General features: G+C 37.8%; 1 pseudogene across 1 annotated transcript; it reads right to left on the bottom strand.

The window, feature by feature from the left end:
* Positions 1-55,611: 55,611 nt before the first annotated feature.
* Positions 55,612-117,616, bottom strand: LOC126931645 (frataxin, mitochondrial-like; annotated as a pseudogene). The gene is made up of 2 exons (XR_007717891.1): positions 117,056-117,616; positions 55,612-55,758 (listed from the first exon to the last, which is right to left on the bottom strand). The product of XR_007717891.1 is annotated as a frataxin, mitochondrial-like (transcript).
* Positions 117,617-144,179: the final 26,563 nt, after the last annotated feature.

Here is a 144,179-nt window from a genome sequence, read left to right as displayed (position 1 = left end):
GTGGCACAGAGACCATCTGTAAGCAAAGCATCATAAAAAATTATTACTTATAATTTTATTAATAATTATGAAGGAGGTACTCTTCATAATTTCATGGTACTCTTAAGAGTGTATAATAAGAAGAAAATACCTCATTTGAAAGTATTTTAGAGTTCCCAGACTTAACAGATAAAAAACACAGGACACCAATTAATTAGAATCTCAGATAAACAATGAACCGTTTAGTGTAATTATGATTCATGCAGTATTTGGGACACAGTTATAAAAAAGTTTATTCATTGTTTATCCAAAATTCAAATTCAACTGGGCTCCTATATCTTATCTGGCAACCCTATGTGTCGGGTAGAGGAGGGGGTAGCTAAAAATCTTACTCCTAGGAAGTGACATCTGAACTGAGATCTAAAGAATGAGTTGGTGTTATCCCAATTCAAAGGTTTGCGGATGGAAACAGAGGGTAAAGATAGGTAGACCAGGCAATCATGGTCAGACTGTAAAAAATAAAGGGGAAAATGGCATTCAGAAAAGCCAGAAAGATTAGGCCCTGATAGGCCAGGTTAAAGATGTCAGATGTTAAAGAGACTGGGGATGGATGTTAGAACATAGGGGCTGGGCCAGGGGCTACAATGAGGTGCCCACTGAATTTAGGCAAGTCAATTCACTTCTCTGGGTCTCAATTTTGTCATGGGTCAAATGGATGTTCAATTGTTGGAAAATGAGATTGAACACAAATTCTGAATGGCTCACTGGGAAGAACACTCAAAGTTATCTAATATGAAATCCTCAAGATACAGATGAAACTGAGACTTAGGCAAGGCATTGGCCCCAAATGATGAAAAGTGGAGAAGACTTTGGAGTCAGACAGTCTTGGGTTCAAAGCCCGGCTCTGTCATTTGCCTGCTGGGTGACCTTAGGTAACGAGTCAACCTCTCTTTGAGCCTTTACACTTCTCCAGTGTACAATGAGATAATATCTTCCTTCCTGAGTCGTCGTTAGGGTTTGTGACAAAATGAAGAGAATCATGACACTGAGCCTTGGTGCTTATCCAATGATTTGCTCATGCAGATTGGTTCTCTATTCATTATTTTAAAGAATTCTGGAAACCTTTAGTGAGAGACTAGAAGGTAAAGGGGAAGAGAAGCAAACTGTAGCTCTAGGCACACATTATGTATGTCAAACTGACCGCCAATGACTGTCCCTCCTCCCTGCTTTTATAAATAGTTGATCTGTCAGTTCTGGGGGCTCAGGGAAGAAACGAATTCAAACAACAGATGCCATGAGACTCTCAGGCTTTGAGGAGTCAAGAGCTCAAAAGCTGCTGTCGGAGAAAGAAAGACTGAGTCTTCAGGCATCCCTCACTCCCCAGATAACACTTTAACAAGGTCTTCTAGAAATAATTCGATACAAATGCGTTCTATTAATTAATTAGGCAAACACTCATGAATACCTTTCATGTAGCTATTGAGCAACTTCTAATCCAGTTAGGGAAATACAGAGAAGCAAACAAATTCAACAAATACTTCTTTATTGATGGTCTCAGGAGAGTCAACTTTATTGGTGAGACTTTCACACCAGGTAAGTGAGAAGATGGCTCTAGTGGGACCTTGGAGCGTTCTTCAAAATACTCAGTGAGGTTGTTTCTGATCTCAAACAGCGGCACTGACTAGCCCCATTTCCTTAATCCTGCCCAGCATATACAGCTAGTTGGGCTGTAGAACTGTTGGTGATATAATTTGTCAGTTCCCTCAAATTCACTGAGAATCAATGGTAGATATTTGCTGTGGCAGGTTAGTTTTATCAATGTCGGTTGATTTGAATTGTTTACCTAATGGCTTCATGCCAGGTAGATGGCAAAATATTTAATACAATCTTTCATATGTTAAAAGAGCACAAGAAGTATGTGCTCATTGAGCTGTTAGTTTTTTCAGTAAAGATGGATATGTATGAATCCATCCATAGCTGAGTCTACTCTTGCTTTTGCAAAGCAACTGGCCATATTAGGAAAGAAGTTGGTGACTGAGAACAGACAGCCTAATCCTTTAACAAAGGTCATGCCTGTGACTCCAATTTCTGAATAGGGTCTAAAAATAGGAGCCCAGAATGAGCATATTATAAACATTTACAATTTGGGGTCCTATGAAATGTTTAGTTAAAATTGTTTATGGCTTAATGTCCCTAGACAGTTTGGTTTTTTTTTACTCCTCTTTTGGAAGAAAGAAGCAAATTTAAGAAACACCTATTACTAAAGGATTAAGTGTAAGAAGGCCAACCTCCCACACTTTCCACAGTTACGGTTTGGGAAAAAGGAAACTTATTTCTGAGGGTGTCCCTGAGGCACTAAACTTCAGAATCATTAAAGAAGGATTCAATTGTTTACAGAAAGGTGGCTTTTCCTCACAGGAAAGGGAGCAGTATGTTTTAGAATTATTACCAACTACAGCGGTTGAAATGGAAATATCAGCAACTCCTAGTTAGAATATTCAATTGACTCTTACCCCTATAGTGGTCACGAATTTCACAGCTAGATGCTCTAGGGAAGCGGAGGAAACCCTGATTTCCAGGAGTTTCCACTTTTAGGAAAAAGAAAAGACAAGCAGTGATGATAAGTCTAAAACTCAAATAGTGTGAAGCGCAAATAATGTGAAGATGTGCATTCTTTCCACATGCTGATTTATTTGTTCTGATTTAACCACTCCACTGGTTCTTGTGGGGTATTTTATTTTTCCAATCTGTGTTGGCAACTTCTATGTGAATGTGTTAGACCTACAGAGATGATCATCACAAAGCCTGTTTTCTGGCCAGTTTCAAAAGTGAGTTGAACTCTGACCCGCTTCCTCTGGTTTATACCAAGCCTTTGTAACTATAAAAGCCACTTACTTGATTAAAAAGCCCATGACCCACTATTAGAAACATTATCAGCAACACCATAGAGATGATTTTTGATACAATAGATGTTGAAGTTTTGAATCATTTCTTTTTAAAATTTAAGTTCATTGTAAAATAGATTCATAATGGACATAATTGCCAGTAGTCCAAAAACCACATCTTCTAGGAAATTAACAAATTTGAGAGTTGGAATTGGAAGAGAAACACCCTAATACTCTATTGCACTATTGAGGAAAAAATATATATTATTCTTTTTCTCTCCAGAGTACTAAGACTATATAATGGTTTTGGAAAGGTTAAAGTTAAGGCTATAGATATTTTAAGTATTGTTTATATGTTTGTCTCATCGAAATAAGTAAATTTTAAAGGCAGTGATTTTTTAAAATTTATTTCAGATCTGCAGTGTCTAACACTGTGCTTGGTACAGAAAAACTGGTAAGTAAATGTCTTTACATTGTTGGAGATGATGCATATACATTGTACTTTTTATGGAAAGGTATTGTGTTTTTTGTTTTTTTTTTAATTTATTTTTTATTATTAATATACTTTAAGTTCTAGGGTACATGTGCATAACGTGCAGGTTTGTTACATATGTATACTTGTGCCATGTTGCTGTGCTGCACCCATCAACTCGTCAGCACCCATCAACTCGTCATTTACATCAGGTATAACTCCCAATGCAATCCCTCCCCCGTCCCCCCTCCCCATGATAGGCCCCAGTGTGTGATGTTCCCCTAACCCCTAGAAATGTTTGTGAGATGGTCACAGTGAGAGGCATGTGTGAGTAGGGAGTGACGGGAGAGGGTTCCACCTATGGGGCAGAGATGCTGAAGGTCCTACAAATATGGAAGACAGTCCTGGTTCAGTGTCCTCATCTGTTAACATGAAGTCTGCAATATACTCTGGCTCTCTGATGTTGCTGACAGTTCTATTCTGGCTCATTAAAAATGTCTGGAAACTATTATCAATGCCTATGGGATTAAAAATAGATTCAGTTATATTAGAAAGCTGCTTTTTTCAATACCTGCTAAAATCCTTAAGCAATAAATACACTTTGATCTAGTCATTCCATATCTAAAAATTTATCCTAAACAAACAGGTAGAGTATGGTGAAATACGTATATTATTGGTAAAAGAATAGGGTAACCAACTTGTCCTGACAAATGTGGACTTTCTCCTTTGAGCAGTGTAATTTCTGCAGTGCGGGGCAAGTCCAGACCAAGGTGCTGTTGACCACCATACAGCAAAACCTCCCTTTTGGTGAGTGAATATTTTGCGATGCTGCTTGGAAACGTGAAAAGAGTCCTCAGATTGCCTTCTCAGGGTTTAGGTAACTTCAAGACTTTGCTTTTCAGAAGAGATAATATTAGTTAGGTACAGAGACAAATTATTTGGGGGAATTAAGAGGTTGGGGGAGGCTAAATGAGGGAAGAATTTAAAGAAAGAAGTAGATCCAGAGGTTATGGCCAAGGAAGAAACTTGATTGATATGAAGTTTCTTTCTTTTTTCCTTTTTTTTTTTTGTGATGGAGTCACTCTGTCTCCCAGGCTGGAGGGCGGTGGCACAATCTCTCCTCACTGCAACCTCTGCCTCCTGAGATCAAGCAATTCTCCTGCCTCAGCCTCCTCAGTAGCTGGGATTACAGGCATGCACCACCACACCCAGCTAATTTTTGTATTTTTAGTAGGCATGAGGTTTCACCATCTTGGTCAGGCTGGTCTCAAACTCCTGATCTTGGCCTCCCAAAGTGCTGGGATTACAGGCGTGAGCCACCATGCCTGGCCTTGAAGTTTCTTTTTCTTCTTCCCATAATATCTTCCTGCTGATATTTAAAATTTGATGGATTAAACAGACGTTTAGATACAGGAAAAAAGTGAAGGAGTCAACAGGAAAATAAATCTCAGCTCCATCCTACCACCCTCCTCCGCCAAATTCTAAAATAGAATATACGGAGAAAAACAGAAAATACAAAAAAGAGAGAGATTTGTAACATATATTATTGATCTTAGATTTGCATTCAGAATTTAAAAAGGAAGAAAAAGGCCCACTATAAATTGGTAAGAAGTCAAACAAAATGATGGAAATACAAGCAAAAAAAGTGAAAGGGGAAATCATATGATAAGCAATATTGATGATAAGTAAACACAGAAGAAATTCAACTTCACCAGGAAAATGGAAATACAAATTAAAGCCATTTTTATGTTGACATAACATTTTATACCCAGCAGATTGTTTTTTTAAATTCGTACAACATTAAGCCTTGACAAGTATAGAGATCAATGGGAACTTATATTCTAATGGTGGAAGTATTGGTTCGTTCAACCACTGTGGAGAGCAATTTAATAGTATTTCCCATATGATATACTATGACCCAGCAAATCCTCTTCTAGGTACATTTCCAAGGATACTCTTGCACATTGCATAAGGAGGTAGGGATAAGGATTTGTATTGCAATATTGTTTTTAATAGGGGAAAAATTGGGAAGCAATATCTTGTTTATGGTTAAGTTAAAACCCTTATGATGATGTTTTGCTCCATTAGAGGGACATTGACTAGTGTAGCTTCTCATGTTTTCTTCTCCAGAGGAGGAAGAGTAAATTATTTGTGAGTTTGACATAAGGAAATGAACCTGTATGGCTTAGCTTCTTTCTCTCTCTTTCTTAGGAGAGTTCCTCCATGCCGGAAGTGCATGCAATGCTCTGCTTCTTTCCAGAAGAATTATAGGGGCTAGTCCTGCCTTGTTGGTGTGGGGAGGACTGCCTTAGGTGACCTCAGCCTATGTCTTAGGTTCTAGGGTTCAGAATTAGGAAGCCCATTTGCCCACCCATGTAAGTCATATTTTTCAGTTCAGTTTCACCAGTAAAAAGATGATATTCTGATGTCTATCCACCGTCCTGCTTTGTCTCATTTCTTAAATGGGTTAGTATAGATGTATGCTATTGGACCTCTTGAATCCCAAGATTGAGAAGTAAGAAATATAATTTGTGAAAGTAGAGAACATATGGAATAAAGAGGCTTTCAGTGTGAGCAGGGTGGGTAGGTCTATGCTTTGATGATATCCTGCTAGGCTATGGCTGGGGAGGGGGTGGATTTTTACCTTAGTGGGTTTCTTAATGTATCTTTGTCCACATGAGTGTGACTGATTTTAGAAAGGCAGGACTGCACAAAAGGTCTTATACATCATCTGGTCCTGATCTCCCTTCTTTTAGCAAAAGCAACCGCTCAGCAGGTTTCAGCAAAGGCACTGGCCAAGGTGACATCTTAATCAAATCGTGGGGCCTCGAAAATGCACACTGTTCCATCTTGACCTGATCCTACATCTGGACCAAGTATTGGAGGTCAGGCTGAGGCAGGATTAAATCTTTAAGCCATTATTGATAGAACATGACTGGCTGATTTTAAGCTATAAGGCATTACCGAGTTCCACATAAATTATCAAACACTAGCAGAGGTCCTAGTTTTAAACTTTTAGAGGTAGGCCTACATATGTAGCTCTAGGTTGCTGTCCCAAATTCTATTTTGCTTTCAAGCAAAATGAATAAAATGCAGAGAACTTGAGGGAAACTAGTCTCGGGTATCTTGGCTATATGGCTTGTCACGGGTGAAAGGGTCACCCAGTTGTGTGCTAAGGCCAGCTTGCATCAGCTCGTGCAAGCAGATTGTTAAATCCTCAGTAATTTCGTGAGGTGGTTAATGACATAATGGTAGCTTGAAATTGACAACTCTGAGAATTTTTACACGACTGAAATCAGTTAACCCTGCAAATCAGGGTTCTTCTCCCTGCCGGACAGTTAAACATTTTTCATCATGTTTTCATATTGGCTTTGGGCTTGAAAATAACATAAGTTCAGACCAGAATTGAAACCCAACCTCTGGTAGATGTTATTACTTTTAAACAAAAGACGGATCAGGGCACCAAAAAAGAGAGGCCATTTTGAGGGAATTTAAGTAAAGAACTCAAGGAAATTATTGCCGACTAAATAGGAAGACAACCAAAGAATTTCATGCTGAGAGTAGATTATTGGTTTGGTTTGATTAGGAATTCAAGGGTAAATTGGAGAGGCTTGAGACACATGGCATAGTAAAACACACACACACACACAGAGACATATATAAACTGAAAGATAGACTGACTTAGCTAGAAGAGGAGAAATTCCTTTAGGAAAACACTGGAGACCCTAGGAAATAGTCTTGCTTTTGTAAAATGGACAATGAAAAATTTAAGGACAGGGCATATAAAAATATTAAGGAAAATGGATATGAATTCCAAACCAAGTGCTCATGGAAGGCATTAGAAGAGAAGGACGGCACTGCCCTGGCAGAAGCTTTGACTGGGGACCAAAAAAGGAGGGCAAAATTTTAGAAAGCAAACTGGAATGATTGCCTCAGGGAAGGCCAGGTTTGGGACACTGTTGAGACGTAACTTTTTAATTTTATATAGGAAAAGCAACTGGCTATGGTCTTATCTTTTATACTGAGGCAAGTGAGATGTTGCCTTGGGGAATTTAAAAACTGGATTCCCTTAAAGGTTGAAACAGCCCTGCATCTACAGTGGTGGCAGGAAACTCGGAACAAATTTCAAATGAGAAAATAAAGATTAGCATCATACTAAAAGAATGCCTGGGAGAGTCTGAAGGTGCCAGGTTCTACAGGTGGAGAATATAGGAATTGCTTATTCTGAGAGTAAACATTCCTGAGAAAATCAGGGATCTAAAATACTAAAGGAAGGCAGAACAAAGAGGAAATATTAAAGGTTCAATAGGCAGTGCAGTGAGTTGAGGCCAGCCCTGGTTAAAGGTTAAAGTTTAGCTAAAGGAGCTCAGAGTTGTCAACCAAGGAGGTGAGGAAGGTTTGTTTGAGCAATAGGTACTTAAACTCAAAGTTTGATTTCTGGCCCAGACATTCTGTTTTCATATATATTCCTCCAGGTTTTGGTTTGCATTTCTTTAAAAATAGGAGATATGAAACCAGTTTGTTCTTAATTGTCAAAAAGACATTTATGGTGAGCAAAATCATAGTACTTCAGGAGGTAGAGAAGGAAAGGGAGAAAATTAAGCAGGAGAGATGGTTAGAACCTTCCTAAAAGACATACGAGTACAATGGAATGAAATCAAACATTAGAGGATTAATTCACTTGTGCAGGGCACACAGGCGGGCACGCGCGCGCACACACACACACACTCCCCTGAGAAGCATTTGAGTTATTGGACTTTATTATGGCCCTAGGGCCACAACTTCAGAAAATAACTATAGCTTCCGTTCAGGAATCTGCTGAGGGCAAATTCTCTGGAGGAGTGATTGTAGAGAGTTGGGGAAAAGCCTCCCTAGGAGGCCAATGTTACAGGCTTACGCAATTCTACAGCAAGCAACATTAGAAAACCTCTGAGGGCACTGGGATGGATGTGTCTGCTCACAAGAATGAGCAGTTGGATAGTCTTAGCAGGAATGAAGGCACCTCAAATTGGATTCATAGGCTGCCACCATTAAAATTTCCAAACATTGCAAGGAGGCAATATCTTAAATGCCACAGTCTGAGTGACAAAACGATAAGCATAAATGAATTTTCCCGACCAAGCCTCCCACCCCTAGATACTCTAAAATGGCAAATACATAGACCTACATGAACCATTTGCTAGGAGATCTTTCCCACTTGATTTTAAATTCACAATCTGTAGACACTAAACATCTGGCATAGATATATTAGCATTCTGAGGAAGTTGAAACCAAGTTTTTCTCTCTATTTTTTTTAACTCAGGTACCATTGGGGTTTGCTATGATGTATGACACTAAAAATAGTCAGTTTGGAGGAACATAATTTTGCCTGAGATAAATAATTTAGTAGATACTATTTTTTCTTATATCTTTTAGGTGTGAAACAGGTGCTGGGTTAATATTACGTGTCCTATTAATCTTGTAGGTCATTTAATAAGTGAGACATGTTATTGAAATTATGCATATTTTGAGACCTTGAAAGCACTAAATTAGTTCTAAGAGTGCAGCCCGAGATGTAACTTCTGAAAGACTAAATTCTTCTGTGCCGCTAAGAACCCCTTTAGCTGGTAGAATGAATAGAATAAGAAATTAGAGAGGCTGCCCTTTAAACTCCCCTTTTTCATTTATTTCTGAAGGGGTGGCCTACCCCTCCACACCTGTGGGCGTTTCTCATTAGGTGGAACGAGAGACTTGAGAAAAGAAATGAGACACAGAGACAAAGTATAGAGAAAGAAAAAGTGGGCCCAGGAGACCGGAGCTCAGCATACAGAGGACCCACGTCGGTACCGTCTCTGAGTTCCCTCAGTATTGATTGATCATTATCTTTACCATCTTAGAAAAAGGGAAGTGGCAGGATAATAGGATCATCGTAGGGAGAAGGTCAGCAGTAAGACATATGAATAAAGATCTCTGTGACATGAATAAGTTTAAGGAAAAGTGCTGTGCCTTGATATGCATATACAAACATCTCCATAAACCTTTTTAGTGCAGAAAGAGCAGCATTGCCGCTAGCATGTCCCACCTTCAGCCCTAAGGCGGTTTTCTCCTTTCTCGGTAAACAGAACATACAATCGGGTTTTACACCGAGACGTTCCATTGCCCAGGGACAGGCAGGAGACAGATGCTTTTCTCTATCTCAACTGCCAAGAGGCCTTCTTTCCTCTTGTACTAGTCCTTCTCAGCACAGACCCTTCATGGGTGTCAGGCTGGGGGACGATCAGGTCTTTCCCTTCCCACGAGGCCATATTTCAGACTATCACATGGGGAGAAACCTTGGACAATACCTAGCTTTCCTAGGCAGAGGTCCCTGCGACCTTTGGCAGTGTATGTGTCCCTGGGTACTTGAGATTAAGAGAATGGTGATGACTTTTCACAAGCATACTGCCTTCAGGCACTTGTTTAACAAAGCACACCCTGCATAGCCCAAAATCCGTTAAACCTTGAGTCACCACAGCACATGTGTCTTGCAAGGACAAGGCTGGAGGTAGGGTCACAGATTAACAGCATCTCAAATACAGAACAAAATGCAATCTCTTATGTCTACTTCTTTCTATATAGACACAGTAACAGTCTGATCTCTCTTTTCCCCACAACTTCAACTTCAAGTCACAATGGCAAAATAATTAGATTTTTGACAGTGATATCTTTAATCTTTGAATATTAATTTCTCATGAGTCATATTGGACAATGATGCTAGACAAAATTTGAAATGGGAAACAGATAAAGAGTGAATTTCAGCATTGATATGGAGTGGGCTTGGAGCTAACATAACTAGTTTACCACTCTGACATGTTCAGAACCTTTTGAGAGTTTATTCTACACTTGACTTTGGAGGGTGCTCTCTACATTAGCGGTGGTTCCAGGAAGAACCCAAAGGAGTAATGGCTGGTGTTAGGAAAGAGGCCTTGTAAATATGGGAATGGGGCTACCCTAATAGAATGATCTTCTCCTTGTCTGATTTTACATTTAATGGTTAAACCCAGTAGATTAAGATAAAAACTGGAAACTGTCAGAACATTTTTTTTTCTGCTCCAGATGCTTCATTTCCATCCACCCTCACTCGCTCCTCCCTATAAGGAGAGAATAACCTACTATTGATTTGACATCTGGAACTGGTCAAGCAAATCTGGTAATTGACACTACTCCCAATTGCTCTCAAGATTATGGGCTGTATTAATTTTATATGGGGATTAATATGTATTAATCTTATACAGGGATTAATATATGGGGAAAATGAATATTTTTTCCCCATGAATGAAGCTTGTATAGGTCCAGTACTGACTGTGAGTAAGTCAGCCTAATTCCGGAGTTCAATATTATGAAACCCACTCCTCTGCCAGATGTAAGCTACATTCCCTGATACCAGCCTTGTAGGTTATAACAGTAATGTTTGGGCTCTTCATCTGTGAATTTCTAGTTTCATTTGAGAGGGAAATATTCCATACTGCTGATGGTGTAAGTGGAACTATCTGCATTTGTATAACCTTCCTGACCTCTCTATATCCCCTCACTTACCACTTGGAGAGGTGAAGTGACTTACCTTATGGGTGATTTTGAAAAAAGAAACCAGGCATGTCTACATCTCTTCTTCCACTTTGAAGAGGTCTGACAACTACTCTTAGCCATGTCATGAAGTTAGTGGTAAAGGCTTTCCCCTCTTATAGGAAAGATCTGCCCCAACTTACACTATGTATTTTTATGTTATTTTAGAATATTCAATTCTGTTGTAGAAGATAAGAAATACAAATGGGATTGATGAAACTCATTTAATATGTTTAATTATATATAAGATAGTGACCTATAAGATGACAGACATGGATAAAGTCATTAGAGCATAGAAGTGCTAAACACGGATAAAAAGGAAAGAAAAATGAAGAGGATCTAAATATTTATAATTCATTAAATAGATATGAGGCACTGAAGCACCTAATATTGATACTATGCATGAAGCAGCAGTCAGTAGTCATGAGGTCTTAAATTGGCGGTCCATTCTGGCCCTACAAGTTCTCTGCCCAGGAAAAGCAATTAAAAATTTATAGTTGCTTATCAGGTTAATTGCCCCTGGGTCTCTTCAACAGAGCAAGAATATATGTTGACTCAGCCACCTTTTATCTGAAGACCCCCTTGCCAAAATTCAACTCTGGTTCTCACAACCCCATCATCAGGAGGGAAGACTGGTGCCACGGAGACACAGGATTCAGCTAGCATGGTCCCTTTATCGTGCTTGTACCCTATCCTAACTGTATTAACTTATGCCATATCTTTCCCTTTTCTTCTTATTATGTTTTATATTGATTTAGTAAGCCATGTGATTTGAGCATCTTAACTTGGCCAGTACACCTCTCTATTTTATGACCTCTGGAATAGCTTGCCTTGTGGTGTACTTGGAAGCCACCATTTTTAAATGTAATTTCCCACATGCTTAGACTGATTTTGTATTGGTTCAATACTACAAGAGAAGACGGGTTTACTAGAATTTTATATCTCATCCACCAGTAGATGAACAGATAAAGTATGATTTATCCCTAGACTGAGTGCAATACAGTTATTTTTTTTATTTTTTTATTTTTTTGAGAGGGAGTCTCGCTCTGTCGCCCAGGCTGGAGTGCAGTGGCGCGATCTCGGCTCACTGCAAGCTCCGCCTCCCGGGTTCACGCCATTCTCCTGCCTCAGCCTCCCGAGTAGCTGGGACTACAGGCGCCCACAACCGCGCCCGGCTAATTTTTTGTATTTTTAGTAGAGACGGGGTTTCACCGTGGTCTCGATCTCCTGACCTTGTGATCCGCCCGCCTCGGCCTCCCAAAGTGCTGGGATTACAGGCGTGAGCCACCGCGCCCGGCCTAATACAGTTATTAAAATGGCTAAAATTTATTTAATGTAACAATAGGAACAAATGTAAAAAATGCAATATCAAATTTGAAAAAATTAATTACTGAAAGATATACACAATGCAGTCATTTATATAAATGTTAAAAACCTACAAGTTACTAACTGTGGCTTAGAATCCAGTCTACGCTTCTCTCTTCCAAAGAGAGAAGAGCCCATTGCTCAAGATTCAGCAGTGTGTACAGTCATACTGGCAGACATTATCCAGCTTCCCTTGAAGCTAGGTACAGCCATGAGTCAAATTCTGCCCCATATGATGTGAATAGAATTATGTGTACAACTTCAATGTTATATCCATAAATGTGAAAGGGGACTGCACATCCACCCTCCCTCTCTTTTCCCTTTCTGATGGCTAGAATGCACGAATGCCAGCTTCAGCTATGAAGACACCCAAGGTCATGAGGCAGCAACAAGAGAGGAAACCTAGATCTTGGTTAACCTTGTGGGTAAAGACATCTGCCCTGAATTGCTAGCCTATCACTGAACTCCATGAGGCATGGAATTTTTGAACCATTATATTTTGGGATTTCTTTGTTACAAAAACTTAATATGCATCCTAATTAATATAATACAAAATGATACATTTATTTTAGATTCATATGCAATAAAATAAACATTTATGGGATGAAGTACACCAATTAGAGGATCATGGTTCACTCTGTGGAAGGAGAGAGTAAAAGGGATGGGATAATGCAGAGGTAGGTGATCTATAACTAGTAAGATGAATACATAAAGTAATAAAAATCCAGACTCATTCTTTTTTCCTTGCTCATTCACTACATGTCACTTCCTTCCTCAAGGTCACAAGATGTTTCCTGGAATCCAGCCATCACATTCATATTCCAAGGAGAAAGCAATAAAATGGAGGAGAGAAAAACTCATGCCAAATTAAGGTCACTTAAAAAGATTTTATGTAAATCCCACCCAAAAACATCTGCTTATATCTCTCTGTAGTCATGCCCTCTCTATTTTATGCTCCATGTTATAGTTAAAGCGACCCAGTGTTTTATGCATCAATAACTCCTCCAGCCTCAGAATTCAGTTTAGACCTTAAATTGGCAAATGAAGTCCTTCATGATCCAGCTATTATCCCTCCAGCTCCATCTTCTATACCTCCCTGCTTGCAGGCAATGCTCCAGACAGATCAAATGCTTTCAGTTCTTGAAAATTGCTACAATCTCTCTTGTTCCTTTGCCTTGGCAACTACATCTCCTTCTATTTGGAATGTTCTTTCTTCACTTAACTAACTCATTTTTTTCATTTAAGACTACCTGCCATATGCCTTTTTGACACTGAAAAGTATTCCTGATGCCTGGTCTGGAACAGATATGCTACAAATAAACTTTGAAGCCCTTCTACATATATCTATTATATATAACATTTATCACATGCATTAAAATTGTTTATTTGTCTCTTTCCTCTATTAGATATTTAACTCCTTAAATGCAGAAATTTTCTTTTATTTCTGGTGCTTGACAGGCATGACTTGTTTAATAAATAGGGTAAGTATATAATTTGCTATCTAAACCAGGATGCTATTAATCATTCTCTTGGCACAACAGGTGTAAGATGGGCAAACTGGGGCATATGATCTTCTTATCAATAAATGTTTGGATAATACCTTATCGAAGTACATACACCATTGTATTAGAATTTAAGGAATCTGGCTCTGTGATTAGACTTCCATTTTCCTAGTGACTTCAGCACGAAGAATGGCTCATGGCACACCATAAGTGCTTCACCAGTGTTGAATAAGACAGTAAGTACCTACTACTACCACTTACCACCTGTACAACTTCATGTGGGACACAGAATTCACCCTTTATGTACTCGAGATAATTTGTAGAGATTGAGATTGATGATTCAAATAAGAAAAAGAGCACTTTCCATTGAGAGTCCAAGAAAATACTTTCATAGAAGAGGTAGTCTGAACCACTGAGTTTTACTCATATATGACTGCTTTTCTTGAGGAGGTTCTTTGCCTCTTGTCTGCTTAAAACTTGTGAAATTCTGCAAATCTGTGAAGTTCATCATAAATAATTCATCCCCCAAAACTTCTTCATGTGTTGGTCTTATCAGAGGATATGGTTACTGTGAGCAGTATTGAGACATTGTGTACACCAGAAAATGTGATTTGGAACATCTTTGAGTAGGAGGACAGAAATACCAGAATTACTTCATTCCTGCACATTGCTTGGCTACAAATTCAGCTCAGTCAGTTCACTTTCAAGAGAATATTTCTTAGTTCTCCTTCCTTTAATGTCCCGGTGTTGTTGTTATACTAGCCACGTTTAGGAAGAGTTTTTTTTTTCCCTCTTGTGTAGGAGTCTTCTGCCCACAGGCCCATGTTGTGTTAAAATTAAGAAACACTGATGGAGTGATGAAAAGCAAATGCTTAGATGATTCTCAGAGATCTTTGCTTAAGCGCTGAATTTAAAACAATCACTTCCAGACACACTCATTATCTACTAGCTATTTCAAGTTTCTAAAGCACAATTAAATTTAGTTAAAATTATGAACTTGTTGGTACATATTTATTTCTAAACACATATAATCAGGCAAGAGTGTTAACATTTAGTCATGGTCTAAGGAACGCAGGGCTTTGGCAGCTGGGTTTTTGAGATGTTTAGGTATGTGGATAGAAGGATGGTGAGCTTACTCTTGGTACAGCATTCCAAGTTTCCATCTACTTGCTCAACAATAACTCAGTTGGAGAAGTTTCAATGTACACTTATCAACAAAATAAATTTCTAACACCTACTTCTTTTCAGAAAGCTTCAAAACCAGTCAGAAACTGACCGGGTGTGGTGGCTCATGCCTGTAATCCCAGAATTTTGGGAGGCCGAGGTGGGCAGATCACCTGAGGTCAGGAGTTTGAGACCAGCCTGGCCAAGATGGTGAAATCCTGTCTCTACTAAAAATACAAAAAATTAGCTGGGCGTGGTGGCAGATGCCTGTAATCCCAGCTACTAGGGAGGCTGAAGCCGAGGCAGGAGAATCCCTTGAACCTGGGAGGCGGAGGTTGCAGTGAGCCGAGATTGCACCACTGTACCCCAGCCTGGGCAACAAAAGCAAAACTTCATCTCAAGAAAACGAAAACAAAAATCAAAAAAACCAAAGCAGTCAGAAACTAAAACAAACCCCTATGAAAATTCTCTAGGAGGACTGAATCATAAGATTCCCAGTTCTCGAGCATAGAGGTTGCAGTTTGTCTTTGCACAAAGAACCAAATTCTTCCGGACAACACCAAAGGAATCTGAGCTAATTATTTCCCACTGCATATTCACGACCAAAGACAATTAGACCTAAGAAGGGTTATATGTTAGAAAGAGACTTACATCTACCACTAAATAGGGAAACTTGAGTAATTAATTTACTTCTTCTTTTCATGGCTTCGTTCTCCTCAGTAATAAACCTAAAGTAAGTTATCTACAATTTTAATTGCAAAAATATGATTCTATGAATTCAAGGCACGAAAAATCAAGAGACAAGTACATCTCTTGACCACTAGTCGTCCTTCTTGTGTAGAAAATGAGGGTACTTCTTGTTACTCTTCTTAAGCAGAAAATGAGGATGTTTGAGGTGCTCTTAGTTTAGTTGGTTATATGTGAAAAATAGAAGACATTATGCCTTCAGAATGCTTGGTCTTTGTTTTCCTGTTATCATCATATTTATTCTGGGCGTTCTTTGTATAGAGACCCAGAGCTCTGTATTATAAAGGTGATATTTTTGGATAAGCTATTGATGGAGTTGCAATATATGAAGCCATTAACTCTTTTCCTCAGAGGAGGGAGCTTTCATTTGGATCTACCTGAATGGCCATGGATCCTAGGTAGGCAGTTGACATATGGGAGTCTATAGTTTTCAAAGAGAGGAGTTTGAAAAATGCTGCATTTACTTGAGGATGCATGTGTCCACCTTTCTGGGCATAAGGGCAGGAGGAAACTATGAAAAGAAAGGGCTAGACATCTACTTATATGTTTAACTGCCTGTAAGGGTAAGGGCTGACTCTTGCATTTACAGAGATGCAAATGTTAACACCCCAAATTGACTTCTGGAAAAATGAATGACAGACACATCAAATAAGGGGCTTTATCCCAATGTGTATTTTCAGATACAAAGGATTCCTCAACTCCTAGCAGCAAAAATGACTTGTGTTTTTCTGAATCAGGTTGAAGCCAAAAGCAACTCAAATTCACATAAAAACACAACTTAAATGTACCACATGTATGCTTGGATTAAAAGAATGTCATTGGATGGGAATGTGTGTTTTCTAAAATTTATAGTTGAAACATTGAAAGTATGTGGAGATTCGTTATTATCACTTTAAATCTCGGACCATCCAGGTTAAAATAAAGTCAAATTGGCAGGTAACCTTTTTTATGTCACATTAGCTTATAGTGATGGTTATGTTATTGTAGTTACAGTAATATGTGTAGTATATATAGCACTAGATAGATAGATAGATAGATAGATAGATAGATAGATAGACAGACAGATGGAGTCTCACTCTGTCACCCATGCTGGAGTTCAGTGGCGTGATTTTGGCTCACTGCAACCTCCGCCTCTGGGGTTCAAGTGATTCTCCTGCCTCAGCCTCCTGAGTAGCTGGGACTAGAGGTGTGTGCCACCACGTCTGGCTAATTATTGTATTTTTAATAGAGATGGGGTTTTACCATATTGGTCAGGCTGGTCTCAAACTCCTGACCTTGTGATCCACCAGCCTCGACCTTCCAAAGTGTTTGGATTATAGGCATGAGCCACCATGCCCGGACAATATATATTTTTATATATAGTACATATATGGTGTTAGTTATGTATATAGCATATAAAACTACATTTACACTACATGTAATTCTATAAATAATATAATATATAGTATATGTGATATACTATATTTGTTATATTAATAGTATAATATGTATTATACACAACTATTAATACACAGTACTATATATCTCTATAACATAAATCTATACTATATATCTATATAAATATTACTAGTATATATACATTTGTTAGTATATATTATATAATACATATTATATGTCATATATTACATATTATATTACTATAATATTATAATAGTTATAGTAACCCAATAGTGTCAGGCATTTATTGGGTTTACTTTGCACTGGGCACCATGATTAGTGTTTTACTAAGTTGATCTATGTAATACTCATGTGAGCCTATAAGGTATAATTATTATTTCCATTTTGCCCATTATGAACCCAAGGATGAGAGAGGAGCCCAAGAACACATAACTACTATGGAGTAGAGCTAGTATTGAATTAATACCCAAACTCCAACCATTGCACTCCACTGCTAAAGGCTTATCAATGACTATAAAGATGGAAGAAAAATTTAAAATGAATCAATATTATTTCTTGTTAGATTTTAATTGACTAGATATTTGTCTTTTATTGACCATAGATTTTAGTTTAAAAGTCATATTTGCTGAGACTAGCTTCTTGTTAGAGAATATCATTTGTGAAAATTGGGCTAAATTGTGAAATTCAAACACAGTATTTTTCAGAGAATGCACTTAAGGCAACTTTTACTCATGCAAGCTAACAATTACTCTTAGTAGTTCAGAAGCACTGGTGTCAGGAATGATGAGAAATCTGGTTTTATGGTGTAATCTTTTAGAGATCTCAGTTGGGTGGTGGAAGGAGAGGACAGAGAATCTTGTTTGTTAGCCTTTTCTGTTTGGTTGATTGTCTATTTGTGAACTCAAATTATTTGAGGAAATGTTTTAGTTCCTCTGGGAAGGAGAAGAACTTACGATACCTGGACAGTGTTTTTCTGTGTTCTGTTTTTTCTTTTGATCCATGGCTGAGGTTGTAGAATGAAAGCTGTAAGCTTTCTGTGTGTCTATGTGACTGTATTTGAGAAAAGTCTTTACCTCTTTGGACAGATTCTATTTTTCAAAAAATGACTACCACATATCTTCCATCCAACATGTTATTACAACATGACTTTGACACTCTTCACATTAAGAGGCAAGATCTATGTTCTATACTCTTAATTTGGAGCAGATTTTGCACTTAGATATAAGTGGCACTGTGGAATTTCTGAAGGTAGGTCATAAAAGACAATACAGTTATTCTCATGCTTGGGACCAACCACTATGCTGGGGGAAGCCCAAGCCACTCATATAAACAGACCCGCATGGAGAAGAGCCAAGGCCCCAGCTCTCAGCCCTCATTGAGGTCACAGCCAACAGCCAGCAACCAACACTGACTTCTCAGTCATGTGAGTGAGATCTCTTAGAAGTGGATCCTCTATACTCCAGTGAAGCCACCCTAAATGACAATGCACGGATTCTTCCCTGCCAAATTTGTATTTGTAATACAAATAAATGATAGTTGATGTCTCTAGCTACTAAAACTGGAACCCATTTCATCATGTGAATGTGAAATATTTTTTATTGCTAGACGATAGTAATACATTAAACCATAGAGTTTCTCAATACAGGAACTCTGTTCTGATTGGTTGATATTCATGAATACATATATATATATATATATAATATGACATAGCTAAAGTCTCCATGTTTTATATACTTATATTTTACATTTTAATTAATAGTCTAAGTTCAAATAATTAAGGTATTTGTACCAAAGCTGGTTTAATAATTTAAAATAAAAGCTATATGTCTTTTTTCCTGACTTTATTAACACAGAGCATAATACCAGTCTACATTGTATTCTGTGTAACATTTGGGTTTTTTTTGTTTGTTTGTTTGAATCAACCTTATCAATGATTTTATGTATGGCTTTTGAGGTTTTTTTTTTTTTAAGTTCTGGGGTACATTTGCAGGTTTGTTACATAGGTAAACATGTGCCATGGTGATTTGCTGCACCCATCAAACCATCACCTAGGCATTACAACCAGCATGCATTAGCTATTTTTCCTGATGCTCTCCCTCCCCGCATACCTGCCCTCACAGGACCCAGTGTGTATTGTTCTCTTCCTTGTGTCTGACATTGGGGTTTTAAAAATTTAGTTAATCTGAACTTTTTACTATTCTTAAACTATTTTACCAATCAGCTAAGCCTACATTACTTCTACACAATGTTTAAAATTAAGTAAAATGTAAAATTATGTGTTCAACTAAATTGAATTTTATTTTGACAAATGTTTTTACATAAATGATAATTGGGTTCTGCAGTGCATCAACTTAAACATAATTTCCAAAATATATAATTAATTTTAAATTATTAAACTGAAGTTAGATCAAATTAATTAATCTTGGAAAACTTGTAAGATAGAATACTAAAACATTGGTAACCAAACATTGTTTACATGTATTATACATATGTACACACACACACACACATATATATATCATTTTGCCCCTTATCTATATATTTTATAGAGTTGCCATATGTTTGAATCACATTAACAAATGTATTTTTTTTTCCACTTTAAGAGATTGTGAAAGGAATTGTCGCTGCTGAGAGTGGTACTGTACCATCTCAACAGAGATTCTTACTCTTCTCTATTCGTGAACTCTATTAGTACACTAACATGCTTGTATGTGACACACGGTTATCAATTCTTTCCTGTCTCCTAGTTCTCTCTGTGAAAAAGTAGTCTGTCAATCTAGTTAAAAAGTATAATTAATGTGGGCAATCGAGAATATGTTAGGAAAAATAGTGACGAAGAAGTTTGACTGAATACCAAGGCAATGGATGTGCTTTTGTTTATCAAGGGTAAAAGAGTGTAGTTTTGACCAAAGGAAAAGTGTCATGTTGTTTGAAATATGAAAGAGAACAGCAAGAGACAAAATTTGTATGGATGTAGAAAGTTATAGAAGGCTTGTTATTATATCTGAAAATAATGAATCTGAAAGAGAAGTCATAAAATATGTTAAATTTATTTAGTTTTGAGGGACTTACTCAAAAGATAATTGAAAAAGAAGACACTTAAGGATCCTTTACTGCTAAGTATTATATTTGTGCAACACTGGATTTGGTTTTCTGTTTTTCAAAATGATGAATGTGTCTTGTCATATTCTGCTCTTTACAAACATAAACTTATCCTTTATCTTTTGAACATTCCACTCAGAGAACAGATATCCTGTGTAAAACTGTTATTTAAATAAAACAAAAATCTCCTTACTTAAAAGAATTGTTTCCTTACAATTGTATATTTAACAAAATATATTGTTTTTCTGATTAATAAATAGCAAAAGTTCCATGATTTATTCTCTTTAGGTATCCATGATCTTATTTTAATAAAATGACCACATCTATTTTGAGAACTTTTTTGTTTTTGCCTTCCAAGATCAAACCCTAAACTCAGCAGAAAGAAAAAGCAATGTATCTTTTATACTTAAAACGATTGTTGAGATTTCCCAAAGAATCCGAGAAGAATCACAAAATTTATTACAGATACTAGAAATGATTAGGTACATTTAATATGTTTGGTATTTCTTAAATAGCTCGACACCACAGTAAGAGCTGTCTTACTGGGATAATTACCATAATTGTCCTACAGGGAAAAAAATCATCAAAACATAAAAGAAGCTCTGCCTTCCCTAGGTCACTTTCTGGCAGTCCAGGAATGACAACAGATTATGGGGATCTTAAAAAGAAAGAAATTTGACCACAATGATAGGGACTGCAGGTAAAAATCATGGAGGTAATTTTTGGGGGGTTGGTTTTGTAGGCTCAGGATGAAAGAGCAAATAACATAGAGGTTTTGGAATGTGGAACCCTAGATTCCTTATGCAAATTTTCACATGAAAGATAATTATCTGGCATTAGTAGTTTTTAACACTGTATGGCTCTATGCATTCAAGCAAGTGAACACTCAGTGTCACATATATGTAAATGAAAGGACCGGAAAACAATACATAATCATTTTGATTCATGGTGAATCAAAAAACAATCTTTGGAGATTATTTATGTGCATAAGCGTGTCTATTAAGAAAACATTATCACAAACTTGGGAGGCCAGCATGTATTTTCAATGTTTTATGTTATATGGAAACACTGGTTAATAGGCCTAGCCAGGGGAATGTAGCTTTGCTGGATTTGGTTTTTTCTCTTGATTATAGGTCTAAATTTTGTTAACTTACATGCTCACTTAATAAATTAGAACAAAACATATAATTTGTCTTCTAAACCAGGATAGTATTAAACATTACACTTGGAAAATAGTGTCAATGTAGGTACAAATGATTTATCAGCCACAGAATAGAAAAATATCACAAAGATTATTGCCCTGGTAGATATTAATAAGTTTTGTGTCTACTAGCAAATGTATTCAAATACACATAGATACCCAGTTCTTCAAATGCTCTTTGAACCAGTTTTATCATCTGCTGGTTCCCAAATTAATGAGTTGAATACACGAACACTATGCTTTCAACTTTTTGAAAATTGTACTTTGACGAATGTTTTTGCAAAGTGTATTCTGGGGTATACAAGTCCCAAGAGATGTTTTATGGAGAAGATGATTTCATGTTCATGTTCAAGTAAGTTTGGAAAAATGTGACCTTTTTTATTTTTATTTTTCACCAAAATAACCACTCCCCTTACCACTGGTTTTGGTAGATATTTCTCTCTCTCTCTCTCTCTCTCTCTCTCTCTGTCTCTGTCTCTCTCTCTGTCTCTGTCTCTCTCTCTCTGTCTCTCTCACACACACACACACACACAAACACACACACCACAAGTACATTTACTTTAACACTGCATTTCTTAAGGAACTTGAACATAGCAACAGCTGCTGATACCACCCTAGTTTGAGCCATTATGATCTGTTGCCTCTTGCCTGCACTTAGCAATAGTCTGAAACATGGGTCTCTTACCTCTATCCTGCTGCTCTCCAGTCCATTCTTCACACAGTGGCCTAAGTGATCACCCAGAAGTGTAAATTATACCAAGTTTCTCCCTTTGTAGCTTTCCACTGGCTTTGAACTGCACTCTAACTAAATCCAAGCCCCTTTCCTGTCGGGCCCACATAAAGTGCCTGCTCTCCGCCTCTCTCTCTCTTCAGCTCGGTTGCACCTGCTCTCTCCTCATTCACCGTATTCTATCCTCACCTGCTTTCTCCTTTCCCCAGAACAGTTCGTACTTCTTCCACCTTAGGGTTCTACTTCCTGGAATGGTCTTCATGCAGGTCATCCCGTGCTAGGTTCTCCGTATCCTTTAGTCTCAGTTTAAATGTCACTTCCTCCAGAGGCCTTTGTGACCACTCAGTTTAAAACAGATTGTCCACCCTTCAAAACATGTTAATTTTCCCACACCACTCTATTTTATTTTATTCATAGGACTTATAACTTTCTGAAATTGTTTATTTACTGATTGACTTACTTCTTTATTAATGTCCCTACTCCACTCTTGTGTATGGTACTTTCTACTCTATCTTCAGCACCTAAAAGAGTGCTTAGTATTCAGTAAACACTCAGAACAAACAAACAAACAAACAAGCAGATCAATTAATTAATTCTATGGAATAAACCATGCAAGAGAGTTGTGAATGATGAATGCTGAACAAAGGTTGAAAATGGTCTTTCCTTTAAATGAAAAAAAAAAAAAATAGGATCTGGGAGAATCTGGGGGTTGTTTATAAAATCAGGGCATCTGAGGTCTCCCTAACCCTTAGTCAAGAGTGCCTAACAATGCAGAGCCACGTTATCTTGCTAGGCATAAAATACAAATAGGCAGAGTTTAAAAATATGTCTACATGACCCGATTTAAGGGTGCTGAAAATGTGCTGTGCTCTAAAAGTCTCATATTCTTTACTTTAGAATTGCTTGAAAATCTACTATTCAGAGGCTTTTTAAGGATATCTTTGTCCTCTTTTAAAATGCATGAATTCCTCGAAGGATGAAGGCAAAGATGGAAAGGGAAAAAATTGTTGGCCTAGGGCAGGAATTGAGTCTGCAGATAAGGTTTTATGTGGCCCAAACAAGGGTTTTAGTATTTCCATTATTTGCCAACATTTAACAATTAAGAGGTTTTCCAGTAAATTTCTCCTTTTTGTGTTGAAACCATACCCCCTTTCTTTCTTGGTGACAACCTTGTGAAAGGACAGGCATGCTTTAGGGATCTCCAGTTCCTGCCTAATGCTGGACACTTGAAGTTACCTGCCTAGACTTTGCAACCTCTCATTTTAGGATACTATTATCTCCTACTTAATCATGAATTAGCTAAAACAGTTTTTTATTTTTTCCCCAGCAGAAACTTAGGCAAGACTTCTGAGTTTTGTTATACGTAGGAAATGATGGTGATTTTTTAAAAGTGAGGCTATGGTAATCTTCATGATAATCATAGATATGTAATTTGAATCTTAGAAAGGAATTTAGAGATTATCTAAGTAACCTCCCACTCAGTGAGAAAGAATTGTCTTATTTAATCTTTACAGAAATCTCTTCTTTTCTCTTTTTGACAGATCTTTCTCTCTCTGTTGCCCAGGTTAGAGTGCAGTGGTGCAGTTATGGCTCACTGTAGCCTTGACCTCCTGTGCTCCAGTGGTCCTCCCACCTCAGCCTCCTGGATAGCTGGGACTACAGGTGCCCTTCACCATGCCTGGCTAATTTTTGTATTTATTCAAGGGACAAAGCTTTGCCATATTGCCCAGGCTGGTCTGGAACTCCTGGGCTCAAGCAATCAGCTCACTTTGGTCTCCCAAAGTTCTGGGATTACAAGTGAGAGCCATCATGTCTGGCCCTTTGTAGCAGTCTTTTGAAGAAGGCATTATTCTCCCCCTCTTTGGGGATGAGAAAATGGGTCTTCAAAGAATTCACACAGCTAGTGTCAGGGTCTAGGCTTTATCTGACTTGTATTTGTTTTCAAGTACAGAGTTCTTTCCACCATACTGCACTGCTTCACCATAAGAAGGTGAGATTTGTGTGTAGCTGCTATGAGAAATTTGCCAAGGTCAATGTGTATGTCTACTCAGTTCTCTGGAATCTGCTTCTCTGTCCTGGACTGTGACTCCAGACACAGTTCCAAATGCCTCGTGCCACTGGCATAATGACCATGTAATTTCCTTAATGTGTCTAATCTTGATTTTGACTGTGGTCTCTTGGTTTATGTTCCTTTCTCGCTGCTGTTATGCTGTTATTGCTCAGTTCGCTCACTCTTTGTCTTGCTGATCCATACGTTTTGGTGGTGATTTTCCTGCGTTTTCTGGATTGCAACCTCACTCTCTTTAAAGCCCTGCTACTGAAGGAGGATTGGAGGACAGCAGCATGGCATCATTTGGGAAGTTGTTAGAAATAAAGCATTTTAGATCTCTTCTCAGAGCCATTGAATCAGAATCTGACTCTGAACAAGACCTCTAGTATGATTCATATGCCCATTAATGCTTGCAAAGCTCCACCCTTCTTGTGACTTCTTTCTCAGGCATCCTGGAGTAGGTCTCCTTATTGCTGTAACTATCCTGCTTTCCCATTGGATCAATTGAAGTCAATCAGAAATCTTGACAGTTCCTTGCACCTTTTGCATCACCTGTTTCTAGAGACTGTGGCTGCCTTGCTTCTCCCTAGACTCTACTTGGCTGCTGTATTTATTTGGATGACATTGGCAATAGTGTGTATATGTGTGCATGTATGTGCAGAAGAAAGTATCTAGTTAAAGAGTGTATTTCCATCAAGGTGGTAGGTATATGAACTGAACATTGGAAGTTACAAAGGATTTTAAAAAGATGGAGTTTGAGAACAGAAAATCAAGAAAAAAGGTATCTTATAATAATCACCAATGAAATTAGACATTTCTTGGTGACAACAAATGGGGTAATGTTTCACAAAAATTTCTCTCATCTAATCCTCACAAAGCTTTATAATTTAGGTCTATCATTATCCCTCTTTTACAAATAAGGAAACAGAGGTACAAAGATGTTAATTAACTTTGCCCAAGAGCACAACACAAGTAAATGGCAGAGCAGGCCTTTGATGTTAGGCAGTGTGGATAGCACACCTACGCTCTTAACCGCATCATTGCCTGTGGAATCAATGTGAGAAAATGACTCTAGGTGTGAGAAAAAGGAGTCTAATTCACTGCACCATGAATAGTCCAGATTAATTAGAACCTAATAATAAGAAGAGAAGTAATGGAAAGAAGGGACAGATACATACAAAATTTCCATACAAAGAAGGGTCTAGGGTAGAAATCTGGTGAAGGGTTGTGAGGGGTTGCTAAAGGTTGTTAACTTGATGTTTCATTTACAAAATAAACACTGTGTTTATACTTAGTGTATTACATTTGAAGTGGATTGGTAGTGGTGGTAGGGGCAGGTAATGGCCAATGAATAACATATGTAGGAAAACGTGCAAAGCTAGATAGATCTTGTCATTGCCAAATCTGCAGAATTCAGCTGAAGAAGAGCATGCATGGCTTCAAATGTTGACTTCAAATGTTGAATAAAGGTAATAGAGCTAATAAAAGATCTGTATGCAAAGGAGATTGGGGAAAGAATAGTGAAAGGTGATGAGATGCAGGGAGGGGAGTGGGGGAGTGGATTAATAGGTAATAGGACCTCAGCTAGAGCAGAGGCCCTCAGTTTGCAAAGGAAGAGATGGCAAAAATCTTTAACTCATTATTGGCAGGGGCATACAGGAGTGGGAATACTTAACCAGTATTTTGAATCTCAGTGACTAGAAGTTTGATAGAAGGACTAAATTAGACTAATAGAAATGAGAGATCTAGCCTCTATTTAATCACTTGAGGTGAAGGAGATCTCTCTAGTTTGCCTGGCATCCTGTTCTAACATGGAATAATTCAAGTTATTATTGATGAGGGAACTTGGTTAGCATTAGTGAAACAACTCATCTTGAGACACTGGAGTCGTGTTGCTTCGGAATTATTTTTCCATTATGACATATCCGTTATTATTACAATGAAAATGTTGCCATTATTACAATCAGAAGACATTTTTATCTTTTAAAATACTAAGAGAAATCTATATTTAAACAAACAAAAACAATTTAGCGAAACGAGTGCTTATAATAATATGTAAAAATTTATATCAGAAACTTGAAGGAAAAATAACAATTAGATGAAAGAAAAAAGTTCTCGAGGCAGGGTGGAAGAGAGTAGCATGTATGAATACCTTGGGATAATAGTTAACACGCATTGTATCTGGGGAATTGTGAGTAGTTTAGTTGGATAGAGTGGGATGGATGGCGTGGGCAAGATTCTATAAGACCTACTGAGACAGACTAACTGTTTCAACTTTAAGAGCAGTGGAAGTCTGGAGTAGCTATTACTAATGCTCACCAGTGTCTGGTACCCTTCTCCTTCCTGGCCACATGGAAGATTTACATTCTCCAGAACCCTTGTAGTTAGAGGGAAGAGTGTTGAATTCTGGCCAACAGATTGTAAGTAGCAATATGGACTGTGGTAAATAATGGTTCACCCCCTCTCCATGAAATATTTATGTCCTAACTCCAGAACCTGTGAATGTGTTACCTGACATGGGTATAGTAACTTTGCAGTATTTGCAGATGCGATTAAGTTAAGTATTTTGAGATGAAGAGCCTATTTTGGATTATCTGATGGACCCAATGTAATTATAAGCATCCTGACATGAAAGAAAAGTGGTGACAGAATCATAGGAAACAAACAGAAAGACAGAGACAGAGAATTAGAGAGAGGGAGAGAGAGAGAGAGAAAGAGAGAGAGAGAGAGAGAGAGACTTGAGGGTGCCGTATTACTGACTTTGAAGACAGAGGGATGGGTCTTGAACCAATGAATGTAAGCAGCCTCTAGAAGCCAGAAAAAGCAAGGAAATGGATTGTTTCCTAGAGCCTCCAGAAGAGATTAGCTGACACCTAGAGTTTTAGTCCAGTGAGATCCATTTGAGACTTCTGATATAGAGACATGTAAGATAATAAATTCATGTTGTTCTAAGCCACTATGCTATGGCAGTGTGTTATCGCAGTAATAGGAAAATAATACATGTACCAAGATAATGAATATCTTTGAGAGACTTTGCATTCCTCTGTCCCACAGCATTGAAGATAGAAGCTCTGTAATGGTAGAGCCATGAAACTGACCCAATCTGGATTGATGATAAAGACAGCTGCCTGAAAAAGTCCCTGATCTAACATGAATGAAAGATAAACTTTCTGTCTTAAATTGTTAAGATTTTGTCTTTATAACAGAAGCATTAGCCTATCCTATCCTGACTGATATAAAGCCATTTACAGCTTTTAGGTAGACATGTAACAAGGTCAGATTTGCATTTTTAACTATCACTTTAGCTGTAGCATGGAGAATGGATGAGAGGGATACAAAGTGGTTAGTTGTTAAAAGACTATTGTAAGCATCCAGGAAAAGATGACCTAACTGGATGAGGATGTGAATGAAGAGAAAAAGAGTTTGAAAAATAATTTTGAAAATCAAATAAATATTTCCAACTTCCAAGATTTTCAAATCACAAGATTGGTGATCAATTGGATATAGGAGGTGAAGGAGAAGAAAGGGTCAAGGATGGCCAAGATTTATGTTTGGGTGGTGGATTATGGTGCCAATAACTGAAAAAGGGAACACAAAAAGTGGATGATGAGGACGGGGAGATGATGAGTTTAATTCTGGTTTGGTTAGAGGTTTCTATTGACTATTGAAATGGAAGTATATTGTGGGAAGTAGAATACACTGGTCTGGAACTCGGTGAGGGTTTTAAGCTGGGGGTTAGGTTTGGGAGTAATCAACATGTAGATGGTAACTGAATCCACTCATTCATTCAGTTAGTTTTTGAATGCCTACTGTGTGAGAAACACTGTTCTAGGCACTGGGGATTTGGCAGAGAAGAACAGATTAAAAATTTCTGCCCTCTTGTAGTGTGCATTCTAGGGAGAATGGCTGAGATAACCCCAGAAGGAAGATAAAGGGTGAGAAGAGACACACGAGTGCTTAGGACAGGAACAAGAATGAGCCTATATTTAAAGACTAGCTGAAGAACTAAAGTCCAAACTTACAATCTGATATAAGTGATCCTTCATAACCTGGCTTTTGTCTTTCTCTCCAGACTTGTCAGCTGAAATTTCCATGATATCAGCTCTACTCAAAAGGAGATGGGGAAAGACCAACGGTGAGTTAGAAGAAACACCAGGAATGTATAATACCAAGAAGACCAGGGAAAGAAAATATTTCTTGAAGAAAATTGTCAATTCTGTTAAATACTATAGGGAGACCAAGGAAGAGAGAGACAGCAGAGTATCTGTGTTATGGTCCTTGGCAAGAGCAAGTTCCAGGACCTAAGACACTGCTGGAGGGTACAGATCTGAGTGGGCTACAATAAGGGAAATATTGTATGACTATCTCCTACATAATAAAATATTATTAAATGGTGTGTTAACTATCTACTGCTTTGTAAAAACTTATTTGAAAACTTAGAGGGATACTTAAACAAGCATTTGTTATCTTACAGTTTTGAAAAGTCAAGAATTCAGAAACAACTTAGCTGGGTGGTCTGGCTTAGGGTCTCTCATGAGTTCACCATAAAGATGTAGATCATGGCTGCCAACTCTCAAAGCTTGATTGAGATCAATGTCGTGCACCAAGATCTCTCTTTTGACTATTTGCAAGAGTCTTCACTTCCTCACTGGCTGTTGTTTGAAGGGTCATTGGCAGAAGAGCCAACTTGGATGTTGGCTACCACTGGGGAAGTGCAACTTATTTGGGATGATAGGCTAGGTGGCGGTAACATATCACATTGCTTTCCTTAAAAATTTCTGTTGTTACTAGTCACAATAGCAAAGACATGGAACCAACCTAAATGCCCATCAATGGTAGACTGGATAAAGAAAATAAGGAACTTATATGCCATGGAAAACTATGCAGACACAAAATAGAATAAGATCATGTCTTTTGCAGCAACATGGACGGAGCTGGAGACAATTATCCTAAGCAATCTAATGCAGAAACAGAAAATCAAGTACTGCATGTTCTCACTTATAAGTGGAAGCTAAACAATGAGAACACATGGACACAAAGAGGGAAACAATAGACAAGAGGGCCCACTTGAGGGTGGGGGGTTGGAGCAGTGACAGCATCAGAAAAAATACCTATCAGGCACTATGTCTATTCCCTGGGTGGCAAAATAATCTGTACATCAAACCCCTGTGACTTGCAATTTGCCTGTTTAAAACCTGCACATGTACCCTTGAACTTAAAATGAAAGTTAAAAAAAGAGAAATCTTTGTCGTGCATGCTATCAAAAATGTTAGCTTTTGGTGAGGCATCAGGGCCTTGGTGCCTGAAGCATAAAAGGGGGTCTGGCAAAAAAGATGAGTTTTCCTGAAAAAAATATTACGGTTCTTAATACCCCTACAAAATCTACAACTTCAAGTTATTGCAATCTGGCTTTTAGGCTCTCTTTGTACACCTGCTACAGGTTGTCCCATCAAACATCTTAGTGGAAAAGGTCACACTTAAGTATCTTGTTTATATTTAATAAATAATAGTATATTTAACAAATCTAATATTAATTTATATTTAATAAATAACGTATATAAATTACATATGCTATTCGACTTATTTATCTTAATATTATTTCTTATATTATTTATCATACATTTTATATCTTACCACCTTTTTTTTTACTCCCTAATCCAAGAGTGGTAAAAAAAAAAAAAAAAAATTCACCTGTTTAGCATAATATCCACAATGAAAGAAATCAGCAAAGTTACTATTTCAGGATATCTACATCTACACGTTAGTATATTATATGTTCTGGAAAGCCATGCAGTAAACTAAGTGTCTGCAATTTATTTGGCTATATAATTATTTTTATTTTTTTTTAAATATAACACCCTAACATCCAACTAGACTAGTGCTCCTTGGAAAACTCTTTGGAAAATAAAGATGTCCTAATCTTTCTCCTCTTCTCTTCCACAACTCTTGTTGCTCTCTCTTTTTTCTTTCTTTCTTTCTTTTTTTTTTTTTTTTTTGAGACGGAGTCTCGCTCTGTCGCCCAGGCTGGAATGCAGTGGCCTGATCTCGACTCACTGCAAGCTCTGCCTCCCAGGTTCACGCCATTCTCCTGCCTCAGCCTCCCAAGTAGCTGGGACTACAGGCGCCCGCCACTACACTCGGATAATTTTTTGTATTTTTAGTAGAGACGGGGTTTCACCATGTTAGCCAGTATGGTCTCGATCTCCTGACCTCATGATCCGCCCGCCTCGGCCTCCCAAAGTGCTGGGATTACAGGCGTGAGCCACCGCACCCGGCCTTGTTGCTCTCTTTAAAGTTCTCATTCTGTCGCTGAGAACCACTATAATAGACTCTTTATGGGTCTTCTGCTTTTATTCCTCCTGCCCAATTCAGTTTTACATTTTCAAAGTGGTTGTCCTTCTAGAACGAAATCTAATTATGACTCTGTCTTTTTCAAAACCAACTTATGATGCTCCAGAATCAAGTGCAAACTCATTCACTTGGCATGAAAGATCCTCCTTCTGCTTTCTAGCCCTAGGTCCTGACATCTTCATGCAAAAGCTCTGCAGCAGCAGCAGCATGGAATTTCCAGTGCTCCCTAAACAATACCATGTTCTTTCATTTTTGCCATGGCTTCTTTTTTTCCCACCCCCGAAAACTCTTTTTTCTTTACTTGGAAATAAGATTATTAACCTTTAAGATTCTCCTTAAATATAACTATCTGAAATCTTTCTGTACTTCCTTGCCAGATTTTTCTCCTGAGTACACTTCATATTCAAATCTTCCAACCCTACTTTCCATTTTAACTTCACTAGGTTGAAACTTTCCAGTGAATCTAGTAGACTATCCAAGCTGACTTAGGACACACAGCTGGGAAGGCACCAGCTCTCCTGCAGATGCCAGACACTCTGCAGCCTGTGTTTGCTAAGACTGGCTACATCTCTATCTAAATTCAGAACATTTTGTGTGTCCTTTACATTTTGACAGTTGATCAGCTCCTAAGCAAGTTTAATTACTCCTTTCTCCTGCCCCCACATCACCCAATGACAATTAAAGTGATCATAATGGTGCTTAGTACCTATCCTATATCCATTCACCCATTTTCTGATCAGTGTTCTGGCTTTTTCTTCTGGGGAATCCCTCTCCCCTGACTCTTACCTCTGGAGTTAGGAAGTGTTGACTCCATTCACACCTTCAAGAATGGGTTCATGACCCAGAACTATTCAATCAGATTATTTTATTCTTTTGGCCATAGTGATTGGCTGAGGCGTTAGTACGTGAAGAAAGCTATACTAATGAGATTTAATTTTTTAACTTTTACAAGAACTACTGAGGAAGAGGATCTCTTTCCTCAGGAGTTGCTAAGTTGGTCAAGTGCATGTCTGTAGTTACAGGGCCCCAGTTCATGGAGAGGGCATTTGAGTAGGAAGACAACTGTGTGGACCAAAGGGACCAGAGATGGAGACCTGTTTCTGATGTCATTTGAGTATCTGCAACCAACTTCATTTGGAATTTATTTATTTATTTATTTATTTTGAGACAGAGTTTCACTCTTGTTGCCCAGGTTGTAGTGTAATGGCACGATCTCGGCTCACTGTAACCTCTGTCTCCTGGGTTCAAGTGATTCTCCTGCCTCAACGTCCTGAGTAGCTGGGATTACAGGCATGCACCACCACACCTGGATAATTTTGTATTTTTAGTAGAAATGGGGTTTCTCCATGTTGGTCAGGCTGGTCTTGAACTCCTGACCTCAGGTGATCTGCCCGCCTTGGCCTCCCAAAGTGCTGGGATTACAGGTGTGAGCCACCATGTCCGGCTCATTTGGGAATTTTAATTGTGTGGGCCAATTATTTTTTTTCTTAAGTGTGATTGGTTCACTTAACATTTAAAAAGTTTTGATAATAAAAATGATATTTGCTTGCATATGACTGTCAAGTAATTGTTTTCTCATTTCTATGGCTATGGCCTATTATACTAGGTACTCTTGTCTCCTTATGTGAATCACTTTTAGGGTCACTGAGCCTCTAGCCTAAAGCAGACATGAACTTTTCCCAAAAATATTGGTTCCTAAGAATCCCATCAAGTTCTTCTTCCTTTTTTTTTTTCCTGGAGTCAGGCAAATGGATTGTAAACTTCATCTGGAATAATATACAAATGTGAATAGCCAGGAAAACTCCAGAGAGAAAAGGGGGAGGGTGGCATCGCCAGCAGATGTTAAAATCTATAATAAAATTTCTATAATTAAAACAGTATCTTAAATGGCATGTGGAAAAGCAGGCTGACTGGTGGGATAGGATAGAAAATCAGAAATAAATCCAAATTAATTCCTCAATTTAGTTTAGAATAAAGATGACATATTAGTTTCCTATGGTTGCCATAACAAATTACCACAAATGGAGTGACTCAAAGCAGCACAGATTTATCAGTCTTACAGTGCTGCAGGTCAGAACTCTGCAACAGTCTTCAGTGGATGAAAATCAAGGTGTCTGGAGTGCTACATTTTTTCTAGAATTTCTAAGGGAGAATCTATTTTCTTACTTTTCATAGTTTCTATAGGCCTCCTGCATCTTATGGCTCATGGTCCCTTCCTTCAAAGATGCTTCAAAGACAGCAGCATCTTCAACTCTTCCTTGAACCTGACCTCCTCCTCTGCCTCCCTCTTTAATTTCAAAGGAGCCTATGATTACATTGAGCCCACCTGGATAATCCTTAATGTCAGCTGATTAACAAATTTTATTCCATTTGCACCTTTAATTTTCGCTTGCCATGTAAACATATTCATAGGTTCCATAAATTAGGGCATAAACCTCTGGAAGGCCATTATTTTGTATATCACATATGACATCTCAAATGATAAAAGAAAGGTGAACTTGTAAGATAAGTGATGTCCAAATAATCAGTTTATAGAAAAAGATAAAACTGGATTCATTCCTCAAACCATATACCAAGATAACTTGTACAAGTATAAGAGATTTAAATGTAAAAATATAAAACTATACAAAAACAAGAAGAAATGAGGGTGAATTTCTCTATAAATAGAAGTGGGTAAGACTTTTGTAACTAAGACTGTAAATCCAAAAGCAAGAAAGGTAAATTATATATATATGTGTATATGTGTATATATAGGTATGTATATATATGTGTGTGTATATATGTCTATCTCTGTGTGTATGTAAATATATACACACATATACACACACACATATATACATATACACACATAAACACATAGATAAATTATTTGCAAATCAAGACAAATGATAACTGAAGAAAACATTTGCAGTTAATCTCACAAACATTTCTGATACTTAAATAACTAGAGAAAGAAAAGACCAACAAAAACGAGCTAGATAAATGGATGCTTCAAAAATATGCAATGTATATTGCATTTAAACCTATGGAATAAATATCAAACCGGCTCATAGTAAGAGAAATGCAAATAAAAACTAACCAAGATACAATTTCTCACCTATTTAATGGGCAAAAATCCAAAAGTTTGCCAATAGGCTCTATTAGCATGGCTGTGGGAAAGTAGGTACAGTCATACACTGCCAATGTGAATACAAAATGATACAATGCCTATGGAAGAAAGTTTGAAGATACAGTAATGTACCCCATAATGACATTTTGATCAACAACAAACTGCCTATATGACAGTGGTCCCATAAGATTACAATGGAGCTGAAAAATTCCTATTGCCTGGTGACATCATAGCTGTGATAACATTGTAGCTCAATTACTTAATATTTAAACATAAATTTCGTGTACCCTAAGTGTACAATGTTTTTAAAGTCTACAGTAGTGTATACAGTAATGTCTTAGGCCTTTGCATTCACTCACCACTCACTTAGTGACTCACTCAGAGCAACTTTCAGTCCTGCAGGCTCCATGCTTGGTAAGTGCTGTATACAGGTGTACCATTTTTTAATCTTTTATACTGTATTTTTACTGTACCTGTCCTATGTTTAGATACACAAATACTTGCCATTGTGTTACAATTACCCACAGTATTTAGTATAGTAATATGATGTACAGTTATGAGGCCAAGGAGGAAAAGGCTATACTATATAGCCTAAGTAAGTAGTAGACTATACCATCTGTGTTTGTATACTTGCACTCTGACATTCATACAATGAGAAAATCACCTAATGGCACATTTCTTAGAATATATCCCTGCCATTGTGACGCATGACTGTATCTAACAAATTACATATGCATTTTACCCTTTGATCTAGCAATTTCACTTCCAGGAATCAATTCCAAAGTTACACTAGCATAAATTGAAAAAGTCATTTGCCCAAGATCTTTATTGAAGGATGTTTTATTCTAGCAAAAGACTGGAACCGCCCTAAGTGTAAATCAATATGGAACCGATTGAGCAGACCATGTCACAACCAGCTAGTGGGGGTTTTATATAGCTATAAAAAATGAGGAAAATCTCCCTATACTACCATAAATTTATGCCCACGAAGTGACATAAATTTTTGGATAAGTATATATGTATTATGAAGTGAGAAAAGTAAGGTGAGGAAAATGTGCTACATTTATCTTAGTATGCTATGTAAAATAAAACAATAAAGAGAAACACCCATAACATTAGAAAAATGATTACTTCTAGAAAGTGGAAAGAATAGGGTAGAGGGAATAGGGATGAAAGCTAGATTTCTTTAAATATGCTGGATAGATAAATTTTATTTTAAAACCACATAAATATTTCACAAAATTAAAAACTCAATTCAATTGAAATATCTCTATCAATTAAAAATACCCACAAATGTATGTTCAGTTTGTGGTATAGCCACATGGTGAAGAAGTATTCTAAATGGTTTCAAAACCCAGTAATGTGACTGTAATAATATTGTAGGTCACAGTGTAGGTGTTTTATTCTAACACTATTGTGTGATAATCTGGAAACAGACCAATGAGTAGCTATGTGATGGCTTAATTCAATTATCCCTGTGTCCTTGAGAGCCAGGATTGTCATCCTCAGAATAGGAGAAAGGAGACACAGAAATAATATAGAAGAGGTAAAGTAAAAAACCTATAGTCTTGAATTTAAATGGGAAGATGTAGTAGAGATTTTGATGTGATTTATCTTAAAAAAAATTCCTAGTTTAGTCTAATGCAAAGGTCTAGAAATGATGGTTAACCAAAGAGGAGTAAGCCCTCTAACACTCAGATTTTTATTCTGAAATACTATTTCCCACTAAAGCAAACCAAAATTCCTGGCACAGGAAATGTACAAGATGAGTTTGAAACATTTTACCAAGGAGGCTATTAAACACTATTAAGATAGTGTTAAAAAGATTCAAGAATCAACCAAAAGAAGATCCATTGGCAAAAGATAAAACAATTCCAATTATACAAGCAAAAACATATATTCTATGGTTGTTTGAGCAGTGTTTTATATATAAGACTATATAAACTCTGTTAGTCATCATTTTTACAGTTTCTTTATATCTACTGATTTTTGTCTGATTATTCTTTCAGTAACTGGACCTGTATCCATATATTACAATAAATGCAACTTTATAAAAAGATCGAACAATCTGATTATCAATAAAGATGCAAACTGCAATGACTTTAATACTAAATAAGTTTAAATCAATGGGTTCATAATAATACTTATCACAAAAAAAAAAAAAAGAAAACTTACCATCAACAAATTGTACTAGCTTCAGAACGCTGGAGAACCAATTTATTATTTTTAAAATGTAAAAGATAGGGAGAAGAATTAAGCATTTACCCTATGTTTCCTATATTGTACCATTAAGTAACCAAATGGTAGGCAAGGGAAAGTTTCTCATTACAGAAATGTTCTAAGAAATAAGTGAAGAAATGATAGAATTGCAATATTTTTATCATTCTTCCCCAGCCCCAATGATCCCCATTAGGGCTCAAGATCATGGCATCAATTGATGCTTATAAAATAAAAGAGAGACAACGTGGCTTCTGATGGAACAGTGCATCATCTCTAAGGTAGTCTTGCAAAAAAATATCAAATCTGAATCGGATCATGCCTTAGATTTAACAGCTGACAGAAAAAAATAGAGAACATGGGAACCTCCTAATGACACCACAGGGATGCAATTAGAAAAATCCCGACTGAGGGAAACTTTAAAGATCTCAAAAGATCTAATGATTTGGTCTTTCTGACAAATAGGTATCAAGAGAATAAAATGAAGACGCCTATAAATTAAGATAGATCTATGGAACTTATCAATCACATTCGATGTGCTAAACTGGTAAATAAAAGGAAAGAATCAAGCATTTATCTTGTGTTTCCTATTCAAACTGGGATAATCAAAATAGAATTTCTTCTCCGAGTCCCTGAGAATGGGGCACGTATTTAATCAAATCATAAACTACGTTTATTAACCACCTAACGTATTCATCACACTTTGTTATTCTCTGGGATTTGTAGTTTCATAAACCAGCACCTGCCTTCTGATTCTCTTTTCCAGTCTGTATTTTGGACACTGAACCAACCGCATGGAGATTTATTTTTTAGCTGGTGAATCTTTCATTATGTAAATGCTAATGTATTATTAATGATAATAATAATGGTAATAATAATGTGACTAATTTCTTGAGTCTTCCTTATGTGCAAGGAACTGTGTATTGTGTCATTTACTCACCCAGTGATACTAACGTAGGCACTTTACGATTCCCGTTTTACAGATGAGGGAACCAAGGCTTTAAAAATTGAATAAATTGCTTGTGAGCCCACAGCCAATATCAAGCTAGAAACGTGCACCTGAGAACATGATTCCCTGTCCAGCGCTGTTACTTTCACCGAGTACTTAAATTAACATAAATGTAAAGGAAGAGATTGCCTTTTTGGTTAAATGTTCTCTGACGCTATAAATACAGTTAAAGGCTCTTAAGAGGCTCTATAGCTTCTAAGATGAATAACATGAATTGAAAATACAATGAAAAGTGTACCCCTTTTGTAGCTGGGGGATTCTTGCCTTTGCATCTAGACTGGAGTTCTGCTTTAAATGGGTTGCCATTTCAGGATTGCTTTAGGGATCAATGATAGTAAAGAGGAATGTTTTAGTCTAATAATATTAACCTGAATATATAAAATGTGCTATCTAGGGACAAAATGTACTTTTGCATTAGAGAATAAGAAAGGAAAAAAATTAAAAACTGGAGCAGAGAGGTAGAAAGGTGAAGAGGAAAATAGGTTATGGAAATGAGGAGTCAGATTGGGAAATAAGCTTGATGAATAATTAGTGAGAGGGCAATGGGGTAGGTGTAAGGCTGGACTCACTTTGCAACCTGCATGCTGCGTGGAGCCTGGAAAACTACCACATACTGTATAAAGTTTTCTTTCTTTTTTTTTTTGTCTTTAATGACAACAAGTCAAACACTACTAATGTCTCACAGAAACCTGGGAGGCTACTGCACACATGAGGTAATGACATTTATCTTCTACCTGCTCAGCATACAACCTCTGGGGTTTGGCATTCAGTTAAGATTCCATACGGATGATACTGGCAATTATCTCACATTCTACTCAGGATGCAGTAGAATTTAGCAATGTTGTATCAAGATCCCATTATGGACTATGACTTGCTATTCTCACAAAATGAGAATGGTTTGAAACCTTTGACCTCTAAGAGCCATTCTTGAATCTATGATCCAGCTAGCTCCAGGAAGATGACTGGAAAATAGATTTTTAGGTTGTGTTTCAAAATATCAAAATGTACTTTGGGCATGAGTTTTATTTTTCTTTTAATAAGATTAAATAACAAATATTATATTTAATATATTAAACATATAATAATAATAAGCTAATGATGAAAGTATTTTGAGCATGAAAAGTACTGTCTCAGGTAGATTGTAAGGTATGAATAAGAATGCCCAAGGGTAGGCTGGGATGATTGATTCAAGAGCCAAACAATTTTAATTTAAATCCTCCTTGTCACTGGTTCACATAAATCAATGTCCCTGGGTCCTACCACTCTGTCTTACATTCCAGTACTTTCTGATATCTTTCGCTATTTGTCTGACTTTGCTTAAAAATTCACAGCACAGAGAACAGAGGGTTACACTTCTCTCACCTCTGTATATTACTCCTTTCCCAGTAATTCTGCATTCGTTAGAAGCTGATGTGCTCCTTACCACAAAGGGACTTGATTTATTCTGAGCCTTGAACTCTCCCTAAGGAAAAAAAGAATAATGGACAGTATTCTGAAATACTTTGATTAGTTGTGGATTAGATACTGGTTTAAGTAACTCGTTTATGGAACTACAAGTCCTAGAGGGAAAGAAACGTGAGCTGAATATGTTGGGTACTTAATAGACATAGTTTGTCAATGGGAACATCCGAACATAAAGATGGAAATAATAGACTGAGGACTCCAAAAGGGGGTTGGTGGGAAGGGAGTGAGGATTGCAAAATTACCTATTGGTTACCATGTTCAATATTTGGGTAACTGGTACACTGGAAGTCTAATCCCTACCAGTATGCAATACCATGTAACAAACATTCATATGTACCCCCGAATCTTAAATAAAATAAAATTTTAAAAATGTAGTTTGTGATTTGATGAAATATATTCTCTATTCTCGACTTCCTCCTCTAAGCACACAAAGTTCAACACAGGCAGTCACTGTTTTTATTTTGGCTTTGAATTAAGCCTTGGCTACTTTAACTGGCATGTTCTGCAGAATAACAGGGCCACACCCTGAGGTCCTGCAGCCCCTTAGAGTATAGGATTTCCTCTCTGCAAGGCCAAAAAGTCACTGCATTTGTTATTGTGATGGCTTATTATATTAAGAACTCTCCACCCTGTAAACAAGGCAATCTAAAATATATTGACACAAATTATAAACAAAAGTAATCCTGTATAAATGTTTCAGACAGTTTCTTAAAGGGATCTATGTTTATTTGTGAAGCTGGACTTGATATTTATACACAGCCTTTACTTTTGTTGTTGTTGTTGTTCTCAAGTTTCTTTAGACAGTTAATGCATAAACCTTCCTGACTCTCATAAACTGTTGTTCTGAACACTATATTTTCTTCCTACTTGTGTTATAAACAATATAAATTTTACCAACTCATCCATGTTTTAAACCTGAGCTGTCTAATATGCTAGCCACTAGCTACATCTGGCTACTGAATACTCAAAATGTGGCTAGTATGAATTGTGATGTGCTCTAAGTGTAAAATACACACTTTATTAGTCAGGAGTCTCTAGAGGGGCAGAACTAATAGGATAGATGTACATATCAAAGGACGTTTATTAAGAAGAATTAACTCACACGATCACAAGGTGAAGTTCCATGATAGGCTGTCAGCAAACTGAGGGGTGAGGAAGCCAGTAGTACTTCAGTCCAAGTCCCAAAACTTCAAAAGTAAGGAAGCCAACAGTGCAGCCTTTAGTCTGTGGCAAACCACCAGTGTAAGGCCAAGAGTCAAAAAGCTGAAGAATTTGGAGTCCGATGTTTGAGGGCAAGAAGCATCCAGCATAGGAGAGAGATGAAGGCCGGCAAGACTCAGCAAGTCTGCTCTTCCACCTTCTCCTGCTTGCTTTATTTTAGCCACACTGGCAGCTGATTAGGTGGTGCCCAGCCAGATTGAGGGTGGGTCTGCCTCTACCAGTCCCCTGACTCAAATGTTAATCTCCTTTGGCAACACCCTCACAGACACACCCAGGATCAACACTTTGCTTTCTTCAATCCGTTCAAGTTGACACTCAATATTAACCATCACACACACTAAATTTCAGACTTAGTACAACAAAAGATTATAAAAAATGTCATTAATATTTTTATATTGATTACATGTTTCAATGATATTTGAAATATATCAAATTAAATGAAACATTAAATTAACTTCAGTTGTTTCTTTTTCTTTTAAAAAATATTACTACTTGAATATTTTAAGTTAAATGTGTGGCTCACATTATATTTCCATTAGAAAAAATTTTTATGAAGAATACAGATCATTACCAACGATATGTCGTGTCTGGAGTACAGAGTTAACAAATCAAATAATTTAATGACTATTCTGTCAATAGTTTTTAGGACATAAAACACTTTTTTTTTTGAGCCAGACTCTCACTCTGTCATCCAGGCTGGAGTTCAAGGTGTGATCTTGACTCACTGCAACCTCTGCCTCCTGGGTTTAAGCGATTCTCCTGACTCAGCCTCTCAAGTAACTGGAATTACAGGTGCCTGCCTCCACGTCCAGCTAATTTTTGTATTTTTAGTAGAGATGAGGTTTTGCCATGTTGGCTAGGCTAGTCTTGAATTCTTGACCTCAAGTGATCTGCCTGCCTCAACCTCCCAAAGTGCTGGGATTATAGGTGTGAGCCATCGCACCTGGTCAGGACATAAAACATTACACTAGTGCATTTATAAAAGACATACAGTGATATTTTTCCATTATAGTAGCTTTTACCTAATGGGCATTCAGTAAATGTCTCAAGCAAATAAATAAATGAATGTAGTAATTCTTTAAAAGTGATTTTTAAAACGTCAGAATTAACACAGATGTTATTTTTTCTTATTTCAAGAGCATTTTTAATTGTAATTTATTTTATCCAGTTGAATAATTTAACCCGTGCCATCATAAAGAATTGAGTAAATTGCTCACTTTTGGAAATGATTTTTGACATTTTCTCTACATTAAAGGAAGAGTGCCTAAGGTTGCCACTGGAGTTTTCTAGAGTGACATAAGAAAAGGAGAGCTCTTAATGCCTGTTATGACGTTGGGTGAAAATATCAGAGAATCATGGGCTGTATCTAAAAACACTCAGATAATACCTGGATTTTACTTATGTCTAATATAATCTTTTCTCTTAATGAAAGAGGGAACTTGAAAAACCATCAGGAAGCTGACCCTTGGAATCCTACGGGATTATAAAAGTTAAATTTCTCATTTCCTCTTTCATGATATCAGAACTGGAAGAAGTTAAGAAATTGTTAACAGCTGATTGTCTATGACTGGTTATTGTCTGATTAACAGGACCTGAATAATGTTATCTTGACTGGAATGAAAGAAAAATTGTGTAATCATCTAGAGGAAATCTTACAGAATTGGCAGGTGCAAATATTGTTAAGACTCCAACTGTTCATTCCCTTAGAAACTGACGCATCATTAGTAATCATAATTGCATTCCTGATGTTATACACATTCCAATTAGGGTAACCTGACTGGGAGCATCTCAGTCGGAGGGTGGGAAAGGGGTGAGACACATGATCAATGATGGAGAGGCTGTGGGAACACCGCCAGCTTTCTAATCTGTTCCGATTCGCACGTGTACTCTACATGAGCCAATGGTTACTCTCACCAGTCTTCCCCCACCCAAATCCACTCCTAGTTTAAATGAGCAAATGTTTCAAAGAAATTTATTATTACTAATACCCTCTCTTGGCAGAGGGTTTTTTGCATGTTTGTTCCAGACATAAATTTATAAATTTTTCAGGCTCACATGGGAAAATGTAACTAAGTGATGCACATTAGGCAATCACATTGAGGACGCAAATGGAGCAAATTTTGTTTTTGTATGGCCACTTGATTTTGATCTCTGTACCAGCAGCTTGTTTATGCTTGATGTGAAATTTATATTTCAAATGAAAATCTCCTAATTTTTTAAATTTTCACTTTTTCTCATCAGATTGGGATCTTTTGGTTAGAAAAGAAAATAGACACATTCTTAAAGATGCATCCTGGACAGCTGTCTAGTTTCAGATGACTCAAGCTTGCACTTCAATATCTATTTAGCTCGTGTTTTCTGCTGCCTTCCTCCTTGCCCTCCCAAACTATTTTTCACTCACATCATCCACATTCCTATCTCTCTGCACCCTTTCACCATAGTTCCTTAAAACTACAAAGTAGCCTTTCAGTGAATTTATTTATTTAATAAACATTTATTGGGTCCCTACTATGTATAATCAAGCATTGTGCAATTCTGAGGATGCAGGTATAAATAAGTTATAATTATTGCCTTCAAGACAAGAGACAGGCAATTATAATATAGTATATAAATAAAACATGTAAATATTGAGTAAACTAGGATATTATTTCTGAGATACGAAAGCAAAGTATTTTGGTTCTAGATTATTCCTTTTTTTTCTTCTTTTCAAAAGGAAGACAGAATGCAATTTAGAATCAACAAGTCCTTGTTTGGTTTTGGATTTCATGTTAGACTTTCTTCTTCCTCCTCCTTCCCCTCTTCTTTCTCCTTCCTTCCTTAAGGAATAGAGAGAATGAGAAAGAGAAGGGGAATGAAAGAGAGAGAGGGGATGAAAGAGAGAGAGAGAAGGGGGAGAGAGAGAGAAAGTAGGGGGGAGAGATGTACAGAAATAAAATAAAGATGTAGATGCCTTCTCCACGAACTCCATCACATTTTCCAGACTCTCAGCACTTTGTTCTTCAGCCTATTGCGTCAATTTATAAGTGGCAGGATCTAGGAGAAGGGTTAGCCTGATCATAGCAAATTGAAATAGAATAAGAGGGAAGCCAAACTAAGAGGGAAGCCATGAATAGTTTGTGTCTTGATTCCAATTTGAAGAATTTTTCTTAGGGGATCCTGGACCATTTAAGTCAACAGCAGATGAGTAGATATAGTTAACAGAGAAACTGTGAGAGAGTATTGTTGTTTTCCCACATTTAATGTGTGAGCTACAGAAGTCTTTATATGATCCATGAAGTAAAAAGAGACCTGGTAGACCTCCACAAGTTTAGGGTTGGAATAAGGGAGTTTCAGAGTACACATGTGAACTATAAGATCCTCAGTCACCAGCAGCAGATACCAGCATAATACCCAAAGAGACTGACTAGGACTTCTGTTTATGTTGAATGGTGGACTATGTGTCCCATAGACCATCCACTGAACAGAATCAGAAACACTGAATATAGTTTACAAATAAATAAGTGTATGATAAGTTAACAGTTAATAAAATCAGGAAAACAAAAAGAAAAGTAGACAAAGCTGATATTTCCCCTGAGAACATTTCAAAAACTACGTGCATTTAAAATTTAAGATTAGATGGAGAGTAGGGAACAGAATAACAAGCCTCAGGCCAGTCCAGAGTTGGGAAATGAACAGAAAATTTTTTTCCTTATTCCTATCACATACATCTAGAATTCCAAAATGCCATTCCATCCAGAAGAAATAGAAATAAATTCCTCCTCCCTTCCCTTTTTCCCACAAGAAGAATGTGAGAAAATTGCTTTTCTCAAAGGTTAGAGTGGAGTAGAGGAAAAAAATATTCTCTCACAACTTACAATCACAAGGTAACCCCTCACATTGTTTATGTCTTGAAGTCACAGTAATTAAGTTGTCTCTACCAAAAATCTCAAACTGAGAGTTCATTTTAAAGTGGTCCAAGGTTGGGAGCCCTCCACGTTTTTGGCTGAAGCAAAAACAAGTCTTGCATATTGGAACAACTTCACTCCAGGCCTCAAATGAAATTCCAAGAAGCATGAGTCCAGAAAAGGCACAAGGAAACAAGACACCATGAATAAGAACCAGCTGAAACAACTGAGAGCAGAATCAGACCAGCAAACATTTTCAGACATTGAAATTATCAGAAAAATTATAAAATCATTAATTTTTAGGGAGTCTGGCTCCCAGTTAAAAACCTATGTGTGATTTTTCAGGCCTTACTAGAGACAATTACAAAGTCTACTGTCTGACCAGGCATTGTAGGGAAAAGTTGACTTCCCCACACCAGACTGGGTGCACAGGCAGTGCGTTGAAGCCTCTTAAGGGAGTAGCAATAAAATGTTTCAGGCCCTCTTGGCTGGTTATGTTCTTTTACATGTTTACATACCTAGCGCAGGTGCCTTAACCTAGATTTCTTTATTTGAGACCTTGGGCAGGAGTTTTCTTCAGGCATCTCTGTTGAGACCTCTTTTGTGGAGATGGAGGTATGATGGTTAATATTAAGTGTCAACCTGATTGGATTGAAGGATGCAAAACATTATTCCTGGGTGTGTCTGTGATGGTATTGCCAGAAGAGATTAGTATTTGAGTCAGTGGACTGGGAGAAGCAGATCCACCCTCAATCTTGATGGGCACTATCCAATCGGCTGCCAGACCAGCTAGAAAAAGCAGGTGGGAGGGAAGAAGTTGGAATGAGTTGGCTGTCTGAGTATTCCAGTCTTCATCTTTCTCTCATGCTGGATGCTTCCTACCCTCCAGTATCAGACTCTGAGTTCTTCAGCTTTTGGACTCTTGGACTTACACCAGTGGTTTGCCAGGGACTCTTGAGCTTTCGGCCACAGACTGAAGGCTGCACTGTTGGCTTCCCTACTTTTGACATTTTGGGACTCGGACTGAGACCCTACTGGCTTCCTTGCTCCTCAGCTTGCTGACGGTCTATTATGGAACTTCGCCTTGTGATCATGTGAGTCAATTCTCCTTAATAAACTCCCTTTGATATATGCATCTATCCTATTAGTTCTGTCTTTCTAGAGAACCCTGACTAATACAGAGGGGAAATGTTGATACTGGATTCTAGTTTCCAGTATTTTTTCACTTCTAGCCCTTCTCCCCACTTTCTCCTCTGACCTCAGAGTTCATAAAGCTGCTGGAACCTTTTATTCCAGGATTCGTCAACAGTGCTGATCTGCCTGACCCTCAAACCATGCACCATACCATGGGGAAAATAGAAAAGGGAGAGTCAGAGCTTCCTTCAGTTTAGAGTCTTGCTTATACCATTGCAGTAAATGTTAAAGCCTTGATTCCTTCATTTTGATAATTCCCAGTGTTCAAAGAGGGGCATGGTGGTGATTGGATCATGGGGGCAGAGTTCTCATGAATGGTTTAGCACTGTCTCCTCTTAGTAGTATACAGTGAGTGAGTTCTTACGAGATCTGGTTGCTTGAAAGTGTGTGGCACCTCCCCACTCTCTCTCTTCCTCCTGCTTTGGCCATGTGAAAATGCCTGCTCCAGCTTTGCCTTCTGCCATGAGTAAAACTCCCTGAGACCTCCCCAGAAGCAGATGCTGCCATGCTTTCTGTACAGACTGCAGAACTATGAGTCAATTAAACTTCTGTTTAATAAATTACTTCAGGCATTTCTTTATAGCAATGTGAAGATGGACTAATATAATTGGCTACTCAGACACCTAACAGTTCAACTTTGTCTTCTAGCTCAGCTGAGCTCCTGATATGCTCAAAATGTTTAAAGAAAAGATTAAAAAATATGAGTGAAGCAGAAGAGACTAGTTTAAGAAGCTGATCTGAAAAAGAACCGACAAGAACAATTGGAAATAGAAGTGATAATAACTGAAATTTTTTAAAAATTAAAGAGACTCTGGTACATCACAAACTGCCTAACACCAAATAACAAAATTCTAAAAGCCTCTAGAGAGAAGACAGAATCTCTCCGAAGTAATACTAGATTGATAGCTACCTTCTCAAGAACAATAGTGACGGGCAAAAGGCAGTTAAAAGCGTCTTCAATAAGTTGTAAGAAAAATAGAAAACTATCTCATTTCCAAGATTAGATTATAGAGAACAGATTAAAAATTGAAAAAAGAAAAAATATAAAACTATAAGTCAAGCATTCTGCATTCAGTCAACTGATATTTCCAGAATAAGGGTGAAAAAAACATTTTAACAAATAAAAACTAAGTTTGCCTAATGGACCTGCAATGTTCTACAGGATGTTCTTTAGGCAGACAGAAGGGAATCCCAAAATTCCCTTCCAAAATTTCCTAGATCCTTTTGTTTGAGAGCTCTCACCTTTACAGTATATGCTGGAAGTTTTTTAATGCAGATCGACCATCTTTGTATTTAGCTTGAGCATTTTTAAAAATAGCTAATATATTTTAATGATTTCTACCATCAATTTTGTACTGTGTATTTGTCCTGCATTTGCTATGTTTGTAGCTCTCCAGGGAGATATTAACATTCAAAGCTAATGTGTTATAAATAACAGAGTCTCAAAACAAATTTAAGATATTGTACAACTACAATGTGAAACAGATAAATTACTCACTATAGAGTAAATTATAAAGTTCAGTAATGATTGATCAAGAGGGAAGTACAAAAGTAAGGCTACAAAAGATATGAATGTCACAATTACTGCATTTGATCTAATAGAAATACGTTCAATACTACATGTAAAAACTGAAAACTGAAAGTTCTTTCTGCTGCACTTAGGACGTTTGTTGAAATTGATGCCTATTGAGTCCTGATAAAAGCTTAAATAAATTTCAAAGGGTTAGTCTACATGGGACAACTTTCTTAGTAAACTGCAATCAAATTCAAAATTAATAGAATACATATAGAACTGTGTCAGATATTTGAATATTATGAAACTCACTTTAAATTGGACATGGGACAAAAAGTGAAAATGGGAATTAGTAAATATTTAGAACTGAATGGTTATGAACATATTACCTATTAGCCTTGTGGAATACAATTAATGCAGTACTCAGATAAAATGTTATGATATGGTTTGGCTCTGTGTCCCCACCCAAATCTCATGTCGAATTGTAATTCCCGCATGTGAAGGGAGAGACCTGGTGGGAGGTGATGGGATCATGGGGGTGGTCTCCCCTGTGCTGTTATCGTGATAGTGAGTGAGTTCTCATGAGATCTAACTGTTTAAAAGTGACACTTTTCCCTTTGCTTTCTGTCTCTCCTGCTGCCATGTAAGACATGCCTTGCTTCCCCTTCATCTTCTGCCATGATTGTAAATTCCCTGAAGCCTCCCAGCCATGCTGAACTGTGAGTCAATTAAATCTCTTTTCTTTATAAATCACCCAGTCTCAGGCAGTTCCTTATAGCAGTATGAAAGCAGACTAATTTGTAGTCTTGTTGTAACTCTAATTTCTTTTATTAGGAAAAAAGATGTGAAAATTAATGAACTAAGTATTTCTTTCAGTTATTTTTGCTGCAGTAACATACCACCACGAATCTCAGTGTCTTACACTCACAAAAATGTATTTCCTTTTCACATTACATGTAGATGTGAGTCAGATACTGCTCTGCCCCAGTGTTGGTCTGCCCTGCAGCTTGCTTCATGTGTTTTATCATTCCAAGACCCAGTTTGAAGGAACTGCTGTGGGGACCAATCTATTCTTATTCCTAAGGGTAGGGTGAAAAACAAGATAGCTGTTGGAAACTCATTTGTAAACTCAAAGCTTCTCCCCAGAACTGGCACATTGTCTAGTCTATGCCCAATCGCAAGGTCCATGGATTGAGGTGTGTTCCATGGAAATATACTACTGTCTGCTATCTTAATGAAAAAATAAGTTTCTTTCTTTCTACAATGAAAATATATTCACTCCCTCCCCTAGTGAAGAAATCCTAATATTAGATTCAAGGTCAATACCTAGGGTCTCATGATAGTGTCTCCATTGAGTGAAGATCTAGGGATCTAACACATAAAAAGGCACTGCCCTCAAATACAGGATCATGGGATAGTGAACAATTCCTGCGAAAACCACTCCCATTGGAAAGAGGATAAGAAATGTTACTTGATTAGACCTTTATTTTGCCCAGTCTATGGTGTTCCATGGTGCCAAGCTCTTCTCTCCAGAAGAGTTATTTTCTGTTTTCCTCCTTGGCCACATCTCAAAAGGGTATTGAATAATATGCATCTTTGAGGGCTGAGCAGCTTGCTAAGCCTGCTCCTTTCTTCTTGAAAGCTAGAAATCCAAAAATTGTTTTATATTTTAACAGTTACAGTCTATTTTAATCCAGGCTATTGGAACTTTTGGCATTATAACTCTCTGAAAAACATGACTGTTTTTTCAACGAATTGATTTTAATCAGCAACATATGCAAATAGCTACACCTCTGTTATTTGGAAATGTGCCTTTCTCTCCAGACTTACTTATAAATAATGTGAGCTACCCAGCTTCAAGGAAACTGTTGGCATCTCTTTCTTCTAAGTCATTTTGTACAACTGGCCTAGCTTTCTAGGAGTCATCTTAAACCATTCATAGTTTTTAACAAAGGATATGAATGGCAATGTCCTTTATTTGGTCATGTGTCTTAATCTGAGATTTTGTTGCTCAAAGCATTTATTTTCTACTAATTAAAAAAAAATTATGTTTTCCTATCCTGTAGCCCCTAGAATCTGGTTACTGTAATTTCTGTCTCTTCTCTGCTTGCAAAGCAGCCCATTCTTCTCTGGGCTCATATGACAATTCAGAGGAAAAGGTAACGTTAGTAATATTCTGTTGTGAAACCACTTCTTCCAAAGCCACTCTTTGGTAGATCTATTATCTGCTTTCCAAGTTATTAAAGGTGACAGTTTGCTAAATATTTTGCCATTGCATATCATGGGTCATCAATGTTCCAGCCTCTGATAATAGTATCTTTAAAACTTGTCTCTTGGCCTCAAAGTCAAGACACAGATTTTCAATTGTTATAGGAGTACGTATCTTTGAGATACTAAGATTTGTTTTAATCAACTTTGCTATAGTAACAAATGGGCTCAAAAGCTTAGCACTTATACCAACAAAAAATAATTTCTTGTTCACGTTACACTGAATCTTAGCTCAGATATAGTTCTGCTAGATATTTAAGTAGGGTGGGTTTAGCTCTAATGTCTTCCCAGTCCATGATCCAAGCTGAAAGTCCAGCTTTTGTGCTAGCAATTCACAATATCTCCTAAGAGTTGTGCTCAGAATTGGTAGTTAAAGAACTGACATCTTGTTCCTTCTGCTTACATTCCATTATCCCAAATGAGTTCTAGAGGTCAGACCAAAATTAGTGGGCAGAGAAGTAGAGTACTTTTATAAAGAAGGATAGGATAATCATATCTTTATAAAGAAGGATAAAATGATCACACATGCTCCCATTTTATACAATTTGAAAGAGAATAACAGAATAAACCACACCTTAAAAAGAAAAAGAGTCATTAACAAATAACAGACATAAATTTAATTGAAAACAGACATATCAAAAATTAACCAAATTCAATCTTTTTAAAGAGAACTAGTAAAAGTGAGAAGCCTCTGGCAAGGTTGGCCAAGTAAAATGAGAGAAGGCAAAATAAACAACGTTAAGAGTGAAAAAGGGGCTATAACCAAAGATGTGGCCAAGATTATAAAGAAATAAGAAAATCAGATGACCAATTTGAATGGAAAAGTTAGAAAACATGGAAAAATTTGTAGAAATATGTGACTATTCACAACTTTTTGTAAAACAAAGTGAACACCTAAATAGTACCATAAAGAAATTGAATCAGTAATGAAAAATAACAGATCTAGGAAGCTAAAACAAGAGTTCCAGGCACTCTTACAGGCAAGTTTTATCAGACATTAAAGGAAAAAATGCTTTGCTTTTACACAAAATGTTTGTAGAATACACAATAGAAAAAGAGAACCCCCCTTACTAATTCAATGAGCTAAGTTAACTTTGGGGAGTGTAACCTGACAAGAACAGGAAGAGAAAAACAAATTTATAAAAACATCTTATTTATGAACATGAATCCAAAATTATTAAACATAATACTAGCAAAAAATACCAGGACTGTATTAAAAGGTTAATGTATCTTGAACAATTTGGGTTTATTTCAGCAATGTGAGCCTTGTTTAATGTTAGAAACTCTGTCATAGTAGTTTTTAATATAAAAACTTTAAATGAAACGAATTGGATTATCTCAATGAAGACACAAAAAACTTTTGATAACATTTAACATTGGTTAATGATAAAATATCTGGTAAGTTAGATGTTTAAAAAAATACTTTTTAACTGAAAAACAGGATCTAGACAAAATACTCAGAAAACATTTTAATACTAATATGTTATAAAAATTTCCTTTAAGATTTTAAATAAGACAAGACTATCTTCTATAAACCACTTCTATTTAACTCTGTGTCCACGGGCAATAAGGCAAGCAAAAGAGGCAAAAGATATAAGAGCTGCAAAGAAAAAAATAATTATTAGCAACATAAAGTTTAGCAATGTTGCCGAATACAAAATCAAATAAAAAAATCAATTACTTTTCTCAGCACAGGCAACAGGGAATAATAATAATGTCAATTATAATATCCCCAAGATATATTAAATACCTGGAAATAAATGTCATATAAGATGTATCACACCATAACAGAAAAAATAAATTTGTACAGAAAAACATTAAGGAGACTTGCATGGAGAGATATATTGTCTTAGTGAATTCAAAACCTCAGTATTATAAATATATAAAATTTAAAATTTCAACAGGTATTTTTGTGAAAATGAGCAAATTAATTTTAAATTTTTTATTTAAAGAAAAGTCGGAGAATAGCCAGACCGCTCCAGAAGTAAAAGATTAGTGATTGAACATCCTTCATCAAATATCTAGACTAACAAAACTTTAATCTTCAAGATGGTGTGATATTGGTACAGAGATAGGCAAGTGAAACATTGAAACAGAAAATGGTGTATGGAAACATAGCCCTGACAGGATGAAAAATTGGTGTATAAGAGGACCAGCACTGCAGACCCCTGGAAAGAATATACTTTTCATTAAGTAGAGCTGGGGCAATTGAGTTTTTATATGAAAAAAAAAAAAGAATTTCTTATTCTACAGCTTACAAAAATTCAGCTTATTATAGGTGAATACAAGGATTTAAATGTGCAAGTCAAAACAATAAATACAACATTGAGCAGACAATATAAGATACTCTATGTCTTAAGAAATATATATTAAATAAGACATTAAAAGTCCCCCCACTAAATTAGAATATAGACAAAGTTGACTACACTAAAATGAGAAATTAAAACATACCATAAGAAAATGAAGAGGCATAGATTTGAAAATGTATTTGCAAAACATATCATGCAAAATGGCTGTATAACAAAAGCGTAAAGAACATCTACCTATACCCCACTCCCCCAAAAAAATTCAAAATAAAATAAAAATTGGCAAAAGACTTGAAGAGACTTGACTTTACAGATTAGGTATCATGAATGCTAGTAACTTAGGAAGAAATGTTCATGCTCATTAACAAACAGGGAAATGCAAATTAAACCCATAATGAGATATATTTTTATGTCTATTAACTAGGCAAAAAGTTAAACTATCTCAAGTATTGATAAGGCTGTGAAGATACTAGAACACTTTTGTACTGATAGTGGGACTATTGATCAATATAAAAATTTTGTGAAAAAAATTAGCATTTTCTAGAAGGATGAAAATATGCATACCTTATAATATAGCACTTTCCGTCTTTGGTATATATTCTAGAAACAATATTTTACATGTTCACCAGAAGATACTGTTTAAAAACACAAAAACAAAAACAGAAAATCTAGAATCTAACCATATGCCCATTATTATAAAAGCAACAAATTCTGACATTTTTATCTAACAAAATACTATATATTTGAGAAAAAATAACAAATTTACAGTTACACACAACAATAGCGATGAATTCAGGAACATGTTTAGTGAAAAAAAAAAGTAGTTTAGGCCGGAAACGGTGGCTCACTCCTGTAATCCCAGCACTTTGGGAGGCCAAGGCGGGCAGATCGTGAGGTCAGGAGAGCGAGACCATCCTGGCTAACGTGGCGAAACCCCGTCTCTACTAAAAAAAATACAAAAAATTAGCCAGGCATGGTGGCAGGCGCCTGTGGTCCCCGCTACTTGGGAGGTTGAGGCAGGAGAAGGGCGTGAACCCGGAAGGCGGAGCTTGAAGTGAGCAGAGAAAGCGCCCCTGCACTCCAGCCTGGGCGGTAGGTAGTCACACAAAAAAAAGTAAGTTTAATGATGCCAACATATGTGTTAAAACTATAAAGAAAAGCAAGGAAGTGATAAAAACAAAATTCAGGATTATGCTCCCCTGAACAGAGAGAGAACTGGGTAAAATGAAAGGCATGTGAGAGACAGCAATGGCAAAGGTAATATTCTTGTTTTTTTTTTTTTTTTTTTTTTTTTTTTTTTTTTTGAGACAGAGTCTCACTCTGTCACCCAGGCTGGAGGGCAGTGGCCGGATCTCAGCTCACTACAAGCTCCGCCTCCGGGTTTACGCCATTCTCCTGCCTCAGCCTCCTGAGTAGCTGGGACTACAGGCACCCGCCACCTCGCCCGGCTAGCTTTTTGTATTTTTTTTAGTAGAGACGGGGTTTCACCGTGTTAGCCAGGATGGTCTCGATCTCCTGACCTCGTGATCCGCCCGTCTCGGCCTCCCAAACTGCTGAGATTACAGGCTTGAGCCACCATGCCCGGCCAACATTCTTTTTTTTAAACTGGGTAGTGGGTAAATGGGCATTGTATCATTTTTAATACTTATGTGTGTATATGTATATATATAAATATTCATTCGTATCTACTCAATATTTGATTACAAAACACCAATGAAGAATGCAAGACACAGAGGAATTAGCCACACCTCAGGGGATACCAATATATGACACTTCGTGACATAATGAGATGATAGACATCTCTTTCAGGCCAACGAAGGAACAGAGGGCAAAATGTGGACAAGAACACCATCGTATTACTATAAGCATAATGAGATTCCCCTTCTTCCAGATGCCATCTCAGGGAAGAGGGAGTGAGGCAATTCCCTTCCTTCTGAGAAAGCACAGACAGCCCTAACGAAGATTGAGAAATATTTGGAGCATTAAACTGACAGAAGAATTTTTTAAAGAGACCTGTTTTAAACTAAAAAAGGCTGAATTATCTTTAACTGACAAGTGTCCTCCCCTCTCACCATTATCAGTGAAAATAGAGACTCCAGAGGTAGGCAGTAAAAAATAAAACAGTATTTTGAGGACATCTAAGTCATTGGGTGCATTCAGTTTTAATCTCACTTCAAGTACTACAGGAGTAAATTCAGGGTACTTTTGTGGCACATTAGGAAGCTTGCCCCAATCAAGATTTGAGGATTGGATTGGGAAGAGGTAGTCACAGAAGACTTCCTGAGATCTAAGAGACCAGGAGGATTTAGTTTGGGGAGTTTTTCAAACAGAAGAAAGAGCACATATAAGGATTATTCTCTTCTTGCCTTCCACTGACGCAGGGGTTCAACTTATATCTATATTTATATCTATATCTACGTACATATATATGCCCTACTTTTCTATGAGATAGAGTGGTAATCCTTTACTAAAAGTCACATTCTGGCTCAAGAGAGATCTGGGCACCTATTCTCTAGGTTCACAGAGTCCTTGGAACTTCCAATCCTTGTACCTCTTATTACTATGTATTAAGAACATTTTTCTTATTTGTCTTCCCTTCTAGGGAATTTCTATCCTTGAGAATTTCTATCACTTTCCCAAAGATAGAACTTGGCACAAAGAAAGTGTTCAATAACATTTAGTAAATGTTGAAAGAATAAAAATCTGAGTAGAATAAGTGATCAAAGGGAAAAGATACATTGGTGAGCTGAAAAGATCCAAAAGAAGAGAAATCTAAGAATGTACAAGAAACTGGTTCAGAAGTAACCTGAAGAGAAGACACATTTCAATTTCAGTGAAGTCCGTTTAGTCTCCATTGACCTCTTGCTATTTAATCCATCAAAGAGTGGGCTATCCTTTAGTAAATTGATTCAGTACGTTACTGGCTTTTTGGTTCTGGGAATCAAGACAGGCTTATCCAAAACATAATCAATATTAGATTGAGGGTTTGATTATAAGGTCTGATTCTGCAAAGGTGATCCAAAAAGATGATGAATTTTCTATATAACCTATCGTATTTATTGTACTGCTAAATGAATGATTGCTGTAACTGAATTAAAGTCGTTACTAGCACATTAAGCAGCGCCTATTGTTTCTTCCAGGTGGCACAAACCTGGCAAATTAAAAAGCCAAACAGAATAAAATTTTACATTGCACTCCAGGATTGCAAAGAGTGATACAATATAACTCCGGGGGTTTGGGGCAAGTACTATAATGAGAGCTTATTATTGAACTCTAGCTTTGAATGAACCTTGGGTTTTCCTTTTAAGTAGACGCCTGTATTATAGGACAAAGAGCTTTATCTTTTGTGACGGGAAAGCTAAGAATAACTGTTCTTTATGAGTCATGCAAACACATTCCAAAAAGGGCTTTCTTCTATTAAACATCTGTAACAGCTCTTCCTGTCCTTTCCCACCACCTCAGCCCAGGTAGAGCTGACAGGCAAGCGATAATAGGCAGCGGTTATTTTTACTCTATTGAATTTCAATAAAGGAACAAAAAATAATTCACAAGAGCAAATAATATTTCAATTCTCTGCCTTCAGAGACAAAATGTGGCCAAGAGTGACCTTTGGGGACAGGAACTATAGAATAATTTTTTTTTTTTCAGTTTGTAGTTGGTGCCAATTTCTCACCAATGGAGAGAATTACAGCTCCCTTGTTGAGTCCTCATTTCAGCATCTTTTGTAAAGATGAACATTTGAAGTCTAGAGAAAATGTTTTGCTCTGTGTGGTGTTCAGCCTTACCTGGGCTGCCCCCGATGCCAATTTTTTCTTCACAAATGAATCTGATTCCTTTATTTATAGAAAGCTAGCATTTAGGCCTTAAGATACAATATGAAGATGTTGTTTTCACCTATTTAAAAATCAGAAAGGGAATGTATACCTTTAACCTTTAAAACAAAGTCTTAGATTTCTCTATTAAAAATTGACCAGAGAGACTAGGTTCTTCAACTTTTTAATCACTTGGAGAGACTGAGTAGGGGGAAGGGTAATAATTTTCTGATGGAATTTTTGGCCAAATAATTCTGCCCATCAACAGGAAGAAGGGAGAAGGCTGGTTATGATGGGATCGTGGGTACTCATCTCCAACAAACTCTGCAGTAGTAGTGGAGGGATGTTGTCCGATTTCACTCTTCTCACAGTTATCCTCTTTGGTCATGTTTGACTTTCTGCCCAGCATGCAGAGTAGAGATAATACTGTTCGGCTATGCAATTTGGAAGAATGATTTGCTTTCTCTTCTTGCTAAAATCTGGGAAGTAGTAAGTAGAGAGAGGGAATGTATGTATGTGGATTATAAATCAAAAACAATATTTTATAAAGGGCCAGCTTCTCACCTTCATCACTTATCCTAGAGAAAATAGAGTTTCTCATGGTAAAGTTTACTCCATAAAATGGCAACTGTGCAGTATCATAAGAACTCTTTCAAAGAGTAGTAGCTCAATAATCTTTGAGAGAATAAATGCTCTTCTAAAGAGACAAAAAATATTGGTATATTCTTTAGCTGGATGTCTATGTTTTCTAGTAGCTTGACCTCAGAATGAAACAAACGAAAACCAGTATGGCTAGAATATTATAGTTGCTTATACTAATTCAGCAAACCAGCAAATTTCAGGCATCTACTACATCAACTAAGTAACAAAAGCTGCTTAATGAATCCTCAAATTAGAGGGCTTTTTACTCCCTTTTATGTCCCAGAATGGTAGAGCTAATGGAGGGCAAATTTTACAAAATAATTAAAATGGTGCCAAGCTTTTGCTAGAAAGAGGAGGAGCCCTGATTAGCACAGACTGTAAGGATCAGCAGCTGCAGATGTCAATTTGAAGAGTCAACAACCTTTCTCACTGCTAAGGAGCAGGTTCATTGTTCAGCAACAGCCCTTTCACTGATGAAAACCCTCTTAGACCTGGAAAATGTGCCAAATGTGGGAAGGACCTTTCCATGGCAGTCACACTGGTTGCCATAATTTTCTAACTGGCTTCGGTGCTTCTTTGTTGTGTTCCTGTGCTGCAAAGCAACAGAAGGAATAGGAATATGCCTGCAGGGCTTTTGATGGAGTGCACAGTTTTTTTCTCAGAATTTATTTCTGTTGCCATCTGCATCAAAATAACATTTTTTTTTAACATTCAGTTTGCATGCCCTCAATTCACATAAGCAATTCACATACATTGCTTAATGTCTCTCATTTCTCAGCTCCCTGGGCTGCCCCCAAGTTTCCCCACTAAATACGTATTTTCCTGAATCCTTTGTTCTTTTCGCTCATCCATGCCCTGCCTCTCTCCTGCTTCATCCTTATGTCCAGCAGAGGAAACAGAAATATGGTTTTGTTTTTTGTTTTTTTTTTTTTCCAATTATAAGATCGTTATATTATTTCTAGGCAGTTTAGCTAGATTGGACCATCTTATAGGTGTCTCTCAATTTCCAGAAAACCTACGAAATTGGAAAAGTTTGTTAAAAGTAAATTTGTTTCATTGTTCTTTTCATGCCTTTTCATGCCACTGGTTTTCATTTAAACTTGGGAAATGGTTGCTTTTGAGGAAAACAATCAGTCCTGAAAGATAATGTCACAAGGGAAGTAATTTTAACATCAGAAGCATGCAATTCTCCATTGTAAGGGGAGGAATTATCTTGTTTGAAAATGCTTATTGACACGGTGATCTAGTCTGCTCAGTTAAGTATTTTGTTAAATAAGCTATTTGTTTTCTTTTATAACAGCTGGAAGAGATGACATTTCAAATGAAAACAGCTTTCTTGGTCCCTGGGAAGGTATGAACTTGTGAAGGAACATTTTTTTTTTTTTTTCTGCAGCTTTTTGTGGCCATCACCATTTTGGGCCAGCCTCTGGAATCAATCTGTGCCTAAAGGTTGAGCACGATAATGAGGCATGGGTGTAGAATGTACCCCGCCTCACCATAAACAGAATATTTTCTCCTCTGTACAACACCTATTTTTTGACCATCCATGGAACTCTACTGGAGCTCCAGAATAAGATCTGCAAAACGGGTCCTTACCTTCAAACAGTTGCTATGCTAAACCATGATAAGCATTTATGCCAGTTTTCAGTTCTAAGTGAGAAAAAACGCAAACCAGCTTAATCCAGAAATTCATTTACTGACAAATGAATGAGAAGTGCAGAGCAAGGCAATACCTCAGTCGTGGCTGGATTTAGGGCCTCAAGCAATGTCAGGTCTATTGGATTAGCTCTGCACCAGTCTGTGGGTGGACTTCTCCAGATTGACATGATGGCAAGATGGCTCCAGAAGCTTCCCATATCACACCCATTTAGGTAGGAAGAAGACAATATATCGTACTGATAATTCTTACAAAAATTCTGGAATTCCTTCTGATGAAAACACAGGAAAGTCCCCTTGGTGAACTGAACAAAAAGACCAAAACAGTGGAACTCTGTTGATTGGTGAAGCTAGGTCACATGGCCTCAGAAGGGGATTTGGTGCTCTGACGGGTCAGCCCAGATCACATGCCCAGAAGAAAGATTCAGTTATCTGATTGGCTATGTCCGAATCACATACCTAGAAGAGGGATTCAGTGCTTTGCATGACCAGACTCGAGTCTTATGTTTCAACTCTGAAGTCAAGGATAGAGCCCAACCTCCTGGAATAAGCAGTGGAGAAAGTCATTTCCCAAAGGAAAGTTATTATACTTATCAAAAGGGAGAGGAATGAATAAAAATTGTGCACCTGCAGAGTTACTACATATTTAAAAAGCATATTTGAGTACTTACTAGGTTGTGGACAAAGTAGTGAGCACATGTATGCGTCACCTCTTTTGATTTATTTTTCTCATCAACTTTATGAGGAGTTGCAGTTTATATTTAAGAATTCAAAGTTTCAAAAATTACATGGCCTGCCTAATGTCACACAGTTTGAAGGAGGTGGAGCCAGGATTTGGGCTATAGTGTCTGATTTTGGAGGCTACACTCTGAAATACTGTATAATATCCTACACTCAAAATGACAGTGACAGCCACCACAACAGTTAATACTGGTTGGGTACTTACTGTGCAAGGGGTTTTATGTGGATTATGAATAAAGTGCTAAGTCCAGGCACAGCATAGCAGTTTCTCTTCTAAAAAAAGTTTTTATATAGATAAAGAATTGGATACAAGACTTGAGACTCCCCTTGGCATGAGGATAGCAGCAGGGATAGGGCAGGAGTTTGCAGTGATGCTGGTGGTGACAGTGCCAGGCCTTAGGAAAGCTGTTTTCAGAAGCAGGATACAAGATGTTTATAGGCTGAGAAAGGGTCAAGAGAAGCAGCAGTTGATAACGCAAAAGAAAACAGAAATGTTTATGTAGTGAAGTCTCAGGGGAGGTGGGAGGGAATGAGATTAAGAGCTTTGATGAAGGTTTTAGCCTTGGATAAGAGAAACACCTTTTCTTTTAAGATAGAAGGGAAGAAAGGAAGGCTAGGACAAAGAAATATAATTGCTTCTGTTGGGATTCTTAATATGATACCCCAAAGCAGGGTATCTTGGCATGCTGAGTACTTTGAACTGAAGATTGGAAGGGCCTTGGAAGCGAGTTCTCTCTGAACTTCTTCTGCCCTTCTGTTTCCCACCCCTCTTTCTTCCCTGAAGGGAGTCATAGAAATAAGAACTCCTGTTTCCCAAGGAGGGTCATAGAAATAGAACTCCTCTTCTCCAAAGCAAGCCATAAAACCTATAAAGGCCATTCTCTATCTTCTGCCTTCTTCTTTGAAGACCTTCATTCCAGAGGCGTACTGTCGTATACTTAGGAGGATGGAATGCTACACTGACAGTCCAAGAAGAATCTGAACAGACAGACCTTGCTGCATTTCCCTCCTCAGTCAATTACAGTCAGATTACACCCTTTCATCCAATCACATTTCTATACCACTTTATCAAACCTAAGCATAAAAATAGCTTTCCCTGGGTCTTTGGGTCTTCATTTCTGTAGGCGCCTGTGTCATGTAAAACTTTGATTAAACAAATTTGTTACACTTTTCTCTTGTTAACCAGTCTTTCATTTTAGGAATGTCAACAATGACCCTTATGATGAGTGAAGAAAGGTATCACATCTTTCTGCCTCTACATTCCTTCGTAAAAGAAAATACAGGTCTTCACATTTGTGTAGAGGCTGCCTAACCGTTTACATGGAATAAATAGAGTTGCACCTTTAATTCTGCTTTGATTCCCTTCTCCTCAAGGTCACGAGTCTCTTGAGAGTACCAAATCACCAGGATTTTGGCTGGCTGGCTGGCTGCAGCATTTTAGAGGTGTTTGTCATGTTCCGATATGGAATTCTTGTCAACTTTGCTTGCCCGATTATTTATTAACTTGATTAGGCATGTTAAAGGTACTTTCTCTTTGTCATTCTGGTGTTTTTATGGTGTGTAGATACAAAAGAACTAGTTTCACCATTTATTGCAGAATAATGTATAACTTATATGCAGGGTTTAAATATATAATTTAATGTAGATAGGCAAATAGTGTGTTTCCAAGAAAGTGGTATAATACGCTAACTAATTAGCTACGGTTTGTAATATAGATGAATTGGCAGCTGGAAGTGACAACCATTACTTTATAATTAATTGAGTTAGACCTTTCTAAAATTAATTAGTTAGGAAGTACAGCTGGGCAAAGATTAATGCACAGGAGGCCTTCAGTGCTCCCACCAGAAATCAAGGTCAAGCAAGTGATTATGGCTATTCCACCTTTCTACTGCTTGTTGAGCAGTAATTCAACCAGCCAGTTATTTCTGATATGCTGCCTAATTGTCTTCTTTGGATTCTTTTGAGTCTTCCAGAAAATCCACAGAAACTGTGTTTTCTAAATATCGACCTATCCTAATTATAGCTCTGTTGTTCCACAGACTTTTTTTTTTTTTAAAAAGATAAAATTATTGAGTGTTTAATACATATCAGGCCCTATTAAACCACTTATGTACTTTATTTCATGTTTCCTCACAAGATCCCTATAAATTAGGTTTTCAAAGAGGTGGCATACCATAATGGTAAAAGCCAAGATTTAAATGCCTGACTTTCTAGATTTAGATCCCAGCTCTGCTAGTAATTGCTGTGTGCCTTTGGGTAAATTATTTAACCTATTTCTTAGTTTCCTTATCTGTAAGATAATGATAATAATAGTAACTTTCTCATAAATCTGTATGGATTAAATTGGTTAATCTGCACATACGTGAGTTTAGAATAAAAATAGGGCTGTCACAGTGTTATTATTTTTCTGCACCACCACCTGCCCATAATGATAATAGGTTTCATTTGTGAGCGCTTACATGCTTCTAACCATTTTGTGCATTTTCACTGACTGAATCTTCCCAAGAATCCCATGAGGTGGACGTGATGTGAGTTGAATGAATCCTCCTTTTACAGGTGAGGGAGCTGAGGCACAGAGAAGACTGTTAACCTGCCTAAAGTTATCTTCTTTACTAGTGTAAGAACCAAGATTTACTCTCAGCTTCAAAACCCATGTTTTTTACTAGTCTATGTGGCTGCTCCTCTTCAGCATCACCTGTATATCAGACACACTGAAGGAAGTGGGGCCCCAGGAAGAAGCAGTGTTCTTTTGTGACCCTGTCATTAAAAGCACTCTTCACCTGGAATGCTCTGCTTCCTTTGCCCATGTGTTGAATATTTATTTAGCCTGAAATAGTCAACAACAGCAACAAAATCACCTCTGCTGGAAAGGCTTCCTTAATGTTTTCATAATCTTTCATAATAATCTTATGTTTATCTCTTTCATAACATTTTAAAGTCAATATGTTAGTCACATAATCAATAAATATTTACTAGTTCATCAATGACTTTTTATTGAGTTCCTTTTTTCATGGGGTTTGCATCCTAATGGAGGAAGATAGTCTTTAAACATGGTGGAGAAATAAAAAAACTAAGATAATGCCAGAGGTACAACATGACTTTTGGAGAGGATGCAATGGGTTAATGTAGAAAGGGATTGAGTGTGCTGCTTCAACTAGACTGACTGCAGATGAGACTTGAATAATGGAAAGTAGTCCCATTACTGGGGAGAGAGATGATTGGAGTGATACTAAGCTGTTGTTTTGGATGCTGGCTTTAGTAAAGGAAGGAATAAGGGGAGTCACCTTGGTGTTTCCTGCTCACCCTGAGAGAAGTTTTGTTGTTTGATAGCTCTTAGAGATTGAGGTTCAAAAATAACTTATAAAAAAACCAAAAGGGATGACCAATTTTAATAGTTAATTATAAAGAATTCCTAGATTGGAGAGATGATTGGAGATGAGATTTGAATAATGGGAAGTAGCTGTTACAGTAGGTAGCTAGTCAGACATGAGCAGGGTAAGAGAAGGCTCTCCCTGCCACACGCACACACCAGGAATGTCAGGTGACCATCAGATGATGGTCACACCGTTGTTAACTGTCTCTCTGAAGTATTAATTGGCCGCAGCCAGCGCCACGGAAAGGCACTCCCCGATAAACAGGAACACGTGAAACTGGTGATCAGCAGCTTCCTGATAAGATCTTAGATGTTGAACAAGAGGGCCAAAGCACGCACAGTGGCAGAGTTTAACTGGTATATGATATCTCCAGTTGTATACCACTTCTAGGGACAACTCCTAGGGACATTGGACGGGTAAGAGAAGAGCACCTCAAGTGAGCATGTGTATAAGTCCAGTAAACACACTGCACATGCTTCCCTCCCAACGTCTAGCAGGCCACAGCACACAGGGACAGCCCACCCCAAGGGAAGAATCAGGGAAGAAGTAATGAAGACCCCAGAGCATGCTAATGTATAAAACCCCAAGTCCAGAGGTCAAACTGTGTACTTGATCTCTCGTTTCCTGTTTGGACCTCTTCCAAATGTACTTCAATTCCTTTCATTCCTACTCTAAAGCTTATTAATAAACTTTCACTCCTGCTCTAAAACTTGCCTCAGTCTCTTCTGCCTTATGACCCTTGGAAGAATTCTTTCTTCTGAGGAAGCATGAACTGAGGTTGCTGCAGACTGGTATGGATTTGCTGCCAGTAACATAGCCAGCCCTGCAAAGATAAAGCATTCCATGCAGAAGGACCAGCGAGTGCAAAGGCCCATTCCTGGAATCAAAGTTGCTGCACTGGAGGGACCAAAAGAAACAGAGTGCAACTATGAATAGCATCAAAATATGTAGAGCCTTTACTTTTTTACAGGCTTATTTCTCCACCTAAACTGTCAACATTTTAGGGTTAGGGTTAAGCTCCACTCATCTTTGAATCCTTAACGTTTAGTATATATCCCTGGACAATGGTTGTTTTTGGCCAGTTGCCAGCATGAATCATCGACACAGTGAACTGTTATCACAGATATTTCTCTTTTCTCTTCCTTCTGCCTTCTCCATACTTGTAACTCTTCTGAAACGAGTTCCGTATTTTTCTTTGTTCTCTCTAGTCCCTTCTCCACATTTCTGTTTTCATTTGGTTCTACCTTTCCCCACTTTTATTTATCTTTATCCCTTGATCTCTTTTGTTGCCCTAGGTAATTCCATCCTAAGCTGCAGGGTTCTATCAATATATAATGGTCTCAGGATAGAAGATGAAGCACATTAGACACCTCTTAGCTCTCTTTAATCCCTACCTTCTTCCACAGACCCCAAACAATTTCTTATATTTTGGGGTCAGATGCCAAAGCTGAAAACATAACTCAGTCCTGAGATCTTTGTCGGCAAAAGAATGCAAGCTGGTTTCCTTTTAAGCTGTTGTTTTGGATGCTGGCTTTAAAGATGAGAGAATAACGTGAGCCACCTTGGTGTTTCCTGTTCACCCTGGGAGAAGTTTTATTGCTTGATAGCTCTTAGAGATTGAGGTTAAAAAAGAACGTATAAAAAAGCAAAAAGGAATGACCAATTTTAATAGTTAACTATAAAGGATTCCTGGAGTTCCTTTTCTTCCAGCTGATAGAGAAAAGAAGAAACTCCCGTGCCTTTGTCTCATAAGGCAGCTTTCATCTGCTCCCCAGGAGTTTACACAGCTATTCAGAAGGAAAAGATAACCAAAGCTGAGCTGAAACCTCCCCTGGGGTCTTAAAGGCCATCTCTTTAGTAGCAAATATGCTGAACCCACATATCTTGGATAAATAGAATTAAATCAGCTTTCCTTCCATTTTTTTTTTTTTTTTCTTTTTCTTTCAGGGAGTAGGAGCCACCTATAAAGAGTTTAGAATCAATTTTGAAAATATAAGATCAGTTTCCTCCTGCCTGTGACTGTTTTTGAGATGCCAGCCAAGGTGACCTTATTCCCTCTCCTTCTTCCCAGGCACTATGAGGCTTTCTGTATAGCCACCTTCGTTGTACAGCTTCAAACACAACTCAGCTCAATGACCTCTTGTTACAAAAGAGAAAATCTGGTGCTATTTTTTAGTGTTTGATTTAGACATTAGCTATAAAATGCATATAATACCTTTAATTATTCTAAGATATTGTAAAAAATAATCTTGCTGTATAAATGTCTTAATCAGTAGGATATTTTCCAGAAATTCAAAGGTGAAGAGGCAATCATGTCCAAATTATACCCTTGGGCTCTGGAGTCATATTGTCTGAACCAAATGCCTGCACCAACACTGTGTCATCTTTGGAAAGTTGTTTAATGCCTCTTTGGCTCAGTTCTCTCGTGCTTGAAATGAGAATAAAAGTCTCATGTTATAGAGTTTGGGGAAGGAGTAAATGAGATAATGGACATAAAGCTCTAAGCACAGTGCCAAACTCAATTTAAACACTTAAATAAAGGTGACAATTATTTTGGCCATCTGAATAGAGGAGTAGAAAGGAAAGAGGAGGGATAAGGGAATCCTACTGGTCTCAGCCATATTGTTCCAGTTTAATATCCTCGACTGTGTTACTGGCCTCTGTGCTCACAGGAGCGGTTCAGGAAGATGCAAGCATGGTTCCAGGAAGCACAGACATTCTAACTTATGCATGGAGTCATCTTATTTGCCAATGTTACTACAATAAAGCATTGTAAAAAAACAATAATAATAAGACACTCAGAATTTCAAGATCATCTAAGAAGGGCAGTAGGAGCAAATAAAAAAGAAAACATCAAATCCAACCAAATTGAAAAAAGTGCCTACTATGTGTCTAGTGCTGTGTGGGGCTTTCTTGGGAGATTGGGGTGGGGAAAAGGTGTCCTAGTCACTACCCTCAAAATCCAAATATGGGAGTAATAATTTAAAAAATAATCTGTGATTTGGCAAAAGACATATAGTCATTGAAGAGAAAAATGCATCTTACTCTCATGTGGTCCATAGAGCTCCTGATACAATATACAATGCAGAGACGATGTTCACTGTATTGATTTCAGAGCAAATGTGCAGTTTCTAACGTGAAGGAAAAGGCAAGAGACATCTCATCCAGAAAATGGGATAATTACTGTGAAACAATTAAGAGCACCGGCTCAGGAGACAGAATACCTGAATTTGAGCTTGGACTCCCCTACTAGATAAGTGACCTTGGACGATCCACTTTACCCTTTATGTGCTTTATTTTCTCCTCTCTCAAGTGTGAACAAGAATAGTCCTCCCCTCACAGGACTGTCAGCATTAAATGAGAAACTGCACATAGGCATCAATTCATAGTACGAGCTCAAGAGTTCAATTAATGGTATGGTAGTTTTTTTTTTTACTATTAGAAAAGGATAATTTTAATTTTATCCTATCTTTCTTTGTAAAATTCATCTCTTTTTGATATTTTAACAGGTTTTAGTAAATCAGCTTGGCCCTCAGTAAACCACTTTGATTTATTTATTATTTATTTATTTATTTATACTTTAAGTTCTGGGGTACATGTACACTACATGCAGGTTTGTTACATAGGTATACATGTGCCATGTTGGTTTGCTGCACCCATCAACACATCATTTACATTAGGTATTTCTCCTAATGCTACACCTCCCCTAGGGCCTCACCCCCCAACAGGTCCCAGTGTGTGATGTTCCCCTCCGTGTGTCCGTGTGTTCTCATTGTTCAACTTCCAGTTATGAGTGAGAACATGCAGGTGTTTGGTTTTCTGTCCGTGTGATAGTTTGCTGAGAATGATGGTTTCCAGCTTCCTCCATGTCCCTGCAAAGGACATGAACTCATCCTTTTTTATGGCTGCATAGTATTCCATGGTATGTATGTGCTACATTTTCTTTATCCAGTGTATTATTGACGGACATTTGAGTTGGTTCCAAGTCTGCTACTGTGAATAGTGCCACAATAAACATATGTGTGCATGTGTCTTTATAGTAGCATGATTTATAATCCTTTGGGTATACACCCAGTAATGGGATTGCAGGGGCAAATTGTATTTCTAGTTCTAGATCCTTGAGGAATCGCCACACTGTCTTCCACAGTAGTTGAACTAATTTACACTTCCACCAACAGTGTAAAAGCATTCATATTTCTCCACATCCTCTCCAGCATCTGTTGTTTCCTGACTTTTTAATGATCACCATTCTAACTGGTGTGAGATGGTATCTCATTGTGGTTTTGATTTGCATTTTTCTAATGACCAATGATGATGAGCATTTTTTTCATGTGTCTGTTGGTTGCATAAATGTCTTCTTTTGAGAAGTGTCTGTTCATATCCTTTGCCCACTTTTTTATGGGGTTGTTTTTTTCTTGTAAATTTGTTTAAGTTCTTTGAAGATTCTGGATATTAGCCCTTTGTCAGATGAATGGATTGCAAAAATTTTCTCCTAGTCTGTAGGTTGTCTGTTCACTCTGCTGATAGTGTCTTTTGCTGTGCAGAAGCTCTTTAGTTTCATTAGATCCCATTTGTCAATTTTGGCTTTTGTTGCCATCGTTTTTGGTGTTTTAGTCATGAGGTCTTTGCCCATGCCTATGTCCTGAATGGTATTGCCCAGGTTTTATTCTGGGGTTTTTATGGTTTCAGGTATTATGTTAGTCTTTAATCCATATTGAATTAATTTTTGTATAAGGTGTAAGGAAGGGATCCAGTTTCAGCCTTCTACATATGGCTAGTCAGTTTTCCTAGCACCATTTATTAAAGAGGGAATCCTTTCCCCATTGCTTGTTTTTGTCAGGTTTGCCAAAGATCAGATGACTAAGTCACTTTTAGGTGCAAAGTTGCCCACTGAGAAATAAGAATTACAATTGTTGTATTAGGTTGGTGCAAATGTAATTGCGGTTTTGGCCCTACTTTAATGGCAAAAACTGCAATTACTTTTGCACCAACCTAATACTTGGAAGGGGCTGCTGAAATTTTTCAATGAAAGTTTGTTTTTTTTGTTTTGAAAGCAGAAGTGGGTTTGTATTGTAAAATTGTGGCTGGTTTCTCAAATTGACATCAGTATTGATGTCCTTACTCCACATAATGTACAACCATGAAAAGATTAGAGGTTGGAGATTATCATGTCCTGTTAGTTAATGCCAATAATTAGGTGTCATAAACTGAGAGACTAGCTTCTCCCACTAGCTGGTTAGGCAAGTCACCTCACCTCACCAAACCTCCTTTTTCCAGCTTTAAAACAAGAATAATAAAATGCTTATACACACAGAGGGATGTTGAGTAGCTTAGGTAATTGATGTTTGCAATATGCTGGGAGATAAAAGGCTTTATGAAAATATAAAGCATATTAAAGAAGAACAAAGTGAGATATGAAAAGTGATGGAGGATGTAATAGAACTAATAGCTTCAGAAACAGAAACTGGAAGAAAATAATGTTGGTGTAACACTAAATTATAATACTGATTTGAGGCTTTTGAAGGATCCATTCAAAAGAGTATCTCTTTTGACACACAATAGTTAATTTCTGAGTGTTACAACACCTTCCTTCTTTTCCAAACACATGCTAACCTTAAAAAATGGAAAGTGCTTATATCAATCAAAGTTGAATCTTCCACACTATTCTATGACTTAATGTGACCATTGTAATTGTAACCTTTGATGTTGAGCATCATTCTATTTTATTTTTATTTATTTATTTATTTATTTATTTATTTATTTTATTTTATTTTTATTGCATTTGTTCTAGGTCAAAAGTCAGACACTATCTATCCAGGAGAGTTAACTATACAACAATCTTTAAAGAAATAATTTTAAAAGATACTTTTCCCCCATCCTACAGTTCAATTTAATTTAAAAGCCAGTTTGACTATTTTTCTTCTTGTGCTAAGAAAAGCTGACTTGCCCAAAATGATTTTTTTCTTTTTCCTGTTTTATCAATAGATCTACTATACCTATTTCTGAGCCATTTGGTTTGACAGCCATAATAGCTGAAATACTTTTCCTTGCAGTCTTTAGAAATGCCCCCTAGAGGCAAATAAGCTTTGGGCAGAATCAGTAAATATCAGTATAAAGGGACATTTCCTGCTTGTTCTTTTTAAGGTAATATGTGGAGGAGTCAGAGCAACGGACAGGAACACCTGCTATCTACTTGGCAGGTTTATTGAGCCATTTCAGGTCAGACATGCATTTTCAAGGCCCAGGGAAACTTGATCTCATTTGTATTGTACAGCAAATAACATAATAGCACATTGGTATTCATCTGTGTATGTCAATAACCTTGAATAGTTTTAGAAGTCTGCAGAAATCACCCTTCACACTAAAATGCATTTGTTAGTACTGACTTCAGGTTCTTGCTTTTTATTGACTAAAGACATCCTAAAAGATAAGGCTTTTGAGGTGCAGTGGGCTGAAGTCTGATAAAAGAACACAAAACACTCCACCAAATCAAAAATATAGCTTTGATCAATTTGGGGCATGGCTGTCTTCCTCTAGAGTCATAAAGTTGCTTTTGATGACATGTTATAATTTACACATTGTTGTATTTTGTATATTATGTATTGACTATGTCTCAATAGTCTTATGCATAAATCTCTTACCATCACATATATTAGGCTAAAGTCAGAGATTAATCAAATGGGAGATATCTGGACTTTTTGCTTCCTTGGATTTTGCACAGAAATATTGGGGGTTAGTTGAAAAAATAAAGCTGATTGGCCTTTCCTTCAAAATTCCTCCAGGTGAATGTCAAAGAAGACACTGGAGAGACAAGGGGAAAAATAACAAAACGAGAGATTTCTGGCTTGCCATATTTCCCTTGAATAGTGTGCAATATTTTGAATTTGTTTTTTAAATCTGCCCCAGCAAAATCGCCTGCTGAGTTCATGCACAAGATCTTAAGTTATCCACAAGGAGTTCAGTCATTTCCATTTGTTTTAAACAATAAGCTATAAATAACACAAACAATGACAGGATTGTGTTGGTTTCCTCCTGAAGTATCCTGGCTGAGGGCCTTGGGCATAATCATTAGGTAGAAAGTAGGAATTCTGTCTGAGCTACAGGCTGATCCATGGGCTTTTTCCAAGATTAGCCAAGGAGGCAGCTTTTAGGAAGCAGGCTTCCCAGCCAGGCACTTGTGGGCTTTCTGAATTATTTATTGTGTAAGAGGGCTCCTGGCTTTGAGCACAGGGCATGTGGTTTTTCAGGCCACAAAGGCTTAAAATAGATGCCCATCTCTCTCCCTTCACACTATTTATGTACAACCAAATTATCCACCACCCCGCCCCTCCCCTGACACACATATACATATTTTTTTCCTCCTAGTGGCAAGGGATAGTAACTTTTAATTTCTGCTTATTAGAAGTTGCTCTCAGGATGGTTCCATTCCCCAGGAGAGAGCTTGTGTAATGAGCGATGCAGATTCACATTCATAAATTCATCGTGATTCATTTCAGTGCTATTACAAATGGCAGGCTCTCAGAAATTAGCAGTGCATTTAAGCACAGCTGCATAACTGGAAGATTGCTTCTGGGCAAGCTGTGTGGCTCCTGATTCTTCTACGTTCCTAAAGTGTGTGCCTTAATGATTCATTAATTACAAGCTTTTATCTGAACCCATTATCTCATCATTAATTGGTATATACTTTGCCTAGTCAAATTAAAGCAATTGCTGTTTTATCCTGATCCCTTGGATGAAGACTGCATGGTGGGGACCCTAACAGTCTTCCTCCTCTTACTACTCTTCAGCCCATGCATTTGTCAGGCCAGGTCATTAATAAATGGTAGGCTTCTATCCTCCCAGCATAAAAGATGGTAATTGACCTCTAGGGAATATTTGAGGAAAAATAGTTATATCATGAGACCAAAGGGAATTATGTCTACTTCTATTTGCCTTGTAGAGAGTAGGTGCCCAACAAATATTTGACATTTGTGTGATATTGCTCTCATTTTACTACCAAATTGGAAAATGGTGAGGACTAGTGTGAAAACAAACAAAAACCTGGGGAAGTTAGTATTTATTTCCTGTTTTTGAACAGAGAGACTTCAATTCATTTGGTATCATTTCAACAACTCAGACCAAGGTAGATGCCTTTGTCCAGAAAGAACACCACCTGTTAGTTCAATTTGATTCAAAAGTATTGAGCATCTATCAGATGCCATGATAAGCACTGTGTATCATGTAGAAGTGGAAAGATGTGCCAGGAGTGGAAAGATGATCCATTGAGGATTCCATAGTCTTAAGAAGAATCAGGCATTAAAATATACCAGGTGTGTTTCTAGAAGTGCTTCCTAGAGTTGCTGAGGCTGTAGTTTGACTTTGAGCATGAAGAAAAATTAGCCAGGCAAAGATAGCTTTGACCATGTGTGCGGTTTGGCCTACTTTTGGACAATATTGAGTTACCAGTGCTTAAGAGTGAAGATTGATTTTTACTTTTCAGTATTCCATTATGGCAGCTTTCATGAGCATGCAGATCCAAGAGATAAAGGAGGTCATTAAAGAGAAGTATGCTTATCGACCACTAAACTCATTCTGTTGCAAGGCAGATTTTGTATTATTCCAGTGGAAGAATGCCCACGGGTTAGCATTATCTTCAAGGTCCGACCTGGACCTTATCCCACATGCTTTCTTGGCATTCAGAGTTCAGTAGCCTATATCAGGAGTTGGCAAACTTCCTCTATAAAGAACCAGATAGTAAGTAGATTTTGCAGGCTGGAATGATTCTGTTGCAAGTACTCAACCCTGCTGTTGTAGTTTGAAAGCAGCTAGCTCTCAATATGCAAATGAATGTGCATGATTTTGTTCTGGTAAAACTTTATAAAAACAGAAAAAGGGCTGGATTTGGTTTCTGGGCCATAGCTTGCTGATGCTATAGCATTCAATAAATATATCTGGTTATTATCTGAGGTCAAAAAGCTTTTCAAAGTAAATGTCAGAACTTCAAATATTAAATATTAAAACCAAGATTCTAAACCGATTTTCAAATTCTTCTTCTTCAGTTTTCATTTTACATAAAACTACTATGCTAGAGAATGGGGATGAAAAGAAATGAAACTTGGCGGTTGGTCTAAGGACCTTACAATCTCTTAGAAAATCATATATTTTATACGTAAGGAGATACAGGCCCTCAGAAGTGACTTGCTCTTTCTTAGATAGTAGCCAAACCAGAACTCAATGTCAGACCTCTGTGAGTTCAGGCCTCTTTCTTCTACCTCAGCAGTTGGTTTAACGAGTGAAGATTCTTGAGTCAGAACGGAGTTTATGAAGAAGAGAAGATGTATGATTATTCCAGGTTCTCACACCCTTGAATCTGTGCTTCAGCCGCCTGCTAGAAATAACTTAAAAAAAGAGGTGGGAGCTGTTTTCTCAATAATGCTCAGTCATGCTATGACTCACACCAACTTCCCTTGTTGTCTCCAGTTTACAGTTCATTGTATATTCACTTGTATATAGCCATCTACCAGCCTGCAAATGAATTTTGTTGTCATTGGGCAAAAGAATCTCATTGTTTCCTCAGATCTTCATAATACTCACTGAGAGGAAAACAAAGACTTACCATTGCTAAGGCTGAAGAAATAATTGGGAACATTATGCTATGGTATTTTGATTTGAATTCAAGTAATGTAATGCAACTGCCATATTCAAGGTCTTTTAGCAGTCTCCTTCTTATTGCTCTCTCTGTGGCAAGTAATAGGGTTGTTTGCCACTCTATTTTTGGGGGAATTTTTTTTGAAACAGTGTCTCGCTCTGTCACCCAGGCTGGAGTGTAGTGGTGCAACCACAGCTGACTGCGGCCTCCAACTCCCAGGTTCAGTTGATCCTCCCACCTAGGCCTCCTGACTAGATGAGACTATAGGTGCACACCACTACATTTGGCTAATTTTTGTATTTTTTGTAGAGATGGGGTTTTGCCATGTTGCCCAGGCCGGTCTCGAACTCTTGACCTCAAGCAGTCTGCCTGCCTTGGAATCCCAAAATGTCTTTTTGGGAAATTGTGTGAAGTTCCAGGACACAGAACTCTCTTCTCCTGAAATGAAGACATTTCCCAAAGAACAGTCCTGAGCCCTCTCTATTCTGAATTCTTTATTATCTTTCATCCCTTATCTACTCTCAGGGCTTTAACTCTCTCATTTGCTAATTGAAGATGGAGGTAAAAAGGAGACAGATAATGTTTATTTGGTACTTAAAGTGTGTTGAGAATCTAGAGGTAGAAAACAGCTCCTTCCCTTAAGGATTCATCATGTTAAGGGAACTAATTGAGAGAGACAGAGAGGCAGAGAGAGAGGGAGAGAGAGAGAGGATATTGACTCTACAGCTCCTAGATGCTAGTAGAGGTGTTTGCACAGAGTACGGCGGCAAAAGGTGAACACCTCTCAGAGCCTCGGGTGTGGAGCAATGGCATGAAGGCTTTCCCGAAGAGGGGTAGCTGTGCTGAATATAGAAATTCGAATAACTTATCAGGATGTAGAAGGATAGGTTTGACTCCCAAGACTAGATTTGCTGCTCTTCAGTATTCACAGACCATGGCAACTTTGGTGCTGGTCTATGACTGCACATCTTCCTACGGCCTTCCTCCCTTGATCAAAGCTTCTGGAAGGCATCATTGTTCATCACTGCGTTTCTAGCCCCTAAGCTGTGTCTGGCACCTGATAGGGGCTCAGTCATATTTACTGAGGGGAGAAATGATTATTCCTACTTTATCACCATGAAAATGAGTCTCAGCAATGGAAGATACATTTATTTATGACCCAACGGCTAGTATTGGGAGATGCAGACATCCAAACATAGGCCTAGATGAGTCCTTTGTCTTTTGGCTCCAGTGTACCTAGTTAGGTATCTCAGCTCCTACTTTCGCTCCTGAGCTTCAGTCTCATATTGCTAATTCCCTTTTAGACATTCTTCCTGAATGTGCTACCACCTACCATCAAAACAGAGCTACTCATCTTTCCCCTGAATGGAGGTGATTCTTTCTTTCTTTGCATATCAATAGCTAATTTCCCCTTGTGGTTTCAGACTCTAGGGTGTGGGAGTTAATTAAATAAGAATGTAGAATGCAGGGATCATTTGGCTGGCAGAATTTTTAAAAATTTGGCAAATGTCATCCTCCATGCCATGATAATTAGCCCTCAACTCTGAATAAACCTTATAGAGTAGCACCATCCAATAGATATAAAATATGAGCCACAGATACAAGCCACATATTTGTTTTTACATTTTCTTAGAACCATATTAAGAAAAGTAACAAAATAAAATATAAAAAAGCAAACTGGTAAAATTAATTTTAATAACTCATTTTATTGAACCCAATACATCTAAAATATTATTATTTTGACATGAAATAGACAAAACATGCTCATTCAAGACATATTTTACATTCTTTTTTCCCCCCATACTGAGACTTTGAAACTCTGTGTGTTCTACATTTCATAGCGCATCTCAATTCGGATTAGCCACATTTCAACTGCTCAATAGTTACATGGCTAGTGACTATTTTATTGAAAAATGCAGTTCTAGAGAGTCTTTTGCAAAGATTTCATAGGCCGTAAAATACGACTAAATTACCAGTATCCTCATATTATTTGCTTTCCTGTTTCAATCCAATATTTACCCAAATCCAACCGATTGGAAAGCAGCTGGAGGCAGGTAGCAGTGGTAAAGAGAAAAGCTAATAAGGATAATGGTCAATGCTGCATTTATAGCCTTTTGTCTTGATGCATTTCTTATCTGAAAAAAACCCAAAATGTATTTGACGAACATGGTTACACAGGTGACATGTTTACAGGTGTGATGTATTTACAAGGGTACTGTGACTCAGTCCAAGATCTGGAGACTATTTATTGAATAGAAGTCTTCTAATTCAGGCAGAAATGGAAGCCAGGATTAAACATTTTACTATTCAAAGTCATTTTGTTTGAAGATGCTCTTCAGAGATGGATTACAGAGATGGAAGAAACATTTTCTGCTCCCTTTGTATTTAGTGTTTCTGCTATTTAACTGTGCATGATTACTAATAAGTATCCCAATGATATTTATTAAATATCTACTACCAGTCTTTGTCTTCAAGGTATTTTCTATGTCCTAATCTCAAAACCAGAGTGCTCCCTGAGTCCTTTCTTTCCTTCTTTCTAAAGTTGGATACCAAATCTGTAAATACTTTATTCATTAAGTTGCTTACATCCACTTTCTTTTTATTCTTAATGTTGCCTCTGTTGTTTCCAGCTCCATCACTTCATAGTTTTACCAGGGCGATAATCTCACAAATGATTTTGCTATCTTGATTCTTTTTGCTTCTCATCCTCTTTGCCTCAATTTTATCTTTCTGAGATACTACTTTGGAAAGACTTCCTTTTCTCAAATTTCTCTTCACCTAATTACAACAAAAATGAAAAACCTTCAACTCCCTCATTTTATAAATGAAGAAATTTAAATTGATTAACAGTAAGTCCCTCATCCAGACCACACAATTTTAAAACGAGAGCACTAGATTCAAACCCAGTCTTCCTAAAAAAAAATGTATTTCAATTGGTTTTTGGGGAACAGATGCTATTTGGTTACACAAATAAGTTCTTTGGTGGTGATTTCTGAGATTCTGGTGCACCCATCACCCAAGCAGTATACACTGTACCCAAAGTGTAGTCTTTTATCTCTAACCCCCTCCCATCCTTTCCCCTGAGTCCTCAAAGTCCATTGTATCATTCTTATCCAGACTTCCTAATTTTCAGTCTGGCATGTGTTTTACTACACATCCTGCCTGTAGAATAATGTTCAAACTCTTTCATCTTTATTGCAGGCTCTGCCCAATTTAAAGCCCATCTGTCAAGCCAGTCTTCTCTCTGACTGCCATACCCAAATCAGCCAACATATTATTTAAAGACTATTCATCTGGTCACTGTACAAGTGTTTGTTGGGCATATCATGTGTAAGAAATTCTGTTAGATACCTAAAGGCACTAAATTTTACAGGCTTTGTGGTGTGGCTATGTGGAAGGTAAGGCTGGAAAGGTAGATTAAAGGCTAAAGTAGTGACAATATTAAAAATTAGGCTAGGACTTTGAGATTTAATTCATTAGAGTGGACAATAGCTTTCGAGTAAGAGTAAGAGATGTCAAATCTGGCAGAATGTGTCGATCATGTTAAAGCCAGCAGGGCTTGGCGTAGCCCTGAGTTGCAAAGTGACAGTTCATGAAAAGAATTAAAGTCTAGAGATGTTTTTTGTTTGGCTAATATGCTGAGTGTATGTGTGTGTTTGTGTTTAACTAAAATTGTTAATGTTTAAAACTTATACATTTTCATAAAAATCAATATTTTAAAATTGTCTTTAAACAATCTTTTCTGAAACATGGGAGACTGTAGAAGTAAATACATAAATAAATAAATAGATAAATAATCTGGCAACACAGAGCATGCCTTACTGTTTGGCAATTATCAACAGGAGCTGATGGGAAGTTGATTAATTTAGACAGAACATGCTCTTGCTAGCTGAATTCACTTATGTATGTGACCTGCCACAAGGTGTGACCAATGCCACAACTTAGGCATTGAGACAGATTACTCCACTAGATGTAGGACTATTGGTAGTAAGGAGTGAGCAAGAGAGTAGTGTCAGAAATATCAGTTATGGATTGAGTCAAGAAAAAGAGAGAAACAGACAATATTGATATGATTTGCATATCAAGCCTGCAATGTCTTTTAAGGCTCACCTAGGGCACACTTGCATAAGCTGGCTGGGTTCAATGTGTCTTCCTCATGTAAGTGCCCCTTTGCCCTCCACCTCCTTCTGCATTGTTTTCTAATGATTTGAATATGTTTATTCTCCTTTTAGACTGCTTAATCAATAGTGATTTTTTGGTTACCCCATCTAAAAGGAAAGCAAGCTAAAAAAATTAGCACTGAATTAGAATTTAAATGTAAGAAATAAAATGTTGTCTATACTCACAGAAATTTTAGGAAAACATTTGTGGAAAAATAGTTTTAGGGAAGAAGAGCTCTTACTGCTCAAGATTGGAAGCCCAGAGCCATAAAAAAGAGACATATTTAATGGCATAAAAGTAAAATATAATTTTATGTCAAAAGATATTATAAACAAAGTAAAAAATCAAATGATTCACTGGGAAATGTTTTCACAGTGCACATGACATAAAAATTACTCTTCTTGAATATATAAAGAGCACCTACAAACTGGTAAAAGATGATTTATCAAAAAATATATACATATATATTAAAAACACTGGCAATCATCAATTCATGGAAGAAACCCAACTGATCTAAAAACATAAAAAGCTGCTCAATTATATTCATATAGTCAGGAAAAGGCAAAGTAAAACAACAATCAGATATCACTTTTAGCCCTTTAAATTGCAAAAGTTAAAGAAAAAATTGTAACAATTAAGTGCTGGTGCAACATCATTTTCATATATTGCTGATGGGAACATAAATTGCTATGCCCTTTTGGAGAGTAATATGGTAATGTGTATTAAAGTAAAAATTAACACAATTTTGACACAACAGTCCTACTTCTGATAATCTAGCCTATAAAAATGAATGCCCTGGTGCATAAAGCTATGCCACAAGTATACAAGTATGTTTGTTATAGCTCTATGTGAAGTGGCAAAGCACTGGAAACAACTCGAATGTCCATCGTTAGAGAAATGGTAGAATAAATTATGATTTATTTATACTGTTGGATATTATATAATGTTATGTGAGAAATACAAGTTACTGAGGGAGATAGGTAAATGACAGATAGGTAGATATATATAATCATGTAATTAAAAACCAAATGATATATTCTGTGTGTGTATATATACATATACTGTATGTGTTTGACTTCACATGGAATTGGATTCCATATGGAACATAGAACATAATGGATTCCATAGGGAACATAGAAAACATGGAAGAATAAAGAGAAAGATATGGAATCAAATGCACCATTTTATTTAAATGGAAATGGTGAAGAAGGTGGAGGAGATTATTTAAACAATTTAAAGATATTTGTGCTTTCTTACTTGTTCTGAGTACATTCTCCTTTACAATTAACAAAAATTAAGAAAATCTGGCAAACTACTTCATTTTATTTCCCACACAGAGTTTTGTCATAAAGTCTCATAAAACGTAAATGTGTCTATTTGGATAAAAATACCTCATCAGATTTACTATCTTTACTAAACTTTATAGTAATTCTTCATATAGCTTCTTTCATTCCCAAATTCCCAAACACCTTAGAAACATTGTCTGGAATCTCTTTTAATGAGATAACATGTTCAGAGATGGCAAATGGAATGGATACTGCCACTCCTTATTGCCATCTCCTAGTAGACACACCCCACCCTCCACCCATTCCTACTGATCCTGCTGTAGTCAGAATGCAATTCAACAGTGGTCTTGAGGCTTCTTCTATGAACCAACCAGAACTGAAGGGGAGAAGACACCATTTACTCTTCCTGGGAGAGTAAAAACAGCATATATTGGGGTATGAATCACACATTTATCCCTGTGTGACCTGGAGTAGGTTAATAAGCCTGTCAGAACTTTAGTTTCCTATAAATTTGGACATTATCTAGTTGAACATTTTCTTATGAAGAGTGAGTGAAATCTTATCCTATCTGCAAGGCTCCTTTGTCATCTCTCCATATTTGCTTATATCCAGTTAAAGCTTTGGCTTAAAGTGCTTACCGTTGCTACTTTGCTCTTATTTATGCTTGGTCCTTCATTCATGCATTTGGATGTATAGCTGAGTGGAAGATATTGATTCTGTTTGATCTGAAAAACAATGATTCTCATTTTCTGTCCATTCCACCCATTGTCTCTTGGGCAATGTCACAAGGAGCAGCTCTCCCAAAATTTATGATCCTCAGTCCTGCTTATCTGTTGTCAGTGTTTCATTGACAATCACCCATCTGGTTAAATAACACTCAGACTTTATTCTCATGTTACATTCACCTTGAGCTTTCTTAGCAGATTCTAAATTCTTTTAACTTCTTTTTGCCTCCACTATGTACTGAAAGCCTTTGGCAAGTGGCTAAAATATGTCATGTATTTTGGGTTACATAAGAAATACTGTACTGGAGTTGATATGAACTCCAATGGAGGCAAATGAACAAATCCAGAATAGAGCCTAGAAGATGTCAGGTTCTCATCTATCCATCTATCCATTCACTCATCCACCACTTTCCAAATAAGCACATAAATACTCAGTGGTAGACCCAGAAATAGATGTTGCAATAGATGTTGCAGATTTAACAGTCAATAAGACTGACAAATTCCCTTCCTTCTCTTGTGGAGTCTCTAGTGAGAGAAAACAGGCAAAAAATAATTGACACTAAACAAGTAAATAATGTGATTTTAGTGCTAAGTGCTATGGAAAAAAAATAGAGAGCATGTGAAAACAAGAAGAATATCTTCAAGCCAGGCAGTAAAAATGCTTAGATTTAGTGATCAAACTAGAGTTCTAGAAAACAGGAAGCCACCAAGATGGGGAGAAATAATCAGATCTCAGGTGATTGAAAATAACATAGTGACCAGCAGAATACACTGAAATTGGCCAGATGCAAAGGAATGATCACCCTCAATCTGTCTTTTAGCTTCTAGCTGGGAAGAAATTTCTTTCAGTTTCTGGACCAATAGGTGGGTAGGAGTGAGGAAAATGGCTGCATCTAATTAAGGAAAGACCGCTGGAGAAGTAGGAAGGATTTTCTTTCCAAGATGTTCTGGATCTAGTACATATTTGGGAGGTTTTCATAATTTCCTTTATATTAGAAAGTGGATCAAAGGTCAGGTATGATTATTGCACAAACATAAAAAAAAAAATTCCTTCCTCTGGGGGTGTCACAAATGAAGCCCCTTACAAATTCTTCACACGGGTTACAGGCATTATCACAATGCTTAGGCATATGATTAAACTACAGCAACAAATTAGGTTCAATTAAACGTTTTCAACTCTCTCAGACACCTGAAACCAAAGCTCTGAAAAAAGAGGCGTATCCCAGGTACTTATTGCCAGAAACATTTAATGATCTCTCCTCTGCTACATTTAACATGAGGCATGAGTGCTTTGTTCCAACTTAGTCATAAAGTTCCCTGGAGCCAAAGGCATGTTACTACGGCACACTAAAGGAAAAAAAACCCCAAACACAGAGCTTAATTAATTTTCAACTTCTGCCACACAACTTCACACCTGAATTCCTTATCCTTTGGGCATACTTAACATAACCACAATGCACTGCAGTAACACCTACTTTATAGGCAGAACTTTCATCTACCCACAGTTTCCTCTCCTTTGTAAAACCATTTGGCTGACCATCACAAAATGGCAGTAACCAAGCTTCTCTCTTTGCAGCCTGACAGGTCAAGCACCCTACTAAATTCAAGAAAGAGACTGTTTTATACCATTATTTTGCTCTAATAACAGAGTGGGAACTCCTTTAATGTTAAGATTCTCTAGAGAAGGATGTTGTTTTAAAAGTATTGACCCTCAAGAAGCAAAGGTACCTGGCAACTTTCAAAATGTGTGATATATTTGTGTCAGCTTTTTCTCCCAGGCCCATTCTGTCTTTTAAGCATATTGAAAGAAAGTCTATCTTTAAAAAAAAAAAAAAAAAAAAATCCAAATATGTAGCAGATGGGATGGTGGATAAATGTCAATTACTGTTGTCAAAATTTGCAAAGGCAGACCTCATTGGCTTTGGGCTTAGCATGCTAGATGACAATGAAAATGGATATAATATTTGCATTTAATAAAGCGTTTGCTGAGGCAATTGAGTTGAGTCTGAAAGTTCTGCTGGTGACAGAAAGGACATTAATGTCAAACTTCAAAAGTGGAGGAAAAGACTTTTAAAACTTTCAAATTTGAGCTTTCCTAAACCCAAATTTTAAAACGATGCCTTCAAACCGAAAAAAAGATTATTTTGTGCTTTTTAAGACAAGTTGGCTTTTTCCATTTCAGTACATTTGTATATAACTCCGAGAACTATTTTCTTTTATCTATTTGATTTGAAAATATAGCAAATACATACAGATTGTATATATTCTATGCCTGCACAAAAAATACATGTCATTTGCTGGTATTTTGTTTTCTACTCCATTGACCAGTTTTTCATTTTGCCCACCTGCTGTTTTCGTATCCTGTACACACTGCGTAAGAGCCCTTCCCCTCTATTCTAACTCAAATCCTCAACAGAGACATAGATTTATCATTCAGTTTAGTCTCACATGATTGCCCTCAGGACCAACCTGGTTTCTTTTGGCCTTGACTAGAGATTGGATTTTTGTATTTTGAAATAATTTAGCCATAAAAAACCATCTGTGTTCTCCAGAGAAGATACCCTTTCTCTCTCATTCCTCCAGAATCCTATCTGGATATGTTCAGAGGGAATGATCACTACAATCAGCGTGGAATATTTCAGAAGCTTGAATCTGCAATCAATATTCATTTCCAAGGGCAAGCTAGGGTTTCTCCTACGTGTCTGTGTTTGTGGGGAAAGGTGAGTTCTATCAGCATTTAAAATCTCAGTGAAGTGCTCATGAAAGGAGGCATGTAGAAGGGCTATTTTTAAGAAAGCCTTATTATTAAAGCTTAAAATCATCTTGAATTCGTGACCTCTGCAAAGGAACCGAATCCATGGGGGCAAAGGACAAACTCCCTGGAGAATTTGAGGGTTCTCAATTGATGCCGTTTTAGAATTTGCAGTTTTGAATTGTAAAGGCCAGCAAGCAGTCACACTGCGTTGCCTCTTGCTTGGGCTGGCTCTGAGATTATTGATTCCAAAATCCTGACTAGTATGAGAATTACCTGGGGATTTCTTTAAAAGTATAGTTTTCTTCCCTCACTCTCAGAAATTTTGATTTGGTATGTCTGGACTAAGGCCCCAAAATTCAGAATACAAACAAAAAATTTTTTTAGAAAATAGAACTCTCTAGGTGACTCTCATGCTTTGAACAGCCAGGTTGGGGAGACCATCACTCTTATCACAGTAACCAACTTGTTTTGGAACTGAACCCTGACCTCAGCCTCATTAGTACCACACTGCTGGATACTGAAGCTAACTGATTTCATTTGGAAATATATAACCTTGTCTCTGATCTTGCTAGAGGGCATCGATGTGAGAAAATAACCTTTCACATTATTTGTTAGCATAGCTCGATATGTGATTTTAATACTGCCCTTTAGTTTTAAATATATTATTTCAAAAAAGTATTTTAATCTTCAAGAGAATATCTCCATTTCAGTGGAGATAAAAGGGAAACCTAGTTTTAAAAAAATCAGTGTGATAACCACATCCCTAAAGCTTTCTTCTCTCAGTGAGGATAATTTTATACATTTTAATGACCTACTTAACAAATCTGAATTTAAATCTCTTTTTTTCCAAGCAGGAATTACGTACGTTTTAATGATCTATCATAACTCTTAAAAAAAGTTCTTATCTTGTTAATTTTGATCCCATGGAAACAATGGCTATGTGCAATGTGTATGTGTCTTTAAAGTCATTGAACACTGATTATTCCTTTTTTCTTCAAAAGCAGGCAGACATCATCCCACTGCAAGGTCATCTTACTGTTTGCAATGATACATGGTTCTGTACACAAGGCTTGCTTTTGCACCTCCTATGACTATTATTGATAGAGAAAATAAAACAATAAAGAAGTCAGTTTGTACCAAGTGAAGGCTTAAGAAAAAATGATGTCAAGAAGAAAACTCAAAACTCTGTCCTTAAAGAAGGTGAAAGATTTTAATGGTCCCGTTGATTTATCTAAGTCTACCTGGAACACATTAACCCAAATGGTTTACTGAGTAATCTCTTTCAAGCAAGACCACAGTAGAAATATTACAAAGAATTTAGGAGCTCAGGAAAGCTCTGTGCTCAATGAAGCAGAGAAAAGCCCTAAGCTGCAGATGAAAGCAATGCACACTGATTAGTATCAATGTAAAAAGAGATAAGGACATGTTCTTAGGGCCCTGCTGCTGTGCTCTGGGTCATTGGTTCACAAACCAGTGTGCATATGAATTCCCTAGCAATGTTGTAGAAAATGCAGATTCGTGGGCATTGACCACTGAGATCCTAATTCATAAAGACTGAAAAAACAAAATAATTTTAAACAGCTAGCCCTGTTGTTCAGCTTACACTTTGAGGTATACTGCTCTGGATAATTTATTTAGTAAAAATAAAATCAAATTTCAAAAGTATTTTCCCCATATATAAAAGGAATAGTAGGGTGGAAACTATCACTTTGGTCATAACTATCATTCATTTGAAGAAAATATGGAAACTTCAGAAAAATAGAAACAATACAACTCATCCAATGGTCCTCATTCAAGCATTCTGTGACACTTTCTATGAAGATCTCTCCTCTTCTTTTTTTTCAAATTCTAGTGGATTTCTCTCTATGGCTTGCCATCTCTGGTTGGAAGTTACTCTCTATTTAGTATGTATATTAGTCCCTCCCTGAAGTCATATATCTCCAGTTTTCCTTTGACTAGTCCCACTTAGATATTCTACTATCATCTCAAACTTAAGCTTATCTGAAACCATTCCTGTTTTTTTTTTTAACCATCAAAACTGGCTCTGTTATCTTCTTGTTAAGAGGAACAATATTTGCTGCAACACATGCAAGAGGCTTCTTTAATACTCTTATTTTTTACATTATCATTCTCTAACCCATTGCTACCTTCTCCTAATTCATTTTCTTCAAGTGCTCTTTACAACCATGCTTTCTGTTCATTGCAGGTATCAGATGGTGTACATTCATACAGCTGCACTGACTTTGAAATGTTCAAGCACCCTCATTAGCCCCTGCCCTGAGCCCTTAAGTACCTACTACCCTGTTGTTTATCCTGAGACCTCCGCAACAACCTCACATGATCCAGCAGCTTAAGGGGTTACATTTTGCCTTCTTGCAGACCCCCGTCCCCCAGAACTCATGCTTTAGCCCTCAGAGAGCCCCACTTTTGACTGGTCAGTGTCCATGCTGCCCTTCATACCTAAGTGATGATAGCCATGACTTAAATCCAGCTTTTCTGAACTTGAATCATGTTATGCAACATCACCACATATGCCTTCCGAAAAATCTGCTTTCATCATCAGTCTCCCCTCCTCTGAAACCTTATTGGAGTCATAGGTAAGTACTAGACAAGTATTGAATCAAATTTACCTAATAATTGAATTGTATTAGGTAACCTTAATTCAATAAACTATCAAGAGTTTGCTATGTGATAAGCACCAGTCATTTGGGGTACTGGGAAATTACAAAAATGAACTATATAGAAAATTTAGAAGGTTTAATATGAACACCAATAAAGATAGGAGAAGGTGTAAAGTGTAAGAAAAGAGGCAAAGAATAGTATATGTTAATAACTTGGTTGGAAAATTTGTTCTGAATGTTGTCTAAGGTCATTGGGGAGATGACTGTTTGCCTTACACTGCAGCTTAGAAATCTTTATCTGTTTTTCCATGGCCTCAGGCCTCTTTGTGTCCCAGTAATACCCCTGACTTTCCCTTCTAGCTTCATAATTTAACCCATCTTTTTCCCATGGAAATGACCACAGTGTCAATGAGCAATCAAATGTCTTAGACAAAAGGAAAATTATTATTTTTTTAATCTTTAAAGCTTCTGTTACAGCCTATGCTGCTGTGGTTTTTTTATAGCTTATTTTGTATTGAAAAAGATTAAATACTATATAATTTTTACTTAATTTTCTCTACTGTATAAATAAATACCTAAAAAATTCTCTATTCTACCCACAAAAGAAAAATGTCATTGACATTTTAATATATTTTTGATTCATTCTATGAATATATATTTTATAAAGTATGAGATTATTGAAACATATTACTTTATAGCTCATTAAAAATAACATAAGGATTTCCTTCTTACCAAAATCAATTTTTTATATGTTGTTACTTATATTTCAAATCACTTAATCATGCTGCATTGTTGGAAATTTAGTTTTAAAAACTTATAATATTATTTTGAACAATGCTGTATTATTTATTATTTATTATAAATGTTATTGTACATAGAGTTAGTTCTCATATTATTACCATGAAATGTGTTCCAAGAAGAGAGCTTATGAGGTATTGAATGGTTTATATTTCTTCATAAATGCAACCAAATTACTTTTCAAAGGATATTTTCAATCAATTTTTATTCCCATGAGTAAAAAAAGAGAATACCTATTCTACCACACTTTCTTCACAACAGTGCAATTTTAATGCTACTATTGTAAGCAAAAACTATATGAATTTGTCTTTGATTATTATTGAAATTGAACATTATTTTTCCTGTTTGGTAACCAGTTTCTTCTTTAGAATTACTATAATATCAGTGTAAGTGTTAATGATTCTGTCATGAATCCAAGTTGAAAACAAATACCTGGTACAGTTGGAAGATTATATGGCTAGGAGTTAGGAGACCCAAGTTTTTATCTTTAATGCCAATTATTAGTTGTTGACCTTAGACTGATAATTTAACCTGACTTTGCCTCAGTCTGATATGGGGATAATTTTTTATTATATATGTAATGAGATATACAATAATGTCATGCAGAAGTGTTTGAAAAAAATAGAAACGAAATAAAAATATAAGTTGATGGTATTTTTGGCTCTTCAACAACAAATTTTACTATAAGAAATATCACTGATTCATCTTGTATAAAATTTGACAGCAACATTAATTTCACATTCAACTACATTTGTTGGGGCCAACTGTATGCCACATATAATTATGCAGTAATTATATGAAGTAAAAAAAAAAAAAAATGAGTAAGTCAAAGGCCAGAATTTGAGAATCTCAGAGTCTAAGAAGGGAGAAAGATACATAAGTTAAGGGTAAAAAATGCACGTGCACACACTTGCACACATGTATGTATATATAAATCCAATGTAATAAATGTTATAAAAAAATACGTAAAATGTGGTGAAAACAAAGAACAGAGAAGAGCAAAAATTTGGGGAGGGCTTCTGTAGAATGAACATTTATGCATAAGGTAAATAGAAATTCTCTAGGTAGAGAAATGAAGGAAATAACACTATATGAAGGGAAGCAAGATGCAAAAACAGATGCTGAATACTGAAAGAGGGTGTCTATAGTCTAGAGACTAAGAAGGCAGAACTCTGGTTGTGAAGACCTTTGTATACTCTTTTACAGAATTTGCATCTAGCCATATTCAAATTTAGTCATGATTAACAATTTAATTACCTATTTCAAATTGGCAAATGTTGACCAAGATATAGGCATCCCATGCGTGGTATGATTTGATTTCTTCTTTTGAAGTAACAGAGTCATGAAGAAAACATTTTTAGGAATGATCTCTGCTTAAGTTCAGGGAGCAATCACTAATAAGTATTGATTCAATTATTCATTCAAGATTGCATAAGTGTCCACTAAGTACAAGGCACTGAATCAAGCCTAGAAGATAGAGTGAGATCTCCGTGCCTTCTTAGAGATTACATTTTAGTAAAAATGATAACCACTGGACAAGTAAACAAGTGAGAAAGGAACTGACAAATTGTAGCAAATGCCAAGAAGGGAATAAATGGGGATCTTCACTCAGTCATATAGATTTTTAATGCCTAAGCACTGCTGTAGGTTTTGACAATTTAGTGATACACAAAACAATTAAATGTCTCTATGCTCAGGGAGCTTATGTTCTGTCCAGTGGGTGATGAATTAAGAAAGTTAAAGAAAATAAACTTACATAGAGTGGTCCTGTAGACTGAATGTTTATGTGCCCCCCAAATTCATATACTGAAACCCAATCCCCAATATGATGGTATTTGGAGGTGAGGCCTTAGAGAGGTGATTTGGTCATAAGGGCAGAGCCTTCATAAATAGGATTAGTGCCCTCATAAAAGAGACCTCAGAGAGCTCCTTCACTCTTTCTTCCATGTGCAGACACAGCGAGAAGACCGCTGTCTGTGAATCAAGAAGTGGGTACTTACCAGAATAGATACCAAATGTGGTGGCATCTTGGTATTAAACTTTCCCACCCCTACAACTGTGAGAAACAAATTCCTGTTGTTGATAAGCCACCTAGTTTATGGTATTTTGTTATAGCAGTTCAAGATGACTAAGACAAATAGTAAAGAAAGGCCCTTCTAAAGACAGTCTATTTAAGCTAAGAACTGAAAAGTACAGAGACTGGGAGAAGAGCATTCTTGGCCGTGGAAAGAGCAAATGCAAAGATTTTGAGAAAAAAAAAAAAAAGCTTGGCCTATTGGAGAAACAGAAAAGAGACCAGCATGGCTGTAATATAGTGAAGAAAACTTCAAAAAGATGAAGTAAGAGATGTCAGAAAGAACACTTCAATTGCTCAGTACAAAACTGGATTAGTGAAGGGGAAGAGTAAAAGCAAGACAATTTAGTTTAATAAGCTATTACTGTTGTCCGGGTGAGAAATTAGGGTGGCTTAGATAGGGTGATGGCAGTGTAGGTGAATGGATGAAAAGGTGGATTTGAGATATATTTTGGTGTCATAAATCATGTAATTTGCTGGTGAATTAGATATGGGAATTGAAAGAAAAATAGAATACAAGGTTGTTTTCTGCATTTTTGGATTAAGCAACTGATGAATGCTGCCACCATTTAACGAGATATTAAAGACTCAGGAAAATAATTGGTTTGGGGGAAAACAAGAACACTTATAAATTTGAAATGCATATAGATATTCATGTGGAAATCTGACTGCTTATTTCAAATAAGCGGTTAGAAGGCACTCAGGGGAGAAGTTGCTTCTGTAGCCATAAACGTGGGAAGTCAGCAACTTCACAAGTAGCTGTAAACTGTGGATTGAGAAGCATTTTAGACAACAGTGAGAAAGAGAGAGTGAGCAGAAAACAAAAGAAGACCCAACACAAAGCTCAGTTACTCCAACACTTAGAGTTGAAGACAGCAAAGGAGGCTGAGAAAGAGCAGACAAGGACAAAAGAAAAGCAAGAGAGAGGAGTGTTACAGAAGCTATGGTGTGTGTGTGTGTTTTCTTTTTGTGTAAGATAAATGTATTTTCTTACATCTTAATCCATACAGTTTAAGTGGAGCTGATTCTCTCCCAATACACAGGACCCTCAAGTCTCTGCTTTTGGTTGGGCATGGTGTGAGACTTGCTCAATTAAAGCCTTCTCATTACTTCTGCTGATACTCACAGGCAAGAGGCATGTGGGCTGTGTGTGTGTGTGTGTGTGTGTGTGTGTGTGTGTGTGTGTGTGTTTACTAAGACCAGGAAGGAGAAGGATGATTGATAAAAGTCTAGAACTGTCAATAGCCATCTTTGTTACCACGTGAGGTTTACCTGTCTAAAAACCGAGATAACAGCAGAAATGTAAGCTGAGATGTAGAGAAAAATAAATAGGTTTCTGATAATATTTGTTTGAACCTCTAGAGCCAATGATGCCTTAAACTAGCACCATTCCTTGAACTTCCTGGATAAAAGAGCCAATAAATTCCTTTTGTGTTTACGTAAGTTGGTTTGGGTCATGTTCCAATTACTGGCAACCAGAAGAGATATGACTATGATAAAAGATATTTCAAGAAAAGTGGAGTAGTTAATTGCATCAAAAGCCATTGAAAAGTTAAGAGAAATGAGGGCAGAAAAAATGTTTATTGGATTTGACAACAGGGAGTCACTGATGTCCTCCATGGGAGAGATATCAGTGCAGGGGTGAGACTGGAAGTCTACTTGGGGTGGGGTAAAACCAAGTTGGCAGTGGTTGAGTGGAGACAGTGAAAGTGGCAACTTACTTAAGAAGATATTTTGTGAAGAAAAGTAAAGAAATAGAGAGGATTATGGTACCAAAATAGAAGCAAGGAAATATTTGATATTTATCTTTAATCATTCATTCATGAAGTATTTATCCAAGCATGATTGTCTATGTATTAAGCTATGTTAGCCCATGAATAAAAATTAAAATTCTATCATTACCACTTCTTGCTTCCTAACTTACAGTGGTGATGATAGATTTTAAATGAAAGTTAAAATGTTATAACAAAAGTCTCTGCATGTGGCAAACATATGGTGAAAATACGACTACATTTCTCTGTCTGACTCATAACATTTTGTAGTTCTGTGAAATATTTCCCCAATATTGCTCAAAAGTAATAGGACCCACTCCTTTGAATGAATGAGGAAGCTTTTACTCATTTTGGGATGATGCATTTAATTAAAAAACTAATTTCAAGTCAGTGAAATCATCTTTTATTGCCAGTTTTCTTTAGTAACAAATGGTAACAAAGAGCTACAATGCAACAATTTAAGAACAACAACAAAAAATATTTAATGCTTATAAAGTACCAGGTACTCTGCAAGGTGGTGAGAATAAAGAAGTGAAAATACAGTTTTTGATACCTAAAAAATAAGTGTCCGGTATGGAAACAGGTACAAGCAATTAAAAAATTCAATAAGAATCATGATAGAAAGAAACACAGGACTCCATAGGAAACCTTAGAAGGAGTATCCCTGTTAGAGTCAGTGAATATTTCTGAATGGAAGTAGAACTGAGAAACTGAGTCTGGAATTGTGAGTACGACTTGGAAAGGCAGTTGACTTCCTTTTCTTAGCAGCTTACCCATTTCTCATAGTCTGCTCCAGCCTGTTTGCATTCAAAACTCTTCACACTGTAACACACAGTAAGTGCTCAATAAATGCTGCTTTAGCTATGCTTTTCAGTAGGCTCCTATCTCTACATAAATAAACACAAGTAATAAGCCATTTAGTTAAGAAGAGGCAGGCAATTACTGTTTGTGGAGATAATGAAACTTTGGTGTTTTGTAGATTAAATTTAAAATTTATCTACTTAAAAATTGATTGACTGTATTAGTTTGTTGAGACTACCATAACAAAATACTATGCATCGAGTGACATAAACAGCAGAATGTATTTTCTCACAGTTCTGAAGGTTAGAAGTTCAAGATCAAAGTGTCAGCAGGCTTGGTTGCTTTGGAGGCCTCTCTCCTTTGCTTGGGGACGGCCACCTTCTTGCTGTGTTCTCACATGGTCTTTCTCTGGTGTCTCGTGTGTTCAAATTTCTTCTTATAAAGACAACCGTTAGATTGAATTAGGGCTCACCTTAACTGTCTCGTTTTCATGAAGTCACCTTTTTAAAGGCACTATCTTCAAATATAGTCATCTTCTTACATACGGGGGGTAGGGTTTCAACACATGAATTTGAAGGAACACAGTTTATCTCACAGCAGTGGCCTTAGAAACTTACCATGGTAATCACTAGGGGATTCAGTTTCCTCATCTATAAAAAGAAGATAGAACAGGGTGCCCTAGCTAGCTTGTATTTGGATGAGTTTCAGAGTGGCAGTTTGCAAGACTAGCGGCCTAGTGACCACTTCTGGTTTCTACTTGCATAAATTCATATGCACTGGTATTTTTTGGCAAGTGGTAAAAGGCAGAGGTTTTTGTTTGTTTGTTTTGGTTTTGATTTTTGAACACTGCCATTTGAGAACAAGGGAGGAATTAAAGCCAGTGCCTCCTTGAAGTGGCATAAAGTCCTGATAGAGAGATGAGATGAAGTAATTTCTTTGAAACTCTGGGTACAGAGAGTGCTCGTTTGGGACCTGAGTAAAATTTCATATAACATTGGGGAGTAGGCTAGTTTTCCTACTTTTGGAAGCAACATAATACTGCTTTTATTTCCAGTAAATTCCTATCTATTAGTTACCTTTGCTGCGGTGACAAATAGCCCCCATAGCTCAGTGGTTCACAAAAACAGACTTTGATTATTTTGAACTAGTGATTTGTCGGGATTTATGGGTTGGCTGCAGCTGCTGTGACTTTGTTTGGCTCTGCTTGGCTCGGCACCGCATGTCTTCTTGTTTCGGTTCCTTTGTGGAACATGCCATTGTCATAGCAAGAAGGGAAGAGCAACAGAGCTGGTAGAAACACATGACGTCTCCAAAACTTATGCTCAGTTGTGGTGAACAGCATGTTTTCTCACAGGCCATTGACAAGGAAAGTCTCACGGCCAAGCCCAAAGTCAAAAGGGCAGAGAAATATATGAAAACTACATGGAAGACAGCATTGGGCTGATATATTTGATCTCACAGAGAAAGAGAAGGTGAATATTGCAAACAAAAATACAGCTTACCATATGCTGCTGTTTGCTGTTCATTAAAAAAAAAAAAAAAAAAAAAAAAGCTTAGTCCTCATTCACATTAAGTAGAGAATTACATTTATTTTCTTGGATAAAACATGTCACTATATTTCTCTAAATTTCTGATTAATTGCCCCAGTCATCCACTTCACTGTCACTGTCATTTTTAGCTGTGTAAACAATTGGAGGTTTCATAGGAGCAGAAATATCAAGTAAATATGCAAAGGAATCATCTTCAGAACCAAGGACGCATTACAGTGAAGTTCAGATGTAGGCACAGATGTGGCAGGAGACATTTTCTGTTGAGGTCTGAGTTTAAACAAGTCAGACCGGCAGCATATGTTGATATGAAAGTGGCTTACATTGTCTTGAATTTTTATACATATTACACATTTGCGTGTTTTATTTTTAAATCTGTTTTTAAAATGAGTTAAACACTGAATTAGATTTTGAGAGTTTGCTACCATTACATGTCTTAATTATATAACTGACATTCACTGCTTTGTTTTCATGGTCACTATGGAGACTTCTCAGTTATTTATTTATTATTCATTCATTCTTCATTCATGTATTATGAAACATTTACTAAACATGGAGTATGCACTATATTTGGCATTGGAAAGATATAGATGAATCATCATGTCTCAACTTGAAAGAGCTCACCGTGTAGTAAAAGATATAGATGTGCAAAACAATATTTACAATGTTTAAGTCTAATACAAAGGTGAGAAAAATAGCCCAGTGAAATGGAAAAGAATGTGCTCTCTAGAGATGGACAGATCTGGGCTCAGTTCTCAGCAGTTACTAGGTGTGTTACCTCAGGCAATCTACAAAACTCCCTGTGCCCTAGATTGCTTATCTGTGAAATGAAGACCACTGCACCTATCTTAATTTTTTTAAAATGAAGATTAGAAATAACACCAGTAAAGCAACAACTACAGTTTCAGAACGTCATAAATGCTCAATGGAGGCATCATTGCTTATTATTTTATGATATTTACTGGAAGAGCTATAGCAACTCAAAATACTTGTTTGGAGTAATGAGTTTGGAGTAATGAGATAACATCTGGGAAATTTTTCCAAAAAGGAGAATTGAGGGGGAAATGCCTTGAATATTCACGGCAAAGTGCAAAATAGCAAATACAATGGGACAAACACATGTGAGTTTTGGTGTCACTGAACAAAGAATGCACAGGGGTGGGAAGCAATTGGCAAGATGTGAGTGTGAACATTGGATGGAACAGATCGTAAGATGTTCATGTGCCCTAGGAAAGAATGTGAACTTCCAGACTATTTCTTCATAACTATAGCTGTCTGGCTGTCTTCTAACCCTTCTCTCTCACCTCACCTGGCCTCCTAGATTTGTGACAATTAGTTCTAAAAGTCTTTTACTGTGGTCTTTAGGAAATTGTATGTTGTTTTTCCTACCTGCCTCCCTCTTCCATCCCTGCAGTGCTGGCCACCTCCAACCCCTATCTTGCTTGTCTCTCACCTCTGCTCCGAGAGTTCCTGTTCACCATCTGCCTCGTGGGTGAGACACGCCTCATGATGTCTCTGCTTTGTCTTGAAGTTTCTATTTTCAGAAACTAGTTAAGGATCTTATTTTAATGAGCTCATCCTCAAGACCAATTATTTTTATTTTGGAAATATAGACTTCCTTTGAAAATTCTTTCCAAAATATTTTTCCTGTTTTCCTCTCTAAACCCTTTCATGTTTCCTTCCTTTTTCCCCTTTCTTTTACCATATCTGATTTTGAAATTGCTCATTTCCATTTTTGAACATCTTTTCTCTTCAGCAAAGCATTCCTTTCCTCCAACCCTTCAACATCGGCAGGTAGAATTTGAAGTTTCCTCTTTAGTGACTGTTTCTTGCCTTTAATGCTGAAACACTCACAAAACCTCATTCAGCTGTAAAACAATTAGGCATTGTTGATTTGCCCTCTTCTGCTGCTAGCTGATGAAGAGGGAGCCCTCTGAAGCTTGTTCTGTTGTTTCAGGAAAGCACAAGAACTGTCTACATGGAGGAATCTATACCTTACCTCTGGGATCTATACATAATTAACATGAAAGAAAATGGCTTTAGAACCAGCTTTACAAACCTGTTGTCTAGTGATGACGTGGGTTGCTCACATTCACTCTCTCTCTTTTCCTGGTTATCCCTGTTTCTATCATTCAGTTTTGCTCTGCCTTTCTCATTATTTTAAGTTAACCTACATTCTAAAGAGTTCGTCGAAAGTCTCCACTCATTTGTTTCCCATTTGTAACTTCTCAATTCTGTGTGATTTCCTTTTGTCTCACATTTTTATGGTCTTCTCTTTACGATTTCTGCAAATTTTTTAGAGGCTTCTTCACATTCTTCTAAATATCTTCAGCCTTACATTTCATATGAGACAATCTCAGACAATCTCAGGGATTTTTTAGGCAGTACATTTATTCTTAAAATTAGCTTTATTGCCTGGCACAGTAGCTCATGCCTGTAATTCCAGCACTTTGGGAGGCTGAGGCAGGAAGATCACTTGAGCCCAGGAGTTCGAGACCAGTCTGGTAATATAGTATGAGACCTTGTCTCCATACACACACACACACACACACACACACACATACACACAAAATGGGTATGCACCTGTAGTCCCTCCCAGCTACTTGGGAGGCTCAGGTGGGAGAATCATTTGAGCCTGGGAGGCAGAGGCTGCAGCGAGCAGCGATCACACTACTGCACTCTAGCCTCGGTGACAGAGAAAGACCTTGTCTCAAAACAAGCAACAAAAGAAGTCAGCTTTACTGAAGTATAATCTACATGGAATAAAAGTCAAAATTTTAAGTGTATAACTTGAAAAATTTTGACAAATATATACACCTATGTAATCACTAGTCCAATAAAAATACAGAGCATTCCCATCAACTCCGAAGCTGGTCTCCTGCCTACTCCATCCAACCCTTTGCCTCTACAGCATTTCCTGCCACGATCAATCTGTTTTCTGTCTTTTGTCTTTTCAAGCATTTTATAGAAATGGAATCAAACGGTATGACACAATAGTCTTTTGTATTCAGCTTCTTTCATTTAGCATAATATTTCTGAGATTCATCTATTTTGTTGCATATATCTGTAATTTATTGCTTTTTGTGACTGAGTAGTATTATATTTGTATGGCTGTAACACAATTTGCTTATCCATTAACATTTTAGGGATATTTGTCAAGTTTTGGAATAATATGAATCAAGTTGTTGTGAAGATTTGCATGCAAGTTTTCTTGTGAACATATTTTCACTTCTCATGGATAAGTACCTATAAGCAAGATTGCTGGATCATATGGCAAGTGTAAGTGGCTGTATCATTTGCATTCCCTACAGAAATACATGAGAGAGAGCTGTCTATCTTCCCCAACACTTGGCATCAACTTTTTTTTTTTTTTTTTAATTATCCTGTCCCATGAGTTTGTACTGCTCTTATTGTGGTTTTACTTTACATTTCCATAATGATTAGTGATTTGGAACATGTTTCATGTGCTTATGTGCTATTTATATATTTCTTTCATGATATGAATGTTCAAATATTTTGCCTGTTTTAATTTTTTTATTTTTAAATCTTATTTATTTTTATAATTTTTTAAGTTTTAAGAATTAAAAAAACACTTTTAGGTCCAGGGGTACATGTGAGGTTTGTTATATAGGTACACTGTGTATCATGGGGGGTTTGGCATACAGATAATTTCATCACAATGGTAATAAGCATAGTACCTGATAGATATTTTTTTCTGATCCTCTTTCCTCCCACCCTTCACCCTCAAGTAGGCCCCAGTGTCTGTTGTTCCTCTCCTCATATTTATGTGTTTTCATTGTTTAGCTCCCATTTGTAAGTGACGTGTGTGGTATTTGGCTTTCTGTTCCTGCATGAATTCGCTTGGGATAATGGCCTCCACTTCCATCTATGTTGTTGCAAAGAACATGATTCTGTTCTTTTTATGGCTGCATAGTATTTCATGACATATGTGTACCACATTTTCTTTATCCATTCTACCATTGATGGGCATATAGGTTAATTCCATGTCTTTATTACTGTAAAACAGTTTTTGCCTATTTTTTTAAATAGGATTTTTTTTGTCTTTTTATTATTGGTTTATAAGATTTATTTATAAATTCTGGATGAAAATCTTTTGTCAGCTATATTTGGCAAATATTTTCTCCCAATCTTTACTTATCTTTTCATTTTCTAAAATGATGTCCATTGAAGAGAAAATATTTAATTTGGGAAAATTTATCAACTTTTAAAATTTGGGCTTTTTGTATCTTTATCTAAGAAATCTTTGCCTAACCAAAGGTCACAAAGAGTTTTTCTTATGTTTGCTAGTAGCAGTTTTATAGTCTTTGTTCTTACATTTAGGTCTTATGTTCCATTTTGAATTATTGTTTTATAAATAGTGTGAGGTAATATTTGAAGTTAATTTATTTTTGCATATAGATTTCAAAATGTTCCAATACCATTGGTTGAAAAAAAAGCTTATTATTTCCTTTAGTGAATTACCTCAGCAGATGTGCCAAAAATCAATTGATTCCACATTTGTGATATTTCTGGACTGTATATTTTGTTGCCTTAATCTGTATCTCTTCTTTTGTCACTGTTACATAGTCTTATTACTGTAGTAACAAGGAAACCTTGAAATCAAGTCATATTAAGTCTTGACATTTTGTTCTTTTTCTAGTTTATTTCAGCTGTTTTAAGTCTTTTGCATTTCCACATAACTTTTAGAATTAAGTTGTTAAATATTTTTAAAGCTGGGATTTTGATTCAAATTATATTGATTGTATAGATCAATGGAAGATAATTAACATCCTAAATTACTGCAACTTTTGGTATTTGAACAGGTTTTGGCTCTCCATTTACTTAGGTATTCTTTCATTTTTGGGGCGCAATATTTATAGTTTTCAATGTATATGTCTTGCACATAAGTAGAATTTTTGTTACTTATAATTTCTAATTTTTCATTGGAAATAACTAAAAATATAATTGTGATTTATAATGATTTGTATTATGTAACCTCGCTGAACTCACTTATTAGTTCTAGTTGCTTTCTTGTAGATTCCTACTATTTTCTACATACAAGATCCTGCCATCTGTGAATAAAGTCACTTTCATTCCCCCCATTTTCAATCAGCATTCCTTTCATTTTTAATTGCCTCATTACACTGGCTGAGACTTCCAGTACAATGTTGAACAGCAGGGAACAGAACAGCTATCCTTATTTTGTTTCCAATAGTAAGGGGAAAGCATTCAGTTTTTCATTATTTGGTATGATGCGAGTTACAGGGTTATTTTTGAAAATTTCTTCTATCAGGTTGAAAAAGTTTTCTTCCATTCTAGTTTTTTGAGCATTTTAATTATGATTCGATGTTGCATGTTATCAAATTCTATTTCTGTATTTATAAACATTATTATATAGCTTTTTATTTTTGGCCTACTAATATGGTTAATTATACTGACTGATTTTTAAAATATTAAACCAAACTATCATTCCTATGACCAATACCACTTGATCACATATTGTTCTTTTGTTTATACTTTTTAGAAATGGGGTCTCTCTATGTTGCCTAGACTGGAGTGCAGTGGCTATTTATAGGCATGATAATGGCATTCAACAGCCTGAAAATCCCAGACGCAAGCAATCCTCTAGCCTCAGCCTCCCAAGTACCTGGGACAACAGGCTTGTACCACTGCACCCAGCTTGCTTTGCTCTTTTTATTTATGGCTAAATTTGATTTGCTAAAAGTTTTGAAGAATTTTTTTTTTCATGAAGGATATTAGTGTAGTGTTCTTTGTGATGTCTTTGCCTGGTTTTGGTGTCAGGATAATGCTGGCCTCATAAAGTGAATTGAGAAGTAATCTCTTCTATTCTCTGTAAGAGTTTGCGTAGTATTGATCTTTTTCATCCTTGAATATTTGGTAGAATTCACCAGTAAAACCACCTGAGTGTGAAGTTTTTTGTCAAAAAGTTTAGTAACATGAATTATTTTCTTTAATATATATAAAATTCTTCAGGTTATCTATTTTATTCTGGAGTAAGCTCAGAGGGTTTATGTCTTTCAAGAAACTTTTATGTTTCTTTTTAAGATGCAGAATACGTTAGTATAAAGTTGTTCATGATATCTCTTTATTACTTTTTTAATATTTGTAGGACTTAGTGATGTCCTTGCTTTTGTTTTTGATATTGGTAATCCATAAGTTTTTCTTTTTCTTCTCGATTATTGCATCTAGAACTTATCAATTGTATTGAATTTGTCAGAAAACTGGGTTTAGATTCCATTGTCTTTTTTCTATTAGCTTTGATTGTATATTTCATTGACTTCCACTTTTATCTTTACTGTCTCTTCCCTTGCATTTTCTTTAGGTTTAACTTGTTCTTTTTATTCCAGTTTTTAAGGGTAAAAGTTGAAAGTATTTGATTTCTTTCCTACATATAAACTGTAATGCTATAAATTTTACACTAAGTTCTGCTTTTTTTTTTTTTTTTTTTTTGCACCACAGAAGATTTAATGTGTTTTGTTTTCATTTTCATTCAGTTAAAATATTTTCTAACTTCCCTTCTGTTTGTTTCTTTGACCCAAGGGTTGTCAAGAAGTATTGTCTTTAATATCCATATATTTAAGCATTTTTAAAAGATCTTTCTGCTATTGACCCTTAGTGTTGTATCATTGTGTCATAGAATATACTTTGAATGATTTTAATCTTCTTAAATATATTGAGAATTATTTTTTTAGTCTGGAATATGTCTATTTTGGTGAATGCTTCATGTGCACTTAAAAGCAATGTATTATTGCAATTGTTGGATAATTGTTCTAAAACCTAAGTGTTCTAAAATCTCAATTAGGATTATACGTCAGATAGCATTTTTGTTTCTCATGTACTTATCATTTGTGTTTTTCTTTATTTTTGTGTATATCCAAACTTCTATTTGTATCTTTTTTTCTGTTTAAGAAATTTCCTTTAACATTTCTTCTAGTACAGTGTTTATTTTGATTACAGTTTTGAAATTTTTTTTTGGGGGGGGGATAAGTTATTCTAGGTTGTCACCACTTTCTAGCTTGCATAAGTTCTTGTGAGATGTCTGATTTAATTCTTAATGCTTTGTGTAAAATTTTATTTCTTTCCTCTTCCACCACCAACTGTTTTAAAACTTTTTCTTTTATTATTCATTTTCAAAAATATCCTACTGATGTGCCTTGCCATTATTTTAAAATATTTATTCTTTTTTGGGTTTTGTTGAGATTGTTGAGATAATTTTCATCATATTTGGACATTTTTTTGGCCTTTACCTCTTTAAAAAATTACTTTTCAGTTCACTCCTGTTCTTTCTTTCTGGAACTCCAAATACTCCTGTATGTTATACTGCTTTATATTACACCAAAGTTCTGGAAATTAGATTTTACCTTTTGTTCCTCTGTACTTCATTTTGGGTAGTTTCTATTCCAAATTGCGCATTCTCCTGGGGCCCAACAATGTTAAGATGGAGGCACAAGTGATGCACAGGATGCTGCCACCAGGCTGAGGAGCAAGTGAGACATAGGCTGCCACATCCAGGGCTGAGGCACAAGTGAGGCATGAGCTAACACCATCAGGGCCGAGGCATGAGTGAGGTGTGGGCCACAGCCAGTAGGGAGTTAAGTTCTGCTGGGGTTAAAGTCTGAGACACATGTATGTTCATCACCCATCAACCGAGCCTGTTAGCACTGAAGGCAGCCCAGCCTTCCCGAGTGGCAGAGCTGTAGTATGTTAGTTACCATCCTTCACTTGGGCATTCTGCTGGGGGGCTGGGGATTGCCCTACCCCTACCTACCATCTACGGTGCACGTGCACAACATTAGGGAGGCTGAGGACCAGCCTGTTTGGCCTGGCTTTGCTCCCCGAGGCCAGGGCACACAGTCCAGTTCCAGGGAATTGCCCAAACCAGTTCACCACCATCAGCATCTGAGCACTCTTCTAAGGAACCAGAAGTTGGGCCGCCACATCATACTGCTCCCCCACAGTTAACACCTACTGGCACATATCACCTGCGGGGCTGGAGACTGGCCTACCCAGACCATTGCAGCCACATCCAACACCAGTGTGCACATTTGAAGATCCAGAGGGTTGTGCCACCACTACCACTGACATTGCCTATTCCATGCTGACTGCCTATGGGCTGAAGAACCTTCCTACCCACACAGCCCACTGCTGCCACGACCAGCATCCAAGTAAACCACCTGGAGTCTCTCGAATCGGCCTTTTTGGACCTGCTAACACTAGTGTCAGCATTTGCTGCCCTGGAGCCCAAGGACAGACATGCTCTGCCCTCCACTGCCACCAGTAGGACCCAAAGACTGCCCATCTGACTTCCCATTCCCCTGCAAAAGTACGCCTCAGCCTTCACTAATAACCACACTCTATGCCACTGAAGAAATAACAGATGCTGCTTACACCTGAAGAAATCATCCAGAGACTACACTGATGCATGTACCCAGAATCAAAGTGCCCTACACAACCAAAACCATAGATATATCTTCAGGAAAAAAGAGCCTCCTCTATGAAAACAAATTCCAAAAAAATTGGAAGAAGCAACTATTATACCAGATGTGAAGACATGAACTTAAGGACACAGGAAGCATGAAAAAGCAAGAAAATATGACACTTCAAAGGAACACAATAGTTCTTCAGCAATAGATCAAAATCAGAAAGTAATTCACAAAATCCTGGAAAAAGAATTCAAAATTTTAATCGTATAAAAGCTGAGTGAGAAAAGAGTTCTAAAAACAATACAAAGAAATCAGAAAAACAATTTAGTGTATAAACGGGCGCTTTATCAAAGAAATAGATATTATTTAAAAAAACCAAAAAAAAATTCTAGAACTGAAAAATTCATTGAATGAAACACAAAATACCCATTCAGAAGTTTAAGTAATAGACTAGATCAGGTAGAAAAAAGAACATAAAAAATTGAAGACATTTCTTCTGAAATAACCCTGTCAGACAAAAATAAAGAAAAAAGAACAATCAAAGCCTTCATAATATATGGGACACCCTAAAGTGACCAAATAATTGAGTTATTTGTATCCTGGAAGATTAGGAGAGAAGAAATGGGTTAGGAAACCTCTTAATTCTAGCAAGAAATTTAGACATACAAATATCCCCAAACAAATACAATGTAAAAAGGTCTTTTCCCATGGCACATTCTAGTCAAACTGTCTAAATTCAAAGACAAACAGAGAAATCTAAAAACAGCAAGAGAAAACCATCTAGTGGCCTATAAAGGAATGGGAACATCAGACTAACAGTAGATTTATCTGTAGAAATCTTATAAGCCAGGAAAGAATGGGAAGATATATTCAAGTGAAAGAAAAAAAATATTGCCAACTAAGAAACAATATTCAGCACGATCTATCTTCATTTGTCCTTTATCAATGAAAGAGAAATATTCTTCCTCAGACAAACAAAGCTGAGAATATTCATCACCACTAGACCAGCCCTACAAGACATGCTCAAGTGAGCCCTCAATCTGGAATCGAAAGAATGACAATTACCAATGTGAAAATATGTGAAAGTATAAAATTTCCTGACTAAGCAAACATATAAAAGAGGAAGAGAAAAAACTAGAATGCTACCAATACAGAAAAATCATCAACCTACAATGGCAAACGTTAAGAGAGAGACAGAAAGAAGATAAACAAAGAATACACTAAACAATCAGAAAACAATTAACCAAATGACAGAAACTAAACCTCACATATGAAAAGTAACTTAGAATGTAAACCAATTCTCCACTTAAAAGATAGACTGGCTGAATGGATTATTAAAAATGATCCAACTGTATGCTACCTACAAGAAATGCATTTTACCTGTAAAGACACATATTGACTGAAATAAGGAAACAGAAAAATATATTTCATGCAACAGAAACCAAAAGCAGGCAGGATTAGCTATACTTATATCAGATAAAACAGACTTTATAAGTCAAAAACACCAATTTTAAAAAGAGACAAAGAAGTTCACTACATAATGGTAAGTGATCAGTCCAGTAAGAAGATAAAAATTTTCTAAATATATATGCACCCAGCATGGAAGCAGCAAAATTCATAAAGCAAGTATTAATTGTTCTAAAGAGAGAACTAGACTTCAATACTGTCATATTGGGAGACTTCAACACCCCACTCTCAGCATTAGGCAGAATATCTAGACAGAAAATAAACAAAAAGAAACAGTGGATTTAAACTGAACTTTATCCCAGATGGACCTAACAGACATCTACAGAATATTTTATTAAATAACTACAAAGTATACATTTTTCTTATCAGCAAATAGAACGTTCTCCAGATTGCCCAAACAGTATGGAGATTTCTTAACAAACTAAAAATATAACTACCATACAACCCAGCAATCCCACTACTGAGTATTTATGCAAAGGAAAATAAATTAATATATCAAAAGGTTACATGTGCTTCCATGTTTATTGCTTCATTACTTAAAACAGGAAAGGTATGGAATCAACCTTAGTTCTACAAATGGATGAATGGATGAAGAAAATGTAGAATATATACACAGTGGAATACTCTTTGGCCATAAAAATAATGAAACATTATTATACGCAGCAGCATGGATGGAGCCGGGGGTCATTATGTTAAGTGAAATAAGCCAGGCACAGAAAGACAAATATAGCATGCTCTCACTCATAGCTGGGAGCCAAAAAGGTGATTGCATAGAGGTAGAGGGTGTAATGAAAGATACCAGAGGCTGGGAAGGGTATATAGGTGCTAGAGGGGATAGAGAGATTGGTTAATGGATACAAACATATAGTTAGATAGAAGGAATCATTTCTAGTAATTGATAGAAGAGTCGGGTGACTGTAGTTGACAACAATGTACTGTAGTTTTGTTTTGTTTTGTTTTGTTTTTTGAGACGGAGTTTCGCTCTTGTTGCCCAGGCTGGAGTGCAATGGCACTATCTCGGCTCACTGCAACCTCCGCCTCCTGGGTTCAAATGATTCTCCTGCCTCAGCCTCCCGAGTAGCTGGGATTACAGACATGAGCCACCATGCCTGGCTAATTTTGTATTTTTAGTAGAGATGGGGTTTCCCCATGTTGGTCAGGCTGGCCTTGAACTCCCGACCTCAGGTGATCCACCCACCTCGGCCTCCCAAAGTGCTGGGATTACAAGTGTGAGCCACCACGCCCGGCTGTACTGTAGTTTTAAAATAGGTAGAAGAGAGGACTTAAAATGTTCCCAACACATAGAAGTGATAAATACTCATGTGATGAATACCCTAATTACCCTGACTTGATCATTACACATTCTATTTATGTAACAAAATTTCACACATACCCCCTAGATATATACAAGCATAATGTGTCAAAAAATTTTTAAGTGACTGTTTGAATTGCCTTATCTGCTAGTTGTATCATTGTTATTATTATGGTAATGTTTCTTTTGACTGATTTGCTTTTTACTGGTTATGAATACCGTTTTTCTGCTTCTTTTTATGCCAGGTAATTTTTGATTAGTTGCCAGACGTTGTGAATTTTACATTGCAAAGTGCTAGAATTTTGTCATATTCCCTAAATTCGTGTTAGAATTTATTCTAGCATATGGTTATTTGAGATCAGTTTGCTCCTTTTGAGCCTTGGCATTAAGGACCAAGCATAGTGTTTAGTCTCAAACCAACTTAGCCTTATTTCTGAGGCCAATCCCTTCTGAGGATTCTAGCCTGTGGCCTGTGTATTATGAGATGATTCTACTGCGGGTGTGTATGCAAATGCCTTCCAGTCCTGAGTAAAGTCCAGAAACTGTCAAGCCAAGTGTTTTCTGGTGTTTTCTTTCTTTCTTTTCGTTTCCCCCCTCACCACCCCCAGACATGGAATCTCACTCTATGCATGCGTACATCAGCTGAAGATTTTATAAGAGTCCTCTGAATGTCTTGACCGACCATTCTCCCTCTCCCATTCCCTTTAACTACCTTTACTCTGGTGTTCTGCTCCACAAATTCTAGCTGATATGGTCTCCCAAATTCTGATATATGCCTGCTCACTTAGTAAGAATGCCAGGCTCTCTTTTTGTGTTTTTCTCTCTGCCCTGTAGACTAGAAATTGCCTCTAAGCAGTAAGTTAGTGTGATCATAGGATTCAACTTTTTGCTTTGCTTTTCTCATCAATCATAGTCCTGTAATGCCTGTTGTCTGATGCTTAGAACAAATTATTTTATATATTTTGTCTGGGTTTCTAGTTGGTTTTGGTGGGATATTTTCACATCTGGACCTTGCTGATTCTGGAGGGACTGTCCTTCCTGGGGCTAGCTAATTCCTAGAGATAGCAAACATTTATCCAAGACACCTCTTAGATATTGAAAACGACTAAGCAAGAGCTCATATCCCAAACTCTTCCTTTGTCAGGATTTTACACGAAGCCACTATTTTCCTACTCTGATCACCTTATTACTATGTACCAGACAGCTAGAGATAGCCTTTATACCCCAGAACCCAATACAATCATTCAAACTAACCAATCCTAAGCCAGTTTACCCTGCTCTGCCCATTTCTGCCTATGGAACCATAATAAAGCCTCTTGCCGTGTTTTCTTTCCACTCCCTTTACCTCCTGACTGATCCTGATGCTTCGTCCTGTGGCCCTCTATGTGGTGTGGTATGCCCCCTCCTCTTGGGAACTGAAACAAACTGTCTTTTCAATAGTAATCCTCTCATGATCTGTTGGCCTCTTCATATTTGAATAATAAAACCTACATTTTGGGCTGGGCACATTAGCTCATGCCTGTAATCCTAGCACTCTGGGAGGCCAAAGCGGGTGGATCACCTGAGGTCAGGAGTTCGAGACCAGCCTGGCCAATATGGTGAAACCCCCGTCTCTACTAAAAATACAAAAAAATTAGCTAGGTGTAGTGGTGGGCACCTATAATCCCAGCTGCTCAGGAGACTGAGGCAGGAGAATTGCTTGAACCCAGGAGGCGGAGGTTGCAGTGAGCCGAGATTGCACCATTGCACTCCAGCCTGGGCGAGAGAGCAAGACTCCATCTCCAAAAATACAAAACAAAATAAAACGTACATTTTGAAACACCTTCAGGCTTGCAAGCAGAGTTTAGTATATATATTTTCTTAAACAAGATAATTTCTATAAGCACCTGGCACATAACAATTATTGAACAAATGATTATTCATTCCTTAACTTGATCTCAGTATTTTAACACCTTGTCTTAACTCTAATTATTGACTTTAGTTTCCTTACTTATTTAATGCTGTCATTCTTCCCCTATCTGCCACCTCCACTGCTACTAGTATACTCACCTTGAAATCTTTATGTAGCTCTTCATATTTTGGGTTTTATTCCTTACTTAAAATATTATCTTTTATATTTAAATCTAACCCACCAGTCTATGACATATTGAAATGCTGAAGGCTTACCTGCTGAACATTTTGTTTTCCATTTTTGTAGAATTTTTAAAATGTAGTATATTCTTTTTTCTAATCTCTCCAAGTAACCTGAGGATATCAATTTTTTTCTTATTTCCATCCTATCCCATTTTCCCAAGGTATAGTAAAAATTTCCTTCAAGCTTTAGCTTTACTATATTTAGCAAATGTATAACACTTCTGAATATCATTCCTTTTCCAATTTTGGGGGTAGCATACACATTCACAAATATGATGATTTCCAATCCTGAATTTCTCCCAGACTGACCTCCCATATATTCTATGTCTTTTAAAAAAAAGTAACTATAATGGTAACATGTGGAAAATTTAGAGTAATGTGATACTTACCTTCCTTTTGTTTAACTTGATTCCTTAATTATGAGAAGGGTTTGGGTTTAGCATATTGGTCTTTAGACAGCTAACCAAACTAAAACTTTAAGTATTTTCCCTCATTGCTTATATAGGTTGTAATAAAGCCTGGAATTTACAGTAATTTTTAAGATGTTGATAGCTGTATTAAAATACCCTAGTAGATTTGGCATGAAAGCAAATGCCAGCTCTGAGGATGAAGATAACACCACCGGCAAACACTGCTACTTTGATTCATTGTGACTAGCATTGTGTAGGTTGCATACTCTTCCATGTAAATCACAAGAGGTTTAGGATCTGACCCTCAAAACACTCGTGTGTTGAAATTTTACATACATTTTTTACTGGTTCTTATCTGAAGGACTCAATTCATTTTGCAAACCTCTAACAACTTATTTGTGGTAATGGGTGGGTCTGATTGACAGGTGCCATACTGTAAAGTGGAAACTGGGACACAGATACTTTTCTCAATTTTACTTTGGTGAAGAGTTTCTAGCAGTAGGAGAATGACAGATATTTGGATCTTTAGGAAATAATGGAAAAACTGAAAGATATTATTATCACAGAATGGATTTTGTGTCATTTTTGGTTCTCACTACAAAGGAAGATGGGAAAATGTGGTTTGCTAACTTTAGTACTTTATAGCCTAAGACAGGCTATGCTTTAAACCCCAGAGAGATTTTGTAGTACATATTTCCCAGACTCTGAAGCCTAAGTGATCATTAGATGAAACTGAATTTTTATTTTGTTATCCTATTATACCAGATTCTCAGGAAAAAAGCTACTGACATATACCGTGACAAGTCACTGAATCCAAAATGCTACTTAAATTGTTGCTGAGTGGGTTAATTTTTATGAAATCAATTTCATGTTGTGGCTGGTGATAAACCTTGGCAATCTTTGATTGATATGTCTTTTTTTTTTAACTCACTTTGCCTAAAAATTAACCTTCTTTAAAATTGATAGCTATGTCTCATCACTTTTAATTTGTATGAGTGAATTTTAAAAAGACTTTTTTTTATCACTACATCATTGTCTTTTCTAGGAACAGTGTTGGGATCATAATATGCTTTTTACTTCAGGGATATATAAAATCGTTCCCATGATCATATATCCAATTTGCATGTGAATCAGTGCACATTGAAAGTAACCCTGAATGGAAATGTTTTCTTTTCTTTTCTTTTTTTGGAGAGTAGACTCTAAGATAAATAATAAGGTTTATACTCTGTTTTCAGAGTATAGAGTTTAGATCAGTGACAAGCAACGTAAGATGCACCTAACAAATTTTAATTGCCACCTTTTACCTCATACAAAGCCTCACAATTCAGACAGTGTAATAAAAATCTCCAGAAATAGACTTTAGAATTTTTTTTTTCCCAGAAGCTGTGGATTGGAGGGGATTAACATGTGAGTGAGTCTGCCCCATCCCAAGTCCCGTAGCACGTTGGGGACTCATAGTCAAGTGAAGAGTGAAGCAACCAGGGACCACCTATCTATGTGGAAATGTAGTGGTCCTTTGTGATATTCTAGGGTCTAGAACTGCCGTTCTCAGCTTGAGCAAAGCAAAGAGAAAATCCTGCAAACATGGGAGGAAATCCAAAGCGAATAAGGGCAATGGTCCACATCTTATATATCTTGCATCTTCAGTGCCTTTTACAGTGTCTGGCACAGAGTAAGCATTGGTTGTGGTGAATGGAATGATCTAACTCTAGGCCATCTTTGTTGTTAATTTTATTAACATGAAACATTTTGGACAACCCATTTCAGCTTATTAAAACTCAGTTTCACTATATGTAATGTGGAAATAATAATAATCCCTACCTGAAAAGGATATTTTTGGAGTACTTACAATGCATTTGTAAGAATGTATCTTTCTGATGAAATTCAATTAGATTATTTTTATTTTACCAAAAAAAGTATTTAGGTCTAGTCATTTTATTTTTTTCTGAACTGGAAAAAAATTGTTTTTTAATAATTTTTTTTAATACTAATAAAATAATTGTTTTTTAATACTAATAATCTAATTTTCATAAAGTTTACCCCCCAAGGATGTCCACTTGTATTTTGTATCACCCTTTATGTTTTTTACGTAGAGAAATAGTTACAGGCTGTGAACTTGTCAGACTCCATAAGCCTCTTTGTACTGGTAGCCATACTTTGCTTCTATGATACAGTGATCCTATCAGGAGTAGAAAGGCGATGGCACTCCTTGGAGTTCTACATGGCCTGAAAATATTCTTGCTACACCAGGGACGTGTTTTGGGACACCCAGGAGCAACCTGAGAACTAATATTTGGTGGTACTTAGTACTTGTCAGCTTTGTGGCATATCTCATGTCTCCCTTTAATCCAGCCTCCTCTCTGTAGCTGGAGAATCATCTTTCCATAACTTATCCTTGAGAGAGGTGCTCACCTCCCTCACCAGCCTCCATCCTTTGAGGGCTTAAAAGCTTTCACTTTCTGGCTGGGCGTCGTGGCAATTTATATATTTATATATATAAATTGATATTTACATATATAAATCAATTTACATATATATGTAAATATCAATTATATATATAAATATAATATCATGTATATATGTGTATATATACATATACATATATATGTAAATATCAATTTATATATATAAATATAAATATCAAGCAGTGATGGTCACACACCATTGAGACACATGGAAGTTGACTTGGCACACATCTTAACAGAGTTTAGAATGCAATAACTCTAACCTCTGAAAATTTAGAGTGATTGCAGCAGAAAACTTTGAAATTAAATCAAGAAGCTTATTTTATTTCCCAATTCATAAACTTAATTGTGTCTTCATGCTGAACCATATTTGGCCATTTAACAAACATAACAATAACATTCTTAACAGTTACTTAAACCATGCAACTGTTGGCATTGATCTTTTTTCAAGTGATTGCCCTGTTTTGTTTTGTTTTGATTTTTATGCCATCTAATAAAGAACTAAGTTCTGGTGGCATGGGAAAAAGAGTTATGGCCTGGATCTGGAGCTCGGCCAAGCCCCCAATTTTCACACCAAATGAGTAACCTTAGGCAAAGTGATTTTTTTCCTTTCTATATTTCTTATCCTTATCTATAAAGTGGGGTGAATGGGTCCATGCAGCTCCAAAACTTTATCTTTTCAGTGGTTCCTTGATTGAAGTAAAAATGTTCAAAACATTTTTGAATACTAATGACATCCTGTTTTCTAGCGAAGGTGGTATTTGATCTCATGTAGCAGGGCAGAAGTAGACATGGTGTTCTGAATCATATGGCATAGCCATGGTTAAAATGTCGTGCCTAATATGTTGCCCCCTTTGTAGACAACACAGAGTAGGATGCCCCCTTTCATGCCAATCTAATATACCAAGGCTTGGGATAGAGCAAAGGGACTTGAGGGAATGAGGAAAGCTGAACAATGGGAATAAACAAACTCCTTCTTCCATGTTTAAAACTTCATAATCTTTACAGATATTAGGTTTTGTATTAAAATACTCTTCTCTTTTGAGATCCGGAGGTAACTTTCAATGTGGAAATGCTATAAATACAATGTTGCAATGAATATCTTCATGTATACAACCTTCTGCTTTTGTTGAACTATTTCTTTAAGTTAAATTATTTATTTTGTTCCTGAAAAGATTAGTGTGCATTCAGATTATTGTGAATTCCTAATAACTACAGGTCTAGACATACTTCAAACATTGAAATATGGAGACAAATTGAACAAGATTTGTATTTTAAAACAATTAGAAGGTAAAGATAGCAACAAAAATGTTATAATCTCACCATCTAGATATAACCATTGGTAGGTATACATATTTCCTTTCTTTCTCTCCCTCTCTTTTTCTCTCTCTCTGTGTGTGTATGTGGAGGGTGGCTTTTATGTGTCTGTCTGTCTCTCTCTTTATTTATTGATGATCTTAAACAAATTTGTTCATAAGTTATATACTCAAATAAATCGAAAACAACATATTTTGTTTCTACACTGAAATGTAAATTTCAGAGACAGAAATTTTCTTCTTTTCTTTTTGTATTCCAAAGAAACTAGCTGAGTGTGAACAGAAGGTGCAAAAGAATAATAGAATTTTGAAGTTTAATGTTAGAAAAATATCTGATTTATTCAATTTATTTTATGTATGGGTAAATGGGTAGAGACACTTTGTGATTTTTCCTAGAGTCGCATGGCTAATTTGTGGTTAGTTGAAATTACAGCAGAGGTCACTCATTACCTGATCCAGAGTTTTAATCTCAAAAACCACTTCTTGAGATTAATTTCTATACTTCTCCTGATCTTTCTAGAACCTACTGTTGAACTGATTATATACACAGTACTGTTAAGAACATTGTCATGTTGAGATTTCTTTAGAACTCTTTTTCTATTGAGATGGAATTCATATAATGTACAGTTATACATCTTAAAGTGTACAATTTAGTAGCATTTAGTGCATTCACAATGTTATATAACTATAACATTGCTCTAGTTTCAAAACTTTTAAAATAATTTCTGTATCCATTACCCTTTTCCCATTTGCCCTTAGAGTACTGTGCTGGTAGCAATTGCTGCTGCACTTTTTTCTAAATGAGAAAAGGGTAAGTAATCCCTCCATACTCTCGATTCTGTCAATCCTTTGGCAACCACTAACATGTTTTTTGACTCTATGAATTTTCCTATTCTCGATATTTCGTATAAAAGAAATCGTACAGAATTTGACCCTTTGTGTCTGGCATCTTTGACTTAGCATAATATTTTCAAGGTTTGTTTGTATTTTAGCTTGTATTTCAGTCTTTTTTATGGCTGAATAATATTCCATTGTATAGATATATCATAATTTGTTCATTCCTTGATCTGTTGATGGACATTTTTTCTTTAAAACTTTAACAAACAAAATCTATGTTTATTCACTCAAAGCTTGCAATTGCAAGTTCCATAATTTCCAATTTAATCCCAGATCAGATTAATTATATTTAACATTCCTTTGCCATTTTGTCCTTCTCAAGTTGATGGACTCACATTTCACTGCTGCAGTGTTTTTCTGTCACATATCTAATTAATTCCTAGTATTTCCACTTTTAGAATGTTGTTACCATGTAGAACCTTTGTTTGACTTCTACTTATAAATATCTTTTAATGACTTCTGACTGTTGTCTTCCACTAACATTTGTAAAGTATACTGTTGAGTATATTGTTGAGTATTGTAGAGTATATTGTTGAGTATTGTAAAGTATATTGTGCTAGGCTGAAAATGGTCCTCCAAAGACGTTCACATTCTAATTCCCTATACTTATAAATCTTACCTTATATGACAAAAGGGACTTTGCAGATGGATTAAATTGAAGATTTTGAGATTGAGAGACTGTCCTGAATCATCTCGGTGCGTCTGATATACTTACAGACTTCATAAGAGAGGGGTAGGAGATCAAATAAAGTAGCAAGTTATGTAAGGACAGAGTCAAAGGGTCAGGAGCCAAGAAATGAAGACAGCCTTTAGAGATCAAAGAAGGCAAGAAAATAACTTCTCCCCTGAAGTCTCCAGAAGGAATGTAGCCCTGCTGACACTTGGATTCTAGATTTCTGATCCCTGGGATGTAAGAGAATAAGCTTGTGTTGTTTTAAGCTACTAAGTTTGTGTTAATTTGCAACAGAGCAATAGTAAACTAAGATATTCCACTAAAGAGATGCAATTTTAAACAAGTCTAAAGTTAACCATATTCATAAACATATATATTAATATTTAACTTACATATTATTATTGTTGATAATATTCATTAATTTGACAACATATTGCTGCTCAGCATAGCTTCTAAACAAAAATAAAGAGCTAGATTGTTATAAGGAATGGGACTGATAGCAAAACTTTGTCTGCTTTGGCATTGAATAAAGCTCTTAACAATTAGGAAAAGTAATAGTTTTCAAGTATGTTTCAACATTGGGTGCTTTGGATTCCTTAAATCCTATGTGGAGGTTCTTTAGTAATGATATACTTTTTAAAAATGTTGTGTTTCAAAATGTTCATGTTCAATATCTCCTTTTTCCTGTCCAAATCCACACAGATAAATGTGAAATAAGTGTCTAAATTTTCACTCTGGACTCTGTAGGGAGAAACTGGACTGCTCTTGAACTCACAGGTGAGAAGAAAATGATATCACTTATTTTCTTTACAGAATGAAAAAACAATAACACTTATTAAGAAACATTCTGCCAAGGTTAAGGGCTCATTGAATATGAAAACAAAACTCAAACTCTTTTTTGCTTGGAGTTTTTCTAAATTTGCCCTTAAATCCTTGTATTTTTCTTATCTTTTAGCCAACTGGATGGTCATGATTAATGTGCCTTTAATCACAGGAGCTTCTTGAAGCTCCTTTTCACTACCTCAGAGGCAGCTGCTCCCCAGTGATGTCATGTTTCCTTCCTGACCTTGGGAGTGCCATTTAGAGGCAACCGTTTCCAGGGACTGAAAGGCTTCTGTATCTCAAGTCATGCTACCAAAATAGTCCATTAGCTGTACTTTTCAACTTAGTTACGTCATAATGAATAAGTCTCTTCTCCCCTGAACAGTGTTGATGACTTTTCCCTACCTTTGTCAATTTCAGTATAAATGTGTACCCGCCAAAGGCATCAGGAGGGGACTAAGGAAATCCTATAGGAGAACAATGACGGGAAATTGACATAGCCATTAAGATGTCTGGAAAAATTAAGTTAGAAGAAAATGGGGCTTGGCTTATTGCCATTTTTGGAATAAGGGGAAAACTGCAGGCAGGGATGTCTCCAGAAAAGTTAACATAAAACTTAGAATAAGCATGGTTGTGTGCAAATTGAATTAAAATAAAGGATAATAATATGATAAATAGGAATAATAGTCGAAAATTTCTTTTGGTGGGGAAGGGAAAGTAATAAACATTGTAAATTGAGGTTCAGATTTTTTTTTCCTTTTTTAAGAACAAAGATTTCCCTGGCCTTGGAAGCAAGTGCTGATGAAATTTCTCAGCCCAGAGCTGATTCACTGAATTGAGGAATCAGAGAAAGGAAAGATTTGTTTTTCTTAAACATCTGTAAGGAAATATTAGGTTAAATATTTATAGGTTCAGAAAAAAGTCTGTAATTACAAATCTTAGATAAATAAATGCAGTGTGTTAGAATCTGGTAACTCAGAAAAAATGACCTCATTCAGGAGTAGGAATTCCTATAGGAACAGGAAAAAATGACCTCATTCAGGAATAGGAATTCCTCATACAATAGGAAGCAACTTTTACATTTTTAAAGGAAATTCATCAATGATTATTTTGACCTCATCTTCATGTATCGGATGCTCAAATTTAAAGTCGATTAGGGAAATGAGTAACAATGAAAGAAAACTCTCATGAATGACTGGATGAAGCATGTGGGAATATATCATGCTTAAATTTATCCTTCTGCTGTAAAAAAGCACTTTCTTACTTTTGCCTGTTGACTTTGAATTATTTTCTTCCGGATTGGAGAAGATTACATGAAGTAAACATTTAGCTCAGTAAAGAGTAACTTGATACAGTCAATCATAGAGATTGGTAACTTCATTGATTTTCAGAGTTGGAAGAGACCTTCAAAACAATCTAACAAAATTCTCTCATGCACAGTTAAGAAGCTGGGGCTCAGAGCACTTAAATGACTTGTCTGGAATCAGACATCACTAGAATAAGTACCAGGATTATATACCAGGTTTCCTGATTTCCATGCTGGTAAATTCCATATAAAACATATTGGATCAATAAACTATTTTATTAATTAATCTTGGAACATCATTGTCAAAAATATGAGTCAAATGCTCTATCACATACCATCCTCAAGGCTATAGTAAAAAATATGCCTCATGGTAAGTAAGCAATGGCTACCTCTCTGTATGTGGTAACAGAAAAAAGTGCTGTGAGAGGCCCATTTGGGGGACATTGCGTGGTCAGTTTGTCAGCTGAGTGAATGCTTCCTATGATCCCTTGCCGCTTAGAACCTAAGGGCCTTGGGACAGTCAACTGTATCTACCTGATCCTTTGGTCAGTGGATCTACCACTGTCTAAGCCTTTATTTAGATTTTAAACACAAGTAACACAGGTAAATAGAAAAGTCAAAGCTCAGATTAAAGAAAGAAAGGTAGCCATATAATGTGTTAGGTTCAACCGTTTGCCTGTTGCAAAAGGGCGAAAGCAAAGACATTTTTCTGATTTCCAGTGAGATCAGGAAAGTCCAAGTTCCTGAGAGCAGCAGAGGAGACTTTATCCCAGAATCTAGAGAAGAAACATTTCCATACATTGTTTCTCCTACTCTCAGCCAGGGGTAAGTCTAATAATTGTATATCTAGCTGCACAAGTTTATGCATTTATTTAAAACCATGTATTAAAGGCAAGATATTTAATCTTTTTCAAGTTTCAGATTCCTCATCTAAAATAGGTACATTATTAGGACCAGGTTCAACTTTGTTGTGAGGATTAGATAAGCTTGCAGGCAAAGCTCCTGGTACAGTCCTTGGCACATAGGAAGTGCTTAAATATCAGTAATGATGATGTTGTAGAAAAGAGGAAGAGGAGCTCACAAAGTTCTATTCCAGATGCTAAAGGAGTAGTCGTCATCCTTGACCACAATGTAAACTTCCTGAAAGAAACCCTGTCATGGCAGGATATGCTGTACTAAGTTTTATTTTGTTGTTGTTGTTTTAAAGCAGAAGGTTTTTGGATTATTTAACTTAGAAAACCTTCACACTACACTTGTTGGAGGTGTTCTCTCAATAACTAGAAATAAATACATATTTATTTTATGAGAGAGTGAATCCAGGATAGATTTTATTATTAATAATCAATTCACTTTCCAAAAAGAATTTGAAGTAACTTATAATAAAAGCCATAGGCACCATGGCATCATTAAAACAAAGATTAAAAAATGAAGTGATTTGGAAAGATGCTTGAACCAGAAAGCCTTGATTAAAGATGGTTACTACAGTGGCACTTAAAACTTACTGCAGAGTAGTTCTTGGTACTGATAATTCTCTTTATAAATGAAATGAGGCATATCAATTTATATTAGCTACATTTTCCCTGTGAGGTGAAATTTATCATGTAGATAGTATCCTCAATGGATTTTATTAGCTAAAGTTATTTCTTTTATAAACCTTCATAAAACTTGAGGGCTTAGTGTTTAAAATTTACATTGTCTGAAGGCATTCTATAGGAAGAAAAGTAATCAAAGGTGAAACAGTTTATAAATTTGACTTTCTGATAGTTCAGGAAGAGAAACTTAGATTGATTGGTGAGAATATCACATATGCATTACAGTCCCTGTTTTGTATTTATTGACTAATGTAGATTTTGAACAAATCGAGAGAGCAATGAATATGATAGTCATCATATTTGCCTAAAATATCATTATCGTTATTGTTATTGTGAGCTAGAGGAGATCCATCTGCTTTCGATAAAATGCTAGACACATATTTGACAAATTTATCTATTTTGTTATAAAAATTAAAGAACCTGGCTTGAGTTATTATTCAAATTAAACGGTGACATTCACAGGTGGATTACAGCCAATCAAGTGGCGCAAGCAAGGCAAAGAAGCTTCCCCAAATCCTTTCTGGATTTCAAATGCTCACTCCCTTAAAACCTCAGAGGTCCTTACCGTCGAGCAGAAATTCCTACCCAGGAATCAGCAACAAAATTACATGAAGAATTTCTTCAGAATACTCTTTTCACATACCTCCCAAATTTGAATCCCCAAGAGTGAGGCTTGGGTGTGAATATTTTAAAAATAAAATTCCCAAGAGATTGTGTTGCAAATCCTGAACAAGAGCTCTGTCCCCAGAGTATCAGGAGATGTGTGGCTTCTAAAGAGGATGTAAAGGCAGGAGTTAGCTTCTGCTATTTAACTGCTTTTGATATAGTTCTTCTAGAATATTTTTTTGAGGAGAACAACATTTCTATAGTTCTAAAACTTGGGTTAGCTGCACAATATACTGAACTACAAGTAAATGGGTTTCCTGTGAAATGGATTTATTTATAATTACCCCTCTGCATGTCACACACATGCCAAACGCTTTTGGTTTTGGTGAAATGGTCTCGAGCTTGGTAATAAGCTCAGGTTAACATGCTATTTAAGGGCACTTCCAGAAAGCCACACTGATATTATGTGATCAGTAGAGAGAAGAATGTTTAACTTCCTGTTTGACATGGTAAGAAGGCACACGTTCTGTAAGAAATTATTTGTTATTTATTTAATGCCCACTTCATTCTAAAAAAGACTTGAAGTAGTGTGCAAATCCTTCATGAGTAAGTTGGGGAAGAGGAAGTCTGGAATAGAGTCCTGTTTTATGCCATCTTCTTTTGATATTTGATCCACCATTGAGTCCATTTCTATTCATTTTAATTCCTTTGATGGTTTGAATATGAAATCATTTTGGGCTATCTGCACTCTTTCCCTTGGGATCTAGTTTTGTGGCTATATAGAAATGACTTCCAAATTTACATCTTCTGCTCCAAATTTTCAACTGACTGCTTAAAAATCTCCACTTGTGTGTTTAGTAGCAAATAATATGTGTATGCCCAAGACAGATCTTTTGATTCCTTACCTCCCTCACCCTGACCTTTCCTTTTCTAGTCTTCCCCATTTTTGTTGCTTATTCTAAAACCTTTGTATTCTATATCTCTCCATCTCCTTGCCACCATCCCTGGCAAGCTACTACCTTGGAGTATTCTAACAACTTCCACAGTAGTCTTTTTCCACTTTTGTATGCTAGCATCCATTTTTTGCAAAGCAGCCAGAGAGATGTTCTCATTACAGTCCAACTAACATTTTATTTAAGAGGATCCTTTGAGAAAGGTTTTAGCTACTGTACCCATTCAAATACATTAAGGCTAATATTGGTAAAATTAAAAAAAAACAACAACATTGAGGCTAAGAAGACTTTTTTAATCAGCAAAATACAGGGTGAATGACACCGATCCATAAAATCAATATTTATGAGTAACCCACTTCAATTTAAAACTAATAAGGGCTGATGTGTAAACTTTAAATGAAAGTAGTTGGTATAACAAAATATTTAAAATATTCTGCTTTGCTAGCTCATAATAGCACCATAATTTTTCAGGAAGAGTTCAAGAAGAGGATTCAGAAGAATAGTCACTTGTTGATCCAGTTTGTTCTGGAAGTAGATGCTTTCTAAAATACCTCTTTGCAGTGGTATACAGATTTCATATATATTTAATGTTTTCCCTGAACACTCTATCATATGTGAGAACTCAATCATGCCAACCTTAGTTCTGCCAACCCCTGTGTTTTTAAGAAACACAGCTCCTGAGTTGGTGCAAGATTTCTGTAGCTCCACATGACTGGAAGGTAAAATGTGAAATGGGGATTGGTGTCAGATGAAGCGGAAGTCAGGCCGTATATCTTTCAAGTGATGTTAAGAAGCTTAGAATTTATCCTGAAAGCAATGAGAATACAATTTACTCTCAATGACTTTCATTTGTTCTTATAAATCCTGCTGCTAAGTGAAAAGTCATTTATTAAGAGAAACCTTTCATTATTTCCCTCCCTCCCTCCCTCCCTCCCTCCCTTCCTCTCTTCCTCCCTTCCTTCATTTTTTCTTTTGAGATGGAGTCTCGCTCTATCGCCCAGGCTGGAGTGCAGTGGCGCGATCTCGGCTCACTGCAAGCTCCGCCTCCCGGGTTCCCGCCATTCTCCTACCTCAGCCTCCCGCGTGGCTGGGACTACAGGCGCCCGCCACCTCGCCCGGCTAGTTTATTGTGTATTTTAGTAGAGACAGGGTTTCACCGTGTTCGCCAGGATGGTCTTGATCTCCTGACCTTGTGATCCGCCCGTCTCGGCCTCCCAAAGTGCTGGGATTACAGGCTTGAGCCACCGCGCCCGGCCCTTTTTTTTTTTTTTTTTTTGAGACAGACTTTTGCTCTTGTTGCCCAGGCTGGAGAGCAATGGCACAATCTCAGCATCTCAGCTCACCACAACCTCCACCTCCTGGGTTCAAGCAATTATCCTGCCTCAGCCTCCTGAGTGGCTGGGATTACAGGCACACACCACCACGCCCAGCTAATTTTGTATTTTTAGTAGAAACAGGGTTTCTCCATGTTGGTCAGGCTGGTCTGGAACTCCTGACCTCAGGTAATCCGCCCACCTTGGCCTCCCAAAATGCTGGTATTACAGGGGTGAGCCACTGCGCCTGGCCAAAAACTTCCATTATTTCTTTTTTCTTTCTTTTTTTTTTTTTTAATTTAACAGAGTTTAATTGAACAGTTTGTGAATTGGGCAGCCTCAGCCAGAGTAGGCTCAGACACTCCAGCACAGTCACGTGCTGGAAGAAGATTTATGGACAGAGAAAGAAAAGTGGCATATAGAAAACAGAAGTGAGGTATAGAAACAGCCAGATTAGTTACAGCTCCATATTTGCCTTATTTGAAGGCAGTGTCAAGAGTTGACCTCCTGTGATTGGCCAAAATCCAATGATTGTCACAAGAGTAGGTCACAGTCTTGTTTACACATCTAGGTAGGTTACAATTCACTAAGTACAGAATAACCTTTAAGTCAAGCTTAAACTATGTAAGGAGGCAGCTTTAGGCTAAATTTGATTTAACAATATTAATGACATATTTATGATAACTATATTTTCGAAACAAAACATATTTGGTGGGAAGAATGGAATCATTGCAGGACTTTTCCTTAATTCAGCTAAAGATAAGGCTCTTGTCCATCCCACAGCCACAAAAATTTAGGCTTGCAGATGGTTTAAAGGGTGAGTAAAGCAGGGTTTTATTAAGTGAAAAGGGGAAATAAAGGGTTGGGGGGAACAGGGATCCTCTGCAAGGCCAGAGTCCCCTGCTAGAGTGCTTCCCACCAGGCTGCTCGAATCCCAGGTTCACAAAGGAAAAGGAGGCGCCAGGCTCTTCCTTGCTGCAAACTCCCGAGGCTCCACCCCAGTGGGCAGGCTGGTTGGAGTTTCTCCAGGGAGCCCCTCCCATCTGGCTGTCAAAGAATTATTTTAGAGTTTTATAAAACTCGGAGAAATAAAAATGAAATCCTAAGTCACCCAGCTGACTAAATGGATGCACCACCTCTTGGCCAAGGGGACCCCAGAGAAACCTTGAAAACTAAGTTCCTGCCATGATGTGTTGTTACACCCTCTCCATTGCTAAACACCGTTAGGATTTCCTTCCTACAGGTTAAACAGAAATCAGCCCTTTGGAAGGACGAGCTGCACCGCTGATATCAACCAATGGTCTGACACTGCCCCTTCCTTTTGCAGTTTCTGCACAACTAACCAGCATTCCTTCCTGATAACAGACTGCCCACAATGGAATGGTTCTGGCCAGTTTACAGAGGATGTGCAGTGAGGGTTTCTGTGTCCTCTGTTTCACCTTTTGATGTCAGAGGACAGAAAACTCCACCCTCTGATCATGCTAATGCTGCCAATTTTTGCACATGCATCCCATGGAGAGGCATGAAGCTCAACTGAGCATGTGCATGTTTCTCCTTTCATGACTATTCATGACTCCTCCTATAGTTTATTGAATACATATATTTGGCCATCCTATTCAACATAAATGCCCGTCTTATTCTTCTGACCCTCAGTGTCTGTTTTTGGCTTCTGGCCAGAGACTACATTTCTCAGCCTGTCAGAATGACCACCCTGCAGGCTGCAATCTTTTAGGAGAAATAAAGTTCTTCTTTGCAAATTTATTAATCTCAGAATTCTTCAGTTGACAACTGTAATGTTTGGCTGAATAGAAAACAGCTGGATTCTTCTACTTGTCTCTTCATTCTATCTGTTGCAATATGTTGTTCTCATTGGAGTATATGAAGAAAACCCAGGCTCACAGAGTTATGTAGTTGGAAAAAGGAGAACATTACATATCTCTGAAGAGATCTGGGGGACCCAGAGGTTCACTTTTTTTTTTTTTTTTTTTTTTTTTTTTGAGGCAGAGTCTTGCTGGAGTGCAGTGGCACGATCTTGGCTCATTCCAACCTCCACCTTATGGGTTCAAGTGATTCTCCTGCCTCAGCTTCCTGAGTAGCTGGGATTACAGGTGTGCACCACCATGCCCAGCTAATTTTTGTATTTTTAGTAGAGACGAGGTTTCACTATGTTGGCCAGGCGGGTCTCAAACTCCTGACCTCAAGTGAACCACCCACCTCGGCCTACCAAAGTGCTGGGATTACAGGCATGAGCTGCTGCTTCACTTTGAAAGCTGTTGGGATGAAGAAGCTCTTCTCATACTCCAGCAACTCCATATAACATCTGGATGGAGAAGATAACCAGATTTGCTTGTTTGGCGTCTGCTTGTTGATCACGTAGGTTCCTAGATCTCCACCCAGTTTAACTGTTAAGACACCACTCCCAAAGGAAACATCATAGTCCTCAAAGGTGTATGGCTTGTCTGCAAGGTCTTCAAAAAACTCTGCTAAAGAGTCCAGCGTTTCCTCTGCTAGTCTTTCATAGGTGGTGTCATCTAGAGAGCCTGAGTGGCCCAAAGTTCCCGATTTCCTCAAATTCATCAAATAGGCACTCTGCTTTTTGACACTCCGAATCTGGTTGAGGCCATGGAGGTTCGAACTGGCGTGGTGGGGTGTGCAGGTTGCATCCATGTCAGGGGGCAGGCCCTGGAGGCCTCAGAGCGGGGCCAACTCTGCCGGCCGCGGGGCCCGGGTGAGGGTCTGGGCCTGGGCCGGGCTGGGGGACGACAGGAGGCCGGCAACTGCGTGGCGCCTGAGAGTCCACATGCTGCTCCCGGTCTGCCCACTTCCATTATTTCTAATGAAAAATGTTATTATGTGTTCCACCTCAAATCAATGTATACAAACAATTTTTGCACAAGAAAAACTATGTATCACTTGAACAATGAAAACAAATTTCTATAAGTGAGAAACAAGATGTCATTCAAATACTGCTTTCACATCAAATTTTTCTTTCTCTATCAAGTCTTTGCCTGAAACTTTAATGTCTAAATATTATTGTTTATAGTGTATTTATTTAATGTGTTATAAAAAATTGTTATACTGATAAGAAAAAGTTTTCTGAAAAATAACTCTTCAAGAACCATGATGGCAGTCGTTAATGGTCATTATGGAATATAAATCTTTAGCAGTGATAAAGGATATTAAGCGAGGAATAATAATCAGGTTTTTTTGTTTTGAGTAGAATTGATTGTAGACAAGAATTATGTAGCTGAAAGAAGTAAGATAGAATGAATGAATTGCAGAGCTAGTTAACAAATAAATTTGACAGGACTTCTTGTTGCGTCAAAGAAATCATTGACAGAGAATTCTCAGTGTTAGCAGCTTTATGGGTGATAAAGTGCTCACTGAAATCAGTCACACAGGGACAGGTTAGGGAGAGAGATGATAAACTCTACGTAAAACTGATTTTGAAGCCTCTACAGGAAACCTGCATGGGGATGTCCAATAGAGAGTTACATAAATTTTGAGCTCAGGAGTGAGATCATGGCTGAAGTTAGAGGTTTGATAGTCATTATCAAATGGTGTTTGCATTCAGATGACTGAATGGTATTGCCTAGGGAGAGAGATAAAGGTGACACAGAGGAGAATCTAAGCACCACCAAATTTTAAAAGATGGGCATAAGTAGAGTTCACAAAAGACATTAAGAAGTAGCTTCTAAAGATAGGAGGAAAACCAAGAGAGGGTGACGTCACAGAAAGGAAGGAAAGGAAGCTTTTTAAGAAGAGAGAGTAGGCTGGGCACAGTGGCTCACGCCTCTAATCCCAGCACTTTTGGGGGCCGAGGTAGGCGGATCACGAGGTCAGGAGTTCAAGACCAGCCTGGTCAACACGGTGAAACTCCATCTCTACTAAAAATACAAAAGTTAGCCAGGCATGATGGCGCGTGCCTGTAGTTCCAGCTACTTGTGAGGCTGAGGCAGGAGAATTGCTTGAACACGGGAGGTGGAGGCCAAGATTGTGCTATTGTACTCCAGCCTGGGCAACAGGGCAAGACTCTGTTTCTGGGAGTGGGGGGAAAGAAGAGAGAGTCTAATATTCAGTGGTTAGATGAGTTAAAACTACAACATGTTTATTGGATCTAGCAACAAGAGAATCCCACGTTATCTTGATAAGAATAATCTCAATTGGATATCTCAGGTGAGAAGCTATTTGGAATGTGTTGAGGAATGTGTTAAATTAGAAAGAAACTTGAGAGAATCACCTGGTATAGCTGATATCCTTATACATAAAAGTCAGAACATTTGTATTCAGAAACTCCTTTGGGAAGGTCTGATAGCACCTATTGTGTTTCCACAAACTTCTTATCTGCACAAGGAGAGATGAAAACACCTCTTAACATTTATCTCACTCTTTCTCTTTTTTTGTTTGATACAGAGTCTCACTTTGTTACACGGCTGGAATACAGTGGCATGATTATAGCTCACTGGAACCTCAAACTCTGAGCTCAAGTGATTACTCTCTCCTTAATTTTCCAATCTAAACAGTGGCTAACTTAAATTTTATTTTACTGAATTTAATTTACAAACTTAACTTGATTCTTAGTATATTATAGATTTATGTCTCAATAACAAAATATTTTGCATGACTGGAATAATTTTTGATGGGCAAACAGATCCTCTCCTTTGATAGCTTCACACAAGTTAATCCTTTCTCAAGCATATAAACAGACATTTCTCAAGCATATAAACTCATGTTGGTGTTTACTTGGACAGAATTTGAACATGGATACCGAGTATGTTTTAAAACAATTACAAATAATCTTAGGAAAGACAGAAATTATAGACTTCAAATAGTTTTTTTTCCTCTGAAAAATGTAATTTTTAAAAGTTTGATTGTTTAATTGGAGATTGTGTTCCTAGATTAATATTAGCTGTTTTTAAATGTAATTTTTATGTCACTGTCCAATTTGAAAAATACTTTTAGCTATGCTCTTTCAATTCCTTTAACAACCATGTCAAGTAGATATTATCTTAAGTAATTTCTCCATAAATTGTACTCTTAGTAAGTGTAGTCAGAATGAAAAAGAAAATCTGAGTCTCGTGATTCAAAGTCTTCTGATGTCCAATTTAGAAACACCTGAAGTTTTATTCAGATATATTTGTACTTACTTATAAACTGTTCTAACTAGGACTTGAGATGGCTCGGGAGGATGCTATTATGCAAATAATAGCAAGATAAAATAATTAAAAATAAGTAAGAGAGAAGATGAAAAGGAAAATAAGGCCTAATGGAGCTAGAATATTAGATCATTATATCAAACACATGTCATGTAGCCATATAAATGCCCAAAGAGACAAACCATGCATTATTTCTTTTTTTAATATAAAGCAGCATAGGTTACATAAGTGCACAAATCTTAAATGTACAGCTCAATGACTTTTCTCACATAAATGTGTGTATAACCACCCCGATCAAATTATAAAACATTCTCATCAGCCTGATGTCATCTTTATTTTTCCTCTAAAGGTAACCACTATTCTGACTTTTATCATGTGTTAGTTTTGCTTATTTTTGAACTTCATATAAATGGCATTATACAGTATGTGTCTGATTGCTTTTGCTCAACAGAATGTCTTTGAGATTCACTTTTCTCTCACTTTTGTTTAGAATTTTGTTATATGAACACATGACGATTAATTTATACATTCTACTACTGTTGAACATTTGGTTGTTTCAAGTTTTGGCCTATTACAAATCAAGCTATTATGAATATTTTTGTACATGTACATGTGAATAAAACCACTTGTTTTTGTTGGATATATTCCCAGGAGTGGAATTGTTGCATAATATTTTAGTTTAGTAGGTCCTGCCAAGTAATTTTTTGAAGTTGTTATACTGATTTATACTTCGATCAGCAATATAAAAGAGTTCCCATTGCCCATATCTTCATCATGACTTTGTGTTTCCAATCTTCATGTTAGCCATTTTCATGGGGGGGTCGTGGTATCTTATTGTGCTTTTAATTCACATTTCTCTGATAACTAATGAGTGTGCCTTCACATGTTTAGTGGCCATTTTGATATTTTCTTTTGTGAAATTTTTTTGAGTCTTTGGTTCAGTTTAACTTGGGTTGCTTGTTAGATGTGTATCTTAGAAATATCTTCTTCCAATTATGGCTTGTCTTTCCATTATTGTAATATTATCTTCTGACGAACAGAAAGGTTAATTTTAATGAGGTCCAATTTATCAATCTTTTCTTTTAAGTCTGGTGCTTTCTGTGTTCTGTTTAAGATGTTTTTGCCAGTGTTATTGTCATGCAGATATTCTTCTAATTCTTTTTTTAGGCCATACATTTGACCCTAAATTTTTTTTTAACAGCCAGACAAGAAAAGAATGCACAACCAAGTACAGAATTCATAGTGTTCATAAGGTGAAAAATAAAACTGTTGTTCAGGAAATATTCTAGTAAAAAGTCAGAGTAGAACTTCTCCTCTAGGTCTGTATATGGCTTATAATAATAAACACCCTCAAAAATATCCTTACAATACTGGCAGTGCTGAGTTGCTTCCTATAACATCCCTTGATATAACCTATTACTTCATGCTGAAGGGCAAGTGACTATAGACACTTCTCTTGGAGTCAATATAAGGCAGATTTAATTCTGGAGTAGATCACAGACTATCTAGGTGACTTTCATACATAGCACTTTCTTACATAAAGTTTTTGAAAGGTTTTGGGCAACTTTAAGATTTTACTCCGGCCGGGCACGGTGGCTCAAGCCTGTAATCCCAGCACTTTGGGAGGCCGAGGCGGGTGGATCACGAGGTCAGGAGATCGAGACCATCCCTGGCTAACATGGTGAAACCCCGTCTCTACTAAAAATACAAAAAACTAGCTGGGCGAGGTGGCGGGTGCCTGTAGTCCCAGCTACTCGGGAGACTGAGGCAGGAGAATGGCGTGAACCCAGGAGGCGGAGCTTGCAGTGAGCCGAGATCGCGCCACTGCACCCCAGTCTGGGCGACAGAGCGAGACTCCATCTCAAAAAAAAAAAAAAAAAAATTTTACTCCTAAAGAGATATTGTAATACAGTTATTTCATGTTGCCTTTTAATTACACACCATATGCTTTAGCTGTTGGGAAACCCGATAAACATATATTCTCACATAGAAAGCTACCCTCTTATAGCTGGAACATGTGTAGAAGAAGCAATTTTGTCATAACCAAATAACCCATTAGGCAGAAAAAATGTTTGTGAAGCCTATCAGCAACACACAGGCACTGAGATAATTTTTTTTTTTTTAATAATGTGATGTTTCCAAACCGGTACTAAAATCATTCACTGTGTTAATAGTTAGCACTTAGATTATCTTTACTTTATTTTTTTAAAAATTAAATAATATAAATGGATGACATCCAAAATCCTGTTTTTTACTTATGTCCCCCAAATTTTGCTCAGTCCATAGGTTAGAGGTAACACCTTTTGGCATTGTAAGGGATTTGCTTTTATTTTATTTTATATATTTATTTATTTTGAGACGGAGTCTCACTCTGTCGCCCAGGCTGGAGTGCAGTGGCCCTATCTGGGCTCACCGCAAGCTCCGCCTCCGAGGTTCACGCCATTCTCCTGCCTCAGCCTCCCAGTAGCTGGGACTACAGGCGCCCGCCAGTAAGTGCGGCTAATTTTTTTTGTATTTTTACTAGAGACTGGGTTTCACTGTGTTAGCCAGGATGGTCGGGATTTACCTTTTATTTTTAAGAAATAATGAGAGTCCTCTTCAACTCTTACCTTGAGTCCTATTTCTGCCACTCTGTCTTCAGAGGCAACCACTGTAATGAGTTTGCTGTGTACAATTATTTGCTCCTCATCACAAGGAATGTGTTTGGTGTAGAACATTAGTAAAACAAGAAAAAGGAAAAGAAAACAATGAACATTACTCATAATGCCATAGCTCAGAGATGACTCCAGCTGTTTGCCCTTATGGCTGTTTTCCATGCATGGCATACAAATGCCTACAACATAAGTTACATAATGTTTTCATAGGTGATATAAATTAGTGATTAAGAGGAAAGACTCAAAGTAGGCAGCCTAAGTGCACATTCCAGCTCTGCTATTTAGTAGCTCCCTAGGTTACTCTACCCACATAAACAGACACACACGCGCACACACACACACAGACACACGCAGACACATTACAGTATAATATTAGGTGAGGGCAAAAGTAATTGCGGTGTTTACATTGTTGAAATTTTCCATTTGATATTGGAATACCTTCTTAACTAAATGTGGTTATGTTATACATCATATTAATGGGCACTTCTCACTTTCTTTCTTTTTGCTAACGACTTAGTACTTGGTGTTTATTTTATGTTTATTTTAGACTATGGAAATGATGTTAGACCTAAAAGTAAATTTGAGCGATTTTCTTATTTGCGTTCAAAATGGGCCGTAACGCAGCGAGACAACTCGCAACATCAACAGCACATTTGACCCAGGAACCGCTAATGAAAGTACAGTGCATTGGTGTTCAAGAAGTTTTGCCAAGGAGACAAGAGCCTTGAAGATGAGGAGCACAGTGGTCAGCCATCGGAAGCTGACAATGACCAATTGACAGCAATCGTGGAAGCTGATTTTTTTTTTTTTTTACAACTACAGAAGTTGCCAAAGAACTCAACGCAGACCATTCAACAGTCATTTGGCGTTTGAAGCAAATTGGAAAGGTAAAAAAGCTCAAAAAGTGGGTGCCTCAGGAGCTGGGTGAAAAATCAAAAAAGCCATTTTTTTGAAGTGTCATCTTCTCTTATGCTGTGCAACAACAGCAAACCGTTTCTCAATCAGATTGTGACATGCAATGAAAAGTGGATTTTATATGACAACCGGCGACAACCATCTCCGTGGTTGCACCAAGAGGAAGCTCCAAAGCACTTCCCAAAGCCAAACTTGCACGAAAAAAATGTCATGGTCACTGTTGGCGGTCTGTTGCTGGTCTGATCCACTAGGGCTTTCTGAATACCGGTGAAACCATTACATCTGAGAAGTATGCTCAGCAAACTGATGAGATGCACCAAAAACTGCAACGCCCTGCAGCCAGCATTGGTCAGCAGAAAGGGTCCATTTCTTCTCCATGGCAAAGACCACATGTCACGCAACCAATGTTTCAAAAGTTAAAGGAACTGAGCTACAAAATTTTGCCTCATCCACCACATTAACCAGACCTCTTGCCAACCAACTATGACTTCTTCAAGCATCTCAATAGCTTTTTGCAGGGAAAGCACTTTCACAACCAGCAGGATGCAGAAAATGCTTTCCAAGAGTTCGTTGAATCCTGAAGCATGGATTTTTATGCTACAGGAATAAACACACTTATTTCTCATTGGCAAAAATATGTTGATTGCAATGGTTTCTATTTTGACTACTAAAGATACCTTTGAGGCTAGTTATAATGATTTAAAATTCACGGTCTTAAACCACAGTTACATTTGCACCAACCTATACCTCTGCCTGGACCCTCTTTTAATTATGGTTTATGCCCGTTTCTGTCTTACAGATGAAGAAACTAAAGCACAGGGTAGTTAAGCAATGTATGTAAGGAAAGGAGTCAGGGGCAAAGAAAGTTGTTATAAACAATGAAGTCTTCAAGAAAGGATAGGGTGCACTTTTTCTTTTTTTTTTTTGAGATGGAGTTTCACTTTTGTTGCCCAGGCTGGAGTGCAATGGCCTGATCTCAGCTCACCGCAACCTCTGCCTCCCGGGTTCAAGCGATTCTCGTGCCTCAGTCTCCTGAGTACAGGTGTGTGCCACCACACCCAGGTAATTTTGTAATTTCAGTGGAGACGGGGTTTCTCCATGTTGGTCAGGCTGGTCTTGAACTCCCAACCTCAGGTGATCCTCCCGCTTTGGCCTCCCAAAGTGCTGGGATTACAGGCCTGAGTCACTGCGCCCGGCTGGGGTGTACATTTTTAAAATAACATTTCTATTTTGGAATAACTTTAGTTTTACGGAAAAGTTGCAAAGATAATTCTTAGTGTTCCAGTATACCTCTCACCTAGTTTTCTCCTAATGTTAACATCTTACATTACCATGATACATTTGTCAGAATTACAGCTAATGTTGGTATATTACTTTATTGAGATTTCTCCAGTTTCCCCATCAATGTCCCTTTTTCCTGCTCCAGGATCCAATTCAGGAAACCACATTGCATTTAGTTAAACTCTCTTTTTAAGATGAATAGTAATTGGCTGAACAAAGGGGAGGAGACAAAGCTTCGGCAACGAGGTAGCTGTTGGGCAATGCAAATAAAGGTATTGAGCAGGACTGAGCAGAGTGATGTGGGATGTGATGAGGGGGCTGAATTGACTGGAGCAGGCTGAATAGCAGGCAATAAGGAGTAGAAAGACTTGAAAAATGATTTTGGATAGGGCAAGAACAAAACAACTAAGTAGAGCAGGACAGACAAGGGAGCAAGTGTATTTAAGGAAATTGGGAAAAGAACATAGATTTCCAGCCCTTCCTGCTTAGATCTGGTCCTAGAGAGAGTCAGAGAAGAATTGCTAGAAGAGGCTGAGGGGCAGAAAATCCACTATGCTAAGGCCACATTGCACTCTTTGTGATGAGCCCTGTTAATGCTACCTACCTGCTATGGGAAAACGGTTATCACTTATTTATATCATGTTATGACCTGTGTGCCAGGCACAGTACTTTCTGTGGTGCTTTTCCTTGCAGTTGCATAGTGAAAGCTCCTAATGCCTTATGGTACTTTTGCATAAGGTACTTTCTGTGCTTAGCACATGGGATAGATCATAATATATTCAGTACCTTCTTTCTCTTTCTGTACACACACACACACACACACACACACACACACAGAGTCATCTAGTTCTTACACCAATCTTTTAGTGTAATAATAAAGCCTATTATAGAAAAGGAAACTGAGGTTTACAAACGCCATGCAATTTGCCTAAGTCAGACTACCAGTAAGTTATGGAGCTTGAAATTGAACCAACCTCTAACTGACTGCAAAGCCTGTCTTTCATTGTCTTGCTCAATCTAAAATCTTCTTAATTATTCTTATCAGAGTTCATAGTGTAATTCTCTTCACCTTTCAAGAGAATTGCTAAGTGCTACACAATTGTATTTCACCAGCGATTTTCTGAAGGAATCCACTTGGGACTTTGATGTTCTGAAGCACTCCTTCAAGGCTCCACACACGTCTGTTCTTTCATGGGTAGTAGTTACGCAATATGGAAACCCTCGAAGGGGATCAGTCATTTGAGTAATGGAGTAAGTTGACCCTTAGTGGGCTAATTATATATTTTCAAAGTTCAACTAACTTAAGCAGTTAGCTTATGATCTAAATTGCTGTGTAGAGCTTCTGCTTCCACATTTTGGTTTGGAACTAGAGCCAGAATGGAGACAAATAACCTGGGAAGTGGCAAGAAGAAGCTACTGGCAGTGGCATGGGGGGCTTTCAATATGCAACTGCAAGGAAAAGGAAGCTACATGACCTTTTCCTTGCTTCAATTTCCTTTTGAAAATTAGTGTCCCTGACAGGGGAAATACTTGAGGCAAGGTCTTCAAAGCACCACCATCTGACCTCTCCCTTCATATTTTTCCTTCTTTCTCTCTACCAGTTCTTTTCAGAATTTCAGGCTTTCTTCTAGGCTTTTGGAATAAAATAATACTAATCAGGAACATACTGTCTCAATTTGGCAAAATCATTAAAAATTCAGCATTGGTTCTATCACAATATTGACCTTTAAGACTGATGAACTGACATTTTCTTGGCATTCTCTTGAAATTGTATTCAGTACTTTTCATGAATTATCTCTGAATTATTACTGATTGTCTTTTAGTCTTGCCTGGGTCTCCTTCTACCTCAGTAGTTTTATACTTCTCAAATTCCCTGACTGACTCCTCCTTTTCCAACTGATAAATGTTAAAGTTCCTTGGTTCTCAGTTTCTGGCCTTGACCCCTTCTCTAACTACAGTCCTTCCTTAGAAGAATTCACTCAGGCACGTGGCGTTAAAAATCATCTGCGTAATGCCAGCCAACCAAATTACGTGTCCATCTCTGACTATTCTCCCAAACTCAAGAGTTGTGTATCTGACTATTTGACAACCTGTTTTCTTGAATGTCTTATAATCATCTCTAACTTACCAAGTTCAAACTGAATTCTTGCGACCCCAAACTTTCTTTTCCCCAAATCTTTCCCATCACACTAAATGGCAGCAACTTCCAACCATTTGCTGAAGCCCAAATTTTAGGATTCACAATTGGTTTCTTGAGGTGTCTCACTCCCCAGTTCAATGCATAATCAAGTTTCATTGACTCTGCCTAAATGTGACCACTTATTTCTACTTTCATTCAAATAACCATTTTGTTCATTTTTTTAATACAGCGATACCTTCTACCTGGCCTTCTTGCTTCCATTCTTGCCCTCTGACCATCTATTTTCCATATGCCATCCAGAGTTATTTTTTAAATTTATAAATTATATCTGTTACTCTCATGATCAAAGTCTTCCAACAACTTCCCATTGCACATAAGGTAAAACTCAAACTACTTACCATGTGTGTTAGGTTGTTCTTGCATTACTATAAATAAATACCCGAGACTAGGTAATTTATTTAAAAAAAGAAGTTTAATTGGCTCATGGTTCTGTATGGAAAGCATAGAAGCATCTGCTTCTAGGGAGGACTCAGGAAACTTCCAACCATGGCAGAAGGCACAAAGGAAGCAAGAATATCACATGGTGAAACCAGGAGTGAGATTGAGAGGGGAAAGGAGCTACACACTTGTAAATGACCAGATCTCATCAGAACTTACTCACTGTTGTGAAGACAGTACCAAGGGGGATGGTGCAATACTACTCATAAGAAATTCACCCCCATGAGCCAATCACCTTCCACTAGGTCCCATCTCCATCAATGGGAATAACATTTCAATATAGGATTTGAGTGCAGACACACATCCAAACACTATCTCCATGGCTTCAACACCCTATACAATGTGTCCCTGCTTACCTTTCTGACTTTATGTCTTATCACTTTCTCCATTTCTTTTCTTTTTTTTTTTTTTTTTGAGACGGAGTCTTGCTCTGTTGCCCAGGCTGGAGTGCAGTGGCCGGATCTCAGCTCACTGCAAGCTCTGCCTCCCGGGTTTACGCCATTCTCCTGCCTCAGCCTCCCGAGTAGCTGCGACTACAGGCGCCCGCCACCTTGCCCAGCTAGTTTTTTGTGTTTTTTGGTAGAGACGGGGTTTCACCGTGTTAGCCAGGATGGTCTCGATCTCCTGACCTCGTGATCTGCCCGTCTCGGCCTCCCAAAGTGCTGGGATTCCAGGCTTGAGCCACCGCGCCCGGCCCATTTCTATTTTTGAGTAATCTGCTTGTGGTTCCTCAAGCAGGCCAAGATTGTTCCCTCTGGATCTCTTATGATTTCCTGTCCATAATTCTTCCGTCCTTCATACAGCTGACTTCTTCATGTGGTGAAGTGTTCGCTTAAATGAAACTTTCTTGGATAGGTTTTCCTTCACCACTCAATCAATACCAGTCCTTTCTTGTACACAAGAGCTGAATAAAACTGAACATTGTGTACCTGCCTTACTAAAATATAAACTTCGCAAGGACAGAAACCTCCTATCTTAGTACATAGTAAGCACTCACAAGTTGTTGATCGTTTGAATTCCTCATCTCTTTTCTCCCTGTCCCTTCTAATTCTAAAATTCCGTAATTTTTGAAATGTACAAATGTTACATTTGCATCTTACAAATGAATCTTAATAATTTTTATGAAAATAGAGACCCACAGAACACCAGAAAAAGTCAATTTAGTTCTTTTAGTGTATCCAATGAAATGAAAACTTACGGTTAATCCTTTTTTCTTAAGTCTCACATGAAGAAGTCTCACATTATTTAAACCCAGAGGTCTGTAAGTATTTTTTGTTCTCACTGACATAGTTGATCTAGACATGAAAGAAGGGGAGAGATGGGAAAGGGGATCAACAGGAAAGAAAAGAAGACTAAAAATTATTGATTGTCTGCAATGTGAAAGGCCATTTTGTTGGACATGCTTTATATCTTTTTAAAGGTATCCCAAAAATTCCAAAAGGCATGTTTTTATTAACTCTATATTTCTCATGAAGATGATGAGGTTGACTGTTTAATAATTCACCTGAGATCAGATAGGTGGTTGGTGGTGGAATCAAATATGCCAGTTCTGTTTATTCCAAATATTAAAATACTTTGTACTATGTTATCTGTACACTCAGAGTTACAATAAATATTCAAATGTCGTTTCCCTCTAGAATGACACGGTTATATTGGACCATGAAATTTTAGAAGTGGCTCCATCAGTATTTGCTTCCTTTCTTATTTACACATTTTTAAATTCCAACAGCTATTTAATCCAGACTCATGGATTAAATGGTCTTTTCATAGTTGGGGATTGTTGAACATTCCAAAGAGTAAGGCATGTTGTTATGCCCAGACCGTTTATTCCCCGAAGAAGACCACCAGAGTCCAGAGTCAAAGCTAAGCAGCAAGCATCTTTATTACAGGTTCGAACCTGGAACTCTCCCTCGCTCGTGAAACGAGACGGGCAGGAGAGCTCCCCCACTCAGCTCCGAACAATGTTATATAGTCTAAGAAAAGTGGGCATAGAGTTATCATACAAATCAGATATATGATTGGCTAGTGTTTGAACAAGGCGATTTGGCTAACTATGATTGGTTCCTGCCATTTCTGATATTTTGGTTCAAACTTTGAGGCGGGAGAGCAGGTTTATGGCAGCAAGAGTTTATCTTACTTAAACACGTCTTGTGACCTTGCCTCAGAACTTACAAAATCTCTGGTATGTGCAAAACAAAATCTCTGGTACGTGCAGAAAACCAGGTACTCACAGAACTTACGAAATCTCTGGTATGTGCAAAGATTAGAGAGCAGAACAAGGGTGTAGCGGGTGGGGGGCGGGTACACATCTATCTTTGTGTCCTTTCATTTCTCCCTTCTCATAAGTAACTGGATGTCCAATCTTGGATTTCCAGAGTCTTATAATATAGCCTCACTTTCTGGGTGCAGGAGAGGCTGGTGATGGCTACGGAGGACCATTAGTTGGATGGTATCAAACCTTTCTCTGACAAATTGTAAAATTTTATTTACCACACAGGGGCCTATAGTGAATAGAAGTAGTAAAGACATTAGGGGGCCTAAAAGGGGTGCCAGAAGGGAAAACATTGAAGAGCTCCACCAATTGTTAGCGGCTGTAGTGAATTGTTGCTTTTTCATTTCTAAGCTTAGTTCGTGTAGGCGTTGGACTCTTTCCTCAACTAACCCTGACTCATTTATATAGAAACAGCATTCTTCTTTGAGGAACATACAGGTACCTCCTTTCTCAGCCGTGAGTAAGTCTAAGGCTCTGCGGTTTTGAAGGGTGACCTGTGCTAGGGAGGTGAGCTGCCGCTGAAGGGAGGCTAGGGAATAGGCGGAGTCTTCCATAGCAACAGAGAATTGTTGTAACAGCTTGTCGTTTTCTATCATGGAGTGTTGTAGGGCCCCTCCTGCTAACCCCGCTGCGACGACAGAGGTGGTTAAGGATATTCCGGCAATTAGTGATAGAAAAACTGCTCGTCTATGTCGCGCAGTTTTAGTTGGGGCGGTCCCTGCCCAGCCTATGAACTCTGCCGGGGTTAGCAGTGTCAGTCGGGGAACTAGGGTAACAGGGATACACAACTGTCCGTCAGAGATGCTTTTGGACAGAGTTTTTAACAGAGTCATATTACACCAGAAGAACACACCAGGGGGAGCATATATGGGACTATTAGGGTATGTAGCCGATTGGTTACAGAGGCTGTTGCTAAATGCCGAATAACAATAGGGGTATTTCTCTTGGTATGGGTCACGGTACAGGGCTACATCGGGTATCGTGACTATCGATGAGTTAAAACCTGTATAGTTTGTGGGAGGGGAGGATAGAGGAACAGCCGTTAATGGTGGTCTTCCTAGGGTTGCACACATAAAGCAAGAGGACAGGTCGCCTAAACCAGTGAGGTTGGCGAATGCTAGCCTTCCCGTAATAGAGTTAGCCAGGAGAAGGGCTGCAAGTCTTGTGATAGCTTGGTTTCTTGCCTGTGGATTTGTGTGTGGATTAAGGGTTGAATCTGGACTAGACTTCTCCACAGATATAAATGGCTACTGGGCCAGGTACTAGTTGATGAGTAATATACTCCCCCATGTTGTGGGGTTGTCCACCGAGAGTCCCATGGGTCTCTAATTATCCAAGTGTAAGTGACGGGAGACTCAGTTTTGTAAAAATACCACCCTTGTCGTTCTCTCCAGTATCGGACAGAGTGCGTCTTACAGTAGCTATATGGGCAACCTGCACTCTGGTGCCACCAATAATTTTTACAATTATATTCAGTTTGATCATATTCAAAACAGATCATGGGTATTGCTGGTTGGGCAATCTGGAACCTAGTGAAATTGAGGTAAACTATAGTATTACACCCTGAGGGGGGGCAGTCTGCGCTAGCTAGCAGTTTACCCGCTTGGGGGGTTTCCCCGGGTGAGTTTTGTTCTCATAGAGCCAGAACCTCCAGACATAGGGATTAGACGGCGCAGCAGTGAGGAGAGTCAGATGCATAAGGCATAAAAGCATAGGTAAGCTAGACATGGTTACAGCTATGGGGATGACGGCGCAGGGTTAGCTTTAAGGGATTGTTCTTAGCTTTGTCTACAGTCCATGTAACCGGTGCTCCAGACGGCTCGAGAAGGTCGGATGTTGGGTCCACTGGTTTGACGTGTGTGTAGTGGATCCACGAAGCGATGCCTTCTACTTTGAGAGCGGTGGGAGTAGTCAGGAGTACTTGCAGTGGTCCTTTCCACCTGGGTTGAAGAGTTTCTTGCCGGTGGCGCTTGACTAGGACCCAGTCTCCCGGCTGGAACGGATGAGGCGTCGGCGGAGGTCCTGCCTCGTACAGTTCTCGTAGTCTGGGCCAAATTTCCTGGTGAATTTTCTGTAAGGCTTGTAAGGAGAACAGGAGCTCAGAGACATTTTCAGTTTCAGGTTTGAGTAAGTCATCTTTTAGACTGGGGACCAGGGGTGGGGGTCTGCCATACATGATTTCATATGGTGTGAGGCCTAGTCTGTAAGGGGTATTTCGGGCCCGGAACAGAGAGTAGGGGAGAAGTACTACCCAATTAGTGCCAGTCTCCATGGTCAATTTAGTTAAGGTCTCCTTCAGAGTCCGATTCATCCTTTCTACCTGTCCTGAGCTTTGGGGCCTATAAGCACAATGTAATTTCCAATTTGCCCCCAGAATGGAAGCCAAATCCTGACTTACCTTAGCAACGAAGGCTGGTCCATTGTCTGACCCTATTTGGACGGGAAAGCCATACCTGGGGAGGATTTCTTCCAAAATTTTCTTTGCTACAACCTGAGCAGTTTCTCTCTTAGTTGGGAACGCTTCTGTCCATCCTGAAAAAGTATCTACAAAGACAAGTAAGTACTGATACCCATATTTTCCAGCTTTATCTCAGTAAAGTCTATTTCCCAATAGATACCAGGCCTAGTTCCTCTACACCTAATTCCTGCGGTGGTCTGGGTTTGGGGGCAAGCGTTGTTTAGTTGGCAGGCTTTGCAATTTGTTGTGACATCGCTGGCCAGTTCAGCTATGCGCCTGATTCTAAACTTGGCGTGCCTGATTAAGTCCATCATTCGCCGGGCACCCAGGTGGGTTGTCCGGTGGATGTGTTCCAACACCTGCCGTCCTAATTTTTCTGGTAGGATGGTTTGGTCATTTATATCAGTCCACCACCCATTTTTAACCTGTTTTAGGGGAAGCGTGTTCATCCATTCGCGATCCTGTTCGGTATAGTCGGGAAAACATGGCAAATTTCGCGGGCCAGGATCGGGGAGCTGGAGCGCGAGGAGGTGACTGGGAGCTTTTGCTATGCTCCTTGCGGTTTGGTCGGCTAAGAAGTTGCCTCGAGCAATTGGCGTAGTTGGTTTCTGATGCCCAGGGCAATGTACGACAGCCAATTTCTTTGGTTTCCACAAAGCAGTTAATAGAGCTAGGATCTCTTGCTTGTTTTTTATTTCTTTGCCTTCGGCTGTTAATAGTCCCCTTCTCTGTAGATGGCCCCATGTATGTGCGCAGTAGCGAAAGCATAGCGGCTATCCGTGTATACTGTTAGTTTTTTTCTCTGCCCCTAGGGTGAGGGCCTGTGTAAGGGCTATCAGTTCGGCTCTTTGGGCCGATGTCCCTGGAGGCAAGGGTTCCGCCCAGATTACCTCAGTCTCTGACGTTACAGCCGCTCCTGCATACCGCTGGCCTTGGTGGACATAGCTGCTGCCATCAGTGAACCAGGTGAGTTCTGTGTCAGGGAGCGGACGATCTTGCAGGTCCTCCCGCACCCCATGCACCTGAGCCAGTATCTCAGTGCACTCATGGGACGGGGCGTCCAAGTCTGGATTTGGCAGCAGTGAAGCAGGGTTTAAAGAGGTTGGGGGCAGAAAAGTTATTCTGAGGGGGTTTTAACAGCAGTCCTTGATAGTGGGTGAGCCGGGCGTTACTCATCCATCGGTCCGGCGGCTGCCGGAGGACGCCTTCAATGGCATGCGGGGTTATAACGCGCAACTCTTGCCCCATGATAAGTTTATCAGCGTCTCGGACCATTAGGGCGGTCGCCGCGATTATCCGGAGGCAGGGTGGCCAGCCAGCAGCCACTGAATCTAATTTTTTTGACAAATAGGCAACTGGCCTCTGCCAGGGGCCTAGGTACTGTGTTAACACGGCTTTTGCAACACCCTTACTTTCATCCACGTATAAGTGGAAGGGCTTGGAGACATCAGGGAGCCCCAGCGCGGGGGCTGATAACAAGGCAGTTTTGATTTGCTGAAAGGCCAGCTCAGCCTCTTCCGTCCAATTGAAGGGCTGCCGTTCCTTTGTTGCCTGGTATAGGGGCTTGGCTAACTCAGCAAATCCGGGTATCCATAACCTACAGAACCCTGCCGACCCCAGGAATTCTCTCACTTGCCGTGTTGACTGGGGTCTAGGGATGCGTAGGACTGTTTCCTTTCGGGCTTTGGTTAGCCAGCGTTGCCCCCCTTTTAATAGGTACCCCAGATAAGTTACCTCCGACTTGCAGATCTGAGCCTTTGTTGCTGAGGCTCGGTAGCCTAGCTCCCCCAGAGTCTTCAGGAGGTCCTCAGTCCCTCGAACACAAGTTTCCGGGGACCTGGCCGCTATTAAGAGATCATCAACATATTGCAAAAGAGTTATTTCAGGGTGTTGCCGCCGGTACTCACCCAGATCTTCATGAAGGGCTTCATCGAACAGGGTTGGCGAGTTCTTGAACCCTTGTGGCAGTCTGGTCCATGTTAGCTGACCGTTGATGCCCCTCTCAGGATCCGTCCATTGAAATGCAAAGAGTTCTTGACTTTTGGGAGCCAGAGGAAGGCTGAAGAAAGCGTCTTTTAGATCAAGAACGGTATACCACTGTTTTTTGGGATGTAAGGCACTCAGAAGGGTGTATGGATTGGGCACAGTGGGATGTATGTCCATGACCCTTTTATTAACTTCTCTTAAATCCTGTACTGGCCTGTAGTCCGTACTGTTGGGTTTACGAACAGGTAACAGTGGAGTATTCCAGGATGAGTGGCAAGCCCGTAGGACTCCCTGGTCTAGGAGTCGGCGGATATGGGGCGTAATTCCTTCTCTTGCCTCCAGGGGCATAGGATATTGCCGAACCCGAACCGGGTCCGTCCCTGGCTTAACTTCCACAAATATGGCAGGTCGATGTTTAGCTAGCCCCAAGCCCCCAGTTTCTGCCCACGCTTCAGGGAAACGCTGGAGCCAAGAGTCAATTCCCTGATCGGGGGGCTTTTGCTCTTGATGGAGTCGGTACTCATCTTCTAAGGTGACAGTCAGGATAGATATTGGCCTGTTTTGGGAATCAGTTATCTTGGGCCCTTCTGGCTCAAAGTGGATTTGGGCCCCCATCTTTGTCAGCAAGTCCCTCCCTAGTAGAGGGCAGGGGCTCTCTGGGATGACTAGGAAGGAATGGGAGACTTTTCCCGTTCCTAAGTCTACAGTCCTCTGGGTTGTCCAGGGGTATTTTTTGATGCCTGTGGCCCCGTGCACCCAGGATGTTTTCTTAGACATTTTTCCAATTGGTTTGGTTAGGACTGAGCGTTCCGCCCCAGTATCGACCAAGAAGCGAACTGGGGACCCCTCCACTTGCAAAGTTACCCTGGGTTCGGGGAGGGGGTCCGAACCCCGTCCCCCCTAGTCAGAGTCCTGGGTAACGAGTACGGAGGTAGGGTTAGCTGGTCTCCGTTTCTTTGGGCAGTCTTTAATCCAGTGGCCACGTTCCTTGCAATAAGCACACTGATCTTTTTTTAATCCTTGCCTAGGGCCTTGCTTTTTCTGCTTTCTGTTTTGGCCATTTCCTGCCTGGGGGAAAGCTGCTACTAAGACTTTGGTCATTTCTTTGGTTGCCTTGAACTGTTTTTCTTCTGGAGTATCCCTATTATTATAAACTCGCTGGGCCATCTGAAGGAGGTCCTGAATCTGCTTTCCCTCTAAACCTTCTAATTTCTGGAGTTTTCTTTTAATATCTGGTGTTGCCTGGTTTACAAAGGACATTACTACCGCTGCCTGATTTTCTGGTGCTTCCGGGTCCATAGGGGTAAACTGTCTGAAGGCTTCCATTAATCTCTCTAAATACACAGCGGGGCTTTCTGTCTTACCTTGTAACACAGAATATACTTTAGCCAAATTGGTGGGCTTGCGAGCTGCAGCCCGGAGACCCGCCATTAGAGTCTGGCGATAAATGAGCAGTCGTCCCCTACCTTCTGCCGTGTTGTAGTCCCATCTGGGCCGGGTCAAAGGGAAAGCCGCATTAATGAGGTCAGGATTTGCAGTTGGCTGGCCGTCATCTCCTGGAACCAGTTTTCTGGCCTCAACTTGGATTCTTTCCCGCTCCTCCATTGTGAACAGGATTCGGAGGAGCTGTTGACAGTCATCCCAGGTCGGCTGGTGAGTAAACATGACACTGTCTAACAACGAGGTTAGATCTTTGGGATTATCTGAGAACCGAGCATTTTGGGACTTCCAATTGTATAAATCACTGGTGGAAAAAGGCCAATACATGAGACGGGAGAGCCCGGTATCATCGAGCGATCCTATTTCTCTGAGAGGCAGGGCTACAGTGGAGTCAAGGAGTCGGGAAGCTTGGTCCCGCTGTACGCGGCCTCGTGTTCGGCTGGCCGGCCGGCCCCCCTAGGTTACTTTCGCTCTTGGCTGCTTCCGCTTCTCGGTTTCCCTCTACGGAAGCACCACCCTGGGGCACTGGGTCCTGCGGGATAAGGTGCGGATATGGTGGGGGAAATGTGGGTTCTAACGTTAGGGGGTCCTGGCTGTCCGGCAGCACAGGGGCCGAGGGAGCAGAGGGAGTCTTTTGTCTTGTAGGTCGTGTTACTAGGACTTTGCAGGGCTCAGGGATGAATGGAGTTATCCAGGGTGGTGGGTTTTCCACAAGATCCTGCCACACTAGAATATAAGGAATTTGATCAGGATGTCCTGACTGCCCTGGCAGGAAAATCTTAGTTTTTACCTTAGTAATAATAGAGAGACAGAAAGTTCCTTCGGAGGGCCACCCTACGCCGAAAGAGGGCCACTCCGAACGGCAGAAAGTAACTAGCTTTCCCTTCTTTAGTTCTACGCTTAAGTTACGCCCCCGAGCCTTCACATCCTTAAAATTGGTAACAAGGAGTGAGAGCGGCGTGCTCTGGTTGTTGCCCATCTTTGGACTGCTCCTACAAAGAGAAGGGGGGACGAAAATGAGTGTGAAGCAGAGGGGAGTATCTGACAGGTCCGGTCCTGGAAGGGGGAGAAAAGGTTTTATGTTTCGTTTTGGGCTTACACTTAACACTTAACAGTAATGGACAGACAGTAATAACGATGAGCATTCGCGAGCGCGTGTCGGACTTCCGACCTGAGTCAGACGGGGCAACCAAGGATGGAGGCCCCCAGATGGGCACTGGGGAACGTCTCCCACCAGTCCCGAGTGGCTGTCTTCTAGCGCGTCCACCAAGACCGTGCCACTTACAGAACAGACCAATACAGATTACAGATTACGGATTTCGCGAAATTTCAGGGAGACAGACAGAGACAAAGACAGAGACAGTGACAAAGCCGGCTTACCTACAGATTAAGATCTGTTGACTTGGGGGTCTGGTGGGCTTGGGGGAAATCCCGGACGAGCCCCCATTTGTTATGCCCAGACCGTTTATTCCCCGAAGAAGACCACCAGAGTCCAGAGTCAAAGCTAAGCAGCAAGCATCTTTATTACAGGTTCGAACCTGGAACTCTCCCTCGCTCGTGAAACGAGACGGGCAGGAGAGCTCCCCCACTCAGCTCCGAACAATGTTATATAGTCTAAGAAAAGTGGGCATAGAGTTATTATACAAATCAGATATATGATTGGCTAGTGTTTGAACAAGGCGATTTGGCTAACTATGATTGGTTCCTGCCATTTCTGATATTTTGGTTCAAACTTTGAGGCGGGAGAGCAGGTTTATGGCAGCAAGAGTTTATCTTACTTAAACACGTCTTGTGACCTTGCCTCAGAACTTACAAAATCTCTGGTATGTGCAAAACAAAATCTCTGGTACGTGCAGAAAACCAGGTACTCACAGAACTTACGAAATCTCTGGTATGTGCAAAGATTAGAGAGCAGAACAAGGGTGTAGCGGGTGGGGGACGGGTACACATCTATCTTTGTGTCCTTTCAATGTAAAACAGGGCACATAGAGAAAAAAGCTAGTCTAGTAAGTGAAAAGGAGAAAGAGGAATCATTCCTAGGTATATGCTTAAGTATGTTCTTCAAAGTAGCACTATCTAAATGAGTCCTACAATTAATCTCATAAATGTATTTTACTAAATATCTAATAACTACTTAGGGGAAAGAAGGAAAGGAAGTAAACACAATTATACCTAATAAAAAATTTTTAAAGTCAGCATCCTTTTTTTTCTTGTATTTTTCCTTGTTTATGTGCTCCCCTACCCCCACATCCGCCTCTTCCTTCTCCTCCTCCTCCTTCTTTTTGATTCAATGGGCAAGTAAGCTTACAGTCTGCAAATCTGTGCCTGTATTTTTAAAACCTTTTATTGATTTTCACACTTTTTAGGCAAGATGATAGCTTTCACTGGTATTATACATCATGATTTGCAGGATCTTTTACATATAACAACATATATGTCCCCACAAGACCTTTGGGTTTACAAATTACAGAGAAGTTTGGAATGAGGCTTGTAATACCGGATTATTTAGGGTTGACTCTTATTAACTGTGTGACCACAAGACTCAGTGCCTTTTTCTTCAATTTCCACAACTGGAAAATAGAAATATAGACATGTAATACATGTTTCACAAGGTTTTTTTCTAATGAAGTACAAGCAAACTAACAATTATTATTAATAACTATTATTATCTACCAATTCTAATCAACATTTTAGAATATTCTAAATGGAAGATAGGATTTCTTTTCATAATGTATATCTCAATAAATGAAGCTCGTTCAAGCTATTTAATTGATTTCTCACTTCCTAATAGAAATTAGGGTAAGACTTAGCACAGGAATCAGTTACTCTATGTGATGTTGTGACATTCTTTCTCAATATGGAGTGGCAGTTGCAGGGAGAGGTTGCCTCGAGGAAATCTGAGCCATTTTCCTTGGTTCTCCAACATGAGATTTCATTGTCTGCCTCACTAATAGGTATTAATTTTGTCATTTCCCGTGTGTTTTATACATCCAACTGGAAGCAGAGTTTTATTCCAAAGCACATTAAGCATAATTTTGACTAATGGATTCTTCAGAAAAATCTAATAATGACAGCAGTATGGATATCATATTATAGGTTAGATTTTTTTTTCACATAAATCTATGCAGTATGCATAACTTGTCATGTTATCTTACATATAAGCAAAGTAAGAGCTAGAGATTCACTGATTTCATAAGTTCATATAAGGCATTTTAACATCAAACATTAGGGTATCTGATAGAGTGTGGGTTCAGTTACTGGCATTTCTAAGTGTAAGTTTCCTTGTTTACAAACTTAGGGGTAACACATACATACTTTGTGAGTGGTCATAAGGATTAAACAGAAAACGTAAGAAGAATCTTTCTAGGCACAAAATAGATGTTAAATCAATGTTACTTGTGCTTTCTAATTCTGGATAAATAAAAGAAACAGTACCTTTCATTTCAATGGAACACTAAATATATATCACTAAAAAATTAAGCTATGATAATGCTTTTTAAAAAAGTAATATGATTTAAAAAAAATATTGCTTTTTTGGCCTAGGGACCTTTACTTATGATTTTGTCCTTGATGTATATTTCTCAAAATTGGTGTTTATAATGATGTCTGCAATCACAGTTTATAAATTACCACTTTATTAGAATCTAAAATAATCCCCCAAAGGTCATTTTGACTGTAGTAACCTCAGGTAGCAATAAAATTCACATGAAGTGAATTTCCTCTTTTTGGGGAAAACCAGCTTGTAAAAGATACAGTAAAGCAATTCGTTCTGTGAAAGAAGCAACAACATACTCAGGTTAAAAATACACTGTGCTTTGAACCAAACATAAGAAGTGTGAAATATCATTTTGAGTTCCCTTGGCAAGATGTGACTGGATGATTCAAAGATAAAAGGTGCAAATGGCTTATAAAAGTGTTCAAAGTCATTATTGAACATCAAAGAAATATTGCTAAAAATCTTTTAAATGAAAATGAATCAGAAACTTCAAAGCTAAATATTACTTAAAATGCACATGAGTATGGAATTTTTAAAAAAAGTAATGGTGAAAAGTGAACATTAGTAATGTTAGAGACTGGGTTTTTAAAAAATTCAGTATAAAGGATTTTGGTAAAGGCAGACCTAGATTTAATCCAATCTTGCCAATATTAGGTATGAGATTATTGTATCCAGGCAGAGGGGGCTATGAGACATCACAGAACAAAGTGAAGAGCGTCGGGTCATGGTCCTGGCCTTGACCTCTGCAGTCACATGTCTTTGTGTAGTTCTGTGCTATCCTGAGTTCAATTTCTTCATCTAGGTAATGAGAAGGATTATAATACCTGCTCTGCTTCCTTCCTACAGAGTGGATGTCAGAATCAAAGGAATAGATATTAAAGTACATTGTGAACTTTAAAACATTCCACAAATGCTAGGTATGGATTATACACAGCAATTAAATAGCACCATAGGTTGAAAAGAAATAATACATTTCCAGATTTGATTAAAACAAAAAAAAATAGTTGTCTCTCTTTGGAAAGCCGTGTATATTATCGATTATTTATTGTTTTGGTTATTATCTATTGATATATAACAGACCATTCCAAAATTTACTGGATTAATTTATTTTGTCATGATTCTGTTGGTTAGCAGTATGAGCTGAATTCAGTTAGGCAGTTCTGCCATTTTTAGAGTTATTTATGCAACTGCAGTCATCTAGTCACTCAACTGGGACTAGATGGTAATCAGATGATCTTACTCATGTTTCCAATTGTTGGTGTTGACTGTCAGCTGGTTCATCTTAGGGTCTTAGTGGGAAGGGTCCCTTTTGCTCCATGAGGTCTCTCATCCTCTAGGGACTAGATTATGCCTCCTCACGTGGCAGTTTCAGCACAGTTCCAAAAGGGTGAGAATAGAAATGATAAAGTCTCCTGGAACCTAAGCTCAGAAGTCCTCTATCCTTATTCCTACCACACTTTACTGGCCAAATTAAGTTAAAGGCCAGCTGAAAGTTAAGGACTGTTAGACTTCACTTCTTTTTATTTTTAATTTAATTTAATTTAATTTTAAGTTCTGGGATATGTGTGCAGGATGTGCAGGTTTCTTACATAGGTAAATGTGTGCACAGGTGGCCTGCTGTACCCATCAACCCATAAATCACCTAGGTGTTAAGCCCACATGAATTAACTATTTATCCTGATGCTTCCCCTCCTCCTGTCCCCTGACAGGCCCCAGTGTGTGTTACCCCCTTTCCTGGGTCCATGTGTTCTCATTGTTCTGCTGCCACTTATAAGTGAGAACATGTGGTGTTTGGTTTTCTGTTCCTGTGTCAGTTTGCTGAGGATAATGGCTTCCAGCTCCATCCATGTCTCTGCAAAGGACATGATCTTGTTCTTTTTTATGGCTGCATAGTATTGCATGGTGTATATGTACCACATTTTCTTTATCCAGTCTATCATTGATGGACATTTGGGTTGATTCCATTATACTTCACTTCTTGATGGGGAGAGTGGCAAAGTGACATTGCTAAGGAGCATGCCCACAATTATGGGAAAAAAAGCTGTGGCCATCCTCCTCTACAATTTACCACACCATCAATTTGATGTTTGATTTCCAATTAAACTATTTGTATAGGAAGGACACTCCTATGAGGAAGCCTCAATTGCACAATTCCCAAAGACAAAGTCACATTTTCAACAGAGACATTTCATAAAGAATGGTGAGTCAATAACAAGGAATCCACTGGAATCCTGTGAAGGAGTCCACGTAACAATTACAGGAATGTTAGGAAAAGACAAGATAGAAGACACAGTCAAGGATAGAGAAAGGTATTTCAGGATTACATATCAAAAACCAGAAGAAAAGTTTAGAAATTGCAATAAAGGGCATCACTGAAAAGAATTTTGGAGGATCAGAGAATATACATATTAGCTGGCTCAACCAGTACCAAGTAGGATTGAACAGGATGGAAATCAGGATATATGTAACATAATCTCTAGAGATATTATGAACAGGTGTTGGATTTGAGCAGGTGTTGGACCATTTCAAATGGTCCAGTATTCTAAGTTGTGTGAGGACATTTGGGTCATACAGCCTGAGTTAATTGGGATATGACAAATTGAAAAACACTGGCCAAAAGAAAAAACTAGATTCAGAGATTTGAAAAGCTACACAGGAATGGAAGAGAATTCTACAAGAAGCATTTCCTAGGGTGATCTGAATAATTCTCCCAGTTGGTATATTTTTAGCCCAATAATATTTTATGTACCAATTATTTATCAACATGCATTCAAAAATATTTATTTAGTACTTACAATGTTTTAAAAGCCATGTTTGGCTGGGCGCAGTGGCTCACGCCTGTAATCCCAACACTTTGGGAGGCCAAAGCGGGCAGATCACAAGGTCAGGAGATCGAGACCATCCTGGCGAACACGGTGAAACCCCGTTTCTACTAAACATACAAAAAATTAGCTGGGCGTGGTGGCAGGTGCCTGTAGTCCCAGCTGCTTGAGAGGTTGAGGCAGGAGAATGGTGTAAACCTGGGAGGCGGAGGTTGCAGTGAGCCGAGATTGTGCCACTGCACTCCAGCCTGAGCGACAGAGCCAGACTTTGTCTCAAAAAAATAAAAAATAAATAAATAAAAATAAATAAAAAAATAAAAGCCATACTTGTTACAGGGGATACAAGGTCAAACAAGATATATTCTTTACCCTTCAAGGGTCTACAGGCATTGTCAATGCAAGTGATAAGTTATAATAACACAAAGTCTAGGAGTCATTGCAAAGTGTCAGTGATAAAATTATAATTAGGGTTAAATAATTGTTACAAACTATGAAATTCTTCCTTCATGGTACACATTGTACTAGGCCCTCTATATATTATCATTAGTCTTCAAAAAAATAGCATAGAATATTTATTCTGTTGTACACACACACACACACACACACACACACACACACACACCAGGTCATTTAGGCTCATAAGATATAAATGTCGTTTGGTTTCCAAACCATATGTCTTTATTCCAGGGTGCATAGCCTTTTGACGAGACCATTTGAATCTCACCACTTTTACAAAGACATTTTGATACCAAAGTATTTTGCACCCAATTATTTTTATAAGGGCACACTTGGATTCACCTTTTAAAAGTTAAACTTTTAGATTTTTGTTATGTAATAAAAAACTAAATGAACATTCTTACCTCATTCTTGAGCCTCATTCCCACATCTATCCCATCTCTACTATAGAGATGGGATAGGCTGTGGTTAGATAGCCTTTTGTAGATAAATCCGGAATTGTGTTTCCCATCCTTGTTACTAATCTCAGAAATACCATCAATCTCAGGTAAGGGGCTGCTTATTCTCTGAAAACTTGCATGTGTCTTATATTGTCTGCATCTCAAATTCTGTGATTTCTTCGACAAGGAAATAATGGTCATATTCATTTACTTTTAATCACTAAGTAGATTTAATGATGTTTCTCATTTGAAAACTGAAAGCAGTGTTTCTCAAGAGGAGGATGGACTTTTTAACATTACTGAAGGGATAGCGTATGTAATTTGCAAGTTTATTTAATATTATACTTTTAAATTTGAAAAGGGAATATCATACTTATTGTTTTTATAATTGTGGGCAATAGAAACTAGAGCACCACACAATCTCCCGCACTGATAGTGGATAAGAAGATGCTATTGATTCTGAGGAGGCAGGGATTGGGAGAGTAGGATATATTTCCCAAATCAGAGTTTCAGCACAGTGAAAAGGATGAAGATTTTACACACACACACACACACACACACACACACACACACACACACAAAACATTCTAAAGAAAAACATGGGAAACAGTCATCTTGTAGAAAGAATGGACATATCTGCTTATCTGCTTTTTGGACGCTTTCTGGTCTGCTGATTGTATTAGAATGAGGATTAAATATTAGGGGTGGGTAGACGATTAGTGTACATTTGAGTCATAATATGGATCTTCATTTTCTTCTTTCCTAAACTTTGCAGGAACTCATTCAAAGTCTAACGCTGAGTGACATTGTTTGGTTCTGTGTCCCTACCCAAATCTCATGTTAAACTGTAATCCCCACATGCCAGGGGAGGCGTCCAGTGGGAGGTGATTCGATCATGGGGGCAGATGTCCCCATGCTGTTCTTGTGATAGTGAGTGAGTTCTTATGAGATCTGATGGTTTAAGAGTGTGGCACTTCCCCACTTGCTCTGTCTCGCCTGCTTCCACGTAAGACGTTCTGTGCTTTCCCTTTGCCTTCTGCCATGATTGTAAGTTTCCTGAGGCCTCCCCAGCCATGCGGAACTGTTAGTCAATTCAAAGTCTCTTCTTTTATTTTTCCTTTTTTTTTTTTTTTCCTCCTGAGACAGGGTCTGACTCTGTCACCTAGGCTGGAGTGCAGTGGTACAATCTCAGCTCACTGCAACGTCTGCCTCCCAGGTTCAAGTGATTCTCCCACCTCAGCCTCTTGAGTAGCTGGGACTACAGGAACACCACCTGGTTAATTTTTGTATTTTCAGTAGAGACAGAGTTTTGCCATAATGGCCAGGCTGGTATCAAACTCCTGACTTGAAG

This window comes from Macaca thibetana, chromosome 11 (assembly GCF_024542745.1).
Source record: "Macaca thibetana thibetana isolate TM-01 chromosome 11, ASM2454274v1, whole genome shotgun sequence".
NCBI lineage: Eukaryota > Metazoa > Chordata > Mammalia > Primates > Cercopithecidae > Macaca > Macaca thibetana.
The sequence above is the reverse complement of the archived record's forward strand: the minus strand, read 5'-3'. Positions and strand labels throughout refer to the sequence as shown.